We start from the raw sequence: 136,919 nt of genomic DNA, 5'->3' as shown, positions 1-136,919 counted from the left end.
GAATGACAGTGATGGAATTCATTAATCGTTATCCGCCTGCAGGCATATGAAACCACACCCAATGAAGCCTTTTAAACTGATCCAATCAGCAACTGTCTTCAAACTTGGATACAGAGGTTATTAGGTTATACAAATATAAATTCGCAAAAAAAGAACAACAATATTTTGGATTTCAGATTTGGTCATGTTTAACATTTCTTTTCTCTACGAAACTCACCTCTGCTGTTTCAATCTCCATTCTTCACATCCCCTTGTCACATGCTAATATGTAGCAAGTCTATTCATATAGGTTACATATCATTTGATATTCTTCTGTTTCCTATGTAAAGGAAGCACTAAGTAACTTCCAAGCAATATAGGTTAACATCCTGCATTAAGATACTCCCCTCCTTTTGCTGGTATGCTACATTGCCTTAGTCAACAAACAGTCTCACAAAATGTCCCCTGAGTTTTCAGAATTACACAACAGAATTTAAAATGTTTGTTAGGATTCCCAAGTTGAATTTTGACCACAGTAAATAGAAATATTGTATCATGGTTGACCCCCCTCCTCTTCACTATAATCGTATTGTTATTGGAGCCCTAGTGATTGGGGGAACTGAATTTAATGGCACATCGGTGGTGATATTAGATGTGGGGGTGGGACATTATGGCTTTCCCTCTATATGATTTCATACATATTTTGGGATTCATTATATGATTAATTGCAATATATTTGTGCTGCATTCCTCTTATTCCCCTTTATTAAAAATAACAAAAAAAGGGTTATGTACATAGCAAACTGCAAATATTATTTCTCAAAAATATATTAAGGCAAAACAAATAAGAGAAAAGGTCAAATTAAATCGGAAAATGAAAAAGTTAAAGAAATAGATTGTGTGCATTTAAAACAAAAACCTAAATAAAGAGTTGTACTCACCCTTGTGAGAAATTCTCTTTGATAAAGTGACATTTCTTAGCAAGCATAATCAGAAAGAAGCTTTCACATTAATTGTCACAATACTTCACATTCAGTCATCATATTTGCCTCTTGAATAACACAAAATATATCTACTACTGCATGTCACTGAAACATGGTAAGTGGAGTTTGATGTTGCTGTTGTCTTCCGGAGTTTCACATTAGTATGCACATGTTAGACTAAATTTTATCTGATCTTTTCCCATTAAAACACTCCTCTTTGTGTCAGACTGCGAGTCATGTTTTTCAAGGTTGATGATAAGTGCTCTGTTTTTCAACAATTTCCCCAACAAAACACACATTGTAAAGTAGTACAAGAGGTGATACAATACATTAAATCTACAGGACAAATCTTTCTGAGTCAGTTTATAGCCAGGTAACTGCTCTAGATCAAGGCTTATAATAAGAAACCATGCTTAAAGAATGCCCCACACTTTCTACAGATGTGTCTGAGTTCAGGAACAGCTGGTAGTGAATATGGAATCACTTTGACATAACAGTGTTTTGGGTGGAGAACATCTGTCAAAGTGCCCTAACACTCATCTTTCTTTAATTAAAACAACCATGGCAACAGCCCACCACACTGCGGTAAAAAGTACCAAATCCAAATTAGATACAGCAAGTCTGCATTGAAAAGTTTGCAGCCTCTGTCTGAAAGTCATTTAGTGTTTTGTTAAAGGTTAGACTTAAGGCAGTGGACTAATTAACCAAATGTAATACATTACTTGCATGTTTGTAACCTCCAGATTTTTAGATGCTGCTTTGCAGCTTAAGAAATCTGTAAGTGCCAGCAAGAGAATAAGCTTAGGGCAAAGAGTCAACATGGAAAATATAAACTAAATTCCAACTTGTAGGCAATTTGTGCAGAGGATCAGCCACTCACCTGTCTTTAATGTTATGATGGATTGGTCAGCATGGGAAAATTTTGAGGCTGGTCTTGATCGATAAATGTTTCACTTCTTATCCAAAAAGCGTCTTCGGTTCTGACCAACTGGCTAAAGAGGAAGACCCATAAAGTCTGTGGAGTCATTAAGTCATTGTCACTTTCATGGTCACCTGGGGGCAGTTTTCAACCCCCTTTCATGTGTGGTGTTGGAGTCACATGATTTAGATTTTGAATGAGTGTGGAGCCAGTTTGGGAGTGATAAAAGAACTGCATTGTAAGTGTTTGATAAGTAGTGTTGTAGTCCATGTCCTCTTCTGACAGAGGGCTGCTTCAGTCTGACATCAATCAATTCCTTAACACGTCGTTTGAAATACTTGTAGTTGCTTTGTGTCTTCAGAGTACAAAACTTTACAGTACATTTCTCACCACATTGGACTGCATATTGCTCTGCTTTTGTCTGGGTGTCTTGTCCTTGGGGTGGATCAGTTTCTGTGTCAGTGTAATGCTAGGCTTGGAATGTAGAGGGATGTGGTTCATTGAAGATTCTCCTAAGTTTCTCCGACACTCCAGCAAGTTGTGGAATGACAATGTCGTTTGGTTTGTTGTGCTTGTCTTTCCTGTCTTTTGTCGACGTGCTCCTACTGGATCTTTTTGAGGTTTTGACAGAGGCACACTTTTGGTAGCCACAGGTTTTGAGTGCTTCCTTGATTTGATTGTATTCCTTTCCCTCCAGCCATGTTGGCACACTCTCAGCCCAGGGGCATAGCGTTCACTGATCATTGCCAGTTTGTGTTCCAGAGGATGGTGTGAGTCAAAAAGTAAACAGTGATGTGTGGATCCAAAAATGCAAAAAAAAAAAAAAAAAGAATTCCCACTTCAACAGTGTGATGGAACCTCACAGCTAGATGGAACCCAGTTTGAATCCGCCAGAAAGATGCAGCCTTTCTGTGTGGATTTTGAATGTGTTTTTATATGCACTTGCATGAGTATCCTCCGATGGTCCAAGTTCCTCCCCCAGTCCAAAGACATGCATGTTAGGTTAATTGGTGACTCCAAATTGCCCGTAGGTGTGAAAATGAGTGTAAATGGTTGTCTGTCAGTGTAGGTCTCTTTGTGTTGGCCTTCAGATAGACTGGTGACCTGTCCATGGTTTACCCCGCATCCCTACCAATGGCAGCTGGGATGGACTGAAGTCCCCTGCAACCCTAAACAGGATAAGCAGTTATAGAGAGTGAAGGAATGAATGTATAAAAAATCTGAAAGTTTAACGAGGTCTGAATGGCAGCCTGAAAATTAGAATTTATATATTTATTTTGTATAAGTATTGTCTGATTTAGGGCCAGATGCAGCTCACTCATTTCAGCCCCTAGACTTTCAGTCTCTTAACATTGTTTCTTGTCAAGGTTTATAAAGTGGGAAAAAACAACTTCTTCTTCTTTTCCTTTCGGCGGTTCCCTTTCAGATGTCACCACAACAAATCATGTGTCTCCATCTAACCCTGTCCTCTGCATCCTCTTCTCTCAAAGCAACTAACTTCATGTCCTCTCTCACTACATCTATAAATCTCCTCTTTGGTCTTCCTCTAGACCTCCTGCCTGGCAGTTCCAACCTCAGCATCATTCTACTGATATAATAACTAAATAAAAAAAGAATAAACATAAATAAAAAACATACATCAGCTCTGTTATCACCAACAAGTGCTTGAGAAAAAAAAATAAAAAAAAACAAAAACGTGTAGAAATCTCCATTACCTATTAGTCACAAATTGCTCAGAAAGTGCGGCAAGAATTTCAAAGCCATTATTTTAATGAGCTTTTGGAGATCTAAAATATATTGAGTACATATAAAAAAGGCTGTACAACTGGCTGTACTCAGTTAAACTTGCTTTAAAATTGCTTCTGTGAGGGGCAATAGGTATACACCATATGAGACAAATTATTAGAATACTAAAACATAAATATGAACACAAAACAAGTCCACCGCACAATCTTCAGACTAGCATATTGCATTTCTCACTTTCAAATGTACATTATAATCTTGCTGAAGCCAAGATTCCTTGCAAGGTTTTTGTGCAGTAGTATACTGCATTAAGCCAGTGTGTTTAACACTTTAAGGCCAAAATTGTCCTTCTAACAAAAAACATGGTCAAAGAGTGCACATTAATTGTCAGTTTTCAAAATCAGATGTGTTGTGATTGAATTGTTGATTGGTGCTGTTCATTACATTATCACCATTTGTGAGAGTGACATGAAATTTATTTTTGCACATTTACACTTCAAAGAGGAAAACATAGAATTCGGAGATGCTGACACTCTTTTCGATTAATACCCGTCATTACGCTGAGACATCTGCAGAAGTGATTGCACTATAAGCATACATTTGTTAGACATAGTTGTGCAGAAAATGATCACACTATTAACTTTGACGACCCCCCAATCAGGTCACAATGCCTCTCCCTTCCAGCCTATGTATCATTTTTTGTTTCATACTCATTAGCTGCACTGTAGAGACAACACATGTAGAAACCACTGTATAGACAATAGCTCTAATGAATTTGGCCTGTTTCTGCTGAGATAAAAGAGGAATCACTCCAGGGAAAATGCTGAACAGACACTGTGTAAGCCCTTCAGCATAGCGTCAACTTGAAATCTAAGCATTGCTCTTTTCATCACAACACTGGCTCACAATCTGTCAGGGGGAGCAGAGCTGCAGTGCAAGATGTTACGCTTGACTACATAACATGCAGATAAGTTATTTGTGCATACAGGAGAACAGAGGGACGATAATATTAATTCACGGTCAACATTTTTTAATTAAATATTGTACATTTTACATTTAGTATATGCATAAATCCTAAAATATTCAGTTTACTCTCAGGCAGGAAACAAAGGCAGCAAGTACTCACACTTGAGGGGTTTGAATAAGTGAAAAACTTGCATGTTCACGGTAGAAAGTTATTATATTCCTCTTGAATGAATAATTAATTAACCAACTAATTCTAATTAATGAGCTCCACTTCACTGTTTCCTGGTTCAAACTCTGTCTTATCCAGCAATTACTAAAACATATAAAAACTCTGTAAAGGAAATTGATATTATTACACTGTCCAACTATGTTATCTTGCTTAATACTTTGTTTTTCCTCACTTCTCTTTGAATTTCTTAATCATTAACTAATTCCCCCTTTGGTGTACCTCTCTTGTTTCAAGTTGCTACTGCTAGTTTTACTTCAGTTATTCATACAAGTGAATCGACACTAAAGTAAGTAAAGTAAAATAATTGCATTTTTGATAGATCTAGAAAATAGAAATAATATCTTTAAGGCCCAATTATAGGTCTTTAATATACTTTTTTTAACAAATGGATTTTCCACAGATTTTTCCATAAAAATATTTGATTAAATTAATAATTTACGGTAGATGCTAACCCCATGGCTCAATTACAACTGAATTTACAATCTCTATATAACAACAAACGGCACTCTGGGGGCATCACAGTGTCCCTGAACTTCTGCGGTTTCATGATTTTCTGATGAAAATATGGGGACCTGGCTGCATGAGCTCAGCCTCCTGAAAATAAAGTAGGCTGTACTGTATTTCAAACCACACTATGCCACTGCCTGGCTGTCAGGCAGGAGGGAATGTCTTTGGTTACTTCAGTCCTGTCCCTGTCCCTGTCAGGGTTTTTATCTCATATGGTATATCATCTTCACATCTCATTTCATGGCACTCGGAAAACTGAAGTTAACTCAGAGAAGCAGGAGTGCAATCCTCAAGTGTGCGGTGACATTCTCAGATGGAGGTACAGTCATATGACATTGTCACATTGGATTTAGCAGCTGAAGAGCACAGCACAGCTGAAGGTAGTCAGATTAGTATGTGCAAAGAATGAATTGTTATGCTCTTTGTAAAGAGAGGCAAGAGATAGTGCTGTTTTCCCAAAAGCATCATTTCGGTTTAATTATGCACGTGTACTTATGCTCGTCAGTAAGAAAAAGGTACTTATTGAATGCTGTTAAACTATTGGTGTTTTTCTTTGTTGTCTAACCAAATAGTTGCATGTGTCAGCTGTAACTCATGTCATGATGTACATTTCTTTTCACACCAGTACTTAGTCTCTTGAACTGAGCGTGATGTTTATAAAAACACTTCACAGGATACCTTAACAGCACGATGCCAAACAGTCATCAAGCTCCCAGCTGACTAGTCTGCTTCAGAGAACAGCAATGTAGGAGACAGGTTGCTTGTCCATTGACCTACATGATGCACATGTTGCATCAGCAGACACATTTTTTAATCGTTAAACTTGCAAACACAGCAACGAGGTGCTTTTTAAATGCTGGAGAAGATTTTTGGCATCTTTGCCTCATCAATGTTATTGTTTACTTGCCGAGGTCATTGTCTGTACAGCCGGGATCACAAGAGCTAAAATTGTTTACCTCTTGAATTTTCTTCATCCACTTGCACTCACTTGACACAGAGAGGGAGGCATGTGGACTTTAAGGATTTGGGGACATTAAAAAACTGCATATTCAATTTGAAAACATTAAAATGTGAAACTAGACTACATGTCAGTAGTGGTGTAAGTTTAAGTGAGATGGGGGAGTCCCACCTTTTTCTTTATTTGTGGAAAAAGCTGAGGCAGTACTGTTTTTGGAAAGTATTTCCATTCTGGGACTTTATCCCCCAAATTGACCACTTCCATTAGCTTTGAATACCTGTTTTTTTTTTTTTTTTTCTCTGTTCTAACTGGCCTCATGTCTTAAGTTATCCATTCGTTATCTGAACTGCTTGTCCTGGCAGGGGGCAAAGGAGTGCTGGGACTCATCCAGTTTGGCGAGGGGCAAGATAAACCCTTAACAGATCAACGGTTTATCACAGGTCCCACATACAAACAACCGTGTACACTCACATTCACAGCCAATTTAGATTCACCAAATAACCTACTGTAACATTGTAATTTCCATTTCCTGACCTTTTCAAGTTTGAGGCAAGCAGCTTCCAAGAGGAACAGTGAATAGTTTCTTAAATAGTCAGAGGCAGCTGACAAAAGAACATGACTGCCTTTAATCCTCACAAAATCCTGCATAGTGGGTAAAATAAATGTTAACTTGTCACCCTTCATTATGTGGACATAATGGAATACTTTTAGAGGCATTACAAATTTGCAAATTGAGAATGTACTGTGTAGCCTGTGGTAGCTTCAGTATTTTCCACAGTAGATTTTGCTAAAGAAGAATTTGGGCTAATTTATTTAAGTCCAAACTCCCATTTGTTGTTTTCTTTATGGTATATGTTTTATAGAGTGAGAAATGTGACATGTAGGAAAAACAATGTGCTCAAGCTTTAACCAGGCTTAAATATTTGACATTATTTAAGGGACTTACCAATGAGGAGCACACATCAGATAAGTTTGCAAAAAATCAACCATCATACATCAACCATATACCCACATGTCATGAGAAAGTGGTAATAAAGAAATGGTATTATGTAAATGTACATAATTTAAATGTACATTTTGAATGCTATTCTACTGCACTGATATTGTGTCCTAAAAACAGAAATCACATGCTGCAAAATGTTTCCTAATGGTTTGAATTCCACCTAGAAAGTGTAACCTCCCTTGCAGGTTGTTCCAAATATGATTATTGTTATTTTACCATTTATTTACTACAACTAAGGAGCCAGTGATTGCATTACACTCAGCAGGTGTCCATATTATTTTGTCCACCCCCAGTGCATGTGTGCATAGATTCAGGTTTCCCAATTCTGGACCCTCAGATAACTGTGGAGGCTCAGAGCCTCAGTTGAACCATCTACGTCATGTTTCTCCTCAGCTTATCCCCACTTCCCATGTGCTTGACTTTAATAAGTAAAAGACACACAACACGACATTCACAACATACATTAAAACCAAAGAAAATAACTAAGCATTATTCCTTCCCACCTCCTCAACTGCTTTTTATTTCATAGCATCATCACATCCTCTGCTCCTACTAGTTCTAGCTACCACAAAATCTCCTTTGGGCATTGGTGCCCTTGGGCCCTGTGAGTTACACTGATTTCTGCTGGCAGATGTTGTTTGTTACCTTTATAAGCGGCATTGAAACCAAACACTAGTTATGAAGAATAAATGGTAAATACATCAAACAATAAGATTCTCCCGGGTCGAGGAGTTGCAGGAGCACCTCAGATTTTCAGAGATTTTGTCAAGTTTTGGACTGTGAACTGCTTAAAGAGATGATCCAATTAGGTTAGCAGTTTAGAATAAAGAGATTTCGGTGAAAACACAGTGAGTCACAGTCACTTCAGTCAGCTCCTTGTTCTGTTCCTGCAGTTTTGCCCCGTAGCTATCTCATACAAACAATCACTGCATTTTCCTTCTCTCTGTCTTCTGTTCTTAAAAAATCTCAGTTCATTTTTTCTTGTATGTTACACTATTCATTATACATCACTTTCCTATTTCTTTGTTGTCACACTGCTTTTCTTCTCACTTTCCCTCCTGCAGTTGCTCATCTTTTACCCCAGACAGGACAGTGTTGTGTGATGTCAGGATGGGAAGGAAGTACTTCTGCTACATAGCAAAAGACAAGAGAAAAACCCACACAATGCACATCTCAGAGTGCTGAGCATGTTGACTGGGCTTGCACTGGGCTGAGGCCCAGAGTCTTACAAATTGCTCTGCCAAGCTGTCGAGGCATTGTTTCCCTCATTTTGAGTCTTGCAAACAGCACAATGAAATGAAATCTGTGTCATGCTGAGACTGAACATGAGGCCATACAAACACACTTTAAGAGATATATCTTAATTGATGTGGCATCACTTACTGCATCTCTTACATTTAAAGAACCATGATTAGGTGCCCTTCTTGACATTTCAGAAAACAAATTCAATGTTATCACTGTCTGGAAATTACACATTATTGCAAGCCAAAAATATGCATTTTACTTCCCCCCTAACCACTGACAAGTGCTGGAAACCAGAGCAGTAATGTTGCCAGATGAAGCTTAGCCTAGTGTAACTGCCTCTCTCATTGAACAGAGAAGCCCAAACTGCACTCAATAGACTGAAGAATGTGTCTCTCTTACTGAAACTCATGTCTCAGTAACTATTGTTTTTCCTCAGTTGTTTGACCTGGCAAAGATCTTAAGACCAAATGAACGGTTATTTGTTATTATGTCATAAGTGGCAAGCTGATGAAACTGGTTTTCAACTCATATTAGTTAAAGAGCTACCTAAATCTGTCTTTCATAACCCTGGTGCTTTAACTTCCCAGCTTAGTGAACTGAAGTCTACTCCTGGATGCATCTGTTCACTGTGACATTAATGTTGGGTGGCCACAGGTGCAATAAATGTGAAAATGTCATCATGTTAGACAGGACAACACTGGTCTTTAGCTTGATTTTTACTGTCACTCTTGGTTTTAGCTGTGCTCTTCCACATCACTATGGTTGGTGTTGAGCAATCCATCCTAAGACAATCATCCAGTGTGATGTCCGCAGCCATTCCCATTAAATTTGTATGTTTAAAAGTATGTACATGAATGATTTTTCTGATCTCCTGACATTTCCTTTAGCTCCACCAATATGTTACACTGTCAACTCTTCAAACACTTAATCAGTCATTTAAAAAGACTGATCTTTGTTTGATTACTGATGCTATGTTTATGGCAACGTGATCAACGTCAGACCATTAATCTTCCTTATTTTTAGCTTAGGTTTGTTCTTCACCAACATTTAAAATATGATACGAATAATTAATTATGGTATGCTAATAGCAAATACGTTGGCATGCACCTGTCTCCATTGTAGTTTGTCAGCTACAGCTGTATTCACACCTTGAATAGGTGTGAATCATCTGTTATCTGTCATGTTCACACGCGATCGCTTCATCTGCTGTGCTGCTGCAATAAGAACGTTTTGAGACTCGCAGTCCAATACACAATCATACAGTCACAGAGGAAAAAGATTTGAAGCATAAAAGATGCCCTAGGTTGCAGTTATGTGGATAATGACGTGTGAGTTGTTAACAGTGTGAGTGATGCGTGACTTGTTAACACACCAGTCTGACAAGCTGAGTCACTGAGATGTCCTAAAAGGGCCAGTGTGCAGCCTCTAAAGCCTTTTATTTCAGGGACTGTACTATGAAGTCCTCTGTCTGTGCACAGCCGAAGCGCACCAAATGCAAACATGGTATTATTTGTACAGTGATTCACAGACCCATGCTCCAGTAGTGCACTTGTTCATGTTTCAGCCAGCATGCTTAACGGCTAATTTAGATACAAATCATTCCATCGTCCTGGAAAGCTGGCATTGATCATATTAGTTGTGTCTTTTAAATATACAGACTAATGCTTTATTGTCATTTTGATCGGATTAATCTGGACTGCTCCACAGTAAGTAGGTAATGTGAAACTTGCAGTATTACTGATAATAACTGCTGGTTAGGTTCAAATTAGATTTTAATATTTGACTGAGCACCTTTAATGCCTGAACCAGTGTGGCCTATGTCTGCTATGTCTTCTATACAGTTTTTTCTTTGTTGTGCTCTGATCACGAGCTTGTTCACTGTCTAAAGAAGCAAATAAATACAATAGACACATTATACATACAGTAGTAATAAGTAATTGTATGTAGTAATCCTTGGAAAATCCACCATAACTGGGTATATTTTATTTGTGCGTATAGCCAATTACTGTATATTAAATTTTCTTATTTAAGATTTCTATTCATATTGAATATAAATGTATTTCAGAACATGAGGCCCAGGCTAGGAATAGAACTTGAAAAAACACCCTGACAGTACTGCAGCTGTATGCTATCATCATTACAGCAGGGTGCCAGTTTGACAATGCTGTCGATCAATGATGACAGATGAGAAATTTCTGAGCCGTGAGTCATTATCTTATCTGAACTTAAAGGGATGTTCACATTTTGAATAAACCCATCGCAACTGTGTTTTCAACCACAGTCTAAAAAGAAAGCCAACGCTTCATCTAATTTTCTATAAAGCCTATTTTATGGAAAAGTGCAGTTGTAGCTGAAGAGAAATCTGAAAGTTCGTTTTCATAACGAGAACATTGTTCAACAGATATCTCATGTATCATTCGACCTGCTATTGTGATTTACAGTCCTCATTTCCTTTAAAAGCCTCCTTGTGGGATGTTTGTTGTACTGGTTTTGTTTTCATTTTTTTGCCTTTTGGTTGTTTCCATGGGGTTTATTCACAACAGTGACAACATACTGGATCCCCAGCCAGAAATGTCAATGTCTGGTGCCTACTGTATACTTTACTGCATCATGCATTAAAGTCAAGTCATTTTCAGTGTTTGTAGCTGTCTTTCCCATTTGCAGTACGTGCAGACTTACACAAAATCACATCAGCTTTACAAATATGCCTCCACAGCTTCCGTCTCTCTCCTGACAGTATCATAAATGCAGGTTGCACAGCACAGGCAACACGGGGAGCATTAGCACCCTAAGGACACAGCAGCAGCAATTACACTTAAGTCTTGGCATATGAGTGACACAGAAACTGATTCAGAAATAACCTGTAGCACAGAGTAGTGTTAAGTGCTAAAATCTTTGCCTGAAGGAACTAACAGGGAGCTGGGCCAACACAACAAGTACATTGAATTACAATTTTGAAAAAAGACAGCCGTTCTTTGGGTATTTCAGAAGTCCAAACAAATTCTATAATCTGCTTTCTAGAAGCATCGTGCTCACCTTGGGCCCCATATCACTGTAGAGGGTGGGTTAACAACTTCTGCATCTCTTAAAAAAGCTAAAGAAAACTAAATATTACAATGATGTAAGTAACTATGCACAATACATGCAGTCATCCCAGCAATGTATACTGTATGTGCCTACAATGCTTGTGATTACAATCATTTCTGTAGATTCTGCAAAACAGGATATACAAGGTGTCTGTCACAGTTGCTACTGCATCAGTCTCAATAGAAGCCTCCATTTGTATGTGTTTATGTCTCTTTTCAGATGCTGACATTTGCCACCTGTCCACTAGCCACCCTCACTGTGGTTTCCCTTGTGCCAGATTTCCTGCACAGCTGGTACTCCTCCCCTCTGCTGTGTCTCAATCTCATATAATAAATGAATTCCAAATGTGTCACACAAGATAGCATTTTTTAAATAAAGCTGCCAGCCAGTCGAGAGAAAGATCTTCTGTGGCTGTGTTTATTAAAGTGATGTAATGAAAGGTAGGGCACATGAAAAGATGTGAAATTGTTTGGTTGGTTGAAACGACTTACTAAAGCAGGATTGTAAATTCTTCAAGATGATTTCTTTGTGTTTAAAAAAACCTGAATTTGATCTTTGATTCACAAAAAGGTTTTGAAAATGTTGCTTTAACAAGAGAGGAGAAATATTGCAAAACTATGGTACGGAGCTTGTTTGTCCATATGGAACAATAATCTACCAATTAATCATGACTTGTCTGTTTTGTTTTATATCAGTAGTGCATATCTGTTATTCAGCAGATTAATTCAACATTGTTGTGACCAGTAGCATCTCCTGGAGGCCACAGTTTACCCATTTCGGAATTAGTATTTCTGTGAAGAATATGCAACACGACAGTGCCTTGCGTTCACTCTAACATCCTCCACAGCCCGTGGATTTTAATCTAGCAGAGAACCTTAGGGATGACTTACATCAGAGTGAAAAAATCTGCAGGAAATGTGCGATACTAAAAAGTCTGAATGGACTAAGGTTTTTGGAGTAAAATTATCTTTTCGTTGAGTTTGCTCCCTGAAGTATCTGCCGTTAAACAGGTTGTGATAGGTGATAATGTTAACATCTTAACATGATGGACAACTGGCAGCTGAATATAGTTAATATTCTTTTGGTTTATTTAAATGACACTGACTCTTAAAACAGCACTAGCAGTAGTGCAGAGATAATTAGTTCGGAAAGATTTAGAACAAGTTGTTTGAGTATTAAGCTACTGCTAACAGAAGTTGCACACTGAAGCTTTAATTATTTCGGCCTGATCTTGTGCTCCATGTCATCTTGACATGGAGAGGTGTTTTGTTTTTCCCTTGCCAGCAGTGGTAGAAGTTGCTAGAAGTCAATAAGTCACACGGCTGGAAGACATTTTCCATTTGGACTTGCCAACACCTCTGTTGCTATTTAATCTTAAAAGCAACAACGAAAAGTTGTGTTTTGTTTGAAAATGGGTTTTGATTCGTTACATGGGTTCAAGAAAACACAAAGTCAAAAGTAGGACGAAGTTATTTTTACCAAGCCAACATGAGTCAAAGTGTTTCATAAATTACAAAGGGTTGATGATGATGGTTGACTGTTTGTTTTGGGGTCTAGTGTGTTTTAGCCTCAAGTATCTGCTCATAGAATGGGTTGCAAAGGATGCACCAATTGTATCCTTCAAATTCAAGCAGAAGCAGGACACATTTCTCAGGCTGCATACAGAGGAGCCTTTGGAAGGGGACAGCCTTGTCATATTCGCTCTAGAAATACAAACTTCAAAGCAAGCAGGGCCCTGAATTGGGCCTCAGTGAATGCGTCTACAAGAACATCAACTCAGTGACGCACATGCTGGGAACTCTTCATCATTATTAATTGGGTTATATCACAAAAGGCAAAATCCTCACCCATCTCTACACATTATATGCTGTTGCTTGATTAAGCACGTCTTTACATGAACAGGCTTAGTCAGTGATAATTGTTTATAAGGCAAATGATAGATCAACCCCCCCCCTTATGTGTTTATATTACTCATGAATATGGAAGACAATATAGTTTGAGATCCCATGACTAATTTCTACTGACTGGCCCGAATGCTTGGACAGAGCCTGTTTGTAGTGGCTGTCTGCGTTGTACCCCGCAGAAACATTTCAACCTTATGTAACGGCCTATGAGTTCAAAGCATTTATGAAAAGCAAAAAGCATCTGTTGGAAAATTGTTAATTCACTTGTAATTTTTTGGATATCTGTATCGTCTCTGCTTCTGTTAGTATCTGGCCTCCAGTTTCTTTTATTTGTGATCATCAGTTAATTACAATAGCATATTATTGTTTGTTTCACATGCAAACTAAATTATTAGATGGGGCTTGGAAAAAGAATCCCTTAATCTTATCTGGATCAGCTAGGGCAAATAACAGTTAATAAGAAACTGTCTGCTTTATATTCCCTTGTGGAGGGAGATGAACTCCTACATTTCTTCAACCTTATTGCAATGAGCGACTTCAATAACGTTCTGACTGCCCTCTGGTGTCAACTAAGTTTGGAGGCTTTTTGTTATTTGCTTATGGGAGAATGAGTATGGGGTGGTGCAACATGAATGTTGATTGGACACATAATGAGTGTACTCAAAATTACTTCATTATTTTCATGTTTTGTTTAGTTTTTATGCTATTTCTCAGTTGTGCTACATTTTATTTACACTCCATTACACTCCAAACAGCAATATGGTACTTGTTTCTTCGAGGTTTGTATTTTAACTCTGAGATCTGAGATAAAAGTATACTATTAACTCAAGTACATCTGTCCATTATCTGTAACTGCTTATCCAGTTTAGGAGCGAGAGGCGGGGGAGAACATACAAACTCCACACAGAAAAGGCCACAGTCCACTGGGGACACAAACCTGCGACCTTCTAGCTGTGAGGCGGCAGCGCTGACTCCGCTGCCGTGCTGCCCATACACTTAAGTATCCTGAGTATTACAAGTACAGCACTGCTTTAGTTTGATCAACAACAAAATACTTTAATGACTTTATTTAGCCATTAAAACTGTGTAATAAGGGTTGCAGTATTAATAGGGCAATAATTTGTTATGTGTTAAGCTGCTAATTACTTGCTTGATGAGTAATTTAATTGTCTGGGATATAAACCGTCAAAAAGTGATAAATATCTAACACGATTCCCTAGGGCTACTGTAAGTTGACATTCAGTCCAAAGAAATTGAAGTATCTCCAAATCTGATGATTTTTAATTTTCTTTTTTTCAGCCACGAAAATTGGACTGAAAATATAAACCATTTACATGGCAAGTGGAATTGCTCTGAAAACAATTAAAACAAAAAAAGAAAAAACATGTGTGGTAGTATTTTCAGCTGTTCCAAACCCAAACACAAACAAAGTCTTGATTGACTTACAGTACACATTTTTTCACTATTAATTAGTAATGAATATAAAAAATTATTTTTAATTTTTCATTTCATCTTATATGTTTCTTTCATTAAATGCCCTAATATGGGAATGAGGATGACCTTCAAGATTTCCTTTCTGTATTCATAATAAAAACTCTTCAACAAAAAGAACCAGTTAAACTTTAATATCCACCTGGCAACAGATCCTGTCATCACATGGCTGTCACTCGACTCCTATTAAATCCTGCTGCAGTGAATTTGTTTCCTCATCCTTGGCCCAGTCTGGCCAAGGTCACAAAAAAAACAAAACAAAACAATCAACAACCTTTTCAAATTCTGTTGCACAGGTCCCCAGAGATTCCCTAGATTATACACTATGGTGGAAGATGTTGCTTTCAAACTGTAATAAAGCATTTAAGAATTTGTAGGTGTTTCTCTTTTTTTTTTGTTTGAGCTTTGATCAGCCCAGTGTTGAAATAAGAAGGGTATTTAAGTGAAAAACAGAGTAAAAACTTAAATGCACACAATGTTGAGCTGCTTTTTGCACATCCAAGTGAAAGCTGTGTAGAGAAGAACTTGGTGTAGATGCCAAACATGCCAGAGACTTACGCACAATGACACTTCTACTTCTTCTCCCAACTGTTTAATGAGGGAAGAGGACTAATATCTTCATGTGGTCTCAGACAGTGGGGAGTGGGGGGGGGGCATTCTATACAACTCTGCACACACAAATGCAGCCAAACAGTACCTTGACATGAACAACAATGTATATAAATTAAAAATGAATAGGTTGTTGCTATGTAAACAAAACTTTATCAGCAGCCTAAACAGAAACAGCTCTACACTGAAAAAAATGATACTTTGGATCAACCTAAAAAAATTGCTGTAATTTGTTACAGCTAATTTTATTGCTTTTTATTGAAACGATTAATTTGATTAAATGCTAATAATAATTTTACTTTTCCCCAAAGCAAAAACCTGCATCCACACAAGTCAAAAACCTATTTATTCACTTTGTAACAACCCAATATTTCACTTTAGAAATACCTCACATTCATAATTAAACACAAGTGTAACTTTTACATTGGAAGAACTCAATATATCTTCTTCTAATTTTGTCACGGCTAATTTTTCTAAATTTTCTCAAGTTAAAAGTATGAGTCATAATAAATTAAAAATTATTATTTTACCTAAATCAATATCTTGTCCGTACTCAAATCAAAAATATACTTCCACCTAAGCCATCAGATTAATTTGTGTAGATCAAAACCGTTAAATATTCTGCTTTGTGACTTTTTAACATTGGAACAGCCAAAGATTTTCTATTACAGTGAAGCTGTTTTTTTCTTGAGGTGAAACTATAACACTTATTACAGATAAATGTATTTTACTGCTGAACAAAAATCACACTGAAAAGACTTTGTCCTCCAAAAGACATTTATTAGCCTGTATGTATACACAACAGCTTTTCTGTGTTCAACAAAATTTCAGTAAGAAAAATAATACTTAAATATGGAAACAAACAAAACTGTGCTGATGTGAAATTTATACCCAGAAACACAAGTGTATTATATAACATTAACACAAACATTTGTTCATTAAAAATAAATAAGGAATTTACAAAAATTAAATAAAAAGGTATGATGTAAATTATGGTCTTTGGAGTGAAATATACGTTTCTAGAACTGTTTTCATTACTTAAAACTTGAGAAGTAAAACAAGTTTGTGCATCTCACCATTGTTAAAAAACGTGAGATGTGTACTTCAATCTGCATAGAACTGTATAAACAATTGCTAAAACTGTTCAACTGTGGTAATTCTTTGTGAAATTATTAGGGACTATTAGTGATATTTAAAATATTGCAAAAGCAAAGTTAAGAGAAATGTCAATAAAAGGCTTTTTTTTTTTTGTTGCTGGTAAAACACTGTATGAGCAATTAATTTTTTATCTTCTTTTTTAGATAAAAATAAATAAAGGCCTGTCTATTTTGTTAATGAAATTAAGATCAGCAAGAATGCTACAAAATTTATCATTCAATTATACACTGTAGCTCTAATGTAAAATCTAAAATTTGCTAGCCCCTCCAACTATCTGAAAATGTTGATTTTGAATACAGCCATTACAACAGAACAGAACAAAATTTATGTATCCAAATGTCATGATTTATTTCATGCTTAGAGCTTGACACTCAAACTGCACACTCTGCGTGACATTTTCTTTGGCTCAACCTCCATGATAACTTTCTGCAGTGATTCAAAGGTGTATTTAAGCTCAGTTGGATAACTCAAGTTTAGTGCATAGATGAGGCCAAATAATATAGCGCATGCATGTAACACTGACGGCAACTCATTAATGACTTCCACACCTTCAATCACAATCCCGATTTCCTGCGGTGGCTGGAGAAGATCATCTTTCTCCCTGAGAACAAACACTGCCATGGTGCACCTCTCAAGTTCTGATTCAGCTTCATCCTTTTGAACAACCTAATAAAATAGAAGACATTAGACAAATTATTCTATCTGATGAATTAGTGTGTGATGTAAAAATGTAAAAATCAACTACTTAATGTTCTCTTTGTAAGTGCAAAAATGTGATCCTTTGTTGAAGTTGTGTTGTGTATGCACAGCATCACAGTGCAGAATACACTGGTTTGCATTCAACCACATCGATATACATTAATTTTTGCTAAAGTGATTGATTACAAAAAACTTACCAGATATTCCTTAATGAGTTGATCCACATTTTCTCCCAAGTATACAATGAGGCACTTCAGTAGACACTCTCTTCTTAGATTCACATCCAGACTCTAGGTACATGCATGCACAAACACAATGTGTAATAATTAGTTCAAATATGCAGCCTGAAAAATAACAATATTAGACATCACAGTCCTGGGGGGTCCAGGACTCTGATGGGTCATCAGGGTCCAATTTTGCAAATCCATAATTGCACAGCTCGGTACTGGACCTGACCCATTACCTGCATTTATCTCTAAATAAAATCCTCACCCAACATACTACCCATAGCCTTATTAAACACACACACCAATCATCTACAGCATTAACATCACCTGGTGGTTTTATTGTTGTGGTGGATAGGGGTCAGAAGACATACTCTGAGCATTTTGTCAACTTTGACAAATGCACTTTTGAACCATAGACATGTAATGCTCCATAAAATAAAGTCCTATATAGCGATTTAACCTGAAAATGCACAAGTGAGTGTAAGGACAGAGTTTTAGGTGGTTCCTCAAGCAACTCTTATAAATGTAACCATATTATACAAGTGACAGGCACAGTACAGTCTGTGTGTGTGTGTGTGTGTGTGTGTGAGACAGACAGTGAGAGAAGATGGGTCAATTAACCGTCAATCAACTGCATTGACAATCGTAGAATGAGAATTGTACCTGAAAATTTAAGCTTGGAAAAAAACAAAAAACAAACAAACAAACAAACTTTATTTTGTGCATTGCCTGTCAGGCTGTGGGTTCCCAACACGGTACAAGACTGTTACACATAGTGTTCATTTTGTCATATTGCCACTGAAGACATAGTACAGTGGCAATCACCAAGGCTTTAAAAAAATTAGTCTTGTAATAAGATACATGTGTGAATAAAATAAACTGCACTGTAATCTGTACTGTGCTGGACATATGTAGACATTTTATGTCTCACTTCCAACATTCCCCATAGACCTTTTGTAAGGGTTATATGAGTATATAGATAATATGCTTGTGAAACTAATTTTTCAATATACTGAGCAAGTACAAACCTGATCAAGAACTTTAAGGATGTCCCTGGTCTTCTCTCTGACAGTCCCTCCTCTCTTTCTGATTATCTCTATGAGCTTGTTGTGGTGCTTGTCCAGTGAAGCCAGGAATCTTGCTTGAAGTGGTACTGTTGTAATTCTCAGAAATTCAGCATTGATCTTAAAAAAAAGGAAGAAAAAAAAGATGTTTGTCGACAATATCCTGTAGACATCCAAAGCAACATTCTTTGTACAGGTACCCACTAAACTATTCTTATAATTAAGTTATTAGTTATTTTAAAATTACTTGGTAAAACTTCAGTAACCTTAAGTACACTCTGAAAGTCTTTTGCAAAATGACAATAGTCCTTTTGTCTTTGACCATTTCATCTTACCTCATCCACACCAAACAATGCCGGCCATCTCTCCTTTAACTCCTCTACTCCCATTTCCTTCCCGACAATTTCTTGCCTTCGAATTTAAAACATCTTGGCCATTTTCTCTTTTATCACCATGCGATTGTTTTGCTTCTTCACTTCATTCAAAAGTGTAAGTCTCTCAACCTCCAATTTTCCTAGGGTCTCTCCAACTGGAATATCAGGAATGAGGTTGGCCTCTCCTCGCCTTGGTCTCTTTACATTCTTTGCTGACAATGCATCATCCAGAGGTTTAGATTTTAGTGAATTTGCAAGCACCTCAAAACACCCAATGCCCTTAAGTTGGGTTCGGTAGTTGCCCATCTTGGTTTTCAGTCTCTGTTTCCACCCATAGCAGCCGTTGTATGAGCCAGGTTCAGATAGGCATGGATGCTTCTTAATGAGTGCTTCTGAAACATCACTAAAGTCCGAATCTGTTGGATAAGCTTTGAACTTGTAAATCTCTTCAGCTACCTTTTCCAGAATATCTGATTTCATTTTTGAACTAAGTGCCAACCTTGTCATGTTTGATCTGTATGCTGCATTTCCCTTTTCTAGATGCAGTTCAGTGTCATAGGACAATGTTGGTATAGGAAAATCTCTTGGCCACATTTGTGTTCTGATAGAAATTGAGCTAGAAGGTGAGGAAAGAAGCTCTGTGTCATCTGTATTAACAGAAATTTACTCATCATGGATAGAGTGATCAAATGTTTGCCTGGAGTCTTCTGTTACCAGAATAACCTTGACAGTGGCTAAATCCTCAAGCTCAGAAGTTGTTGTCAGGTTTACTAGTGCATCTCCAAAGTCTTGGTACTGCAGCCTAAAAGTCCCACTTAAGCCAAAAACTTTTCTGACTTCACTCATAAGCTCTTCCATTGTCTCTGGAATTCCTTGTGGCAGAATTAACTTCTGGGTATCATCAGGATTCAGAATAACACGCAACTTCACTGGTCCTTTCTTTGCCATGTCAGCACATCCAAAGGATCTGGGAAAATAAATAAATAAACAAACAAACAATAATTTTAATGCAAGTATTAATTGTATTGCATATTTTTAACTATAACCCACGTTTAATTTATATTTACAAATTCAGAGCTGATAAGTAATTAAATACATTTACTTGAGTACTGTATTTAAGTACCATTATGAGATACTTGTTATAAGAATGAGACAATTGATAATCAATTAGTTTGATTCTTTGATATATGATATATAGTTTGATAAATAAGAGGGACAGAAGCAGTACTTATTAAATAGTCAAATTCTTGTAAAAGCTCACTGATGGCTACACTAGGAACAAGAAAAATATGTTCTAGCTTCAATAACAGCGAGGCAACTTTGAGCTCAATACTGCATGGCAAGTCATTTGAATTCAGAACATCAAAGCTAGAATCTGCCACTTCATCTGTTCTTAAATTATCATCTAATGCCTCACACTCAATCTCAATAGTGTCAGAAGAATGACTGTCAGTGGAATGACCAACGCTTGAACACTGTCTCTCAAGTATTCCAGACTTTAAGTTATTTACTGAGAAGTCTTTATGTTTTCTACTTCTATGAGTCCGAAATGAACCATAAATATTTGTTTTGTATGAATACCCTTCAAACACACAATCAACAGTCTCGTTTTTTTAGATGCTGTGCTATGTGTTCAAAATATTTTTTTAAAGTTGATTGTAACTACACAATAGACATTGATATGATACATCTTGAAAGATGAGTCAAAAGTGCATTCCAAGTCTTACAAGTGCATGGACAGTTGAAATAGGTGCATGGATAGGGATTGCGACGTCCATAGTGTCTGTGTTCAAGCCTGTAATGTTTAAGAAGCTCAGATCTTCTTGAAAGTGACGTACCACAGTCTTTGCACTTCCACATTCATCAGGAGACTAGGAAAGAACAAAGAATTTGATCTTTAAACTGAATCTGAACTGAATCAATTATAATTTTTTAGAAATAAACTGTTGGCAAATTTATTAAACATTCAAAATCCCGTGTCTGTCTCACTACAGCTGCAGGAAACAGTTGAGTAATTCATTAGTTGATCAAAAGAGTATTCATTCAAACTATTTTAACTTGTGATTAATCCTATTATTTTAAACAAACATTTCCAACATTCTTGACTTTAGGATTGATTAAAACACAAGTCAAAGAACATTTTAAAAGATGTCACATTGGGCTATAGGACAATTGCATGGCTATCACAATTTTCTGACATTTTACAGACTAAACCAAGGGCAACCTAGGCACACTGCACTGCTACAGTATTCCTAATCTTGTTAAGTTCTCACTTTTAAATAAAACTGATGTGAACCTATATTACCTCCCAATTTCATACTCTTGTACCCCATCCAATCAAGGCAAATAAATAACATTATTCCATATTTAACCTTAATTATTATCTGCTCATGATCAGGTTTAGTCCTATAACTTAATGTATTTTAATTTTGGTTATATAACTTCTTATTAAAATTTACATGTACATGTTCATGGTTGTGCATTTCTAGACTTACCAAATTGTGAAGTATGGCTTAAACAGTAGTCCCTGAGGGAAAAGCCTTCCAACGGTAAATGAATTTAAAAAAAAAAAAACGTGAGGTGTCATGTTTAGTTTTTGCATTTCTTAGTTGAGAGTAAATTGTATACCTTTTTTAGCCTATCTTAATTCTATTTTCTTCCTGTGTGCCTGCTTTTGAGTATTGTATTGTAATTTGAGGAGTCAGTCATATTTTATATTTATCGTTTTCAGCCGAGTAAGAGCTGTGTTAAGTTACTGCTAATACAAACCAAGCCTTAAGTGCTGTAGCTGCTTCACAATAAAAGCTTTACCCTAGCGAAACAACGTTGTGCTTTTATTGTGAACACGTCATAGGACATGCAATGTGCTTATCACATCGAGAAGTCTTATGTCGGTGACGATTCTCAATCAGCCAGGTCTTATCGGGGTTACCTTGGACTATTAGCTGTTCAGGCGGACAGCTTTTCCGAACAGTGCATTTGCACCAAGCCGGCTGCGTTCGACCGACCGCGGTTCACAGCACTGCTCGGCGCAAACACAGGCAGGCTGCAAAATACGTTTAACCTCTGCCATTTTACGACTGTAACGTCACCTCACCGATGGTAAAGAGGTGAAATGTAAGTTGTAATAAATGGATTCCTAGTCACCAGAGACAGAGCACTTGAAATAATATCGACATTTGTCTTCAGAAAAAGTATCCACATACATTGACTCTCTCCTCCACTCCTTCATGGCTCCACCTGAGTGTGTGTGCGCGCACCTGACGGAGGAACCCCCGCCCTCTGGCAAACACAGGTTGAGACGGAGTAGTATAAGCACTGGCTTTAAACAGTACCACGGGTAACCCCCCCCCCCCCCCCGAAAAAAGTTACCATATGAAATACTAATATAATACAGGTAGCGCAAGTAAATGGCCCAACAGTATAGTTCTTAAGGTTACACACGAAGATGAGCCCCGTAGCCCACAAGCATGCTGCTAGCATGTCACAAGTATTTATATTGTATTTTCACCACATAACTATTTTTTTTGATATCTTTGGCCTGCATTACCTAAATGTAGCTAAAAAAAAGTTTAGTTTAGCAGTTTTGCCAACTTTTCTTATGGGTTTGGGAAAAGTTAAACGTGAGCTTAGCTAGTTAATACTGGCTAACAAGCACACCGTTAGGTACAGCATATGAAGTTGGTGTGTAGTCCATGACACTTATCATAAATTTGACAATGCAAAAGCTATTTACCTTAAAGTCTGAAAATAAGATTAACATCTTACCTTGTTGAACATGAGTTTTCTTGTGCAGCACACTCTCTTTGCATGCGAGCGAAAAAATAATGGCGGTCAAAAGATTCTTTCGAAGCGAGCTGGCGCTACGTCATGAGGTCATGTGACTTGTAAATCCTTTGCTCTGAAGTAGAAATGTCCTTTGAGTAAACGGAATCACTGCAAGTTTTACCAGGACTGGTGCTGGTTACTTTGAAGCGAATTAGAAAAACAAGTTCAAATGGAAAAATAAAAAATTTGGATCAATTCAGTGTAGAAACATACTTTAAATGAATGACAAAGCTGTTTCACTTTTTTCAGTGTAAGGCAGTTTTCTAAAGACACCTGTTACTCAGTTTAGATTGGACAAGTTTCCAATTGGGGTCGTGCCTTTACGTACTTATTTTCTGCTTGCATCTGGAATTCAAACATTCACAAATACCTGAGACTGAAGGGAATTTACCATCAGTACATCACCGAAATATTTTAACTAGTAAGAATGTCAAGTACCTTTCATGTATGTTTACAGGCCACAGCGAAATAGTTTGTGCTTGCACAAATAAATATTAGGTAACAAAGTTAATGATGCAGTGGAATTTCACACGGATCCGAAGATGGAGTTCCTCAGCTGTAAACCTCTTTTAAGCTGTTTTTAAAAAACAGTGAACAGCTGGCGACTCACAGCGCACCGCCTGGCGCCCACAGCCCTCCAGGCTGATAAGAGCTCTGAAGGAGGTAGGGGATACTCACTCAGGGCTGAGACTCACCATATCATCAACAACCCAGGGAGCTATAAACTTAAATTAAAGAAACGCCATCCTGGTGATCTAGAGCATTAATAACTAAGTTTGTGTTACAGCTTTATGCGCTCTGACGCGACAGGCGCGCAACAGAAGGGGAGCGCACATGGGCAAACATTTGTTCCTTTGACCGAAATATAACTGTGAGAAAGGTGACCCAGCGCCGGAGGAGTAACGGGGAGCTATAATGTCCAATTCCCTCGCCTATCTGGGGAACTCACGGAGGTCCTCTGGTTTGGCACGTGGAAACAGACCACCGGATTTGGAGCTGTCGGTAACTTCGTTTAGTGCGCCCGAACAAGGAACACCTGTGGACAACAACACGCTTTCTAAAAAAGACAAAATGCCTGTGGATGGTAACGCTCCCACCGACGTCCCCGTTGTTCCCTACCACCCGTACTTATCCCGTCCCCGAATGTCAGGTCGGATGTCGGTGTACAGCACAAGTCCAGCACGTCCAGTCCTCATCCGCGCCTACATCCAGGGACGCGTGTATAACTTTCTGGAAAGGCCGTCTGGCTGGAAGTGCTTCGTGTATCACTTCACAGTGTGAGTGTTTTTATTTTCATAATCATCCAGATCCATGGGGTATTCAAGGGTATAATTGCAACTCTAAGATCTTAATTAAACAGGGAGTTAATTGCTCATGTAGCCTTGGAAGCCCGCACTACAAAGAACTGTTAAGCCAGTGAATTTTACAAAGATGCTGCACGGTTTCGCAGCTCAACTGAAGGTCCCTTTAGGAATATTAGAAGGATATTTTAGTCTAGCCATAGCATATAAAACACACCATATCACAGACTACAGAATCTCAGACAAAAGACTTCCTCATAGGAGCTCTAAAAGAACATTATACACTCTCTCATTTGCTAAACTATTTTCCTCAGCATCACTGAGCATTTAATTTTCCTCAACAGTGCGGGCAGCAGCACAGAAGTTTCTTTGGATTTGCATTTAGTAAGTCTGCTTACTTAATGTAATCCAACCTGACAGGGAGTGTTTTAGATGTATTTTTCTTCCTGACAGTGTGACAGACATGTGAGACTACCTGGTTTTATGAAAATAACATAAAAATATTACAGCAGGGGGGTGGAGGGCTCCACTTCCCTGAAGATGTCAGATATTAGTTCATTACCCATAACTGCTGTGACAGTTTGTCAGGTAGCTTGAAATTCTTCCTTTTGGACAAATTAAATGCTTTTACTGGGCGCTACACCTCTCTATACACCTCTGACACAAATGATAAAGATTTAGACTTGCTGTTTTGATTTCTTGGTATAACTTGCAGGCAGAAAACTAGCAGTCCAGTAGATCCAGACTCGAGTGGTCAGGCATAGGTTCAGGAATGTGGGCTATGATCTTCCAGTTCACCCTCATGTGTGCTGTGCTTGTGCACACTTGCTGGCACTGATAGCAGGCAGCTAAACTTGGCAGTGTGTGCATGTGTGTGTGTGTTTGTGTGTGTGTGTGTGTGTGTGTGTGTGTGTGTGTGTGTGTGTGTGTGTGTGTGTGTGTGTGTGTGTGTGTGTGTGTGTGTGTGTGTGTGTGCAGGCAGTGGAGGAGGTAGCAGCACTGTCTGTGATCCTGCTGTGTCGAAGGGGACGCAGAGGAACGCAGCCTGTCGGAGCAGGTTAAAATCTCAGTGAATCAAAGGGAGCCTGAGCCAGGAAAGTGCAACTCAATCACATTATAGCATTACAAAAATAGTGGCACAATACAAAATATTATAGAAGGTAGTAGCTGCTTTGATTGCAGGAAAATCTTGGTTAAGGCAAATTTCACTGTTTTGGCTGGGCACCCTGGTAAAAATATAAAAAATGGTTCTTTTAATAAGCTGCTACGTTGTATGTAGTCCACCATCAGTTTATGGAAAAACATTCACGTTAGCCTATAGCTAAAAGAAATTAGCAGTTCCTCTATTGGCAATAAACATTGAGAAAAATGTGACCAGTCTATGATACCTGATACTGTGCCTAATTTGGTCCATACAAGTGCAATGAAGCAATTTGTGGATCAGCTTCCACAGAAACCATCTGCACAAGTTCACTGATCCATTTGGGGTTATTTGGAAAAACATTTACCTCACTGTGACAAATCTGCCCAATCTGTGAGGGGCTTTGTTCTGCATTGCTTATATTTGATCACAACTGTTCATTTTTTAACCTATGGACATGTGAACACACTGTTAAGAGTCCCAGTATATGCAAGCGGTGTGGTGTAATTCCTTATTTATACATGTCAATACTACTATGATTTTCAAATGTTGTCAGTGTATTGTTTCTTTCAGATCTAGACAGTATTACTTCAAACTAACACATTGGTCATTTACTTTGGTGCATGCTTACGGCCACAGTTGAACAAAGGTGATCGTCGACGATTACAACGAGGTCAACAGAACTGTAGTCATACATGTACTTCTGTTTAATTTCATGGGCATTTTCAGTTCAGCTCAGTCCAGTTCAGTGAATCATAAACTGTCTCTTTGCTATAATAGCATCAGGTGTTTGTTGTAAGAGCATGCTGTTGGGATGTGTAATGATCCAGCAGGTTTTGGGGTCAGTTTAGTACCTCTTTGTTTTGCAAGTGTTTGAGTGGGAGAATGGCCGTTAAGAACAAGTATGACCTTATTACTGACCCAGAACTCGAACGTCACAGTGACCGGAGGCCTTATCAGACAGACCCTGAAGTGTGTGTGTGTATGTGTGTGTGTTTGCGCATACATATATTTGTCAGCTTGTGTGTATGTGGTGATACGGTATGCTCACAGTGACTTGGAAAGAACAAAAAAAAAAAAAAGGAAGCAACTGTGCAGTTCTCTGACAAGGAAAATGGTTTATATTTAGTTTCATGCAGTTAAAAATTATTTCCCATGTTCTCTTGTTTAACACTTTAGAAAGAAAGATGTTTTATTTAATACCCTTTGCTGCCTTTGCTGCAGTCACTTGTTTGACGTATGTCTGCAGTCTGATACAGTCCTAACAGTAAAAGCCGTATTGCAGACTGGAGCAGCATGGATCGAACCCACATGGTGGTTATGGATGAGTCGACCAGGAGACAAAACCCAATTCAGGTGTTCAATTCAAGTTCCAACCAAATATTGTATCAAACAGTATCAAGCTGGAGCAAGTAAACATAGACACAGTTGTAATGATTTAGAAAAGAGGGTATTCGTTGCTGTTCTTTTTAATTTGAGCAATGTTTCTGAAAAGAGCTCTTTGTATTCTACCCGATATTTTAGTAACCAGGGAAAAGAGATCTGGGCTTTTCATCGCTTCTTTTTTGAACTCCTTTAGTTCTCTACACTCCTACTATAGTCACATACCTTTCTTTTGAATGTATTTGACAAATTCTAGGTGCCAAGACTTTTAAAGGAGCACATTGATGACAGTGGTTACCAGCTTTTTATGGTTCAACATTTAAACCCAGACAAGCAATTGTTGTGGCTGAGTCTAAATTACAATGTTTGTTTCATTTGCTTTCTGCCCTTTATCACTTAAAACACTTCGTAACAGTGATAAAAATAAAGCATGATTGCCGTTCCAAACAGGATATTTGATGGTAACAGCCAGTGACATGGTCAGCCGCGTCACCACTAAGTCTTATCCTGTCCTCTGCTTTGTCTGTACACTCACTGCATGACAGACTGCAAGTGAATCTTTCTATCAATAATAGATAGGAGCAATGCTTTGAGCTTTTGTTTAGAGTTCAGTGGTGCCTGTGTTGCTGAGCCAGTGTATTATTTTGTCTGTTGCTACACCAAGCCAATGGGTGCCAGACAGTGACATGTATTATCTATAGTCCTGGAGGTAAAGGAAGTGAAATACAATGGTGTAGTTAGTAGATAGAGACTGACGAGTCAGATAGTCTCAGATGGATTAAAAGTGAAGCACAAGTGCACGCTCAGCTTACTGAGTGTGTATGTTTACTGGCATTTCAAATGACCTCAAATAACTTATGCAGAGCTCCACAGACAAATTACAAGCATTCCAAGCTGGAGTGTTAGCCGGTCTAAAAAGTTGGACATTTGGAAGTAAGATTTAAAAAATGGTGTTACCTCTACTTGATACTATTACTATTTACACGGGCAGCGGACATCATTTTGATGTCATTTTGCAGTGTTTAATTGTTCTTGTTCTTCAGAAAGGACCAACTGCTTTGTTAGTTGTGTTACAGCCCATCTCCTTCTCTTCTGTCTTTTATCTGTGTTGACGTGTGACATGCACGTTCAAGCCCCTGTACGTGTGTTTGTCATACTTTAAGGTTGTTGGGATTCCTGGCCAGTTTTCATAAACGTGGGTGATACAGATGTCATGGTGCAAATACATATTGGAAACTATAACTTCCTCTACACATAGTTTGCATCAAACCCACTCATACAGGGACAATGCAGTGATTCTTCCAGGCTATTTTCTGAATAAACAGTATATATTGGATGACATTACAGTCATTACTTTAAACAACATTGATGCCAAGATACTGTTTTCCACTTCCACACTGGAGTTTTTCTAACAACTGGATCTTTTTAATTTCCATCATGATAACCACCTCCCTGTGACGGATTTGTAGCCACACTACACACACACACACACACACACACACACACACACACACACACACACACACACACACACACACACATGCATTATACAAAATAATGACTACTCTCTCAAACAGCAACAAAGAGAAGAGGCAGTCTGTAGTTTGTTGCATTTGTCTGAATAACATGAAGTGAATGGAATAAAACTGCAAGTTTAACAACTGTATTTAACAGTAGAACAGTGTCAATAGTATTGAAATAAATGTTATATACCTTTGGTGTAGGAAACAAGCCACTAGTTTCTATGCACAGGGCTTCAGATGGTGTGCACACAGTATTTTGGCCTGCATGCATAACTCTTAGAGACTAAGGAGATACCAAAATATACGTCATGAATACAGACACAGACACACAGATGCAGGAAAAGATGATGGAGCCTTTAGGCTTCATTTATTGTCATCTGTTGAATCTATGCACATGCTATGGTGTTTGTGTGCTGGTCTGTCTGTGTCACGCTGCAATTGGCAGTGGAGTTTCTGTGCCACCGTGTTGAGGTTTCTTTCCCACTGTTGTGAGTTTTTTTTTGGGGGGGTGTCTTAAAATTGAATAATTAATTATTCAGTTGAAACCTGAGGGACAATGTGGGGTTGGAGCTAGCAGATGTTGATCAGCAGTTACTTTTACTAAGTGTGACTTATACTGTACATTCAGTTTTCCTTCCCCTTGTTGTTCATCTCTCTGTCTTTTTCGTGTCAGCTCAAGGTAATAACCTTGTTTGACCAAATAAAGGCTTTTAAACATTCTTTCTTTTTTCTCTGTAGTGTCTGATGATCACCAGCTATTGCTTTGCCCCTATTGTTTTAATATCTCATTTAATTTTCATCATATATATAACGTTTTGTGAATCTCTCAACGTTTACCATGTAAATATACTATTTGTACTGTACATATGCAAAGATATACATTACACAAGATGCATGTATCATACACATGCATGTACTTTTTTAGTACACACATTAAAGCTGTCAGTGGCTGATACCAGCGTTATACAGGATGAAAACAGGAAACAAGCTTTTCAGTGGCTCCACATGAGCTTGTTTTGTAAGCTGATTGGCAGAAACGCTCAGAGGCTGTAACATGTGCATCTTCTCCCTTCATCATCTCTTCATCACCAACTGAAATGAAAAGTTAATCAGTTTGTCTTTGACCCGGCACCAACATTTCTGCAATATACGCTGCTAACAGTTGGAATGAGGGGAAAGTGACCTCAACTTCAACTCGGATAAAAGAGGCAATAACTGCAATCATAAAACTAAAAACCAGAACTGAGTAGTTTTTTTTGTTTTTTTTTTTACTTATTCGGCTGAGATACATGTTAACAACTTTATGAGTTTGAGATTGGCACATCACCTTCATTACAGTCAGCCCTGGTTGGCCATCTTACTTCACTACCTTCATGTTACATCTTCCTTTGAGACTTTTAAGATTTGTTGTGGAAAATAATAACTAAAATATATAAGCATTTTCTGTCAAGATTATTAAACATATGGTCAGAAAAGATGCTCTTGGTGTTTAAAAGTTTAGCTTGTCTAACAACCAAAAACTTAAGCCCACATAATCGAGTGTCACTTGTGGTTTTTATTAAGTGTCACTCTAGCATGAAGCTTTCTCTCAAAGAATAACAAAAAATGTCTTTCTGTTAAATGGGTGCAGGAACTACAGATGCCTTGCTGTTTTTGCAGTGAAAACACTTTTGACCTTCAGGGGGAATACGGTGAATGTTAAAGAGCAATTTAGTGTTTGTTGATAGTGTGTGCATACGTGCACACCTGTGTGCTCATTTCATGACAAGTTTATCGTGTTGTTTGCATTCATATGGTAGAGTTCAAAGGTTTCACAGTATTTCCTCCAGAGGACTGTCCTTGAATGTTTACTCAAATTCAGTCAGACACATTTTATGATAAAAATATGAAGTAATGCAATGCTGTCTTGAAACTTTTTTTGAGAGTTGTTCAGAAACTCAGATTTGTACTCGACACTAAAGTTGAGTGAAGATTTTCTGTTTAAATCAAAGTGGGAAATGTTGACATAAATATGAGTTGGAATGTTGAAAATTGGAGTGTGGAGGTTCGTGACTTGACTTGACAAATCATGTAAAGCTTTGATTTGGAGAAGATGAAGTTTACTAATAATCAAAACCCAGCTAGACATTATCATGTAACTGGATGAAATAAAACTCAAAGTAAATAGAAATGTCCCCTAACATAAAACATTAAAACTTGATGACTAATGAATACTGATGTATGATCTGCTTTATTTCCCACAGGTTTCTCATAGTTCTGGCCTGTCTGATCCTTAGTGTCCTCTCTACAGTTGACCAGTACCAGGCCCTTGCTCACACAACACTCTTCTGGGTGGTGAGTTTAAATCTAATTAAACTCTAAAGTCAGTGACACCTGGGGTTAACTGAGACTGCCCTGCCATATAAAATAAGCCTTTTATAATGCATAGTTACACATTACTCTTAAGCGACACCTACAGGTTGTGTAAAAAAGGAAACAGCATTTGCAGAAAATCGACCTTTACAATAACAGGAATATGCTCTTTAGTGACTCTAGTATTTATGATGGCAGCAAAAGAGGACGTCATGCGGTGTTATAGACCAACAAATTCCCTGTTAGAAGGAGGTCAGGTTGGATGGATAGGTCAACAAAACACTGACCTTTAACAAAGGTGACTGCTGCTCCTTTCCCATTTGTACAGTGATATGGATTTTTTTCAGAGGATAAGAACAAGCAGCCACTTTAGAGTACAAGCTTTTAGGATGAGGACCTAACCATAAAAACATAGTTTTGGGTTACAGCGGCAGCTATGTAGGCAGTACAGGTGCACCTCCACATTGGCAAAATAGGCAACTGCAACTTGAGCATGTTTGATGTGTGTGTTTTATGAATAGGAAAAAGGGGTGAGAAATTGGCATTGTAGTCAATTAATTTGGCCTATTAAATTGTAGCTCTGTGTCACGACTTTAGTTATTATGCAGACCTGAATCACATATTGTTGAGGGCAATGAATATGTACGTGTGTTTATGTCACTTATAACCTGCTGTAGATAAAAGCTTTTGTCCAATGACTAACAGTAAATATTTGACCTGCTGTACCCCGTATTAATACAGGATATATTTTGTGTTTGAATGCAAGAAAGATCAGCAGTTTGCTTTTAATTATCTTGATCAGTGTTCCATATGTGTCTGAAAAATACAAGTGACCGGAAAAATGAAAGAACCTGCTTTGTCCTTGTAGCTCAATCTCTCCTGATCGGATCTTTCTTTTGACTTTCTCCCTCTGTTAAGCATATTTGTCTTGTCTGTTTTAGTTGGCTGACATCTGGAAATAGGCCTGACTCTGACATATTAAGTAGTTATGGTATAATGCTTGTGAGACAATGCAGATAATAGATACTGAGTTAATAGATACTGTTGCTACCACAACAACAGCTTTCTGCTGTTTCAAAACCAATTTCATGGGCTGATTGACCTAACCACTGTCTCACAAAAACAATTTAGGGGCATTTTCTTTGGAGCTCCAAAGGCTTTTTTTTCTACAAACAATTTCAGGGTGTCCCACTGGCCTATAAGGGCAAAGGCTCCTCCTCTAAAATCAATAATAAATGGGATAAACATAACCCTGAGACACCAGCTGCAGAGCAGGAACTGTTGTAGTGATGGGCGAGTCACTCAAACTCAGACAAGATTGGAGCGTGCCACATGCCACAAGTTCACCTTGTACTGAGGATAATGGGACAAAAAGGGTTGTTATAGTGTTTCATAAGCTGGCACGTCCTAATCTCAAATCCTGCTGGTTTATTGTTGGAGATTTAAGTTACTGCAGAGGCACCTGTGTAAAAGTTAGGCCTGTAATTACAAAATACAATGTGATTGTACAAATGTTTTGCTAAAACCTCTTTGGAGATATTTAATCTTTCTATTCTACTCATCTACACAAATAATGAATAATTAATATTTGGTATGCCACTACCAAATATATATATATATAAACCTACCAAAATATCAAACATTAATGTTTTCCATTCTAAAATCCCACAGGGGATGTTTTGCACTGTGCTTTCTAGTTTAGAAATATTTGTTCTGACCTGGCTAGTCTTTCATGTCTTTCTCCCCCAGCACAGAAGCCTCTCCTTTGTCCTGCTTCTTTCTTCCTGTACACTCAAGGTTAACAGAAACCACTCTATTCTTTACTTGGAGATGCAGCACTTGCAGGCTGTGTTTGTAGTAGTGTGTTTGACCAGATGCTTGGCAGTTTGCCCAAAAGATCCACATTTTCAGAAGAATTTGTTTGGCAACAAAACTTGTTACTTACACTTTATTGGAAGCTAAGGTTGAATGCGGGTTAATGCAACCACAAGGGGGCACAAGCCAGTATCTTCTTGTGTCCTAAGTCTGGATAAATGCAGAGGGTGTGTCAAGAAGGGCACCTGACGTAAAACTCATGCCAAATTAAATGATTACTTCCACATCTAATCTGACTTCCACAAGGTCGGGTCGACCAGGGCCTGGGTTAACGAAGACCGCCACCGGTGCTGTTCACCTACAAGGTGTGGTGAAACTGGGCTACTGTTGGTTGCAGAAGGAAAGGTGGAAGTCGTGTTTGTAGGCAAGATAGAAGAGGAAAGCCAAGAGTGTTGGACTGACAGTAGGGACTTTGAATGGTGGGACTAAGACAGGGAAGGTTAGAGAGTTGATTGACATGATGCAGAGAAGGAAGGTGGATATACTGTGTGTCCAGGAGACCTGGACACACAGTAGAAGCTGGAAGGACCACAGAAGGACAGATAGTGGTAGACTTTGCAAAGAGGATGGAAATGGCTGTAGTGGATACTTTCTTCCAGTAGAGGCAAGAGCATAGGGTGACATATGAAGGTGGAGAGAGAAGCACTTAGGTGCTGCATACTCTGCATCCTCTTGTTTCACACCAACTAGCGTCATGTCCTCTCTTATTACATCCATAAACCTCTTCTTTGGTCTTCCTCTAGACCAAAGAGGAAGACCTAGTGGCTAGGTCAGACAAGTAGGGCAGGGCTTCCAAAAGAGTCATTTCAGAGGCACCAGTGAAGAGAATAGTCTTGATGGCTCAAAGTGCAGGAGCATAATGTTTGGAAATGCATGATGAACAACTTAAAGATGGGCAGATAAAGGGTTCTAAACTGAAGAGATGGGATAAAGTCAGCTTAAGGGGTAAACTGAGAGGTAAATGGGGGTGGAAATGACAATAGTTTATAATTTAAAACACCAATAATTATTAACTACTAATAACTACAGTCTACTTTATCACTTGTTCTGTGGTAAAAGTATTTATGGGTCCAGGACTAATGGAAATCCCACCCAAACCCTACATGCATAACTGAATTTATAAAAAAAAAAATAGATAGCTTGGTCAGACCGTAATTTTATTTTATTTTTTCATGTTTATTTATATGTTTATTTGTATAGCAGGCGATGATATCACAGAGCTCAGTATTTATAGCCTAAGCTAATTTACAGTTCCAATCCAAAGGAGAAAGAGAACACAGGAGCAGCACTATGCACATCAATTAACAAGCAGCCACAGTGGAATTTAGCAGTGACCTAGTGAAATATAAAATCATTAATTAAACAAACCCCCCCAAAATTGTCCTATTTTCACCATAGACAGATAGAATATAGAAAATCATAAGCATACAACCTACAGAAATCTTTGGAAGTGTTTGAGTTCACGTGTCATTTCCTTAGAACATAGTTAACTCAGAAAGACATGAAACTCATAACATGACCTTCACCTGCAGATGGAATTTGGTCATTTCTCATGTTGTAGGTGTTCAAAATGTTCACTTCCTGAGCATTTTGAGGATGCTTCTTACATGTTTGCATAGCAGTAATGGGTGACGGATTATTAATTATTCCAAAGTACAGTACAATCTAACCCCAAGGTTCACTTGATGACAACTAAAGAAACTCCATATCTGCAGGTGAGGATTGTGTTATAGAGTCAAAAGCTCTGGTCAGCTGCTTTTTCCAAAGTCAATACTGACTGTGACGCCAAAGTAAAAACAGCTGTTTTAATTTACTTCTATGCCTGTATATGGTCCCTTCTGTTTGAGAGCATGTTTAACTTTTTGGATTGGCCATTTGTGTTTCAAGCATTAAGTGGAACGTCTTTTGGAGTAAACTCAGAAATACAACATTTTACATATTAGCTTTCAAATGCAGTTTAACATGTTAATGCGATTTCTGTGAGCACATCTTCTGCTGCTGCTCCCCTGTTTGTTCCTCCCATCTTTCAAAGCAAAGAGATCATCAATAAACATCTATGAAAAGCCGGTGATTCACTTTTAGACAGCTCCATTTCGAAATGCTCGCTAATGATTAAGAGAGGTATGGAGGCAATTCCACTCTCATTCACACCAGATCATTAATTTCCTTATCCTGGTGTAATTGTGTGCTGTAATTGATTTTTAAAAATCTATTTAGTCCTCAAGGAGCAATGGAGGGAAATAGAGCCGCTTTGATTGAGTTAGTTGAGGTTAGTTGTATGAGCTTTATGTTTAACACCAAATACACGCTGTGTATGTGTTGTGGCTTGCTTAAGTTAATCAAAAACAATTAGCAGACTAACAACAAGAAGAAAGTTAGGAAATAATCCACTTGCGGTGGTGGAAAAGCAAGCACTTAGCTAAGATTAGCATTAAGTCTGAAATAAAAGGAGACAGGCCTGGCTGTGAAACTAATTACCAAGAACATGTACGTGTTTTTTTTTTATTCCTAAAAAACAAATTTTTATACGACTTAACTGCAGCAGCAAATATATTTTTGTAAGGCATGTAATTACAACTGGATTATATTCTCTGTTGTATGAGCAAATCACAAAAAAACGATTCTATGTTCAGTCTCAGTGAAATGTTACCACACAACCTTGTTTTTGGTTTTTTTGTTATACAGTGTATCCAGAAATTGTTCACAGCGCCTAACTTTTTCCTCATTTTGTTCTGTCTTATTGTCTTGTTGCCTTATTTTAAAATGGATCAAATTAAATGTTTTCCTCAAAATTCTACAAACAATACCCCATAATGACAGCGTGAAAGAAGTTTGTTTGAAATCTTTGCAAATCTATTAAAACTCCTTCCTTTGCCTTGTCATTATTACTTATTTATGTATAAATAATATTTTCTAAGCATTTTCTTCTGATCTTTAAAGTATTCTAGATAGTTTTTCTTCTTACCTGTATTTTTGTATATCTTTAGCCTTGTTTTCATATATGTACCTCTGCCTGCAGACTCTTAATGGGCAGTTATACAGCGTATTCAGATTTAGTATTCAGACCCCCTTCACTCTAGTCTCCAACAACTCATTTTGAGATGAAATTCAGTCATATGGTCTATTTAATTAAACTATCTGTTACATTACTGCACTCAATCCACTTTCCATCCTTTACAAATGTCGGCAACACAGCCCCAACAGTTGATCATGGCAGGAATATCTTGCCCATCCTTCTACTGTGGAAGACCTAAGAAAATTACATAAAGTAATTTCTAAGACATTTAACTGAGCATAATTGTTTTACTTTTTTAGGTATGAGCATCCTCCTCGGCTCTCTCAGCACTATCACTTTGAACAAGTCCATGTGTTTAGGATTTGAATTAAAGAATTAACTGATGTGGAATAAATAAAACGGTGACAAATGGTGTATCTGCTTATCAAGAATCAACAATCTGTAATATGTTGTGAGTGCACGGTCAGGCTTGTGTGAAAAGCTGCACTTACTAAGAAAGGATTAAGTTTAGAGAACATCTGTGCAAAAATTGCTTCTATAGTTTATCAGTATCTGTTTTAAAGCACAATGTGCTCAAGTCTGAGCAGGTGTTCAGGTGTTGTTGCACTGAATAACATGCCTCACCATCTGATGTTTGTTTTTTCCCACCTGTCCTTCTCCCACACTTGTCTGTTCTGTTTCCCCTATTTCTCTGACAGGAGATTGTCCTTGTGCTGTTCTTCGGTGTGGAATATTTTGTCCGCCTATGGTCAGCAGGCTGCCGCAGTAAATATGTTGGCATCTGGGGCCGACTGCGCTTTGCCAGGAAGCCAATATCTATTATAGGTGTGAAGGCAACCTCCACACACACACACACACACACACACACACACACACACACACACACACACACACACACACACACACACACACACACATATACATATATATATATATATGTATATGTGTATGTATATATATATATACACAAGTACATGCAGTCAAGCAGACGTATCATTTCCCACCCACTCACAATATTTAAACAATATAAAATATCATAAGCTTCATCCTGAAAAAAGATATCTAAAACAAATTCAGCATGAAATTAAAACTGTCGATATTCTGTCTACCTTTAGCCTTTTATTCTGAAAATTGGAACCTCCTTACCCCTCTCACCTCAATTTCGTGATGAAAACCAATGGCAAAAATACTTTTCCTATATTCTTTTTTGAAATTTAATTTTACAATCCTCCTTTGGTGGCCAACAGTAGCTCAGTTATGCAACAAACTGTATATTGAACATCTGAATGTTGATTCCATAGTTTTCTCAAAACCCCCTTATTCTCTGTCATACAGATCTGATTGTAGTTGTTGCCTCAGTAATTGTGCTGTCAGTGGGCTCCAAAGGTCAGGTCTTTGCCACCTCTGCTGTTCGGTAAGTGATGGGTTAGGGAAACAATTTGGCTAAAAGTATGTGGACATGTGTGTATTTCTTCTCTGGGCCTCTTTTTCATGGCTTGGGCTAAGCCCTGTAAACTACATTTATGGAAAAAGTTTGGGGAAGGCCTCTATTTCAGCAAGACAGTACTCCCCTGAACTAAATTTGGGAGATTGCTTGCACCTGCACAGTCCGAACATCAATCCAATTCAACACCTTTGGGATGTACTGATCAAACACATTACCCAGCATCTGTGTCCAAAGGCAGTAATCCCCTTGTGGATTAATGGCAACAAAAGCCATTGTGGAAACTTTTACCTCAAAGGTGTAAACTGTTTTAGTGGCAGATGAAGGCCCATTGTTGTTGAATGAGTTTTGGGCTTACAGTGTGTGTGTGGGTGTGTGTGTGTTTGTGTGTGTGTGCGCATGTGTGTATATATATATATATATATATATATATATATATATATATGTGTGTGTGTGTGTGCAGTATGTACTAACATTCGGTCTGAATACATAGCATTTAAACTTTTATTGTTTTCCAGAGGGATTCGCTTCCTGCAGATCCTGCGTATGCTCCATGTTGACCGGCAGGGAGGAACCTGGCGTCTGCTGGGCTCTGTTGTCTTCATCCATCGGCAGGTACGCAATCACAGCTTTGAAAGCACATTACATTTCACATCCAAAACTGTCAGTGCTCCTGATTATTATTAGAAAGCTGAAGGCATTCTGTCAGGGGATTTTTAGCTTCTCCTCATCACGTAAGCTATTATTTTTCATTACTAGACAGAACAGAGTGAGACTCTTTACATGGGAGTACATTATAACAGCTACACAAATATTCAGCAGAGGGCAACATGAAAAAAAGCTACTGTACAGTAGGTTAGGTTTTTAGGGTTATAGACTCCTCTGCGCTATCATTCAACTGAGACACAGAGGTGGCTGTGATTATCCCCAGTTGCCAAAGTGGTTGTCTTTGATGTTTGTATAACAAGAGAGTGATGAGCAGTATCAGGAATGATGCTCAACCACTGCCACCTACTGTGTTTCCTTGGATTGGCCTTGGCTGATGACCAAATTGCTCTTTGCTCAGGCTGGTCAGCAACAGTTATTGGAATGGAAGGCAGATACAGGAGCCACACTTCTGTCATATTTCTCACTGGTGAATACGACTAAGGACTTACAAAGAAACATATTTGCAGCGAATGCAAGCTAGATCTGAACATAATACTGTCCTCGCTGCTTATACGGCCACATAGCCAGAGACTGGTCACAGCCCCATCCATCACAACATTAAAATCAACAGGTAGATTTAATGTGTAAAATCAAATATTAATACAATCAACACTAATTCAGTTTAGATTCAGATAATATTATAAGTCATGATTATTTTTATAGTAATAGTAATTTAACTGGACATTCTGGGATAATAAACCCATCATGAGAGGAAAGCATATGTTCTTGTTGCCACATTTCTGCCCACAGAGCATTAATTTTCTCTGTTAAGGCATTACATAGCCCCAGAAGGCTTATGGCAAATACAGTGTGTACTCACAAGTGTATAACAGCCAGTACTGTGGGGGTCAAATTGGTATCATTACACATTTTGCATTTGGTGATTTTCTGCTAAAGTTAAGTCAGAACCTGAATATTTAGTTCAGTCACTCTCTTGCAAAAACACATGAAACCACAGCCCTACTGTGGTAACAGCGGGAGTTTTTAAAGTCAGTGGAGTTTCATTCACTTTAATAAGCATCCAGTCTGTGTTACGACAGCTTTTAAATACACATCGAGGACAGTTGTAGTGCTTATGGCTTGTAAACACAATTTGCACAGTTGCTAGCTCATTGGCAGATGGGAAGCAAATGTTTTTTGAATGTGTTTGCCAGGTCACAGCAGCAGCAACACATATACAAAACCTTTCGTAGATACTTAAGGCTGAATGCAATAAAAGCTGTTATTTTCAAGAATCATGCCGTAAATTACATGCTGTCCTATCATTTTAAGGTGTAGCAGGATCTTGTACTCACTGCCCAAGGTCTGATGACCAGAAATGTCCCGAATGTGTTGCTAGATTAAGAAATAACAGACACGGACTCTGAGCTTTAACGCACTGTATTTATGGTGTATATGTAAGGCAGTGTAAGCTGTTTATGTGAATTTAAAACATGGAAAACAGAGGCATTTCCTAGATTTCTTCTGCAATAAAATGCTGTTGCACTTGTGTGATGCTCTAAAAAAAATCTAGAAGTGACAGTTTTAGGCCAAGGCACAACTAAGAATTTCATTCAGTGTAACTTAGTGCAGTGGGTGCTCTGGTACACTGAGTGGTTAAACAGTGTTTAAATCAGGTAGAAGGTGAGTGTAGAACATTCACTTAAAGTGCACTCACACAAAGTACCAGTCCAATTACAATCAGAGAGGATAAGCACTAAGCCCAATTAGACTTCCTGAGCAAATCACAGACAGCTCTTTATTGAATCTTGCAAAATGAAGCTTAATAGTTTTAAATACATTAGGAGAGATCGGGATTTCAAACTAACTTTTAATGATTTGCTGCAAACCTGAATCTAATTAGTGAATACAGGGATTAGTGATCTTTATTGAAGATACATTGTTAGTATGTTCTCACTAAATCCTCATACTGTTGTTTAAACTTTAAAACTCAGTTGCACTTATTGTCTCTTTATAGCTACATAAAGCATAATAGTATATTATTGATGAGCTCTAATATATATGAAACATGGAGTGATGGTAACATTGTCAAGTAATGTTATTCTTAGTTCTGTAGTTTAGAGTCCATTTTAATTTTACCTTTTTAATTATGGCAATAAATCCAGACCTAAAACAATTTATGTTGAGCAGGCTGTGGGACATGCAGTAAGTGTGTATTTTGCACACTGACACTGACAGAAAATATTTTTGTATGTTTTACAAAGGGATTTAAAGAGGTCCATGTCCTGGTGACAGGTTATAGAGCATTTGCATTTAGTGCACTGCCAATCATCTGAAATGAACTTCCTGCTGACCCAATTTCCTCAGGAAGTTCATTTCAGATGATTGGCAGTGCACTAGATACAAATGCTCTATAACCTGTAGTTTCAAGCTCCACCCCAGGGACAGATAAAAGGGCTCATTTGGGCCTAAGAGGTCAGATTAATAACATGGGGAGAGGCCATAAAGGGCTTTAAAAGTCCACACTAAGGTTTTAAAATCAATTCTGAAACATACTAAGAGCCAGTCCAAGGAGGCTAAAACAGGTGGGATGTGTTCATCTCTCCTAGTTGTAGCATTTAGCTGACATAGTGCTGTTTTACATGGATCTGACCTAGTAAAGGTGAGTGGTTACCAGATGTTGTGCATGCTGAAGCATAGATAGCAAGTTCTAACACTCCAAATTAAGCACATATATCTTAAACAATATCGAAGTAATTTTTTGTCTTCTGTTACCCCGTTTCCTGCTAAGCTTTGCCTTGATGTTTTCTTTTCAATATTTTTTTTAGCTGCAGTGTCTCTTCACACAATAATGCTATCACACATTTATCTTTTCTCCCTGTGGCATTATACACGGCTCCAAATAGTCACTCAGTTTGTCTGACCAAGCTTTGCTTGTCACCATTGTTGCACGCTCGTCTTGTGACAGCGTAACATATTTTGACCGTCCTCTTTTGTCATCAGAGAAACACGTGGACATTTCATCGTATTGTTTAAAGAGGTCATATTATGCTTTTCCTGATCTGGTGCAATATTCAGCAAGCCAAGGTTTCAGTCTGCATTACTGGCTTGGGTGTGATCAGTTTTTTGCTACACACTCAACAGTACAACATATTGCCATTGTGGAAGTACATTAAAGGACCTCCCTTTTGGGTTTCCCCCCCCTTCTAACTACACCAACAGGAAAACTTGTACAGGTTGGCCAAACAGAACACAGTGGGCTTGGTGGGAGGGGGAGCTTAAAGACACAGGAGCTAAAACAAGCCATTTAACTCACTAGACCAGATGAGCTGTAGTAAAAAGAGCCATAAATAAGCAATTTATTTGTAATAAAAATCATACAACCTTATTTTAATGTAGCCCCGGAATAAAATATGTGTTGGTTTCATCTTTGTTGACCTCTCACAACAGTTGTTCCAGGCCCATGTGTTTTATACTAATGTTGCCACAATTGTTGTTTGTAGCTTGGTAAAGATTATGTTAATAAATATTTTTATTAAAAATATTATAAATTCCCCTAATTTATTCCATTTCTTTCCAGTTTCTTCATACTGAATTATTCATGATAAACTCTGAATCAACTATACTCCCTCCTAAATACATATATGCATCATTACTTATTTGTAACCAGTGTTGTTTGTGTTGTCAAAGCTTGATATATCCCGCTCCTGCTTAAACTGGGGATCCATCTCATACTCAAAAAGATTTAATGAATCACAGCACATTTACATTTACAGCACAGTTTTTACATACATATGCTACATTATTGGCAGACAGAGCCATACAAGACTAGCCAATAACATTGTGGCAATAAAATAATGATCCATTTGTTGCTTATTGAATTTGAATATGTCATGCTTTTGTTTGTATTTCAGGAGCTGATCACTACCTTATACATTGGCTTTCTGAGCCTGATCTTCTCCTCGTACTTTGTCTACCTGGCAGAGAAAGATGCAGTTGACAGCAGCGGCTCCACCGAGTTTGGAAACTATGCTGATGCCCTGTGGTGGGGAGTGGTAAGAAAAAGTGTGGTTGTTTTGTTAATCACTGCTCCAATGCATTGAAATTAGACCTCTTAGAGCCACTATTTTACTGACACATGAAGGATATTATAAGGTCTGATTGGTTGAATTGAAATTAATTAGAATACATTCATTTATCTTAAAAAGTGTTTGACATTTGAGATCAGTAGATTTATTCTATTCCAACTGTGTGTGTGGTGAACATAAAGGAGGGTGGGAGGATGAGGAACCATGGGACAGTTTATTTTATCTTAGCTTAAAGCAGGGGTCAGAGCAGCTAGCCTGGCTCCATCCAAAGATTAAAAAACAAATTCTGCCCATCGGCACCTCTAATGCTCACTAATTGGGCCTTTATGTCTTGTTTGTTTGTCATTAAAAAAATGTAGTGTAAAACAACAAATTGCGGTTTCAGGGAGGGTTACTGTGGCTGACTATTTCCTCATTTACCTCACTGAGATTAAATATTTATTTTTCAAGAGTGTACCGGACAATAGAGGCCGCCAATGTGATGAGTACAGAAAACAAACAGTTACACATCACAGTATTATAATAAATATACCGCTGTGGTTCAGTGTAAATATGCCTGTTCGTATTGTCACTAAAAGACTTTAGATTTGTTAAAACAAGCCTGCTGTCAAGATGAAAATAAATAATATAAACACTAAAGAGCAGTCTAAACAACAACTCAGTGAGACAAACCCATTAGTTTCTAAAATACCCAAAGCATCAACAACCATTTTAAAAGACTGGCACATTGTGCCGCAGTGTTGTTTATATATGCAGTTTTATATTAAACCGCTGATGGTTCCAGACAGAAAGTGGAATATAGATGTGCTTGGTGAAGCACCCTTTAGTATTCTTATAACTTCATACCTAACAGACAGATTTATTATCTCTTACTTTTAAAATAAAGGGAATTAAATAATGTCCCTAAATGTCAAACTCCCCCCTTTCAAACTATTCAACTGGTAATTAAGCCACCTTTATCCATTAAATAGATTTTATTATTTTAAATAATTGTTATTAATAGCAGATTATTGTTATATGAAATTATGATTTTATTACTTGAAATAATCAGACTCTACAGACTTTATCAATACTGTTAGTATTGCCATTGGTTGTTGGCTGAATTGATTGCTATAGCAGATTTTCCATCTTGCCAAAAGGAGTTTTTTCCACAGTAACCAGTGATTTGTAAACAGTATTTTGGGAAATTAAAGGTCAAAATAAAGCCTGTGTTTCATCTGTACTACTCCTCTTCCAGTAGGAGTTGTGTCAGATCCCCTGGGCAGATCCAGTTGCTAATACAAGTAACAAAACAAGCAGTTGAGAGGATACAGGATGGAAATATTTGGTATTATGTATTACTGTGTAACGATAAGTGACTATTCGCTCACGTCTTGGAGTCTTCAGGGACTTTGTCATTAAAATGTATACACAGTATGTCCAGTATACATGATGGCATAGCAAACAAAATGTACACACTATATACTGTGAGTACACACTCACACCCTGTATTAGGAACCTTTACTCCTGGTGCATTAAGATGTTACTGAGATTGAGAGTGGTGAAAAGGTTAGAGTTACTGTAGGAGGGTCAGGGGAACATACAGCAGAGTGAACTGTAGGCCTCAAGTATCACAGGAAAGACTCGAAGTCAGGCAAGTTCAAAGTAAAGTCAAAAATCTATTGGAACAACTTACAGTGCAGTGCACAAATATGTGCTCTGAGAAATGAGTGAGAAGTGAGGAACAAATGAGGAGCGATCTGATAATTAATGTATCGTTAATGAATTGAGAGGTACAAAATAGATAATGAGTTAATAGAGATGAGTCTGAGAGCTGCTATATAATGAATGTATTACATTATTCATAAGTATCTGTGAAACACAGTAATCAGTACTTTCCTGATTAACATTAAGTGGCTCATGATGTTTTGTTTTTTTTATGTGATTGGATCAATTGTCACTCCATTTGATAGTTATAAACTTACATATACAATACATATGCATGTATGTGATTGGTAAAGTTTTTGTGAACTACTGTCTCTGGTTAATTGTGCATTCCCAGTATCTACTTCAGAAATAAGACCACGTGAGTGTGTCATTTTACTGAGCGGCACAAATGACTGGCTGAGGAACAATTGTGAAGAAATGTCTGTAATTATTACTTAGTGATTAATGAAGTGTCTTCCTGGTAACCCATCACTATTATCTACTATTGAGTCCTTGATTCAGCTTTGAATTCTTTTTATTTTAGAGCCACGCTAGAGACGACACTAACTTCCCCAGCCTCTCATCTTGTGACAAATTTTGAATTGGATTATGACTTAATACAGTCCCTAGAAAATAAAAATTTCTGTCATCCTCACGTGCAAACACAGTTTAAACATAGTTTATTTTACCTGCCCGCGTTTACATGTCCGTGTATAAGAAGTTATGGATATCATCTCATTTAATTTGTGACACGTGTTGGAGCAAATCTAGCAGCAGTGTTGCTGTTTACTGAATACACAGAGGAACATAGTGTGTTTACTTTAGCACAGAGCTGCTGCTTTAGTCCAAAGTTATCTCAGTTGCACTTGAGCCATTTATCAAAAGCTTTGTACTTAGCATGAGCCAAGCCTGCATGTGATTGCCCCACTGTACTGTAAAATGTCTAAATCTACAGGGTGGCGTACAAATGAAACTGTTTTAATCCCCATGTTTCTTCCAAAGGTGACAGTGACAACCATTGGTTATGGAGACAAAGTGCCACAAACCTGGATTGGAAAGACCATTGCATCCTGTTTCTCAGTGTTTGCCATTTCCTTCTTCGCCCTGCCTGCAGTAAGATGGCAGAGAAATTGCTGAACCACTGTATTTTTTAAGCACTTTTTAATTTCAGTGAGGAGAAAATTGGAAAAGCAACAATCTTCTCAGATTAACAAAACTGTAACTAACAAACAACTGACATTCACTTGAAAGAGTTTTTTAAATTCAAACATTTAAATCTATTAATTTTGTTAGTAAACAACGATTAATAGAATTACATGGCATTAAGCAGCACACACTTTCTCCAACTTTAGGTTCATTTCTGCCTTTTGAATCCTGCTGCAGCCTGTAAATGCGTTGTTAAAACTGAATTAATGAGCAGTGACTGTGGCATGCTGTTATTCACAGGGAATCTTAGGCTCAGGCTTTGCCCTGAAAGTGCAGCAGAAGCAAAGACAGAAACACTTCAACAGACAAATACCTGCAGCTGCCTGTCTCATTCAGGTATTTGACCAAATAAATATCGAAACATACCAACGGTAAAGCCGGGAGACTGAACTGTCTATGAGCCCCATCCTTATTATTGAGACCATCCTTTCATGTAACCCTTACTCTCTTTCCTGTACAGTATGGCAGACATAGTGGCGTGACATTTTTCCTGTGCAACCAATATATAGCTATTTTCATGCCCCTCCAGACAGCATGGAGATGTTTTGCGGTGGAGAACTTTGATTCTGCCACATTCAAGATGTTTTTGAAAAGGAAGTCCAACATTCCTGCCTCCTCTCTGTCCTCCCCCAAGACCAAGAAATCGGTTAGTAATAATTTTATAAATTTCACTATAACTTCTTTTTATACTCAGTTTCCAGTTTTTTAGGTACTCAAAGGCAAAGCTAACTTGCAGTCTGAAGCAACAGCCCTGCAATACTGTAAATCCTACCTTCCGTAAGTTTACATTGTTAACATTGTTCTGCTCACAGAGAGGTGTTGATTGTGGTGGCGTGGAAATGAATCACCCCACAGTGAGAGTTGTGTCTAACATTTAGTCTATAAATATGGTGGACAAAATATCAACAGCTCTTTGAATAACATAGGTTGCATTTTTTATTTATTTTTTGCCAGAAGTAAGTGATTAAGTGGTTAATGACTATAATTGTACCAAAGTCATTGTACAGTGGGCTCTGGGTAATGGTTAGTTTAGCTTAAATTCGTAAAAGCCATAAATCAAATATACCAATATACAATCAAAAGGACAAAACATCAAAAGGACAAAAACCCTGTCATTTCTTGTCTATTGTCAGAATGACTCAAGGTACAATAATCTGTATTAAATGCATTAAATTTGTTACCAAGGCAACAGCCACCAGCGGTATAATATTGATCCTGCCTATTCAGTGTAAATGCTACTTGAGTATAAGAGCATGCTAATAATCTTGTTTATGTGTTGAAAGGTTTCCCACCAAACTCCTAGTAAAGTTGTGAAATGTCACAGCAGTAAGATCAATAACGTAAAACATGATATAAAACATTGCTTCTGCATTTATACCATAAATCAAATCACTTGCCTACAGTACGTTTTTATCATCAACAAAAATACAAAACTACATTACTGGAATACTCATATATTGGAATATTTCCTGTATTGGCTAGTCAGCTAGTCAGCTTCTTAACATTGTTCCAATGCAGACATATTTAGCTGTGTTACTTGGTTTTGCTGTGATATCAACAATTTATGTTCCTGCACAGAAACACTTTGCTGACCTGACATGTGTGTATTTTTTGGGCAGGTAAAGATGAGAAGGAAGGTGAAGAACACTGACAAAGACAATGGTCCAACTTCTCCAGCAATTCCCAGCATCACCTTTGACTCTGCATTTGATAGTGGGAGGGAGCTGAGCTCTGATGTTTACAGCACCGTGGGCACAGGTACTAAAACCTAAAGAGTCTGTTCTAGTGTAGAAGTTAATGTGATTCTGAGGTCAATAAAATCATAAAAAACTGAATAAGCGCTCACACTGTCATTCAACAGGCACAAAAATATAGAAAAGAAACAATTTAGCACATATTCACTGGTCATACAGTAGAAAACATCTGTTAGTTTGTAGCCACAGGAGGCCAAAGGCCAAAATTCAAACATAAAAGATGGATGAGCACACGGCCAAAATAAAATGTGAGCCAGTCCTGAAGAGTGAACTTCAACAGTGCATTGCTGAACTTATAACATACAGTAAGTAGTACAGAATTACTAAAAAAGAACTGCATTTTGCACAGGGTGTCACTGTGACTACTAAACATTACGATTTTATGATAAGTTATGGAGAGAGCCAAAATAAATCATAACAATTCAGACTTTGTTTATTTTCATCCGACCTGTCTTTCAGTCTGTCCATCAAACTGTTTTATAGATGGATACAGTGCATGCAGAAAGTAGTCACAGCACTTACGTTTTTCCACATTTTGTTATGTTACAGCCTTATTGCATAATAGATTAAAATCATTATTTTCCTTAAAATTATACAAACACTACCCTATAATGACAACGTGAAAGAAGTTTAAGAATAATTTCTGCAGCATTGAAGGTCCCAATGAGCACAGTGACCCCCATCACCATCTGTAAATGGAAGACATTTGCAACCACCAGGACTCCTCCTAGAGTGGGCCGGCCGGCTAGACTGAGCAATCAAGAGAGAAGGGCCTTAGTCAGGGGGATGTCCAAGAACCCGATGGCCCCTCTGAAAGAGCTCCAGCATTTCTCTGTGGAGAGAGGAGAACCTTCCAGAAGAACAACCATCTCTGCAAATGGCTGTGCACCACATCCAACTAGATGGAGCTTGAGAGGTATTGCAAAGAAGAATGGGAGAAACTACAAAGTACCCAAAAATAGGTGTGCCAAGCTTGTAGCATCATGCTTCAGGCTGTATTTGGTGCTAAGTATTAAGCAAAAGCGGTGAATACTTATGTATATGTGATTTGTTTCTTTTTTATTTTTAATAAATTTGCAAAGATTACAAACTTCTTTCATGTTGTCATTATGGGGTATTGTTGGTAGAATTGTAGAATAAATTTGATCCATTTCGGAAAAAGTTAAGTGCTGTGAATACTTTTATGATGCCCTGTAGATAGATACAGTATGTATAGTGTCCTTGGAATAAAAGTGACAGTGTTTTAATAAAGCTCAAAAAAAAAAAAGACAAATAACTATTTCCACAGCATCTTTGAAATGGCCTCAGTTGTTGATCTAATCATTTTATTTTCCAAATGTATTAATTTTTCCCTCACTGTTTGCCTTAATGTTTCATTCTCATTAGTATTTCACATTAATTTGTAAACCCTGCCATTTGAAAAGATCTATATCAACAAAATAAATCATCATCACCACTATTATCAGTGCAGCTTGAAGGGCATTAATGGATCCTCTGTTCAAAGCAGATGAACTAAATGAGATACTGGAGTGGATAGTCTGCTTACTTTCAAAAGGAGACAAATGTGAATGCTTTTATCTTGGCCATAGTATGTAAACATGTAACTGGATCATTCTCTTTGTTGTGCTTTGTTATATAACCTTTCCCTTTCACACCAGCTGGTAACTGGAAAAAACTGCCCGGATGCGTGACTGCTCTGTTCAAACGGCTTTACTTGTCCCTGGTTCTCAGTACAGCAGAATTAATTTGTTGTACGCATGTGTGCTGTCCATTGAAGATCAGTGTCTTTGATTTGAAGATACAGAGATACTACAGGTTGTACTACACATTGAACATCTACATCATGCTGCTTTTAACTATGAATCATTTCACTAAATTACCACATTGCCATCTGGTGTGTGATTGGATTGACTGGCTCTGAACATCAACTGCGGCTCAAGTGATCAGCTGCTTACACAGTTACCAGATAACATTATTGAATGGATTTTCAGAGAACATACCCTCATTCAAAATTCAATCATTCAATTATTTTTCTGTTGGATATTTGAAATTAGGAATTTATTAGTAATAGATACAGTCATAAATAAAGAATCACATGATGCCAAAGTCTAACACAACTCTCCTGAAGTGCATCTTCCTTCATGAAGGTGATAATGTTTGTTTTTTTTTAAACAAATTTAAAGCAGAGTTGGTAAAATACGAAATCAATACTCAAGTAAAAGTGCAAGTATTTGCCTTAAGAAATACTACACAAAAGTACAAGTACCACTTTCTGCACAAATGTAGATGCTTTAACTAGGGCCGCTAGCATCTTTGATATAATCAAAATAATAGAAACGCCTGTGAATGTACCTTAACCCAGATTAACAGCACCACAAACTACATATTTCAAAATGATAATACAGGTAAATCAGGATATTGAAAATGATTCTTTTTAAATTGTTCAGTAAATACATCATCCATCACTTCTTTTCAGCTTCGTTGTCAGCAATGTGTCCTACTATTGCTGATTTTGACAAACTTCTTTCCTAATTTCCTGTCATGTCTGTTACTGCTTATGAGTTCCTGTTTGTGCTGCTTATCTCAGTAAACTTAACTGCTGATGACCTTGCTTGTGTCTTTTTTCCTCTCTCGTTGTTTTGTCCCTGTCCTTGGGTTAGAGGGATCCCTCACTTTGGGAGGATGTGGTGAGCTGCTGTTAGTGTCTATGTTCTGCACATGTCCTCGGTACAACCACTGTCTAATTTAACAGCCTGTTGTACAGTAACGTCTTATCATCTCAGTTACTATAACAGCATGATTTTTAGTCAGTACCTCCAGGATTTTACAAGTGGTTTTTGCTTTGGCATAAAATGCTTGATTTCACGACAGCGTTTGAAAAAAATTAGATATTCCAGTGTTTTTATGATGTTTGCGCAGAATCCTTTGGGGTTTGGTTAAATTTACTGTGGCAACCGCAGCATTGTAAATCCTGGAGGGACAGTTTAATAAAGGCCTAGTGAGGGTATAATATGTTACTTGGTATTTTTATTATATTACTTGTGCCTGATAATAACATTTGCATTTTAAGCACCACAGTTTTTAACTATTATGATTGTTGTTGTCATTGTTACCCTGTGGCAAATACAGATCGCGTTTGTGTTGTCTTTATGTGCAGACTGCCAGCAGTCCTGGACATCTTTGTCTTCACTTCAGTTCAGCTCACCATCTCCAGGTAATGAATGAGGGACAGGATGCTGATTTGCCTTTTCATAAGAACAGTTGATGTTGAAGCTCTTCTCTACATGAGCTCTCTTCTGTTATCTGTGATCTGTTCGTGTTAACAGCATGGGTCTTACGTGTTGGAGCATGTTCTTACGCATCAAAATAAAGCACAAGGACAGCTGTATCAGTAAATGGTGGAGTTCAAAAACACAACATTTACTGATTTAGTGAAAATAGTTAAAAGGTTTTCACCAAGTTTTCTGCAACATCTCTCCTGTCTTTGCTCTAGACGTCTCACCACTAGAGATGGTGACAAACATGCACAAAGTTGTGTATTTCAGATTATGATAAAAACTGGAAATAACTTTCTTCTCTGTCTCTCCATTTTTTTAATCAAATACAGCTCTTGTTTTTAAGACCTGGCCAAGCCCTTCATTTCAAACCAATTTCAAACCAAACTTTTATGTTTTTGTTTTTCTTTCCATATAGTGAATGCGATATGCTTTGCACACAATGTGCTTTCTCACAAGTACAAAGTAATATATTTGAGACTTGCTGTGTTACACATCAGACCTCAAATAAAATCCTAACAGGACATGGCAGCAGAAAACAAATACATCCAATAAGACTTTCCTCTTGATTGTGTGGTCTGTGGCAAAACAAAAAGCAACTGTAGGCATGTGACTTTTTATGAACCATCTGTCTTACTGTTTGTCCAAATTAAGCTCCGTTCACCTTTTCTCACTACTGGCCCGATACCCATGGCTTTAAACTCAAATCTTGTTTCCCATCTGAAAATGACAGCTCTTCTCACTGAGCTATGTACAGATTGCACAAGGTCACAATGTTCCCACACTGACAAGGCTTTCCGCAGATCATTAGGGATTTTGAGAAGCTGCTTTTTTTTTTCTTTTTCTTAGTCCATTTATTACAACTGTGACTTTAAGCTTAGCAACTAAATGCAGTGAGCAGACTTATTTCATTCTCTCTCTCAGTTTAGTATTGTAGGGCACTGGTCCAGCAAGAGATCAAACGTGAGCAATTAAATAAGTTCAAAGCTACATACAATAAGCTGACTGGGAAGAGAAGCAGCAAGACTGAATCAGCACATATATTTTATCCATACATATGTGTGTGTTTGTGTGTGAATGTGCAGTTAAAAGGAGCCCTGGCCTTTTAGATGTCAACTCTCCTGGCCCCCTTCAGAGGAACTGCAGCTTTGCAGATGAGCTGGAGCTGGAGTCAGAGCGAGACAGTGAACTGGCTCCGGCCACTTCAATGTCACAGTGAGTTCATCACCACTGTGTTGTTACATTGATACAGTGATTCTTAGCATGTATTTTTTGCTATTTGTTATTAACCTTTTTAATATGCCAGTCCCCAGAGTTTCTGTGTAATAATTCTGTCTCAGGGAAAGCAATTGTGGTTACTGGGACAATTGCACAGCAAGAGACTGAGACTGATAAGAGGAAATGAGTGTTAAGTAAGTGCAGTGTAACGTAAATGTACAGTAAGTGAAACAAATGGAGCGACAGTTTCGACCCATGGGACTTCCTTTCTGAGCGGTGAGGTAATGATGCAGAGTGGGAATTGCATGCAGCAGCGTTGTTGGCAAAGATCACTGTGTGCTCTGCTGACTCCAAAATACATAACCAGCTGTTTGTCACATCAAATCCCATGCTAAATTGAGCCATCATAAGACACTATTGCTTGAGAAACTGCTGAATTTGAAACACATGAAAAGTGAGAGTTTTAGCAAAATGCCTCACTTTTGTTGCAAAAAAACAAAATTGACACTTTTAGAAACAGAAGTCATTGTCTACCATGCAGAGCAAAAGGAGTTATGATTTCTGCAGTTAGGAAGGCAGGAGATAAAAATTCACAGCTTTGTTGACACATTTTTTTCTTTCTCAGATTATATTGGTTTAGTAATAAACTACTTCATAAAATGTCTGGGCCATAAGCATGAAAGCATTAGTTCTTGCATTTATGCACTGAGGGGGCGACAAACTAAGGAAAATAAGAATATTTACACTAAACTAAACTAAATCATCTCTATTTATGAACAGTTTGTGTACCTTCGGAGTGAAAGGTATCCCTCACTTTGTCGCTCTTTCCAGCTTGATTTCAAATCAACAGCTCTTTATTGCAATTCTTCTGAAGTGTCGTAATGCAGCTCTTAAATCTGGTTTCTCTGACTGGACTGCAGGTTTGCTAACTCCTGACTCCGATTAGCTTTAGCTGATAATTCACATACTTTGGCAACTAATAATTTGAAAGTTTCATCCACGTATAACAAAAGGATAATCACTGAAAATTGTTGTGTTTTTATTTATTTTTTTGTTATTGTAACTTAGATAAAGATCTGTACATATTTCATAACAAATGTGTTACATGCATATACATACATGCAGATAGTTTTGAAGGAATCACAGCTGTCTGGTGCATTTGTATTAAACATTTTTAATCTTTCCTTAACAAGGGATGCATTTAAGTTCTGATCCCTCTAAAGTTATTTTGTTTGATTATATTACTGCTATCATAAGGTTTTAAATTTAGTAAATAGCATTTAATTGATCATGTCATGGTATGACACACAATAAATGAGACAATAAGTTGTTGTTCATCATGATGAAATCATGATGTTTGCATCATCTGTTGTTATGTGCAACACATCCAGTATATGCATCGTTTTCCTTTATATTTTAATTAGTTACAGTATTTATTTGGTCATTTGTGTGTGAGACAATCATATAATAATTCACTAACAATGACTCTTAGAGAATCAAAAACTGAACTGCTATCTTTTTCTTTAATATGAGGTGTAAATTCATTAGCCAAGACTCAAGGAAGTTGTTTTTACACTTTTTTTTAGGGTTCACTTTCAGGGGAATTTAGTGTCAGTTGTAGAGAAATTACGTCACATTATCACCAATGTGCTTTTACTATAGAAAATAGATTTCTATAAAATGTCACACAGCACACAGATTACATATGATATAATGTTAATTTGTGTTATGAAAGCTGTATTTGAAAATCCTCCCATTGCATTGACTGTGAAAAGTCCACAATGAGACAAAAAAAAGGACCTTGTTTCTCTGCACCTTTTCCTCTAACTGGATCTGACAAAGAGCTTGCTGCTTTCTCCATCACATACTAATTCACCGCTTTCCTGAGTAACAGTGTGTAATAGATCCTTAATAATTCCCACAAGACAACAGAGGCTAAATGCACTACATTCCCTCTGGGATTGTTATTGATGTTTGTTATAGAGACACTCTATTTCACCAACCAAGTTAAGCAAAAGGCTTTTTATGCAGAGTGCACAGTAATAATGAAATCCAAAGTAAAGAGTACGAATGCCTTTTATTTATTTATTTTGTACTGTGACAGCTTTTTAATACAAGACAAATAAAGTAGGTTTAAAATCTAAATCAAACGCATGTTTTCAAAAGTTTAACCTAGATGTTACGGTTGTTCATGGTCACTTCATTCACATGTTTTAATTGTGTGTTTCTAAAAAGCATGGAATTTTTGCCATGCATTTCATTTACTCAGAAATTCTGAATTTCAAAGTCACATGAACATACATTTATATGACATTCTTGCACAGATTGACAGAGTCACATCGTAGAGCCATCCGGGTGGTGCAGAGAATGCGTTATTTTGTGGCTAAGAGAAATTTTCAAGTAAGTATGAGACAGTTTCCGCTTCTATTTATAAACATAAATAAAAAAAATGTATTTATGTTTATAATGTGTTTATTTCTAAATGGTTTATTTCCAAGTATAATTTGTCATTCCTTATTTTATTTTGTTGTTTCTTATAATATTACATTTATTACATTTAGCTTTTATTTGCTATCACAAACATCACAAATGGATTTTAATAGTTTTTATTGTTCCTATTTGCTTATTGTCCTGTTTATCAGCTTCTTGGTCATCCGCGAAGCTCTTTCAGTCAAAATAACCTATTTGAAAGGAAATAATAACATATAAGTTTGTGGTGAAAACATCATTCTGTTCTGATAATTTGTTTCTCTTGTAGCAAGCTCGTAAGCCCTATGATGTAAGAGATGTCATTGAACAATACTCGCAGGGTCACCTCAACCTCATGGTGCGAATTAAAGAGCTGCAGAGGAGGTAAACTGCTCAACTGATGTGCTTCACACAGCTCATGAGTAATCAATGGACAAATGATACAGGATGATGGCAAAAAAAGAAATGTTGAAAGGAAGAGACTGGTAGGATTAGGAGAGAAAGTACATAGAGTATGTAAACGTATATTCTTGCATTGTTTCTCTCAGACTGGATCAGTCTTTGGGGAAGATAACTTTGTTCCAGGCGGGCTCAGGTAATGAATCGCTCCACTGAGCTCTCAAAATATTACAGAAACAAATCACAGTCCTAATGCTCCTGCCTTGTTATTTACTTGACTTTTTGTTTCTCCTTCTGAAGAGCGAGCCAAAGACAAAGGCAATAATTCTATTGGATCCAGACTCAACAGAATGGAGGACAAGGTGGGATTTGTACAATTTCAGTGGGAAACTAGAGCAATATCCCCATACCATTTATGTTTTCGAATCATTACTTTCATTTGTGTAGAAGTCACAGCCAAACATGACTGTCTGAATGCCCTTTCCCTCAAGTTTGACTTATCAAAACAAAATGGGAAGTTGGGAAAAAGATTTGAATAATGAAACAAATGATTAATTGGCTTCATCTAGTGTAATGTAATAAAACATCTCTGCAAATGTGTCCCTGGTTTTGTTCAGTGCAACAAGAAATATCTTGTTATGATGTACCTAAAGACAAAAAACCGTCACAATCACTTTAAACTCTCTTTACAGTTCTGTCTTGCATTCATCTACTGATTATCTAAGTTAATTTAATGTTGTGAATGACAAAATTATTATTGTATGTGTGACAAAATTTGTTTACAGAATTGTTAAAGTTTTACTTTTGGTTGGTTGATTAAACCAACAATACACCAAAACTACAAAATAATTTGGCACAAGACAAACATCAATAATGAGATGCTTTGTGTCACACGTGGTAACTGAATCAAAAGCATCATCACTGATAAATCCAGTAATGTGTCTCAGTGCTGAAATTTATCTGATCTATTCACCGTTTGTAGATAACACGCATGGAGCAAACTCTGAATCGCATCGCAGAGTCTCTTATTGTTTTGACGGACCAGGGAGATGGTGGGGGCGAAAGTGGAGGTAGACTGCGACCGCAGCTTGGACGCACCAGTAATGTCCTCCCCAGCCAAGACAGCCTGCCAAGCTACGACCAGCTGTCGTCATCCCCTTCTTCCTTCTCCTCTAATGCTGCCGGCGCTGCGCTGCAACCCAACTTTCCCCTCTGCATCACTGCCAGTCAGGATGAGAACTGCTGAAACCTGAAACCAAATCCATCCATAAACCCAGCATTGAATGTTGGCATCATGATATTTATGTGAAACATCTCTGGGGCATATGTGAAATAGATACCACATCATAAACATCACTAATGATATTTCATTTGCCATTTTTGAGTATTATACTTGAAATACTGTACATCGCAAAGACACTGCCACTTCTGCAGCATCATGTACTGTGATTGAATTTTCTATATCTTTTTAATATACAAATTTAATTGCGTCTATTTTATGGGAGCAGCCTTAAATTTTAATATTTTAGTTAAAAAGTTTAATCAGATACTATTTTCACTGTTTTTGTCTATTTGCAAACATTAGACATTTTCTGCAGCAATAAAAGATTGTGGTAATTAAGTGTCTATGTAATGTGTCTTACAGAAACAAGCTAATTGTTTCATTTTCATAAAGCTTTTTACCAGGAATTGTGTTTTTACATTAAAAAAATAATGATTTTTCACTGCAGTCATCAATCAAATGGATGATTCACATTCAAATTTTAAGAGCTTGATTCAAGTTACTATTTTCTTTATTACTGTGTCCTCCTTGACTTATAGAAAAAGCAAATGGCATGTGCTTTTGACAAATGACCTTTGTTCAGCAGTTGGTGACCTTTTTCCTGCTGGCCATTATTGGGGTGTCCAGGAATTCCTGACCATCTGCCTCTGGTGTCCACAACAATGGACTCCACCCACGTTAAGTCTTCTAAGGGTTTGTGGTCTTTGTGCTGACCACAGAGTGGGTGAAGGGAAGGTGTTAAAACAGGGAAGTTTTAAAAGTTTCCCCCCTGGGTAATTACTGCTGTTGGGGTCATTTGTATAGGAAATCAGTGTAAAAGTCATAAACACTAATACAGTGAGTGCGAATACTGCTTTGGTTAAATAGTCATGTAAAAAAAGAATAATATTTTAATGTAATTCACTCTAATCCTCCCTTACATTTAACAATATTTTGGCTAATTTATCAAATTGATTAAACTAGTCTAAGTTTTGAGCTTTTCTAGGACTTTTCTCATTTAGCTTTTTCTAATTCAGACAATTTATGTGTGGCAAGAAGAAGTCCATCATGTGGACACATCCATAATAAGTGTACATCATCGGGTTCCATTTTAGTGAGGAGTACTTAAATATGAAGACACATTTGTTATATGATTTCTTCAGCATTACTGACATATTAAATGGCTCAATGACTGCTGTCTACTAATGTACTGAGCAGCATGTTTAAGGTGTTTGATTAACTTAGTGGATGAGGAAAGTGGAAACCCATGGGACTCTTTGGGCCCTGGAATATTGATTTTTTTTTTTTGTTCTGCTCGTTGTAATCTTGCCATAATAAACCATTTGGAACAGAATGTCAGATCATCTGTTTCTAATTAAAATATAACATTTAACATTGGATGTCCGTGCCATTGAGTCATTTAAAATTTTGAATGTGATGTTTCCTTGAAGCTTGTCTCCTTGTGATTGTGCAACACAAGCAAACATGAGCCAAAGTGGGAAGAAACATCAATGGGACTGCTTTGGGCACATGTCAGTGATAATAGCTGCTTTGACTATGAAAAGGGACAAAGTATAAAGAGAAAAGTTGAAGAAAGACCCAGGGGGCTGAGGATCTCCAAAGGCTGACTTGCAGGTGAAATAGATGGCACACTCTGCTTTGTGGCCTTTGTCATGCTCTCCGGCCAGATGGCCTCTTGAAATTCTTCAGAGCTGATACCCCAACAACACTGTGGGTGTGAAAGCCCTTCTGTGGATTTTGGCCTCACTAATGGGCCAATTTGGCAGTTACAGCTCATATTGACACATATAATAGGCATTTGGTCCACCTATATTGTCCTTGTTTCTGTAATTATAAAAAATGTCATAACGCATTCCAGAAAAAAATGCAATCGTTCTAAAACGTTAAAACAAACATTTCTGATTGCCAACCTTTTGCAACTTTAATTAATTTTCTGTTACTTCAGAGGAAAAGTAAACTGACTCATCTGTGGCTGCCACACAGCAGCATAAAACCACTGGGCTGTGCAGTATCTTTAGATACATGCAATGTGGTTCTGATGATTAACCTTTTCACTGCAACTGTAGTTAAAATTTTATTAAGAAAAAAATCAAAGACCTGTTAATAAATTAACAATGGGGCTGAGAACATATCTAATTTAGTGACACTGTAAATCTAATAAACTGTTCAATGCTAAACATTTCTTCAGGCAAATTGTCACAGTGCTAAGCAGTGTTTGTGTAATTCTTTACATTATTTTCAAATGTACTAAGTGTTTCTGCATCGTGAACTGTCTACTGTATCTGGTGGAGGCCCCGTTTTACATATTAACATGTAAGTTCTTTACTAGAAAAATTGCTGGGCACTGATTCAAGAGCTGCTGCAGTGTATTTCATCACGTTTTATTCAAAACAAGCAACTAAACTGAGATGCTATAAATACTTTTTGAAGAGGAAGGGAGGCAAATTTTGGATTATGCATTATTGTGTTTTATCTTAAGATGTTATTTCAAAAGTGAAGATTCTTCAAGCAGCCAGGAGAAATTATAATAATAAAGCAATCTGAAGTATGATTAGTCTCACAGATAACACAGTTTATTAATGTAGCAATAGTTGGCATTCACAAGCTTTTGGCCAGCACCTCAAAGACAGAATAGTGCTAAACAGGCAACCCAGTACAGTTTAGAAAGAGAGGAAATTTACAGAAACATGAAACGTGATCAAAATGATTAAATAATGCTAACATTTTGTGTGATTTCATCAGTAAATAAAATAAAAACAAATTAAAGTGTCCATAAATAGAATAAATAATACAAAACAGTAGAATTTCATCACAGACATGAAACTGAAAATAGGAAATAAAATCCATTTGGTGCAATTATCATCTATGCAGCAACACTGTATAAGTCAGTTTTTTGGACAGTGATTATCTTAATGATTTGCACAGGGCTGCTTCACAGGAACTTGTCTGAAATGGGTTTAGGATGCTCTTGCTCTCTGTCGTTGTCGTCGTCCTCCTCCTCTTTGCAAAGAAATCTGCCAACACAACGAAGAAGAAAGTGGACTCATTTCAAAATCTCTTCTACATGAACATAATAATCGTGCCCACACAAAGAACAGATTCACTGTGAATGTCTAGGACATGTCTCTCACCTGTGATTCGAGTGTTGTTTCCGGCCTTTGCTGTCGCCTTGGCGACCGTCCTCTTTCTGCGGACGGGCGTCACCTCAGCGGGACCCTTGTTTGAGATGTGGGAGCAATTCTCGTCATCGGTCCCTGAGCCTCCTTCACGGCCGCTCAGCCTGTCATCATCCTCCGTGTTTGAAGGACGGACTGCGTCCTTCAGCTGTGTGGACTCCCGATAGGAAGCAGCAGCGGAGGATGCGGGCACTTCCTCCCACTGAAACCTGCCGGGCAGCGGCATGTCAGTCTGGAAGTTGAAGTTCCAGCGGCTGCTGTCCTGCTCCGTGATCTCCTTTAACTTCAGCTTCAAATCCCGGCGCAGCTGGTCGTGATCCACCGGGCCAAACAGGCTCCTGCGAACCGACTCTCTGCGCCTGATGGGATCCATCCTTCTGGCAGTTTTGGTGTAGTTTAAAGGGAAGCTGTTGATGTGGTCTCCCTCTGGATAACTGTGGTCATCACAAAGCTGCAGGGCGACTTAAAGGCTGCAGGGATGCTTTGTTTGTACACAGTGAACTGAAGCTTCTGATTGGCTCTAGCTCTTTGAATAAGAGACATGGAGGGGGCGAATTTTATTCATTGTGAGACATAGACCCCTGAGAACATCCATAAACCTTCTGGTTATAATTTGGCATATTGTGACAATGTCCTATTATACATTCAAAAGCTCGATTTAAGAACATTTGTTTGAAAAACCTTCATTATCACTATGTATCTGTCTGTGAACTATAAGGTTTAGCTGCAGGTAACAGTGATTTGTTGCATTCTGCAGCCTTAAGGACAATTAAAGAATGGTTTACATTGAAAAGTAGCTCAAACCAGGATATAATAAATATTTTAACTCACATACACATGCATATCAAGACTACAGTAATTAAAAGTCATTGGTATATTCATTTCTTTGATTGTATTTTCCCCACAAAATATAAAGCCTCTGTGCTTGCGTATGCTTCAGAGACCCAAATGTATTTTCTTAATTATATTCTAATTTCAACTTAATTAAACAGATTCTATTGAACAGTAAGGCTCTGCTCTCACAGCATCTTGGCCTGACAGTAAAAGCACTCAGTCTTATTTACTGGCCCTTGAGCAGCTCCACTGTGAAGTTGGGGGTTATTGGACTTGGATGAGGCAACCTTAGGGGCTGCAATGAAGTATGGTCTGTTCACATTTCCCACATTTTTTCGTCAGTCCGGTGAGCCTTAAGCCCTCTTCTGTAAGCCATAGGCCACCATTGACTGGATATAAGTTCATGGATACCTTTCATACTGAGAAAAACAAGCCACAAGCCTAAAAAAACTCTGTTTTTCTGCCTGTTCTCTGTACTATAATGATGGCTGAGAAAATGCAGGAAGCATGTACACGAACACACTTACACCACCATTGTATATTGCACAGTGCTAATGTGAAATTAATTGGACAACCTCTTTGATATATGTTACATATTTGTCTTCGACTAAGTAGAGCAAAGCTACTACACTGACTGATGAATGCTGAAATGAACAGGAAAACTGCACTCTTCTTCTGAGTCTTTTTTCTCTTCTGCTTTGATACAATTTAGACTTGGTATAATTCTTTATATGTCCATGAATGTGCTAGAATTTACTGAAAATAAACACAATTATGTCCATTTTAACAGTTTAAAGTATTTGAAATACAAGTTTTTTGTTGGTCTACATGAGAGCAATGTGCACCTGCTGACCAATATGCAAACCCATGGAGTGCTGCAGTGTCCAGCATTGGCTGATGGGAGAGCCTCGCCTTTGCACCACACCCCGATGGCCTGTGTGGTTCACCTGATGGCTTTGAAATCAGCCCTTACAGTTGTGGTTCAGCAGGTGGAGGAGAGGAACATTCATTTCAGCCATGCAGCACACACAAGACACACCTCTGGTGAGTATATTTCTTTTTTTTCACAGATTTAAACAGGTCTTAATGGATGTTCTCAGATACGTTGGCATACACAGTGTAGATGATGACAAATGTTTTCGCAGAAGGGATAGTAGCACAATGTGAGCCCAATAGTTCTATAATTTATATATTGTGTAGTGAAATATATGTTTTCATATCTGGAGAATGTCATGTAATCATCTATTAAATATTTTGGTTTAAAGGGAAATAGGTTTGTACATGTGTAAGGGCTTATTGAGCCCTACAGATTCACCCATATACTGCAGCTGTACACAAATGACAACAAACAAATGAAATGAAAATAATTACCTTCTCTTCTTCTTGAGAAAAAAAACATTAATCATGCAAGACTTCAAGCCAGTGTTTATACATGTAAGGGCATTTGTGTCAGTGAAACACACAGCTGAGCATCCTTCCCTCTACCTTTGCATGCAAATCGTCTTGTTTGCATGCCCAGTAGTCTTTTCCCTCCTAGACACAGTGTAGTAGACACATAAAGGTTCCCACAACAAGCTGCTCATTTAGATTAAAACAGATGGCTAAACATCAATTGACTCTCAGTCTGTGCGTGAACCACTGTACCACAATTCTATTAAAACACTTAATTCACGGTGCACCTAGAGACAATTGTTGTTTTAGTGAGAGAAATATGCACTTGTGTGGTATTTTTGTTTTAATCATCTTTCACAAGCAGCTCAAGTGTCTATGCAAATAAGGCTGACCGATAAAAGTTTATGTATGCTCAGTAATGAATGAGTTTCCTTTCTGACCTCAGTGTCATTTATTTCTATGAAAATATTCGTGCTGAGATAAAACAGACACGGACTGTTTTCATTGTATTCACTGTATAAACAATAACCATACACAAGCAACTCATAAAATCAAAAGCATAGTCCAGACTGCTCATTAAAACTGATATACATCATTGCCATTTTATACCACATCAGGGTTTTTTATTCAGTGCTTTCTGGTTAAAGCCCAAAGTAATGTGGCCTATGTCTTCTTGGTTTAGTGTGCTGAACATGAGTAACAGTGTTTTGTGTATTTCTAGTTCAAACGTCAGCCACGAAGATCTTTGCATATGAAGCGAGGATGGAAATTTTTGCCAATTTTGCATTGACCACAAGTACTTCTTAGAACCTTTCTGTCTGTGAAGAGAGGAAAGTGAGTCATAATGGATTTTGAGTAAAATGGACGTAATATCTGTGTATTCATTTGTTTACAGGGGACGATACAACCGCAGACGAGATGCCCGCAATGCGGGGACATACTAGAGTGGTCAGAGGAGGACAGGTGTGTGTGTGTAGAGGTCAAATACAAAATAAACAAATAGCCTATCCACTCCATGTGATGGATAAACTGTCGACAATAAATTCATGACAACTGTCTGAAGCTTTTATCTGACACAAATGACAGTGCTATTGTACAGTGCCAATGAACAAATGACTCTCAGATCAACTACAGACAGACATTCCCAAGCAGTCAGATTAACCTAGTTATTAGCAAGTCGTAAGTGAAATAGGAGCTTCGGGAAGCAGACATTTGTACTAGACTAACAAGCCTCAACTACGTCCAAGTATAGTTTTCTATGTAAATTATTCATGAAAGCAGGCAATAATCTCCTCTTTGTAGAATTGATTGCTTTCTCTATTGTGAAATACAGAAACGCACAATGCTTTAATCTTAATACAAGAGATAAAGCAGCCAAACCATAAAGCTGTTAGAACACAACTCGAATGCCTTCTAAGTATAGATTTGCAATCCACCTCAGCACCTGAAGCTCTGCACTGCTGACATGCACCGCTAATATAAATTTTATAATAACAATATATTAATTGTTAACTGGAAACATGGTAGTTACTGTTTAACAACCACAAACCAGAGCTGAAACTTTTGTATTTTCATTCAGGGTTCAAGTGCATGTTAGCAGTATATTAATTGTTATATAAGTTATTACTTGATTGTAAGTTTGGCAATTACCCTGATATTATTTTGATTGTATGTTTGTGGATTTTTATTTTCATATTATAACTCCCCTATTAGCCTGTTATTACCAAGCTAAAAGATATACTGCCACAGAAAAAATTATTTTCATATCAGTCAACAACAGAGTGAGTATGTTTCGAGGTGATTCAAATACAATAATTACCTATTATGGTGACAACATTTAAACTCTTTATCCTTAGCCCATAGCTTCGGGGCGGGGCGGCTATAGCTCAGTTGGTAAAGGCAGTTGCTTCCGGACCACAGGGTGAGTGGTTCGATCCCCGGCCCTGGCTATATGTCGAAGTGTCCCTGGGCAAGAACCCCTGAACCCCTAACAACCTATTCCCCCTCCCCAGCGATGCAGTGCCGGTCCAAGCCCGGTAGAAATTGGGGAGGGTTGCGTCAGGAAGGGCATCCGGCGTAAAAACTGTGCCAAATCAACATGCGGACAATGATCCGCTGTGGCGACCTCGAACTCACGGGATAAAGCCAAAAGGAGAGTAGTAGATCCTTAGCCCATAGCTTCACTTTTCTGCAGATCTCGCTGAATATTTTAAATAATCTTTCAAAACCATCTGGAAAAATAAGACGAATAAGCAAACAGAATAACTTTTACTCAGTGCAATAAGATCAGCACTGAGCTGATGGTCATAGTTTATACTGACATCTGTGTTTGAAAAAGAAGTAAGTTTTAGGGGGTAGTTTTAAGTTTGTGTTTGAAGATTCCACAGTCGTAACCAGATCAGAGATAGAAGGCAGAATCTTCTGCTGTAGGCTGCATTTCTATGAGGAACTTAGTGTGAGGGAATGTTCCAGGTGAATAATAGATTAGGGATCATGCTACAGCAGGAATGTTTTGATAAAAAGCACTGCATGGTACAATACAGATATCCATTTAATGCATGTTTCTCTCAGTGTCCTGCTGGGCTGTTCCTGCAACTCTACAGTGGATGAGACACTGGAAAATGTGGCCAGGGGGCTGGCCAGCAGAATGAAGAAGGAGAAGAGCCACTGGGCAGCTGGAAGGGTGGGCGACATTGACTTTGTTGGCTCTACAAAGACAAAAGGAAAGGTACAACTAAATGACATAACAAATACTGATGGTTACATAACAACAAGGCAAGAGATTTTACAATAACTGTTTAAAGCACAATACTGACATATCAACACAACTCTTTGTATTCAGTTTGTGAGGGTGTGCAGCAACACAGACCCAGTGCTGATCTACAAGATGCTGACGGAAGAGTGGGGCCTTGCTCCTCCACACCTGGTGGTGGCGATAGTTGGAGGAGATGAGCTGGCTCAGATGAGGCCTTGGCTCAGGGACACCCTGAGAAAAGGACTTGTGAAAGCTGCACAGAGCACAGGTTTTAATCAAGGGACAAAACTGTTGTTTTATCATAAAAATCCAGACCCAGTTTTCTGTTGTCTCTGTTGACAGGTACAGAATTACTAGTGACAAATGCACAGGACAAAATCCTGTTCTTCAGTTAGATGTATGAGTTCTTCAATAATAGTCAAAAAGTATTAAATTTTTTACAGTTATTTGCAAAGTTAATAAACTATTTGCATTGATTTAATTGTATGAAAGAAGGAGTAAAGCACAATGCTTAAAAAACATACATGGTAATTATAAATAATATTTAGCATTGTGAATTGCACCAAGCTGACAGAAATACAGTACTCCATGGGCTAATACATTCACATAACAGAAACTGTATGTTTCTCTAGATCAGGCTGCTAAATATTTGCGCCCATTTGTGCACGAAATTATGTAAATCCCTCTACATGCACATATGAAAATGCCTCTCTATCCCCTAGGAGCATGGATTTTGACAAATGGCCTTCGCTTTGGCATCACCAAGCACTTGGGCCAGGCCGTAAGAGATCACTCGTTAGCCAGCACCTCCTCTAAAGTCCGTGTAGTGGCCATTGGCATTGCACCATGGAACAAGATTCACAACCGAGACGCTCTCGTTTCTGCCAAGGTTTCAGTACATACACAGACAATACAGAGCTAACAAAAGCATAAATACAACCCTAACACTTGTGTGTTCCTGCCCTCAAGGTGGATGATCCTGCAGTATACAAACCACAGGATTTGCCTCATGGCTCGGTGTATTCCTTGGACAGCCACCACTCTCACTTTGTCCTGGTGGAGGAGGATCCCAACAGGCTGGGAGCCACCAGTGAAATGAGGGTGAAGCTACTCAAACACATCTCTCTTCAACGCACTGGTTATGGAGGTAAGCTCCTCCTCCTGAGAAGCCTTAACGAACTAAGAATGTTTAATTTAAGCACCAAAAACAATGCAAACATTTCAAATGATGATGATCATTAAATGTGCTGGGACAATAAAAAAGTAGGAAAATAGATTCTGGCAAATAGTGTTAAATTAAACATATTAAATATTGTTTCAATGCAAAAATACATGGATTGCAGTAATTTATATGGGTAGAAGCTTCATAAACTAATAGTTGAGAAAAGCCCTGTTTCATATTTATTTATTAATTTGATGACATGCAGTTAAATTATATATCTAATATTTGCAGTACAGTACGCCAGTACAGTAGTAAAATAACTGCAAATGTGTTTGGAACTTTGATTTGCTGTATACAGAGCTCTGCAGCAAATGATTGTAAGTGATTTAGACAGTACATTTTAAACACTGAAACATAAACTGACTCACCCGTGTGAGGATGTTTCTTTTTGTAATGCTTCTAGTATTTGGTTTTTAACCACAAACTAGGTAAGAAATATAACTGGTGCTACTTCACTCAATTTCTCAGTCATAAAATGTAGCCTGAGGAGTTTTCATCTAACAAACAAAAGTGCGTTTACCAAAAAGCACTGTGTGTATCCTTGAGGTTTAAAAAATGTGTTTAGTGCAATTCCCTCTTCATAAAACATGTATGAGGAATAAAAAACTATTAATTATAAACATAATTTAATAACAATTTGTGCCTTGTTCATGTCTGCTCGAGTCTGTGCAGGGATGTTACTGTGCATCTTGGTGCGTTACCACCAACAGCTGTCAGCTAGTGAAGCAGCCTAAAGGATCAGGAACACATGTCACCTGCATCCTTATGAGTACAAAACAAACAAAACCTGGTCCACTGCACAACAAAATTAATCCACCATCTTTACATTGTTGTACAGTTGTGTACAGTTACCTCCTACTGCCTTTCAAAGCCACCACTGTGCAAAGCTTTTTCTGCCATATAGTATGCACAGATCAATATTTTAGTTCTCAGCTTACAGGCTGGGAGTCCCTGAAGGGGTCAAAACGTGTGATGAGATGTGAGATTGAATAACAAGAAATAAAATAAAATGTTAGGTTTATTATATTTAGTTTGTTTGACATTTCTATAGTCTGGGATAAGAATTCTTAGATTTAACAGTTTAAAAAGGGACTGTCGCTCCTGGACTTAACATTTCACATCCTAGACAGAGAAAATCTGTAAAAAGATACCTATCAGTATGTGTACAAACAACACTTTTGTCAGATGGTGTTTTGTAGTTGACAGGAGATGCTTATACACTATTCACAAAACACAGAGTGTTCCCTTAGTCTCAGAGGCTCTGAACTGCAGAGCATATTATTAATGTAATATTGCTTTTTATTTGCAGGTGCAGGCAGTTTTGAGATTCCTGTTCTGTGTCTCTTGGTCCATGGGGAACCAAAGATCCTAAAGGTAAGCTTTATTTAATTATGCTATGTTAACTATTCACCATCTTTAAAGACATAACCAAAAAGATACCTTATATATATCTTTACAAATATGCACACCTGGCAGTGGACTTGAGAATAAGCTATGAATTAAATTGTGGTTGTGCCACCCCCCAGGAGGAATGGGGACAAAGAAGAGAGAGAAAACAGATTCCTCTGACTAAAAACCCTTTCAATGGTGTATTTACATGAATAGATCCACAACTGATGAGATTCTAGACTTCAACTTACTTTGATCAGTACAATTGAGAAGTGTCTTATTAAGTTTGTCTACATGTCTGAACCTTGGGTCCCTTTCTGCAGAGGATGAATAAAGGCATTGGCAATTCGACACCATGGCTGATCCTGGCAGGCTCGGGTGGCGTGGCTGACATTCTCGTCACACTGATTAATAGGGGCTCCTGGGATACAGACAGTGTTCATGAGCTTCTGCTGGACACCTTTCCAAATGCCCTCCACAGCACAGACATCAGTAACTGGGTCAAGCTGGTGAGAGCGATTTGCAAAAACACAGATATGCACATCACAAGACTTAAACACTGGCAGGAAAATGGGGCACAGTGGGGAAGATTGTGAGGCGAACTAATATATGATTTCCATCCTTATCTTGAAAATTTGTATGGGATGACCTAATTGAGCATATAATGAAGAAGGAGGAAAATAATGTTAAATATTTTTCCAAGCTGACATGCATTAGCAGGAAAAAATTATTGCACATGGTTCACTTATATGCAGCATTAGTAATATCTGACTCTCAATCTGCCAATCAGATCCAGCGGATACTTAATCATGGGCATCTCCTTACTGTCCACGACCCTGAACAGGAGAGCTCTGAGCTGGATACAGTCATACTTAAAGCTCTGGTCAAAGGTAAGTTTTTTCTTGCAAGAGATGTGCTATGAAGAAACTGTAATATTGTGCAGTTATAGGATGTGAACCTGTTAACATCTTGTATGGTGTGCGTGTGTGTGTTTGTGTGTGTGTGTGTGTGCATGTGCATGTGTGTGTTTGTGTGTGTGTGCGCGTGCCCATCAGCTTGTAAAAGTCAAAGTCAGGAAGCTCAGGATTTTCTGGATGAACTGAAACTGGCTGTGGCCTGGAACAGGGTGGACATTGCCAAGAGTGACATCTTTAATGGAGATGTGGAGTGGAAGGTGACAAAAATAGCATTCCTTGGATCGTATTGAAATTTTGTCCCACTCTGGTAAAGAGTGTAAACATCAAAGTCTGTATGGTTCATCTTCTGTGGACCATAAAAAACAAAATATCATGAAAATCCATCCATAGATAATAACAAGCAAGCACTAGGTGGCAGCGAGGAAAAAGAACTCCCTTCAGTAGAGGACACGTCCCACTGAAGCTCAGGGTGGAGTGTAATTTCATATGTGTAATCTCATTTGCCAACATTTGTATTCAATCAATATGGAAGTGACTTATTAAGCAGTGACTCATTAGGTAGCACAGAAATAATTGTGGAAAGCAAATAATTCTGACAAGAAGAAGAGAAAACAGCTGCATTATGAGTAATTGTAACAAATACACATGGTTTTTGCAGGCATGTGACCTTGAAGAAGTGATGATGGATGCACTGATCAATGACAAACCCGACTTTGTTCGCCTCTTTGTCGACAACGGTGTGAACCTGGGTGAATTCCTTACCTATGGTCGTCTACAGGAGCTTTACTGGTCTGTGTCGGAGAAGAGCCTCCTTCACAACCTGCTCCTTAAGAAGTATGAGGAGAAGCAGCTTCTGCTTGGAGCTGCTAGGACAGCTGGTCCACCTGGACACCACCCGCCTGAGCAGGGGAAATCCCGCTTCACCCTCTATGAGGTTGCCAAAGTGTTGAAAGACTTTCTTCATGACTCCTGCAAAGGATTTTACCAAAAGATTCCCACAGTGAGTGTCTCATCTTGTTGCAGTAGAGTGTGATTTGACCTTCTACCTGAAAATACAATGAGAACAATGTATAGGCTTCATAATAAACATGAGTCCTATAAAACAGAGAACCTAATAAATTAATGAGAAAGAAATGAATTTAAACAACTGTACTATCAAGCTGCAGCATAACAACATTGAAAAAAGTGAAGTCTGAAAACTTTCTGAATGCACTGTATGTTTTAAAATGCTATAAACTTACTGATGAAGTAGAAATAATTTAAAATTCTCTCATTGGAAGGGCAAACAGCACCTCTCTAAACTAAGACATTTTGGAGCACATCTCTACCTAAACTAATGTTCAAACCAAACCAAGTTACACATTATATGCTTAGTCTTGCCCTTCTGTCACTCTCGTCGACTTTCTCTCCTAAAATGTTCCAGTTTAGGAGAGAGATGTAAGGATCCCCATCTGCAAATTCTGTCTCTCTTGCTCATACAACAACCAACATCAAAGTGTCTCTTTGTCTAGAAATTACTTCATATATTTGAAAAACAAACAAACCATCAGCACTATCAGCATAAATAACCTTTTTGGCAAAGGAAGTAATTGGCTTTGCAGTAACGACCGTCATAGATTGTATGATTTATGCAATGATTGTATGTTCAATAAACACTCTGCAGCTTCCCTGTTAGCTATGTAATTCACTGTGTGTGTGCTCCAGGAGAAGTCAGCAAAGGGTCGACTCTTCCACAGCCAGAAGAACCTGGCTGAGTTAGAGGAGCGCTGTGAACATCCTTGGAGGGACCTTTTCCTCTGGGCCGTTCTTCAGAACCGACAGCAGATGGCTAACTACTTTTGGGCCATGGTCAGTCTTGTCAGCTTCTTTAGTCAGTTCAGCCCCAGCTCTGTACCCTCTCAGAACTCTGCGGATGAATCAATAAAAGACTAGTGTGCCTGGCATTGACAAAGGCTTCTCAATTGAGCTATTATCCTGTACTAGTTTGTATTCTGGATTCAATGTAAACAAGAGTGATGTGGGTCAGCAGAGTGCAGGTGAGTCATGCCACATGAAAAAGTCACTCTAGATAAAACTGCGCAGGAAATGTTATATTTATCAAGAACTGGGGTGAACTAAAAAGCTATCTTATCTCCAAGAACATTATTCAAATGATGCTCATGCTGCTTGCTGGGGAAATGTATTCAACTAGTTGTGAGTTAGTGCAGGACTATCAAAACTCTTGATGAAGTTAATGAGAAATGTATCCCGACATGGGATTGATGCTCTAGGAAAATTTTCAAAGACACCAATCTACATAATTGTGCTTTCTTTCAACATATTTTCAAGGCACCTTTAGTTCTTTCAGTGCTCTTACAAAACTAAAGGAACTAATTATTGTAATTTCACAAGTGGTCACTTGCATGTGCTCCTTCCCTGCATCTTATTTCAAACATTATCTGAAATTATGGTAATTGCACATAGTGTGTGTACATCCCCTACTGCAAATCATTTTACTATTCAGACTGTGGTCAGGATATCTGCATTCATAATTTGATTGTTTGAAGTATCACTCATCTTGAAGGTGTCAAGATTATCCTTGCAGGCTTGTTTATATTAGCAAAATATATCATATTTAATGTGCGCATATGTATGAATCCAGGCACATCATGATTTTATAACACAATGTATAAAAATTTAAATGCAGACATATAAGGTTGGCAGCACTACATGTACATATATACATACAATAAAGGTCCATCTGTTTAGGTATGTGATTCATAATTTACATATTTTTCATTTTTGCCTTATACATGTTTCTTCTATACAGTATAGGTCAATTGAAGGCTGATATTAGATGTTAATTATAGAAAAGGACACTACATTACTGACCAACAAAGAATAAAACCAATCCTTTAATAGTTTTCTCTGACAATAGGAATACATGGTTTATTGATTGGCTTCTGTCTTCCTACAAACACCCTTGTTTCTATATCTCCATATATATATGTGTACTATGTGACTGACAAGAATCAAGTCTAATCAAATTTAAAGTTTATTCAAATAGCTCAATTCCCAAATCACAAATTTGCCTGGGCTTTACATGCTGTACAACAATGACCTTCTCCCGTATATCAGTTAAGACAAAACTTCTTTTAAATGGAGGAAACCAGAAAAATCATAAAACCAAGAAGAGCAAAGAAAATAAATTATATACATAAAGACTGGAAATAGGTGTAAACTGCTAACCTTCCTCTCCAAAATTACTAAAATGAACAAAGTAATAATTAAGATATTTAATCTGTACAAAAACTAATGTCCAATTATGAGCTGGACTATACGTTGACCTGCTTTTCCAGTCTTGTTGCTAACATGATCAACTTCATGTGGAATGCAGCTCTCTAAAAATGACAGTTGTGTCACTCTTCTCAGCTCTCTCTCACCAAGACAGCAATTCAATTCCAAAATGAAATGAAAGTTAGAATTATAGCTAAATCAATCAATCAATTAAAGAAAAGTCGGTAGAATGTTAATCATAGGCAAAACCGCAACTGGAATTGCAGACAAACTGATTGAAGGTCATCTTTAAGGTCAACAACTACAGCTAAGATACAGTTTATTTTCTGATGTTGATCAGTTCACATCAGTGAACACACAGTGTGAAGTAGTGTGACTTGTAATTTAGAGGGTGAAGCAGCCCTTTGGAAGCAGTAAAAGCATCAGCAACATCTTTTGGAGACAGATGCACATATTATAATCATTTTGGAGCAAAAGATGCAGCTCCCTAAAATTCTTAACAAGATTTCTCAGATCCATCTCTCAGGCCCATTTCTTGGATCCTGCTTTCTTTTAATCCTTCAGGGCCCCGAGGCAGTCGCAGCAGCGCTGGCAGGTTGCAAGATACTAAAAGAGATGGCACGACTGGAATCTGAGGCTGAGTCTGCACGTAGTATGAAGGAGGCCAAGTATGAGCAGTTTGCCCTTGGTGAGTACATAAACTGTTGGATGAAAATAGCTGACAGAATGATCAGAAAAAGTAAAAGTCAAATGCAGCAGGAGGTACATTCAATGACCCCAAAACAGCACCTTTACAAATACAGATACAACTGAAAGAGAATAAAGTATGAATCAGAACATGTGAATACTTCAAATGTAGCTGAGTGGTTAACACTTTGTGCTTATTGTGCGTGTTGTGGCAGATGTTTTTGGAGAGTGTTACTCCAACAGTGAAGACAGGGCTTATGCTTTGTTAGTGAGGAGAACACACTGCTGGAGCAAATCTACAGTCCTTAACTTGGCAACTGAGGCAGATGCCAAATCCTTCTTTGCCCACGATGGAGTTCAGGTAACATGGAGACACATCCGTATGTTTGCTTGGCTCTAGTTCAATAGATTGTTTAAGCTTTTTAAAAACGCTTCCAATGCATTGTGGATGAGAGTTAAGTGGTTTGTTTAGCTGCCTTGTGCACTGAAACACTGTGTTGCGATACAGTTGCATGGCAACTTTAATTGTATTGTATGCAATTAAATATTTATTTCAAAGTCATATGTTATACTCTTTACTGGCCTCCAAGTACATTTTATATATCCCCCAACAGATGTCCCTGTCATTAGAAAGTCAGAAAGCTAAGGGTAGATTGACATTCATTGTCAGTAAGGAACGTATGCAAAAAACTTTCACTCAGTAATGTTTTATTTAAAACACACTGTACAGATGGCAGAATATAGGCTTCATGATGGAAAGCTGTTAATTATAATTCAGAATATGTCTAATCAAGAGGACGTGGATTTTACTTGTTTGCTTTAAAAGATGGGCAAACCCAAGACCAAGAATCTTCATAAGGCGTGCATTCATTTAAGTGACCCTTCCCAAACTGGAGTTAGACACATGTGGAGAAGGGAACTGTCCACAAATTACATGGATGGTTTGATTAGGAAGGAAAATATGCATTTCTTATTGTTAAGCAGTTGGGGTAACTTTCTGTTTGATGCTTCTCTATGGATATGGTCACAGGACTGCAAGACCAAAACATTCCATGGTCAATGTTGCCCCCTTGTGGTTAATTTTTTATTCAGCTGTTGATTCAGTTTGTCTTTGTCTGATTCTAACATTAATCACACAAAAGTAACCTTTTACTTTAGGCTCTGCTCACAAAGATTTGGTGGGGGGCGATGAAAACAGACACAGCCATCTCCAAGCTTGTGGTGTCTTTCTTCTGTCCACCACTCATTTGGACCAACCTCATAAAGTTCAGGTGATGAATACTGTGTCTCCCAGCCAGTTGTCTTAGCCGTGTGGCCATACTGTGAGTATGAGTGTTTTTTGGCGTAAACACTGACAATCTCACACATGTTTCTCAGTGATGAGGAACTTGACAATCGTAACAGTGGCAAAGAGTTTGTGGAGCTGGACAGTCTGGACACAGAAAAGGCTTTACTGTTAACTGACGATGATGACCCTATGTGAGTTTCATTTTAAAACATTATGGAAATGATTAAATGATGATTGGAAATGTATTTTGTACAGCTAGCAATCAAACTCATATTTTAAGCACTATTTTAGTTGTTGCTAAATGTCTCATTCTTGTTTTCATTATTTCCTTTTGACACATGCCACCATCTGCACTGTAAATTGCCATTGATTCAGATATTTAATTTTACCTTTAAGTTTCATCCAATGGAAATTTGTTTTTCAGGCTACTGAAGCAAATGAATGCACACATACAAAACTAAATCATAATAGTTTACACAATTCTAATAAAAACAAGTGTAAAAAAAATACTAAAACCTCAAATGAAACATGAAACAATGTGCCCCCAGTCATAAAAGAACCCGGAGTACATCCAAACGCAATCATTCAAACATCTTCCCGTTTAGGAAGCAATGATACAACCTGTATTGACATCATTATCTGCTGGGTTTGTTGGGTTTTCTATTGAAAAAGGGTTGGAGAAGCACTTTATTGTTATTTCCACCTGTTGTTTTTCAGGGATTCTTCACCCAGAGTTCAAACAGCTCAGAGTTGTGCCTCTATCTGGTGGCGTTACTTACTACGTCGCTGGCGTCGCTTCTGGAGTGCTCCTGTCACTGTGTTCCTCGGTAATGTCATCATGTATTTCGCCTTCCTCTGCCTCTTCACCTACGTGCTCCTGCTAGACTTCCGCCCGCCACCACCCTTTGGCCCGGGAGCCCCAGAGATAATGCTCTACTTCTGGGTCTTCACCTTGGTGCTAGAGGAACTTCGACAGGTAATCATCAAAGCAACAGATCTCACTGGCTCCTTTATTAATTATATTTAATGTTTTTGTTTGTTTGTTTGTTAGTTTGTTTTTTACATAATTTAATTTCACTATTTAATGATTTTATTTGTTAAGAATCCTGGTCTATCTAACCAGGCACTTGTACAGCTATTGTGAAGTACATGTACTTTTATTAGATTTGTTTGCGTGACAGCATTCATGTTTGAAAAGTCAGACCTATCTGAGTTGGAGGTGATATGAATCGCTACATAGAGCTCATTTTCTCTGGGGTTTTAAAGATTCATGAGCCTTTCACCTCTCTGCTTGGCTCCCTCCCAGTAAGCCAGGTCAAACAAGCATGATCCCTTATTGCACTGATCTCGTTGAGCCTTCCTCCCTTGGGCATAAAGCCCCAAATGAGATAGGCTGTTCTCTGTTGTCTCAGCTTACTTTTCCAATGTGCATGTCAGAAAGCCCCTGAGCTGAGCAGAACTTATTGCCAAAAAAAGAAGCACACTGCTGCAGGCGGCCCTGGCATAATACCAAGGCCAGCAGGGCCCCGTGCGTTCAAAGGAATGGCACTGGGGTGTATGCCTCTTCTTAAAGGAAGACAATGCCACCGGGGCCCCTGTTCGTACAAACTTGTCATGTAGCAAGGTTAGATACTGTTGATTTATAAGCTTTTTATATGGTTGCAAGTGCAAAGAATGCAAAAAATGTGTTGCATGATTTGGCGTTGCAGTACATGTACAGTATCAAAAGGCCCGACTGATGATCATATGCAAGCTTTACAATTCTACATTGTAGTGCTAATATCACTATTTTATATTAAAACCACCTGGTGGTCTTAATGTTGTAGCTGATAGAAGTATATATTTAGCCAAAGCCATTTAATCAGTGGTGGCTTATGTCTCTAATTGTGCACTTATACCCAGTTTACAGAAATCTCCAGGTCCACTTACAAATCATTTGTACCCCATAAAGGACACTGTCAGCAGTGCTGCAAATAAACAGTCAGGGACAAACAATAGTGGGAATGTTTGTCTAACCACACTGAACCTGAACAGAGTAGAAGTAGATTTACAGGTTGTGATTCTTATGAAAGCTATATCATCCTAGATGGACACAGTATACATTGCCATGGCTAATACATGTGTAGCGTGACAGTTGTAGCTTCTACACCAGTCTGTCACTTTAAGAAAATAGCATAGCTCCCACAGCTTGTTCTTAAAACAAATTGTGCTTTCATCAGGCCAAGCACTGGTTCTTGGGGCACTTACCAGTGCCTTGTTCAAGAAACTCAACCTTACACCTTCAAGTGTAGGAGACATTTCACCGGAATGAGTATTTGGGGCACTCCATGTGCTTCTAAGGCAGCTTGTGTACCTGCAGGTGTGTCTGAATAGGGCTCCAGTGTATGACCTGACAGAGGGCATGGAAATATGACACAAGTATTACTCAGTTCTAGCAGAGAAAAAAGATAAACACTGTGCTCAGACATAGCTAAAGGTTACAAAGGGTTTAGAAGGTTTATTTAGACCTTTTTATTCTTATAATATTTATAAACATGGAGTGTTGATACATTTTCAACCTAAATTTAAAACTCACTGACTGTAATGAAATTATGTTTCAGCCCATAAAAAAAACAAAAACAAAACTCTAACAAGGACACATTAGGACTGTGTTGGCAATAATATGTTTATTGTATGCTATAACAGAGCAAAACAGTTCTTTCTATCAACTCACTGAATCGCATAAGGAATGTGAAATTAGAAGTTGAAACAAGATTTAATTCATACCAAAGAAAAGGGTGGTGGAAATGGCTGCCTATGAAGATTAGAGTTTCTTAAAATATGTCCTATAGTAATGCAAACACCATTTTTTATGATGCAGAGCTTCTTCACAGATGAAGAGATGAACATCCTGAAGAAGTTCAAGCTCTATGTGGAGGACAACTGGAACAAGTGTGATATGGTTGCAATCTCTCTCTTTGTTGTTGGGGTTTCATGCAGGTAAACAATGTTAAATGATATTAAAGGCACTGAAAAAAAACACTGTAAAGGCTTTAGATTTGTTGTTCTGACAGTTTGGAGCTAATTGATAAATTGCGTATTGGAGAAAGAGTTAGAAATGGATAAGTAACCTGTGCTTCTTTTGATTTTGCAGGATGGTGAATGACACTTATGAAGCAGGAAGAACAGTTCTGGCAATAGACTTCATGGTCTTCACTCTACGTCTGATCCACATCTTTGCTATTCATAAGCAACTGGGCCCCAAGATCATCATTGTGGAAAGAATGGTGAGCTAACAATGCTATTTAAATGTTTCTCTCTTCAATTAAAAAAAAAAAGAAGTTCATAAACACGTAAAAAACATGTCTGTTTTTCTCTACAGATGAAGGACGTTTTCTTCTTTCTCTTTTTCCTGAGTGTGTGGCTTATTGCATATGGTGTTGCGACCCAGGCTCTTCTCCACCCCAATGACCCCAGGATTGACTGGGTGTTTCGCAGAGCCTTATACCGCCCATACTTACACATTTTTGGGCAGATTCCCCTAGAGGAAATTGATGGTAAATTACAGTGATTTGTCATTTGAAAACAAATAGCTGAATTCATAGTGGATCCGGAAAGTATTCGCTTAACGTTTTCCACGTTTTGTTAAGTTACGGCCTTATTCCCAAATGCATCAAATTCATTTCTTTCCTCAATATTTTACAAACCATATCCCATAATGACAACGTGAAAGAAGTTTTTTTTTTAATCTTTTTTTAAATGATTTTGAAATCTTTCCAAATGTATTAAAAAAAAAACAAATAAAATCACATGTACATAAGTATTCACTGCCTTTACTTAATACTTTGTTGAAAGCACCTTTAGCACCAATTACAGCCTTAAGTCTTTTTTGAGTATGATGCTACAAGCTTGTCACACGCCTTTTACTGAGGAGTGGTATCCATCTGGCCAATCTACCACACAGGCCTGATTGGTGGAGTGCGGAGAGAGATGGTTGCTCTTCTGGAAGGTTCTCCTCTTTCCACAGAGAAACGCTGGAGCTCTTTCAGAGTGACCATCGAGTTCTTGGTCACCTTCCTGACTAAGGCCCTTCTCTCTTGATCGCTCAGTTTGGGCGGCTGGCCCACTCTAGGTAGTGTACTGGTGGTTCCAAACATCTTCCATTTACGGATGATGGGGGCCACTGGGCTATATTTCCCCAGATCAATACAATTCTGTCTCAGAGGTCTACAGACAATTCCTTAGATAAGAGCAGTGAATCCGGATGCACTGTGTTTAGTATAAAGAAAATCATATTTTAAATACCCTTGATTGTTTTTTTTTAATGTTATTTTCTGATCATTTTTGCAATCAGGCATAGCTTTCTGTTGACCTGAATGTTATATCTTTTTCTTTCATTAATTGGAGCACAGCTGCTCGCATGCCTGAAATTAACTGCACCGATGATTCAGAGGAGATTATCACTGGCCTCCGGCCTCCATGTCCTAACAACTATGCTAACTGGCTGGTCATCCTGTTGCTGGTGATCTTCCTTCTTGTCACCAATGTCCTGCTGCTCAATCTGCTGATTGCCATGTTCAGGTCAGGGGTTAGTCTGCTCAAACTAGTTGAGCCAGTGGCTACTTCATACATTTTCAAAAAAAATAAATTGCAAAAAGAAACAATTGGTTTTATTGACTTGTTTCTTTTCTTTTTTTTTTTTTTTTTTACCATTTACAGCTACACATTTCAGGTAGTGCAGGGCAACACAGACATCTTCTGGAAGTTTCAGAGATACAACCTGATTGTGGAATACTACAGCCGGCCAGCCTTGGCTCCACCCTTCATCATCATAAGCCACCTCTCACAGCTCCTCCTCTGCATGTTCAAACGGCCTGAGTCCAAGCAGGAGCATCTTGGTATGCATGTTCTATTTGTATTTTTCCTTAGGGAAAATGAAGCCATTCCATTTTATTTCAAGAAAATACCGGAATAGGTTCTTGTGGCTTATCTTTCTAAATTAAATGTAAAAAAAAAAAAAAAACACAGGCAAAGAAATACTCTGTCCTTCACATGCTCTATCTGGATATAGCCTGTTGGTTACTTGGTTATTAGACTGCCTCCTTGAAAGTGTGTATATTTTGCAGAAAGGGAGCTGCCTGTAGGCCTAGACCAGAGGCTGATAACATGGGAGACAGTACAAAAAGAGAACTACCTTGCCAAACTGGAGCGTCAGCACATGGAGAGCAGTGAGGAGAAACTCAAGAGTACCTCCTTAAAGTAACTGTCATTCTGCACTTTTGTTACAATTGTTTAACATCCACATTCTTAGAAAACAAACGCTGTATATTGCTGGCCCAACAACAGATTATATCTTTTGAAGTTCTTCTGGCCCCTTGTGGTAAACAATTGCCACTGCAGCATTTAAATTTCGATAGTTTTAACTGAATTTTGTTTATCTCATTTAGGGTTCAGAGCTTGCTGAGAATTGTGAGTGGGTTCAAAGATCAAGAAAAACGACTGGTGTCTATGGAAGCTCAGGTAAAATTGGCCTTAAGACTGCAATTAGACATATAAAAAGGTTGCATTATGCTAAGTTTATTTTATATTATATTCTGTGTCTAAGAAATATGATAGACAGCTTACAACTCTCATTTGTCAACTGTCATTTCTGGCTGAACTGTGTTTAGGTCAGATACTGTGGGGAGGTTTTGTCCTGGATGGCAGAGTGCTTTGCTCAGAGCACACTCAAGTGTGGCAAAGAAGCTCCAAGAGCTCCAAGTGAGTCAAAAACCTGACACAACAAAGAATGATTTTTAAATTATATTTCCAAAGAATTATATGAATATTACAATATGATTGTAAACTTGCTCTATATTCCACGTGTTTCATTTATAACTCATTTAACTGAATATTAATTTAACATGGCATTTCAGTGTCTCTCACAGGATCTAAAGAAAGCAGCAAGGATGCACCGCAAACTCAACCCGAGAATGAAGTAAAAAAAGATGAAGCAAAAGCCAGGCCAGTTGCAGGATATGGGGCAAACAAACCATTTCCTTATATTGACGAATAAAAGTGATAATCACAACCAGTAATAGCTTATTATTAATTACAACTGATCACATTGAGCTGTAAGGATAGTGTAATTGGGAGAGAACCACAATTTTGCTTTGACTTTAGGGCTGATGTCCCTAATGTTTGTTTTGGCAAAATAAGCTTTCAACAGATGTATTTAATTATAAGCATCTGAAACAAAAACGGATGCATGAATATCTATTGATGCAACATGCATTTAAAACTTTTATGGTTCTCTACAAGAATAAAACCAAAAAAAAAAAAAAATAAATCCCTACAAAGTCTATCCATCACATTGTACCAGTGGTACGGTTAGCAGGAGACATTCAATGATAAATACTACAGCAGCTCAGAGTTTATTTCATCTTGCTTTAATTTAAGGTTGTTTTTGGCTTACTGTATGCTAAAATCTGTCACATACAATAAACAATTCACACATCAACAGTAGTCATTGTTCACAGTTAAATCAATTTTAATGGCATATCAATGAAATGAAAAATGACACTGACCTATTATGTTGGAATTATGTATCTGCTTGAAATATCTTCAAAGGTCATCTTAGCAAGGTATGTGTGTGAAAGGCACCACAAATTCTGTCCAAAGGAACACTATGAAACTAATGACACATCTGCAAGGCTAATACTATGTATACAGCAAAAGAAACGTACAGTAAATAGTCATTAACTTGTGTAAACAGACAATCCTTCATGTTAAAAATGGTGCTGGCATTTTTAAGTAGAGGTGTGTAAATGAGATTTTTGAATAGTTTGTGTTTATCATATATTGAGCCTAAACTGTGTCTTTATCTAGGAATTCAAATGGGTACAACACATTTTTTTCCTAATAAATGTTTGACAAAGGGCCTTTTGAATATGTAGAAATTTGCAGGGATTTCAGATATCCATGCATTTTTCTTGCAGTTCATGCAGTTTTCTTTTGCTGACACATTTTGAAAATGCTTGACATACTGTATTACTCCAAATATTCAGTGCAACGGCACACGACCATAGGATGTCATAGAGTCATGCTTTTGTTTAAGTTTTGGGGGGGCCTCAAACAACCAAACATTGTTGTTAATGTAGAGTATGGTAATGTATGGTAATTCGGGCTGCGTTTGGCTAAGGAGCTACTGTAAGTCAAACACCAGCTGCAGTCAGCAGGTAAATTCCTAGCTTCTCTGGTCTATGTGTCAAAATTACATTGAGCGATACACTAAATCCCAAGTGGCTCATTGTGTGTGTGACCTATAAGCCCACTTCTGATAAAGGTACCTGGTAAATGTATTGTATTATTTAGTCTGCAGGCAGCACGCGCACAGATAAATTGGTGGTGCTGAGCTAATTAAACAAAGACTATTTACAAAACTGAATGCTGGTACCCTGTGGATAACTAAATACATTTCATAATTATTTAAAATAATTATGAAATACTACTTTCATCCAATCAATCAAACTATCAAGCAATCTAGCTATCAAAATATGTGTCTAAACAGAAGTTATACTGACATTTAAAAGTTAGTAAACAAATACATAGCATGGTTAGTATACATAGCAGTTTCCACATTGTAACTGGTTGTCAGCATCAATTTCTCTTCTCCTGATATCACTCAACATGATGATGATCCTGTTCTGTAGATGTGAGTTTCACTTAGTCCCTTGAAATTGGTGCCTCGAGTCCTCTAGGCTGCACTGCTGGCCCCTCACGTTGAAACATAGTATCAAAACGCGGAGTCACCTCACATCGGATAAGCAGAGTGTCATCTTTGACAAAGGCTCTCTGACTCAGCTGATTCAGGTGTAGAAAGGTAACATAGCCAAATCCTTTGGGGTTACGCTGGATGGTAGGCTTCTGGAAAGCTTGCAGGTCTGGCTTAGTCTCCATAACCTCCATGTGGTGTTGAGCCTCTGGGCCTTGATCAAGGATGGCAAGCCTTATAGTGCCTTGAAATGGCCAGGTCAACTGCCCATCAAATACTCCTTGCATGGTGTGGACAAATAGGGAGATGTAATTGGAGCAGCGTGGAGCATTGGGGGTCTGAAGGTGTAAACGCAGGCACAGCCGGTAGCCTGGGCGGCCTGTATAGAAGCCGGGGCTGTGCTCAACCACTGGCAGGCCTGCTTGTTGGTTTCGCAAGTGGGCAGAGAAACCTTTGAGGCGCCAAATGAAGATACCGGTGCACTGCTGGGCTTCCAGGTCTTTCACTGTCTCCTCTAACATTGACACCCTACGCCTAAGCTCTGCAAGTTGGCCTGCCTGTAAGACATATTATATTGGACAGCAGTTTCAGAAGCAAACATGACAACATCTAAGCGACTAAAGGCAAGATGTTGCTGACAAAAATAGATCATCAGGAAATGAAAAGAAGAAGGCAATGTAGAAACATTTTTGTCGATATATTGCAGACTAGAAAACTACTGCAATACATAGTATACAGCAGCAGTGGATGGTTTACACTTTTGTTTTTTTAACCATTGAGAACACCCCAAGGTCGAAAATTCAAATTCATTTCACCTTACCTAACAAAGGCTAAACGTAAGGATGCAAACAGATCAGTCATGTTTGGAAATGTAAACAAAACATACACCGAATGAATGAGGTGGCCAAAACATTAGAACCAACCTTTTCTTATAATGCACTCCAGTATGACTCCACTACTTACATTGACCTCAATATGAAACACACACTAGTATAATCACCTTATCAGAGTTTTAACCTAAAAACTGAGAAATTATAACCTTGTAAAAGTAGAATTCATGACAGAGCCACTGTATTGGATTGCATTAAATTGCACAGGTAGTCATAATGTTGTGCCAGATCGGTGTATGAATGCACACATATACTCTAAGGCAACTGTCAACCCTTACCTGAGTTTCATTTAAGATGATAAGCTCACGCAGCTGGTGATCCTGCTTCACCAATCGTCCATCCATCTCTCTCAGCCTGACCATCACTTCACTAGGCTGACATGGTGCACAGTTGCTGCTGCAGCTTGCAGGCCCCCTGGGCCCACTGGAGGCTAATACTGATGCTGCAGCTCCTTGATCCTCAGAGGAAAGAGAAGGTCCAGGCATCCACAGGGATTTAGGTGTGGTGCCATTGAGGCTAAGGCTCCGCAGAAACTCAGCCATGTAGCGCATATGCATCTGTGTGAACTCCTGCATATGCTGAGCAAGATTGTGACGCTGCATCTGCAGAAGTAAACCATATTTCTTTATGAACAACAGTTTTGCAAGGGTGATAGGACTAACAGTCATGTTATTAACCAAGTTCTCCAGGACTGGTATTTTAAAAGTGTGTATATTATTTGTATTAAAAGAAACTTTTATAAGGGAATTTGATCACCTACCTTTTCCTTACATCCAAAGACACTGAAGTTACAGGCAATGGGTGCTTTTGGACAATCTGTATCACAATGGGATCCCATCTAAAAACAAAAACATCATAAGCTTAGCTTCATTTATGTCTACTTATTGGAATCAGGTTTCCAAAAAGCATTGCAAAGCCATTATTATTATTGTAAGCAAATGCAGCAAACCACTTACAAAGAGCTCATTTACAATTTTATATAGAAAACCATTCAAATATCACTGTTTGTGTTCATTATTGCAGAAACCACATCAACTGTTATACAATGTAATTGGGTGTAGAATAGTTCCCACTTGTTAAAGGAATAGAGAAGTTGTTGTTGACAGACGTTGGCTGTCAAATGGATTAAAAGGTCAGGTTATAAAGTGCCTTACAATATTGCTTCCCATTCACCCTCTCTGTGGAGGGGTGAATGAGACACCTTTGGAATTTAGTGTGGCTATATGGGTCACTCACCTGGTCTCTGATGAGATCCATCTCACAGTACTGACACTTGACATTGGCAAAAGGACAGCGCTGCTCATGAAGCTGAATAAGAAATGAACACCAGATCTTCCTCAGTGATACACAATGCAAAATGTTGTACAAAGCAAGAGCAGCGATTAAAGAGGTGAGTCAACAGTACCTCTCTCTCCTCATAAACAAAGTTTTCCACACAATCTGGACATTCTATAAGCCTCTTCTGGCAGTCAGAAGTTTTGTGTTCCTCCAGGTGGCTCTTTCTGATAGACTGTTGGCACTGTGAGCACAGTACAGTAGAAAACTCACACTGTGCCAAATGATGCTGGAATCAAAATAATAATGAAATACTTCAGTTAATTTTATTCTGTTGCAGAGCAGCAGTACTTCATATTATAACAATTTTATTGTCCACACAGGCTTTGACACCTAACCCACTATATTTCTCCGTCGATACAGTTAAATGAAGATGCGGACCTACTGTGTTCTCAGATACGTTTGCACATGTGTTTCTTTTATACTTGCATGGTAGACGTAGGGCAGTATCCCTTTTAACAAACCTCAATTTGCTAAAAGTGAAGAAACAATCCGGAAACAGAACCTAAATGCACGTGTTCAACAATTCACAAGACTCGGCTTTTGTAAAGGTGAACGCGGATTTGGACTTGAGGAACAGACACATGCAGGAATGTTTCTTTGGCAGGATGTTTTGATGAGGTTCGGCCTACTGAATTGACTTTCATAGGAGGGCACAAAATTACAATGACAAGAGAAAAAATGTGAAGCCTTTGGAGTTTTCTGCCGTCATTGCTCAGATGAGAATGTGATGTATTTGATAGACACAGTGAACTACAATGTTCTGTCCTTTGTTGCTATATAATAAACCTATGAATATTTTGAGAGATAGCAAGAGTGGTCATTTCAAAGACCAAATGGTAAATTGAGAATCTATTTTAGTTTTCATTAACCAAACGGTTAGGGTCTAATGTGAAGTATGCTATCAAACCCAGCTTTTGCTTATTATCCTTTTCTTTTTCTGGAAACAAAACGTCATCATTGAAATACATATCTCAAATAATATATTATATCTTAAAACACTGAATATTATTTAAAACTGAATAATAATTTAAAAAGACTGAATAAAGCAGCAGAACAACTATAGAATATATTAAACAACATAAATAACTATTATACAAAATCAGTGTGAACATCTAGATGGGGCATGAACGTTTACATTTCTTGTTCTACTTTTCCAGTTTATTTCTTTCTGGTTCTATTCCCATTTCGATCCTGACATCCAATCAGCTTGGTCGAGGCACATCTTCGCACAACGCGTTGTTGAGATTTGGGGGGTGTGCGCGTCGGGGCCTCTGCAAACCTCTGTGACATCCTGTTATCCATAAGCCCCTGTCAGGCATACACTGGAATTCAGACATTTTCCAGACTTTCTCTAGGGTGGGTGTATGTGTGAATGCAAACACCCAAGTCTGTTTCCCCGGACATTGCTTGGGGACATACCCTTGTGTAAAGGTAGGATTATCTCCAGCTGAGCTCATTTGTGAATAATGGAGGTAATACTCTAGAGAATTTACCATGAGTTAGTGAACGTGTTGATGAAGTCCATTTACTGCGACTGCCGTGAAACCTGGCAAATACAAACACCCGAAGGTGAAGAACTCATTCATTTAACCCAACAACAATGTCGAACTGGAAGGACAACGAAATTTGTGAACTTCTGTCGGTAAGGGCAGACAAGGAAATCGTCAAAAAAATACAAGGGACAGCACAAGATTCTGTGTTATACGACCAGATTACAAAGTAAAACAATGTCACTTCCGCAGCTTTGTTTTCGCGTTATGAGGATTTCTTCACAAGTGAGAACGCATCTCACACTGACTGTCTCCCGATGTTGACTGAATGTATGAAAGGGAAACTCCAGACAATGTCAGGACGTGATCCTCTTGACATTCTCTAGAGTTCATGTCTGAAACAGGCTATAATTTTCTGTGTATGTCTTCGTTGCTGTTTACATGTATTGTGGCTGGACGGCTTTCGGCTTGTCCCTTTAGGAGGAGAAGCCACAGTGGAACCTGTTCCGCATGTTGATTCCACACAACCCTCCCATTTTTATATAGGCTCAGGAGCGGCACCAAGGTGGCCCTTGGTGGCTGGGTGGGGCCACACCTGGTGGGTGGGACTGGAACCCACAGCCTTCTGCATACCAACCCAATACTCATTAGTGAGACACCAGGCCCCCAGTTGTCTATAGTTAGTGTTTATCATATTGTTATCACTGTGTAATTATAACTATATAAAAATCATCTAAAGCTAGCTATGCAACCAAAGATTACTTTAAATTACTGGCCATTAATTTCCATTTCACCTTCCTCTTCTTGGTCAACCAACATTCAACATTAGTGATGTCAATCACAAAAAAGTCTCACCTCTAAATGTCGGAGCTCCATTTTCTCAGAACAGCCACCGTTTGGACAGCAAACAGTTAGTGAAAGGATCTCCCGTTTTGCGAAGTTATCAGGAAACAGTTGGTCTTCTGATAGCATTTCATTGTCCACAGGGCACCTTTGTCCCGTATCACTTTTTTGCAAGAGGAAGACAGGCAACCATTTAGTGTTTGTGAAAAACATTCACAGTAATTAGTATAATACATAACTTAAATGGATGGTTAGAAGTCATTGCGTTTTTGTCTTCTAAATCTAGCAAATTTGAAGTTGTGATTTACAGAGAACAATAAAGAATGAATAGCTCTTCAAGAATATGTCAAAAAGCTGGTGTTAACAAACACAGTAGAAATTAGTTTAATATTTTCTAGAGAGCTGCAAAAAGTCATACCGTATGGACTTTTCAATGCAGTTCTTGCAGAAACGGTGACCGCAAGGTGTTTGAATAGCATTTCTCAAAGCCATGAGACATATAGGACACTCATATTTACTCTCTAGGGGTGGGTCAAATTCTACATCGTAGCCCTGGAGGGGGGCAACAGTCTGAAGACTACTGGAGGTATTGCTCATGAAGGTGCCAGGGTTTTCGGAAGGACTAAGCAGGGAATCCCGATCCTTTTCCATCATTGCCAAGGCACACGCAGACATCTCTCCAACATCTCCTTCACTGCTGTCCTCCTCCAAACTCCCCTTACTGCTTTTAAAGCAAGCCATCTGTAGAGAGTGGGACAAAAATGTGAAATCAGTTTTAGTGAGCAGAAAGCATAACACTGTATGTAAATATACTTATATCTTTGTTTTTAAGTGAGAGTTCATTAGAAGCCTCAGAAAATCTTTCTTTATTTACATAATTATAATAAACATAATCATAATCATTTAGGGTGGCTAACCTGGTTTCCTGATGGGTTTATGATTATTTGGTATGATGTGACTTTAAGATAGAGGTATGAAGGGGATCCTCACTTTTCAGTAACTGTCTACAGCTATATGTAAGCTCAAGAAAACTTCTGGACAAAGTTGGGTAAACTGAATCACAGGCCAGGAGCAATCATCCCTTGCTGAAATTTACACAGTTAGGCAGCAGAAGATTCTACAGGATTCATCTTACTGCACTAACTAACTAAACTATGTTTCCTGTACTCTCTTTACCTAACCATTTTTAACTTTCTATCAATCTATCTATCTATCTATCTATATTATATATATATATATATAAAATGTATGTTTTTTCTAGAAAGAGTTCTATCGTAAATATCCAGAATATTCATTTTAAGTCAAGGTACTGTGTTTCTAATCACAGTACCTCACATACAGTATGTCCCTATATGAATAAATACACTGTGGATATGTACCTTAACACACAAAATGATAACAAATGTAAAAGCAATTAACTAAATAAATGCAGCTGTGGAAACCACATCTACTATTCAGAAATGAAAATGAATGTGACGTCAATGAATGTAAATTTAAATTTTTATTTTTGTCTTTATATAAATTATTTAAATAAATTAAATTATAAATATTTTCGCAGCAAATGAGAAATGTGGATTTTGTTCCTTAGCACTTAGGAAGCAAATTTTGGAAGAATCTTTGAAAGGCCAGTATTACCAGGTGAAGTGATCATCCAAGAATTAAATGGTTATTAGTTCCAGGCTGTGCAAGGTCAGCAAACCTCTATAGACCAAGTGAAACTTTGTGAAAATATGTACCCTGCTCTTAACCCGCTTTAAGAAAAAAAAAGCTTTACTGCAGCTGTCACTATCAATCAAGTGTGTGTTTGGTACTATGACAAAGATTAACATCAATCAAACCACACCATCTCTAATTAAATTTCAGATATCCATACTGGCATTTCTCATAGTCAAAATCATATTCTTTTTCTTAAAAATTGTATATAATTTTAATATTCAACCATACTGTTAATTGTACTATTCAAAACTAAATTTAAGATTTAACACAAGTTTAAATGGTCATTTAATAACTCCCAGCGGAAGTTTTTACGCTGGATGCTCTTCCTGCGGTAAACCTTCCATTTTATCCATGCTCTGAACCTCTGGGGTTGGATTCAATGTGGCCTTCTGCATACCACTGATCGCCAGGCCCCCTGCTTAACATTTAATAACTAGACTAACTAGATTTTTTTGTTTTGTTTTGTTCTTTTGCCTTATCCCGTACGTTCAGGGTCGCCCGTGCCAAATCAGCATGCGGACAATCTCTCTCCCCCCCCCCCCCCCCCCTTTTTTTTTTTTTTTTACAGCTCCCCATATACAGATATTTACAATACCTTTAAACAATCTGAATATCAAAAATAACGTAATGGATATCTAAACTGAAAGCCCAATACACATGAATGGTATAAGTGACAAAGTTTTTCCATGGAAGAATGACATTGTGAACATATGTTATGTACTTTTCGAAAAAGAATAACTGATTGACACTTAGTTGCAATGATTATCCAGTTAAACTATTAAATCGCCTGATATAGCTTAGAAAGTCTTCATCACGCTACACTGTTATTCTGTATACAATGAGGCAGATGAAACACTCAAACTGACTTTTTACTGACAACCCGGCTCAATCCGGGTTGTCAGTAAAAAGTCAGTTTGAGTGTTTCATAGTAGCACCGTCGCCATCTAGTCCTGTGGGTAACTGCATAGCTTTTAGCTAACGATAAGGTCCTTACGTAGAAATTAGAATCAGCACAACTCAACAAGGTTCTGATTAAAGAGGTACATTCGGTAACACTGAAATACTTGCTCATAGTTAACACGCTAAACAGGCTAAACATTGTTGTCTAATTTTTTACTTGATGGAGCAGTGATGCCCCTGGATGCGGAACTGCAACTCCAACACTATCAGTACTCAAAAGCGATTAATAGAAATATACGAACCAGAAGACTGGCCAAATACACCTCTTCATCAGCAACAGTGATGCTAAAGTCGATACTATACACTGATAGTATTCTTACAATACAGAAACCTTAAACTTGATATATCCCAAAAGTTTTCTTTTCGACAGAATTTCCTGTTTTTTTTTTTTAAAGCGTCAAAATCGAAAACACGTTCAGTGTTGTAGACCGGTGAGAACGTGAACATCGCTATCGCCACCGCCACCGCCAGGCCGGAGGCCGGTATGTGCTGCCACAGCCTAAAGCAGACAAAAATGGCGGACATCAGGAAAATCAGTCCTGATTCTTTACCCGGCCGTGTTAACAATTCACGGAAACCATCAATTCAGGGAAAGCTTTTCGTCTTTTTGTGCGTTCTCATAGTGGACTCCGGAGGAGCGACGACCCACTGGGTTGTCACAGAGGATGGAAAAATTCAACAGCAAGTATGTCAGTCAGCTAACGAGATCATTGCTCTGCTAACGATAGGTATCTAGCTGGTAAGGCTAGCTAATAATTTTAGTTTGCATTGTCAGTAACGCTTTGAGTTGAGGTTTGTTGACGTGATTTGAGAATCCCATTCGAACTCGTCAAGATTCGTGTGCTAGCTTCTGTGACGTTACATTGCGTTAAGTAACATGACAAGAGTGGTGTTTGCTTAAGTCGTTTAGCTTAACCTTAACCAGCTAGCGCTAGTTAACGTTTCTGAAAACTGACTTTATCGTCAGGTGGTTGAGACCAAGATGATCAAAACATTCAAGCACATGTCGGCGTTAGGAACATACCGGACTTAGTGTTAACGTTTGACATTAACGTTATAGTAAACTGCTAACGTTACCTTTTTAATGGTTAGTAACTAAGAGAGAAAGATTGTGTTTACAGTGTGTGACAGCCTTTGGGGCTCTAATGAGGTGACTTTGTATAATTAATATTGACGTTAGTTAGCGTGGACAGACCATTATTAACGAGTCAGGAGAACTTCAATAATATCATTATCATATCATACCTAATACCAAATTTTTACTCTGTTTGAATTTGATTCTTACACACCAAGACTTAGCAGACTGTATGTCAATTCTCACTAAACTGCTTTTGTTTCAGGTTGATTCGCCCTTGAATCTAAAGCATCCACATGACGTTGTGATATTCATGAGGCAAGAGACTCGAGTTAACTACCTCAAAAAGCTGGAGGTGTGTAGGTTTCACTTTGTGGGTGTCTTGTAAAAATGCCGTCACAGTGTTGTCACATGTATTTGAATTTTGGATTGGTTGCATTGTTCCAGTTCAGAATTAAAATGTTTAAATATTCCAAATTTAATATGAGGTACTGACAGAACGCATGTTAACAGTTTTTGCCATCACATAACTGTCCATTTTTGTCTGCATGCACATCCTCACTGATTTCATGTGGTTATTATTGAGCAGAAGCAGCTAGTTGCACAGAAGATTCATATTGAGGAGAATGAGGATAGAGACACGGGCCTGGAGCAGAGGCACTACAAAGAGGATGCAGACTGTGTCATGGCTAAGGTGCCCCTGGGGGACTTGGACCTTTACGATGGCACTTATATCTCCTTGGAAAGCAAAGACTTCAAGTAAGCACTCATCACTGGAAGTCATGCATAGTCAAATCATCAAGGCTTTGTTTTACACATACATGTCTTGTGTCTCTTTCTGATCATAATTGAAATTATCAGAAATTAAGATGATTAAATGGAAGTAAATTTTCCAATCTCCTCCTTGTAGCCCAGAAGATTTTTTGGATTCTCAATCAGGTCTGCCCCCAGACCTAGAAAAGCCCGACTGTGCCAAAGTGTTTGAACTCCCTTATAGTATCCATGCTTTCCAGCATCTTAGGGTGAGTAGAGGTCAAACATGTCAGTATTTTGCTTCGAGAGCTGCTGTTGCTGGCAGTGTCACAGCTTAGAGTTTAGTACTACAGCAAAACTGCACGATGGTTCTGCCAATGAAGTAAGTCAAGTAATTTGATTAAATTATCTATTTGGTGTCATCATTTAAAGTTATATTTAAAAATGATTTTTGAGGACAAGTGATTGTAAACCATAGCGGTGCAATGACGAGTTAACCTTAAGGTAATGCTCAAAGCACTGCACAAAACATTTTAATTACTTTAAATTAGTTTAAAATAATGAATATTGCAGTGTAAGGGAGAGCAAGCAGAAGTGTTTTTATGTTATTGCTGGTTTCCTATCAGGTGCAGAGATTTAACATAACATAACTTTTTACAACCTTAGCAGATCATTTTTACTGTGCTTGCTGTTTGTTGTTGTAGTTTGTTGCGCTCATTTGGAGCACTTTGTGTTAACTTAATTCTGAGCCTCGAGATCTAATGTTTATCCCAACGTTTGTCCGACACCTTGCTTCCACCTGACTAGATAAAACACAGCAAGAGAAGCACTGACACATTTCTGTCAAGATGGCCACGCTGCAATAATCTCACCAAAATAAAAATAATTGTGATGCACTTTGCAGTCCACAAATTAGCCTTCCTAGGTTTGAACCCAGACCTGAGTCTGCCATTGATCACTGACCTAAATAAGTGCCATCGTACACCTCGTCAGTTCACCCTTTAGGCTCTTTACCGTTTTTTTGGTCCCTAGGAGATCCCCTCTGAGAGACCCAGCTAACATTCCAGTGTATCAACAAGGTTGTTAGATACTATGTAAAAGATTTCTTCCCGGGGCCACATGTCAAGACACATAAAAGTGGACACGTGCATGTCCCTGTAATTTTTCAATTCCAACATGAGGTAGGTAGCAATTATAGGACAGTTGCTAGAAGAAGATGTTAGAAGTTTTGATAGGAATTAAAAATATTATTAACTCTGCTACCTACTATTATTTGTGCAGTCTTTTGGTTTGATTATGTGCTAAAATTGAGTCTTTTTCTTTGTTCCAGGGTGTGCAGGAGAGGGCAAACTTGACCTCCCCACTTCTTTCTAAGGAGGATCCCATTTTTAGCTCGCTGTCTCTTAAGCTGGGCCGCAGTGTCGATGAGGTGGGCCATCGCATCCATCAAGGTTTACTAAGGGTAAGGTGAATTGTATAATATCTGGATAGCAGATTGGATGTGTTGTGTGAGTCTAAGATCCTTTGTCCAATTCAGCAAAACAATGTTGTTCCAGAATTCGTCTTCCTGGATTATGTACAACATGGCATCATTTTATTGGCGTATAAAGAACGACCCTCAGAGGGCAGTGGACTGTGTGGTTCGAGCTCTGCATTTCTCCCCAAGGTACTGCCAGAAGGATACACAGCATTTGCACTAGTACAGTGATGGTAAACTTTTACCCCTTCAACGAAACACTGTTGTGTGAAAACACAGACCCAGCCCTTAAATATCTGTCCTCTGAAGGACAAAACTGTGCTGCAGTTAAATCTGCCTAAACCTTTTCTTTAATTAGGCAGTACAGCTGTGCTGTGGTTAACTTTAATGAGTAGGAAACATGCCATTCATAAAATGCACTCTACAGCAAAATCTGTTTTTGAGTATAACAAAAGCGAACTAGTTAATTAAAACAGACAATTATTTCTCACTGTAAGGAGAATTGTTGACCAAAGCAGCAGCTTTCCAAAACCTGTCTCAACTCCCCCAAAACTTAAAAACTCCTAAAGCTCACAAATGACATCAATAAAGTATGGGATATTGACTAAATTGCTGAAAATCTGAAAAGGCAACTGTTAAAACTTCACAAGTCTACAAGTCTACAAGTTGGGGACAATTTTAAAAAATCTGAAAATAAATCACTTGATTGTTTTAAGCAAGATGCATTTTCTTTTGTTAAAATTTTCTCTTTCAATTCACAATGTTGGCTCTATTTCATTTAGAAATAATAAAAGGGTAGAAAAACACTCCTGCCTGTACATTTTTTTCATTATGCATTATTGAAAGTCTCCTTACTCTAATTGATCATGTCAGTGTTTTAAGCTGCAGAACATAATAGTGTTTGGATCAATGAGCTTTATATGACCCTGATATTATTGGATAAACCTTTCTACTTGATGAGGCACTATTGCTCTAATTTCTAACATTTAATTGTAAAGAATAGTTTTGAAAAGTAGATCTAATTACTGTTGTTTGTTTGATAATGACATTGCTCCCATATGTCTACATTCCCATGCTGTGTATATGTTGTACTTGTAGGCAGCACAAGGATGTAGCCTTGGTCAACATGGCCAACATCCTGCACCGTGCCCATTTTTCAGCAGATGCTGCAATTCTCGCCCATGCTGCTCTGGACCTTAGCTCAGATCTCTTCACCAGCCACTACACCTTAGGCAACATTTATGCTGTAAGTCAATAAAAAAATACAAAATCTGAAGCAGAGATATAAAATAACAGAATTGCCATCTCGTTACCTTTTAGTAGTATTACTATAACAGTCAACACTGTACAATACTGAACTTGTTAGTAAACTTGCATCGAGTTACACAAGATTAAAACTTTTTTTGTTAATAGGGTGTAGTGTGTGAATGTTAAAGTAAAAGCATATAAAACAGAATAGTCTTATTGTCTTATAACCAAAAATGTATCCTGCAAAGTCTGGTGTTGATGTACAGTATGCTTCAACAAAGCTTTATAAATGTGGGTAGCACATGTTTTAGACATGTTTTGTTTTTATCCATGGGCTTTATAACGTGTCCTCTTTTGCTCTGGTACTAGATGCTTGGGGAATACAACCACTCTGTCTTGTGTTATGAGCAAGCGCTGCAGGCCCAGCCAGGCTTTGAGCAGGCCCTAAGGAGGAAGCATGCTGTGCTCTGTCAGCAGAAGCTGGAGCAGCGTCTGGAAGCCCAGCACAGGTAGCCAAGCATGCAATTAGACACTTCAGGTACTTTGGTCATTTTAAAGGAAGTACTGCATAATAATAATAATAACATTAAAATATTTCAGAGATGTAAGATATTCATTATGATATCAAGATGTATTCAAACTTAACTGATTGCAGACTACTGAGAGAAATAAACAGTAGCAACAGTAAACACTCAACAATTCTAATAATTGTTTCTACTTTCTTAAAAATTGTTTTTTTTTTAAATACTTACTGTTACAATACTGGTGTTTGCAAACATTCTCTATTCCAGTTCAAACAGTGACTGGCCAAAGATTTTATAAAAACATTTAATTAAGCCAATATACTTCTCTGTAGGGGAATTCTTGCACTGCTCTGCTCTGCTCCACAGGGCGCATGAGTCCCCAGTGATGGCAGAAAGACAGTGTTTTCCATTTGGAGTATTTTTGCAGATACTCTGTAATGGAATGCTGCCAACGGCTTTGTATTTCCAGGCCTGATATTGTTGTATTTGTAGATCCCTTCAGCGGACACTGAATGAGCTAAAGGAGTACCAGAAGCAGCATGACCACTACCTTCGCCAGCAGGAGGCACTGGATAAACACAAGCTGCTGCAGGAGGAACAGATCCTGCACAACATTATCCATGAGACCCAGATGGCTAAGGAAGCCCAGCTTGGTATGATGCTGTGCATCACGATATGATCAAACATAGAACCCATACAAAAATATTGAGATGGTCTAAAGTCATATTTCAGTTGATGCATTTTAAGATTAAGTATACAGCCAACTAGAATCTTAATTGAAGAAAAGCTTATCAGTTCAGCTGATAAAAAACAAAGTATTGACTATGCCAGTTGTGATTTGGCATAAATTGAGGTTTTGACGAATCTAAAAAAAAGTGACATCACATAGCAAGTGTTCTGCAGTGAAATTATATTAATTTGGAGAGGTTAAAGCTTTACCTTTAGCTAGCCAAAAAAGAAGTAGCAATGCTGTAAAGTCAAGATAAATGTGATTGCATGGAATGCAGAAGTTCACGTACTTATTGGATTTGATTGAAAATATGTGTTGTCTCATTAATCTAGTGTTGACCCTCATGCATATTTTTCATTTGTGCTCAAGGGAATCATCAAATGTGTCGGCTGGGTCAGCAGCAAAGCAGTCTTCATTGCCCCTATGACCTGCCTGTGCGCTATCACCGGGGAGATCTGTTTGAAAGTGTTCACTATGTCCAAGTGAGTCTTTTATATCACCCCGGTAATGACATTTACCAGAAGACTTGTGTTCGTATAATTTTACCCACAGAGAGAATTTTAACAACAATGCACTATCTTTAAATCAATAGAAACAAATATGATGAAAAAGTCCTTTTTACTGCCTTCCAAGTTCTGGTTTTAAGTTATTTGTTTTTTTTTATTGTTCATAGTTTGGAGAGGAAGTGTCAGTGGCATCCAGTGTTGCTCTTGTCTCAGAGCGCAACTCAAATCAGACAGCAGCCAGCCTGCAGTTGCATTCTTCTGTTTCTGGAGACCTAGACCCTGCTGCTGCTCTCTGGGGTGGTCATCAGGATTACACAAAGGCAAGTTGATAGAACTGCATGCAAATTAACAATTTGTATGTTAACTTTGGGACCGTGGACTATGCCTACAACCTCATGCCACTAGGACAAATGAAAAGGTCTTCAGTGGAAATACTTACATTTAGTGAATTTGAATCAAACTTTCTGTTCAAAAGACAGCTGTGTTGTACCTGTCCAACTATGTAATGCTACTGAAGAGACATTTATGCATCTGAAACTGTCTTTTGGCTTAGTCTGTAAACTCGTGATAGCACCAGTATTGGAACCTATTATTGTAAATACATTATTGTTTTGGAGAACATGACTTACTGAAAGCATGTTTTTGCATCAGGACATACAGAGAATGTTGTGGCCTCAGAGGACTGACTGTTCAGATAAGTATCCAAGTGTTCCACCTGCTTACCTGCTGCCAACCTACTATCTTCCACCTGAAACACAGGGTCTGAGGTCAGTACACAGTCCCAAACGGGGTTATTTTGTGTATATATGTAAAAGCAGCACAGCTACATTCTGCTTGAGTTTAAATGGTCTTCAAAACTGCTTGAACTATCAAAGTAATTCATAATAATTGTAAACTGTAGTTAGGAAAATAAGAGTGGCCAGAATATACATGTGTAAAATATGTCTAATTGGTAATATTCAGCCCAGTGGCAACTCTACTCTATGGAAAGGACGGTTCTGCTCAGACAGTAGCTATGCCAGACTGTGGTCCCATTCCCCAGCCATATCCACCCCTCCTGCCTGCCTCACTAGACTGGTTGCTGGAAGAAAAGGAACGGCCAGATCCCTTTTCCTCACAGGTATTGTGTTTTTTTTTTTTTTTCTTCTCCTTTCCTTTTATATATTTTTATTTGTATTTATTTATTTATTTAATTTTTTTGTTGGGTATGTGAAACTTTAAAGTACAATATCCAATCATGATTAACACTATGTGATTTCAGACACTCCAAGTACGCAGTGGAGGGTGGACACTGAAGAAGATTGGGTCCAGAATAGCTCAAGCTATGAAAGAAGTAAGTTCGTTGAAATGTATTATTGTGTCCATAGCTACTACTAGCTCTTAGCTAGCTAAAAATCTGGGTGAAACCCATCAATCAAATAGTTTTTCAGTGCACACTGACGCCGAACCCACCTGTCAGTAAGCGCCACATAGGACACACGTAAGATCATCAGATCTCCTGGTGATCTGGAGGAGTTTTTCAGTTAGAAGCAGAGAAATATTTGAATATAGTGAAGTTTAAAATCATCAATGTACATTTACACCGCAAGCTAAAGCCAGAGAAAGCAAGTTGAAAATTGGTTAACTTGCTCTTTAAGTAATTTTGAGCTCTAACAGAAATTTGGTTATGTGCATATAGGCCACTATACCACGCTGGCAGGTCCACAATGAGGCCGCCCTATTCTGGCAAGCTAGAAGCAATGGCAGCCATGCTCTGCAGTGCCTACGCCAAGCATTGAGTGCAGCTCCACCATCCCACCGGCATTTGCCCCTCACCAATGCTGCTAACCTGCTGCTACACCACGGCTTGACCACCCATGCACAAACGCTGCTGGAGCACGCATTGGCACTCAATGCGTCTGAGGTAAAGACATTTTGATAAATAAGCTGCAGAGTTTTAACAACGGGTTAAAGCCAAAGCTGAATGTCAGTCTTCACATATGCATCAGCTAATGTTCCCTTATTTTGTTTTTCACCCTCAGCCACACACCCTGCTCAGCCTGGTGAACGTGCAGTTGGCCCAGGGCAATGTGACAGGTGCTCTGGCCTTGTTCCGCCATATTCTGGTGATGGCCCTTTCCTCCCCCCCTTCATTTGCATCCTTTGCTGGCTGTGAACAGTGTCGCACCACCCTACCTCTGCTGCGTTGTCTGCAGTTCTACCCTTCCCTTTATAATCTTTCACATCGTCAGCCTTGCTCACGTGAGTAACTCAAAAGCATACAAATTTATTTTATTTTTTTTGGTATCTATGAAGTATAATGGACTTAGTGGAATGATGACTGGACAGAATGTACTAATGTTTGTTTGTTATTTAACCATTATTGAAGCTTCACGAATTGGCAATATTAAACTGAAATTCAGCCATGAATACCTGCTGTGACAACACAACTCCAACGTTTATTCTTCAATCTTATAGAGTTGATGTGAGAAACTAGGATTGTGTTGTACTTCTGTTGTGAACCTGGACTCCACTGTCTTCTTTATTCACATTAGTGGGAGTAAAACGGAAAATGCTTTGAAGTGGAGAAATTTTGCCACTCAATAATTTAAGCTGCAGAAAATAACTGATGCCAAATTTAGAAGGGTCTTTATTTTGGTCTCCAACACTAAATATTGCTCTCAAAAAAGCACACCAAGTACACGAGGGCACATCGACACTATAAAAAATATATAAAAATCCACCCACCTTAAGTTGGGGCAAAGGTTGAAATAAACACAGAAAAACTGTGTTACAAAGCTACTTTGTTTGCTTACGTGTTACAAGGCTAGCCCTGCATTTTGGCCCTTAAGTAATTAACAACTACAGATGACGGACGGGCCATATAACAGTCAAATTTTACAGCAAAACATTATCATAACAAGGCTTTTTTTCATCTTCTGACTTTTCAGTTGGAAAAGGCTGCAATAATTGCCTTTTAGTTAAGTCATACTATTGCAACTTGGCATTATTAAAAACTCCACAAAATGTTATTGTGATCTCAACATTATTCATTACACGGTACCCAGATGATAGGCAGCATTTTTCCAGTGTGTTATTTTCCAATTTTGGTGTGTCCTTGCAATTATAGCCTCAGTTTCCTGTTCATTGCAAACAGGAGTTACACTCAATGTAGTTGTCTAGTGCTGTACAACATCTGCTTCAAGGTTCTTCAAAATGTTCTTCTGCAAACCTCAGTTGTTACAAGTGATTATTTGAGTTACTATTACCTTTTTATCAGCTCAAACCACTGGACATTCTCCTCTGACTTCTGCCATCAACAAGACATCCTCACTGCTCACTGGATATTTTCCTTTTTTCAGACTGTTCTATAGAAACCCTAGAGATGCAGTTTCTGAAATACTCAGACCAGTCCATCTGGCACCAACAACAATCATGCCACATCCAACGAGTCACTTTAAATCAGTCTTTCTTCCGAGTATGCCAGTATGTTACTTTCTATCCAGGAGAGAACTGTTCTCAGAGAGCTGATTGAAAATCATTGCTCTGCCTTTCTTTTGGAACACAAGTAAAATGATATTACTTTAATTCTAAGTAAAACGTGATTTCATTATTCCCTATGTTTAAGTGATAAATCACTAATGCTCAAATTTCCATTACTAAAATGTATATGATTAACAAAAGTGTTTGAGAATAAACTTAACAATTATTAGATCTTTAATCAAGCTGTAAGGTGTGAAGTAATCATTCTCCCTTGACTTGGTGCAGAAGGTGCTGCCTGCTTGGCCGAGGAGGATTTTGGTATACACCTTGAGGAATGGGAGGGCAGTGAAGAGAAGCAAGATGCACTATCCATTTCTACTGTGGAGGACTCCTTGCTCTTCGAGAGTAAGAATGTGTTTTTTGTGACATACTCTTTGGCAATAAGAAGTTTTGCACAGGTATCACAGGAAGTTTTTCATCTATGATAAACATGCAAACTTCTACAGTACACTATGTCTGATTTTTCTTAATGATTGCAGTGTGATCGTCATTAGATATGTACCTGCCTCTGAATGGCTTCCCTCAAAAGCGTCCAAAATCATTTCTTTGAGTTAACTGATCTAATGTCTGTGTCATATTCCTTCACTTAATATTATCAAGACATAAAATTATTGATCAGACTCCCAGTGTTGTTTTTTCCTGAATAATTTACCTGTATTGTATTCAAAACTACTCTTATTAAATATACATTTCTTTCTTCCCATCCATCCCTACTTTCAGAGGTTATCTTGGACAGTAATGGGTCAGATGAGACAGATGAACAATACCAGGCCTCTTCTTCTGCCTCAGGAACAGCTAAAATGACTACCTCATTTGGAGGTGGAAGAATGGAAGGGGATGAGGAGTGGCAACTGAAGGAGGAGCTCATGGGAGCTTTTGAGGGCGCACTGGATGTTGGAGGCAAAAGGGGGGACCTACGAGGTATCCGGGTGCTAAAGAATGACCGTGCCAGTGGTGGGCCCTGTTTTGGAAACTGTGAGGATGATGAGGGAGCAGAGTGGGTGAGTGTGCAGCTTTTTTATTTTTTTCTTCAGAATTGAATTTGATATTATATTATTATTATTATTAATAATAAGCATTATCCATTCGGCATAGTTTATGTGATTGATGTGTGCATAAACAAGCTGAATGTGTTGGTGCTTCTTATTGTGCATCAGATCACCTTCCAGGTAAAGCGTGTTAGAAAGGCTAAGCTGGATGGGATGGAGAGTGTCGCCAGCTCTGATGACAGACAGAACAAGGAGTCATTGTCAGGAGGACACTCTGTCTTGGAGATAAGTGGGCCAACCATCCCATCGCCTGGTCCTTCAGGTATCATATGCAACTGCTTTTTACACAGGAAACACAGAGGGGATGCATTACCCAACTGAGAGAATTGGTGTCATGGTTTTGTGTGTATGGGCAGGTTGCTGGAGGGACTATACAAGTCTGGGTTGGCCAGGGCCAGAGGAATGTCAGCGGACACGAAGGGTGGACCTCACCACTGTAGCCAGCACATGGTTGGCTGTCTCTGCCAAGAACATTGAGTAAGATTCTCTGTCATAGTCATGTTTTCATGTTTTGTTATGTAATAATATAATTAGGCTTTTTTAAAAAAAGGTAAAGTAGATTTGCTATATCCCTGTAAACTTTGGAACTTTGACCATGTAAAAACAGTCAGTTTTGACATTGACATTTTGTAATGCATTTTCTTTTTGATCACAGTATAGTTGGAACTTGTGTGAAAAATAATGTCCACAAATTTCTGAGATGTGTAAAGGGGAAAAAAATAAAAATAAAAAAAAGGTCTATTGACATTCTGAATTTATGGTCTTTAGGTTTGATTTGTTTTCTCTTCACGGTCTCTTTGCAGCATCACCGAGCACATAGACTTTGCCACTCCACTCCAGGAGCCAGCTGCTGAACCTTTATGCAATGCCAACCTTGCTGCCAGTATGCACACCCTTGACCACCTGGCAGGAGTGGCCAATCGTGCTGCCATCCACTACACTGGAGAGAGCCAACTGCGTGAGGTAGGCTGAGGCAGAAGTCACATACTGAATATGCAAAAATGCACTTAATTGTTTCCCTCTTATTCTTGCTTATTAAATAAGTGTTCATTTGTAAAAAGTATTTCACAGCAATGATAAACCAACGGAATAACAGATAAAGGTTGATTGTTGATGGAAACTAGTGTTAAAGTATTGAACACCTTAAAGTGAGTTTTAGTTCCACACTTTCACTTCCAAAAACAATTTACTGTAATTTACTCTATTGTATTGCAAATCTGCAATTTGTTCCAGAGGATATAAGAACTTGTGCTGGATACCACAGAAAAATAAGAAAAGGTCCAGGTATCTATGGTAACTAATATCTAAACCTAAACATCCAGGGGTCATAGATCCCTTTTTAAAGACCGTGCGACAGCTCTTGATAATGTACATAATTGACAGCCAGATCATTATAAAGTCAGTGCAGGACAGCCTGGCTTCTTAGTCAATAGTTTCACATCTCTCTTCTTGTCCTAATCCACAGGTCCTGCAGAACCTCGGCAAAGATAAGTTCCCCCCTCAGTCCTTTGAGCAGGTTGGCACACGCATTGCTAAAGTTCTGGAGAAGGTAAGGTTGGTTGGAGAAGCGTTGGCATTGAAATAACATCCCTCTGAATATCACTCTAATTGTTTATCAAAAAATAATATTCACATACTCATAGAATGTAAAACAATTTTTTTCTACTTCGGGTCAACAAATTATTTAAAACTTTTTTTTGCCTTCCCACAGTTCTGCTACTGTTACATTTTGTGCAAATTTAAAGGGTCACAAATTATAAAAAAAACTTAATTCTGTTTTATAAAAAAAAATTTTCTCTTAAGAAACCCTTCCAAGCTCTGCTATCAACCCTATTCAAAACACATTGCTTTATTCCAAAACTGTATAAAAACCTCACTCTACTGAAATTTCTGTCGGTTCAGTTATATGGTGTATATGAACTTACTCTTTATGCCAACAACAAATGCCGAGTAGACAACAATTTTACCTATCCTCCCTTCCTAATCTCCTAAACTGTAGAATCAGACATCATGGGTATTATCCAGCATGGCTGCACTCTATTGGAGAGTAAAAGGTCAAGGCAAGAGAGCTATTGACTGCCTACGGCAGGCCCTCAACTACGCCCCCCATCACATGAAGGCAAGTTAGACATCAGCTGTTCTCATCACTTTCCCAACATCATAATTTTATTCAATAACAAATTGTGTTTAAACATGAAAACACGTATCGCATTTTCTCCACTTGTGAACCAGGATGTTCCCCTAATCAGCTTGGCCAACATCTTCCAAAATGCTCGTCTATGGGAGGATGCCCTTACAGTCGCCCGTATGGCAGTAGAAATTGCCCCACATTTCGTTGTGAACCACTTTACCCTGGCTAACGTCTATATAGCAATGGTAATGGCTATAGTCAAATTTTCTATTGCTATTTGCTCATTATTTGTTTCCTTGTAGTGAGATGACATACTTGTCAGTTTTTAATATTTGAAGAGTACATTTCTTTTGCAGTAGGGGAGGTTGAATTGTTGTGGTTCTGTTTCTGATGACAGGAAGAATTTGAGAAAGCCATGCACTGGTACGAGTCTACCTTGAAGCTGCAGCCGGAGTTTGCCCCTGCTAAAGATCGACTGAGAACCATTCAGTGTTACCTGCTCACCAAGAGGGAACGGCGTCAGCCCTAAACCCACTCTACCAGTTTGGTCCTTATAGTACCCAGCCATCATCCAAACACCAGATGAAGGCCACATTTAGCTTGGAAGTTTAAGAAACTTGAATTTTGCTAAAGGTGAGGTATTCTGATTCATATTGCGCTCTAACTACTTACATAATGAGGTCTCAAACGGTTGAAAACTCTTTTCTAGGTTTGCTTGACTTGCAAAGATGAAGGTTTAAAATAATGATATCAAGCTCCATTTAATTCTTCTGGAATATTTTGTTATTTGGTTAATTATCCTGCGGAGAAATGAATTTGAATTGAATATATGCCCTCATTGTTTCTGCTTCATAAAATGGATGGGAATTCTCAGTTTGCACTTTTATTTTTTTCTTTATCATTCCTATTTATATGGGACCTAAAGTTTGATTTTGCTCCAAGCTAATTTAAATGCAGAAGAGAAAATTAAGTATGCTATTACATTTGCTTCTTAACTTATGGAAGTCATCTGGCAGAAAATGGATTTGCCTTTGACTGTCTATTAAAAATACTTAAAAGTGGAATCTGTATTAAATGTACAGTATTAAAGGCAACGTGTGAAATTTATTGTTTCTGTGTCACTTCATTGTCTTTGGGAATCAAAAACAGTGTTTGGACTCATTTTAAGCCTAAATTAACAATGTTGACAATGTAAAATTTCACTGTTATGACTTTACAGCTGCCCCGTATGAATCCCAGATTAAAAATTACCATAAACATGACTGTACTTCCACTTAAGATTTTAAAACCAGCCTACTGGGGGCACTGTGTCCCCTTTTTAGATATTTTCTTTTTATTAATTATTACTTTACTCTTACTCTCTGATGTCCAAATGCATTTTGTATAGGACTCAATGTATTTTACTAAAGCTACAACAAAATAGCAATGCAAATAGTTGCAATATCTCTTTTTTTTTATTTTTTATTTTTTTTATTTTTAAACAACCAAAAAGTAATATACTGTGATTCAACGTCCACAACTGCAGCTTAGGTATCACATCAAAAGGTGTAAACAGATTTTTTTTTTTTTTTTCACCAAATATTTTTTAATTGAAATAACTTTACCTTGCTTTAATTTTAATGGCAGTAAAATTTTACATCCACGCATCTATTTTAATAACTAAAAAAAAAGAAAAGGCTATAGCTATATATTTTTTTTTTTTAACATATGCATATCTAACATAGAAGAAATATCTTTTAATTACATCTCTGACTATTCAGTCAGAAAAGGCTGAAATAATCTTGTAATTTTTTTGCGGTTCTTTTCTTAGACACAACAAGCACCTTTTTTTTTTTTTTTTTTTTTTTAAACTTCAGGTTTATGTTTTTTGTTTTTAATATTATAAACTTCAAAAGCTGCAGAGTTTGGTATTCATAACCTGATAATTTGTTAACTTTATGCTGCAATTTACTTGTAAATAAACATGTTAGACACAAATGAAAACCTGGCATTTAAAATCTGTCTACAGTGGTGCAGAGAATACACCAAGCATCATAGAAAAAAAGGTTTAACAGTGCATCTATTGACACAAAACTTGCATCCATAGTATCTGTGTGAAACTGCACATTTTGCAGCTTTTTTTTCCCTCACTTTTAAATGCAAGATCTAAAAACAGCACAACCAGAGTGCAGCATACTATATTTAGAATCCTGTAAAGCAACAAGATGGTTGCAGAGGAACTGAATTGTCTGAACAGACGTGTATATATACAAGTATAAGATGAAAGGGCAAATTTGCAGCTACCGCCCTTCTTCCAATTCATTGCTAATGGAGGTTATTTATTGTTAGGCCCTTGGTCTATTCCTGTGCAGCCGAATCCACTCCTAGCTCTGTTTTGGAATGTTTCTCAATGAATAATTGACTAGAGTGGTATTTTTGACCAACCCTGTCTTGGGTGCAGTATATAAATAGCTCATGTGCAGCAAAGCGTGTATGGATTTGTCAGGGGCATTAGGCATGGGAGTAGGAGCCTTGTTATGTAATAGGCATGTGAGTTGGCACACCACAGAGACTCTGCATTGAATGGGTGTGTGTGATGCTCTGTACTCATTCAGTGTTTTCAGAGTGATAGTATACTTGCCGAGAGTCCTTTGTAAAGTCTGCTGCAGCTGAGACAGCTAATTTTATTACTGCATTAGCTAAACAAACCTGCAAAGCCTATACATATGAATATTGCACTTATTTAATCTAAACGTTCATGCATGATTCGTATAATGTATAATTGTAGTAAAGTTGGCTTGTCTGTGTTAAATCAAGAGGACCACCCAGATAAACTAGCCTTATAAACCTTCATTTGAACTTACTGTAGTTGTATTTTACTATCATAGTTTAATTACATAATACTGGTACAGTAAGTCCATTCTGGTGTATAACAATTTGACTCTAATCTGACAATATATTTATCAGTTGCATGTTAGAAATTGACTTGTTTTTAAAAATACCAATTTTTGTGCTGCACTCTACTAACAGTGATTACAGTCTCGACAGTGCTATTTTATTCGTGCACTTTTGTAACAATACATTCAAATGTGCATCTTTCTATTTGTGTGCATACCAAACCTACTGCTAAACAGATGATGAAAAGTAATTTGGGGTTGCAGAACACTGGAACAATTGGCAATGCTTTGATGCTCTTATTCTAAACTTTATATTTCCATATTGAAATTTGGTATTGCACCTCACAGTATGTAGATATATTTGGCTCACTGCTGCTGAATATAGTAACACTGAATGGATGTTGCTGCATGATATTATATAATATCATGCAGCAGACTTTCCTACATGCACATGAAAGAAGACTATTTTAAAGACAGTGATGTAAGAGAGGATCAAGATTTAAACACACAAAGAAAGTTTATTTGAATGAGGCTGTTTTTCCTTTATGGTGTAGACTGTTAAACATTGTTGTATCTATATATATTTTTGTAATCACAAAAGAGCATTGTAAAGTAACCAATAATAAAACAGTGTAAAAGAGAAGGGTTACTAACATGTAATCTGGCAGCTTGTTTTTCCAGCATATGAAATATGCAAGGTAAAGTATTTTGATATTTTAGGTGTAAACATATTTATCATAGTATATGTAGTATATACATATTTAGTATTACTCATCCTCTAATCTTACTTTTCCTCTAGCCTGAATTTGTTTCGTTCTATAGTTGATTGTTAAGGTGGGCTGGCTAAAAAAGCTGGGCATGAATCACTGTTCATTATCAGGTCACCTGCTGATTTCTTTTTTCCTAGTAATTAAAAATAAATCCAAAAAACAAGGGAAAAACCCTTAATACAATTAGCATTTAAAATTGGTAGTTTAGTTTTGTCCAACAAACAGTCCACACCTCTAAGGTAATTTCAATACTACCATAAAGCAAAAAGAAAAGCAGCAAATCACAGTTTGAATAAGTTATTCCATTAGTTATATTTTTTTTTAAAAACATCAAAAAAGTTGACAAATTTCTTTCAGTCATATAATAACTGAAGTTCTAATAAGGCACCACACATCTGACTTTAGTCTGACAATTAAAACTCTGTCATAAAACAAGTCTGGCTGTTCAGGACCATGGACAGCTCCAAAATAATACCATTATATCCACTCTTCTGCATCCTGTTAAGAAAGATGGGTGAAATTATAACCTTGGGGGATGAGGAGCACAAGGAGAAGCTGGACAGGAAGTGTGTGGAGTGGCATGATAACCATCACTAGTTATAAAAAAAAAAAAAATCAAAGATCTAGTGTTGGGGGGGCGACCAAAATAGGGGCTGTTGGTTCCATACATTTGGTAAATAGTCTGCACTAGTAGAGTGTTTTTTTACCTTAATGGTACAAAAATCTTTTTGCTTCTCATTTACAATCACACACACACAAACTCACTGGGATCAACTAAGTTGGGTTTCAGTGTCTTTCTCAAAGACACTAAGACAGGAGGTGCTGGGGAATGAAACTGACAATCCTAGGATTGGTTACAGTACAGTGATTGGTCTTTAGTACCTGTCCCCCTAAAATTTTCAATCACTGCGCCCCTGACACCACTCCACAACCCCCATCCTCCCATGCGCTGACTATCACGACTGAGAAGGTGGAAGGGAGCTGAGTGGACTGCACACAGGCAAAGCAGCTAGTTTAGAAAGTATTGATCTGAGGGTGCTCAAAGGCTGCACCATTCAACTCTGTGTGGTCCTTCAGCACATCTTCCGTTTCAGCCTCATTTTCAAGAGGGTTTAGACAGGTTCATGTCTGCTCCCCTTTCCTAAAAAGACATACAACCCTGCACAAAATGGCTACAGACCACCATAGTGGTGGCGACCTCCCTCCATCATAACGACAATGAAGAGACGTGTCGTAATCCCTTTTTGTTTCCTAGGCCACACATAGGCATGCAGGCATATTACATTCTAGTTCAACCGGGTGTATTTCCACCTGAATGACTCAAGAAGCACTGTGAGGATGAACTTCTTTGATTTCTTCAGTCATATCAAGTTTATGGATATGCAGGTTAGTGCACATATATCTAAGAAAAATGACTATTTGACTGGTCAGCCACAGTATGGCAGACTGCAGAGCTGTAAGTCATTATCAGCACCATTGCACCTCGCCTCGCTTTTTAATGGATGATTCTGGTGCTGTTGTTAATTATCCTGTGCACCTCAGACTTTTGGTACACAGTTCTGCCACCCAAAGAAGTTCTCTGATCTGAATTTGATACTGTGGGCTACATCAGCAGAAAACTGAAGGCTGAGTAGAGATGTGATGGACAGAAAGACCTCCTGCTCAACATTTGATGGTCAATGTCTGGAGTGGAAAGACATCTTAATCCCCTTTCAACATTGAGGGACTGATGTGAAGGTGCTTGGGGACTACAAGTCCACCTTGACAAAAGGCTGGACCATGGGAGAAATACAGAGACTCTGTACAGGAAAGTTCCAGTTACTCGCATCTGCAGTATGCTGCAGCTGTTCCACCATTTCATGGTGGCCAGTGCTCTCTTCTTTGGGGCAGCAGTCTGAGAGTAACAGATGCCCTCCGGATCATCAAGTGCTCTAGCTGCATCATGGGTGTAGAACCAGATTCTCTGGTAGTGGTGTCCAAGAGGAGGAGACTAGACCTGTTAGTTTTTCTTTTTGATGTTATTAAATTTAAAAAATATTAAAAATAAATAAAAACTAGGACTATATGCAAAAGTGTAGTGAATAATTTTTAGCACTGAATCTGCACTGTTTCCTGTTGCAACCTGGTATAACACAGAACCGTGTTACTGGTTTGCCAAGTCTCACTTTGAACTAAAATAATAACAGGTCAAATACCAAACAAGGATAATGCTAAACACTAAACTCTATACAAACCGCAATCCATTTGCTAAAAATAAAAGCAAAGTGAGTCAGAAGAAAGTAAAATAAACACGTCCACCCTTTTGCAGCACTGCATGGATAACCCTGATTATGATATACTGTCAAACAAAAGAAAGGACTAAAATAAGACATTTAATGAAATTCTTGCTTGAGAAGAGAATAGTGTCTTTTATTTGAAAAGGTTCTAGTCTAAACAAAGTCTGGATTCAAAAAGCCTGGTTTAAAAGTTAAGTTGTTCAGGTAGACTAAACAAAAAAATATATTTTAAATTAAATTACACCTCCAGTCATGTAAAATTAGTCCACACCTCAAGTCTCCCTTGGCATGATTTTTTATGCCGGATGCCCTTCCTGCTGCAACCCTCCCAAAGTGGCCCCGGTGGCTGGGCAGGGCCACACCTCGTGGGGTGTGATTCAAACCCACAGCCCTCTGCATTCACTCTACCACTGAGCCAGCATCCCCCCTAATTGAAACCAAAGACACATTTGATTTTCAATTAAAAAGAGTCTCTTTTGAACACTTACACTGCGCTAACAAGCGGAGCAGCCCACTTGTGTGGTCATTAACATCGACATGTTTTCACTGTTATAGTTCGTCTGAAAGAACAACATTCATTCAGTCAGACCACATTGGAGCATAACCTATCATCGAAGGCCACCTAAAGTTTTGTTCAGCAGGTATAATCACTCATCTGAGGTGGGGCCTATTTATACATACTATGTGCTTTAAATCTGCTTGATTCTTTTTAAAAAGCCAAAGCAATTGTACATTCATAAAAACTAAATAGAAATGTTACATTCTAATAATGCTATTGTGCATTACTTTTACGTTCAGTAGAAAAGGACACAAAAGATGTAATGCTATGAAAATCCTACAGGTTGAAGCTTTAATGAATGAGGCAGAGTCTCATTCTTAAAGAGATACGCTGATAAAGAGGGGGAAAAAATCCCATAATCTGGTCAGGATTATTTTTCACTATATAGAGAGGCAGATTTTCCGCCTGGAAGCTGTCCTGTGTTTATGTTTTGCCTCTCGTACAGTAGTGGGCTACTTTGAGCAGAGAAACCCGCAGCGCCAGCCGTGTTTAGTACGGGAGTTAAAAATAGCATCAGCGCTCGGCCAAGCGCCGCTCCGTTACTACGCGTTTCAGCATTCTGCCCTGTGAGGGGGGGAGTCTGCAGGACCGAGACCGCAGCAGCCTGGAACCAGCCTTCCACCTCTTTGTGTAGCTCTGCATCATTACCCTCCAGGCCACTTGATGAAGAAAAACCCAACCTGGAGCCATTTTAGCCACATGTGAAGGTTTAGTGACAGGAAAAGATGAAAATAAACGTCTTTGAAACCGACGTTTGTTGTCGCTTTGCCTCATGACCATTGGAGCCCATGCTCACCATTTGATTTGTGTGTGGCAGGCAAAGCCTTTTTGCTCCCAAAGACGTGAAGGGGGGTGGGGGGTTCTTTCCAGTTGGGTAGTGGAGGAGGAGGCTGCGCCTTCTTGAGCCCATCCTCAGGGATTTTACATTTTCAGATGATGTTTCATGGACTTTCACTGGTTTTTAGCCACAGTCAACGGAGGCTCCTGCTTCTACCTTCAAAGTGGGAGATTCTCCACCTGACGTCAATGCCTAGTAACTGACGCAGCCCCCAGGAGGAGGAAGTCTGTTTTATTTTTCCATTTCTGTTGCCTTAAAATATAAAACAGGCAGAGTGAAGATAAACTGTGCTAAAGAGCTGCAGAATTATACGTCTCTGTGTGCATGTTGGCTACATTTGTTTTTATTTTTCTAATATAATAATCTATGGGGGGCGTCTGTGCGCAATCATCACGAATCATAAAATTCCAAATTAACACAAGCTAAATCCTGCACACTCTTCCTGACTCCGTTAAAAAACGGGCGTGCACTTTTAGGGAGATGCTTTCGTGCACGCGCATTTCCCATGCTGGTAAGGGGGGGGGGAGCTCGCGCCAGTTCTAAAACGCCGCACGCTCGAAATTCCTCCAAGGAACCTCTGCGAGCTTTTCTGTTTTTTCATCACGCGCCAGCTAAAAATAGAAACGGGGTTGGATCGTGATCCAGAAATAGATAAGGGGCATCACTCCTATAAAAGGAACCATTCAAGAGTACAGTGGGTGCACAGTTTGAAGAAGCGAAAAGCCACAGCATATTTTATGGAGAAACAAGCTGTTTTTTGGTTCATTTTTTGTGGTACTTTTTGGGGCTTTTAAAGGAGGATCCGCTGCTACACCGGTGAGTTAAGTCAAGGTTTTTCCAGCTGCACCTGTTTCTTCCTGGTTGTTTCTTCCTTTGGCTTTGCTCTATGTGTAGCTGCGCTTTGTATTCACTGCAAAACGCGCTAAATGTTATTGTTTGGTCGGAGGCGGGATGTCTGCGGAAAGAAACGCCGTGTCATGATCATTTTTATGGGGTTTTCTGCTGTTCTTTGAATCACGGTGGAAAGGATTTTTGTCTTTACAGCTCCCAGGGATTTACCCTTAGTTCTAATTCAACTGGGTGGATGTCGTCTCTCGGCTTTACTGTAGTTATTGTTGCCATAATTGCTCTTCTTACCAAGGCCTGAGCTTGTTGGATTATTTAGGAGTTGGAGAGGATTCTGGAGCGAGTTGGGAGCTGTCCTCTCGCTGTGGTGCTGAAGTGTTTAAGGACTGGGTTTGTCTTTCACCACCACTGTGGGCATTTCTGCTAAGTTTGATGCAGCACGCACCACGTCCAGAGCTCATTGTGCTCTGTGCTTGCTCTTGCTGGTAATTCGCGGTGGCAAAGCTTTTACCACCGACTGGGATTTCGGCTATTTTTGACGCCGAAACCCAGTGCCACAGAGCCCCAAACAGCTCCCCGCGTCGGACAGACCGCCACTTTCACAATTTCAGCCTTGTTTGCAGGTTTTCTCCCTTTTGCTCGCGACGAGTCTCGAGTCGTGACTGCTAAAAGTGAGTAAGGCGCGTGCTGCGTCAGTGGCGTCTGGCTCCGGTGCGCTCGAGACAGATGGGGGGAATCGTGACAGGCTGGGGGACGCGACCACGAACGAAATGCTGGATGGCCCAATGAAAACGGAGCGAGGGTGGGGCCCCTGCTTCGGCAGCTTGTGGTTTGGAGCCAAATTAACCCTTTGCAAATAAAACAAACTTTACTACTTATAAAAACCGGAGGCAGCGCGCGTTTGTAACAAATGTTTTTCAGTATAAAAAAGATCCAGAATTTGGAAACCGCACATCTGATCAGGATGTTTACTCGTCTACTCTCTTCTGTTAGTAACTGTTGGTCAGTAGCCTATAAAGTCGCACTAGTGTCCACAGTGAATGCCGGGGGGGGGGTATAATGAAACTGTCAGGTGCTTTGGCCTCCTGCTTAGGTGCTCTTTTGCTTCGCATTGCTATTGGTAGATCACGAGTGGTCCCGTCCAATCACACCGCGGCCATCCCTCTGCTGCGTGTTAAAGTCTGTAAAGGCGATGAGATGCCGCCTCTCCTCATCGCCGCTCTTTTTAATAACAAGGCTGCGTGTTGCTGCAAAGCAATGCCAGTCCATTGCTTCTCACTTCCAGTAGCCTATCTTCGAAGGATGATGAAGCATGCACAAGGTTTTTATCTAAAACACCTGGAGAATGAAGACCCCGAGGAGTCGTGGACTGGACTGAATGTGGATTTCGGGACTGTAGCACTTGTCCGTCACGAATCTTTTTGCGGTCTGGGCTTGCTGTGCATACATGAATGGGAAGCCCTTACCCCAAAAAGCATTTGTGGAGGATATGCACGTCGTTCATGTGGTTGGGATTGAGATGTCACACGGCTGTTGGCTAGATAGGCTCAGTGCTTTGTTCTAACACCGAGGTCTGGACTCACAAAGTGTACAAGTGTGACCCATGCCTTCAACACACACACACACACACAGACTGCTCAGTTGTACTGATATGAAGTCACACATTTGAAGGAACTTAAATATTAATCAACATCTCTCCACTTGTGCTGCATCATGAAGAGAGTGAGGCCATAGGTCAGAAAGGCAAATACAGAAATAAGGAGTGCTGTCTTTTCACCAGCAAAGACACCATCTCCAGCCTCAGACAGCAGTTTACACTTACTCTGCAGTCGTTGGATTGTCTGGTATTACGTTAGCGATGTGCCTAATTATGCACGTTTGGTTTCATTGTACGGTAAATGCATTTTTTAAAGGGGAACGTTTTCAAATCACTTTATACATACGCCTTAGTATCTAACGCAGTTTTTATATGTATTAATTATTTAGTATGTTCATCACTTCCCTATCATAATGACTTCCCTGTCTATGTGATGTCTTATCTGATGTAGGCCCTATATTTGATAGGAATCCTTAAAATACTGCAATTTATGTTTTTTTTATTTTATTTTATATAAATCCAGACATGTGCTGTTACAAAAACTTTAATTTTAGAAACACTTTGCTTTGATTCCTATACGTCTACTGACGGAACATTTAGGATGTAGCCTGAATATTGGACAAGACACATGTCACGGACAGGACGATGAATCAGCAGTGAGGATTTTCTGTTAGTATACACACTGACACACACACACACACACACACACACACACACACACACACACACACACACACACACACACACACACACACATATATATTAATTAAGACATTTATCCAAAGCAAGTTCCCTCAACAGTGTCACATATTTAATAGATTTCTGTTCAGCTTCTTCCTTATATTGGATTGGGACGTTTTGATTCTAATACATAGACTTTATAGAAAATGAAATTATGATAATTGTTTTACCAATGAAGAAACTCAAATAACATTTACTTTAAATTTTCATTGAGTTTTAATAGCTGGACTTTTCAAATAGACATTTTCTTCATTTCTTTTTACACTTTTATTAAGTAAATCACAACTCAGTTGAATTGTAGTTAGAAAAACTCATATTCTTTACAAAGCAGTGATTGTTTTTACAATGATTGTCTTGTGCTTTTCTTCTAATGTTTCTTTAGTACATCTTCCCTTTTTTCTTGTCCAGCAGCGTGAACCAGTGTCAAGTCCGTTTTCATTCTGAAGCAGAAGCTGCGCAACAAAACAAAGCGGTTCTTTGTACTGTGTGAATATGTGTGCTTTTGCTTTACCATGTTAATTTAACTTTTTTCATGTCTTTTGAACTCACAGGTTCTCTACATCTTACACACACACACACACACACACACAAAATACTGTGAGACGGAAGCCGTGACCCAACCACAGCAAGGTCAGAAGGTGGAATCCACAGAGTGAATGGGAAAAATTGTTAAAGGGAAGTAAAAAATAGTTTGTCACTTTTCAGTAAAATCTGTTGTTATCATCGTCACAAAGCATGAATGTGACCCCCCATCCCCACGTTTGCTTTGTGCTGCATGTACTTCACATCTTGTGGGATTTTCCTATATTTTAGAAACAGGTTCTTCCTGTTTTTTATTATAAGTAGTATTATTATTATTATTATTGATAGCGGAGGGGCCTGGTGGCTCAGTGCTAGAGCATTGGGTTGGAATGTAGAAGTCAGCGGGCTCGAATCCCATCCCACCTGGTGTGGCCCCAGCCCAACCACCAAGGGCCACCCTGGTGCCGGTCCCAACCCTGGGTGAAATGGGGGGTTTGTGGCAGGAAGGGCATCCGTTGTAAAAACACATGCCAAATCAACATGTGGCAACCCCTGACGGGACAAAGCAAAAGACATTGATCTATTATTTTTTAAGATTGCATAGTCCAAGAATGGAAATTTGTTTTGTACATTAAACCTTTTCTTCTTTTGTAAATGGTTATATGCATGTTATAGCATGGACATGCAACAGTTTTCCAAGCTGTAGTCAACAGCTAGGTCAGGAATTTGTTCCTTTTAGGCTCAGCACCAAAACAAGGAGGAAGTGTCACAACATGACAGGATGTTGACTATCAAATTTAATAGCACAGTGTGCAAACACTTCAAATGGCAATGCTCTCTGTAACTCTAAACCTCCTGCATTGCTAGGTGAAAATCAGCTGTCTGGTCAAATCTCCACACCGTAGTAATGTCTGCAGAATTTTGTGTCAATGGGCCAAAGGATGTCATCTGGAGGTATTTGTCAGCTAAAAGTAGAGAGATATTTTGATATAGGGAAGTCAATGGGAAGTTTAATAGCATTTATTTACATGCACTACCCAAACTATAACCAAAAGAAGCAAGTTCAAAATCAGTGAAAATCCTTTATTCCTTTAATACAAAATCCTTTAAAACAAAGTATATCTGAATATTCTTGTTTGGCTTCTCTGTTGTGATATTTGTCTAAACCAATGTTTAAGCTGCTTTAGTTTGACAGATGTCTCGGTCACTGACGTGAACAATATGAAACATGGGTTTTTTATATGTTTTATGTAAAGAGTTGCTTCATGCAGAAGGTGTGTCCCAAGGCCCAAAACCCTTGGGTCTATAGGGTTTCCCACCATGCCCATGAGGATGTATGCCCACTCAGCTCCAGCGGAGCATTGCAACTGCTGAGTGAGCAGAGAGGTCCTGGTTTGGGAGAAAGAATATGTGTTTGAGCTGCCCTCTCCCTGCACTTTCCCTCCAGGGCATGTTTTAAATCAGCTTACCTGCTTAAAAGAGAGGTAATAACAATTACACAGAAGTTAGAATACACACACTAGTCAAAAGACTGTTAGACTGTTGTCTATTTTCTGACCTGTTAGGATTTTATTTTAGAAGAATGTGAGAAATACGAAAGTACTAGAGAAAGCACAGTTTAGATTCACATGGTACTGTAAATAGTTTATTTATCTTGCAAGTATTTGTCCTTAAAAATTATAATAAAATTTGGGCTTCTGATTTATGTTTTACACAGGAGGAGTGGGTGTGTTTGTGTATCTGCATGTTAGAGAAGAAACAACAGAAAGTCATTACAATTATTTTTAAAACACAACCTGAAATTAATACTAGGTCACAAGTTGTCATGTAAACTCCATATATAAACTCAGCAGAAACATGTATGTTCACTTATTATGATGAGCTTGTTGATATCCTACTGAGACACACTGTTGCACGGACAGCACTAACATGTTTTGCTTTTGGATTTTTGTCAGGTTAAAATGCTACAGATAAACTAATTAGGTATTATATAGAAACCAGTTGATTTTGCTGTAGTTTTCAGATGTGCACTGTGCAGCTAAACATTTAACTGTGATTAAGTGGAAATCTGCAGTCATTTCATCTCATGCAACTGTCTTTAACTCGAAAAAAAAAAATCAAATAAACATTTACTGTTGAGGCTTCAAAAGCAAACTTATTAAAATGTGAAACTGCCTTCAACCTCTTTTTCAACTCCCTATTCAACCCTTAGTAACTGATTTGTGGTGTTTTTTCCAATTTAACAAGTGATGACAGCAACACAGAGAGCATGTTTTGTGCACGGAGCCAATGTGCATCTTTGTTATGGACATGTAACGTAGGAGCATGTGGCCGTGTTATTTCCTTTTTTAATGTGTTCCCTCATGTCTCACTGTTTGTAACATTTTAATTTGTATTTTATTTTTGTTTCTATCTTAAGCTATATTTTATGTCATTCTGTCTTTTTTGAATGAACTTTCTCTTTTTTGTTTAGATGGTCATAATGTCATACCATGTATGTGGTATACTGAAACGAAAACTGAGTCTCTTAATCATATCTCAAAATTAATGAATGACTTAATAGTAAATTTACCCCATTTGATTAAGAATTAATATGCAATTGAACTGTGTGTGTGTGTGTGTGTGTGTGTGTTGTGTTTATGAGGGATGCTACATCTATAGAATACCTCAAAGCAGTATGAAATTATATTTCCTATTTTACTGTGGCTATTTTTAATAATAATAATATCACGGTTTGTACCAGACCTTGTAATCAGTGTGCACCTTTATTGCTGATCACTATTAGGTGTGTTAAAGTGCGCACTCTTACACACTTAACACTGTTGTTTTATTTGCATCTGTTTTCCAAATATTCAGGGTATAGTTTTTAGTTTACAATTTATTATTATTGCTATTTTGCATTCATAACTTTGCATATATTCTATGTGGAAATGTGGTCCCTCATATTTGACATCAACTTCTGTTTATGACATGCATATGTGTGTAAATGGCAATTAAGCTGAACTAAATCTTGCACTTGATATATTGCTATAAAATAACACATGGAAATAAAGTTTCATTAACACAAATGGTGCATTGTATTTGTTGTGTTTCTGTGAGTTGAATCTGACAGTAAAACAAAATACATAATTTTGTACTGTCATGTTGTAATGTCTGCAAAGTATGGTGTTTAATAAGTATAATAAGTATATTATATGAAATAGTTTCTCTACCGTCCATACATTTTTAAGCGGACACTTCTGTGCCTCTACAACTTTCTGAATCTCTGTCAACAAGCTCTAAAACAGTGACACAAGGACATGTGGTGATGAATTACTGGCTCCTGTGAACCATGTTGTATGATAAAAAGAAATCTAGACATTTTTAATGCAGTTACATTAACATGTGTTCTACATGTTTTGTCAAAGTCAAAACTCTCACTCTGCATCTGTCTAATTGGCACTCACTCCCACATGGACACCAGGCCACCAGGTTTGACTGCAGGCTCTCGTGGTCATGAACAGCAGCTGGTCCATTTATGTCTGAGATGTCACTTTAATATAAATTTCATTCAGGTTCGTCTGAAAGCTTAGAGCCAACAGTTTAGGCTCCTGTTTACCATTGCTGCATTTCTATTTTTAGAGCCAATGCTCTTATGTAATGTTCACTCTCACATTATGGACCACTGCTGTCTGCTCCACTTGGCTGAACTGTGTTCTCCGCATGTAGTGCATGTGAAGTTGGATTCAATGTGTCTTGAAACTTTTATATTGTAAAAAGGAATTCAAATGAATAAAAATTAAAACAGATACATTGAAGGATAAACATTTTTATTGCTTCTGTGTAGTTGGAGAATACTTTAATCAATCAAATACCTTACAGCAAACTTCAAATTCCAGAAAAATGCAAAATGCAAAGTTCTGGTGACTGTTTTAGTGTTTACATCCCAATTTGGGACTGTCAATGAATTATCACCAATTACAGAAACTTCTCACAAATTCCCAGAATTAATATAATTCTATATGGCTACACTGTATTGTGGTAGTGGAGTTCTCAGAGTACTGTAAGTACAAGTATTTATCATTGATACTTGCAATGATTTCTAAACCAAACTTACATTTAAAAAAAATGTGAACCCTGATCACAGTTGGTATTTCCATAAAAGGGATGAAACGTGTAGGTTAAAATAAACTGATGTTACTTTCTAATCGCTCAGTTTTCACTAGAACAAATAAAGTGTATTTTACACACACAACAGACTACACACAGAAAACATATACAGTAATGGAACTCAAAGATTGATTTTGATTGATCTGTAAAGTATCTGAATTCTTCTCAGTTCTCTGTGCTTAGTATGTAAGTTTGGAATTTACATAGAGTATAGTTTTACAATTTATAGCCACCAATGCGATGTCAGTGAACAGTTTGCACATCAGGTGCAATAACATATACTGTTAGATAAATCTGTTTTAGCATGTACATCCTAATTTGGGATGCTAAAATAATTATCACAAATTACAAATAATTCTCATAAATTCACAGGGTGAAAATAATTCTATATGGCTAGAATGTAATGTGGTACTACTGTAACTACAAGTATACAAACAACAGTATACAACAGCTACAAAATATAAGACAATCTAAAATATTATCATGTCACGTTAGGCAGTGAAGTACTTCCCCAGAACTTGCAAACAAAGCTTTAGCTTTACAAAGCTTTACAAAGGTTTCGTGTAAGTATGCTTTAAATATAGATATTATACGGATGTACAGTGGAAGAAATACCTACTGTGAAAATACAAAAAAGGAGTTTTGTTACAGTCATAGTGAAATAATCAGGCTGTCACTAACAACTGGGAAATACTGGTGGAAATGTAAAAGAAACACCTTTCAAATTTTTCAAAAGAATACCGTGTTTAACAAACAATATTCAAATAAAATAAGTGTTTAAAAATCAAAGTAACACCCCTGGACACTTGTGGAAAAGGTATGTGTCTATTTAAAGAAATAAAGATGAAATAAAGACAAGAGTGTTAAGTTTTAGTCCTCAGAGATGATAGACAATGGACTGTCAAAAGTGCAGAAAATGTGTGTTAAAGTATTTTAAAATATACACATTCCAAATATTTTTACCTATAAACTGAAGCAGGAAAATTAGGTATATAGTTAGGACTCAATAAGCTTGACAATGTGGTGTGTAGAAATAATTCTACTTTTAAAAATTTAAGTAAAAAGAGGAAAGAATTTTCAATTTCAATTGATTATGAAATAACTATAGAAATAAAATAAGAATAAAATAAGATATAGTAAATAAAATAAAACTTAGATTCAATAGGTCTGCAGAAGACCATGACGAAGCAAATATGAAATATATAAAAATAGTTATAATGAAGAAAGAAAACAAATGATAGAAAATACTCAAAAACAAAACAAAATAGTCATCTTTAAACCTCACTTCAGTAACAGTATATTTAACATGGTGATTTTTCATGATATTCCTTCCCAGGACTAAACAAATATATCACATTTTAAGAGACAAGACACCATTACAGTTCAGAAATGCCATATTATGTACATTTGAATTCTTCCAAAATACGTAGTTGATAATAGAAACAGCTGTGGTACAACATTAGGTGGTGGTAGAGCTCCGATTTGTTGCACTTGGCTTTTTTTAAAGGCAGAAAAGAAGAAGAAAATAGCCCAATCACAGACAGCCTTGCGCTGATGCGGATATCCTGAATTTGTTTTACGCGTACATTTGCATTTTGAGCACTTGTTACCTATTCATACAGTGATTTTCCGTCCAGCAGTTGATATCATCAGATAATACAGACACAAGCGTGTGTGGTGCAGCTATGGCGTCCAGCGGAGAAGCCTTGTTCCGGGCCGTGGAGGCGCCACTGTTCTGGCTCGGTGCACTGACCGCGGCCTGGCTGGCTTTGTGCACCGTGTACCGACTGCTGTCCGGGATCAGAGTTTGGGTGCTGGGCAACGGGCGGCTCGTATCACCCACCAGACTGGGGAAGTGGGCAGGTGAGAAACTGTAGCTATGTGAGCAATATCACTCACCTCTGTTACATGAAGATGTCGTTTGATTGTTTTTTTCAACAATGAATCTTATTCAAACAAAACAGGATCATTCCCTTCTATAACATTAAAGCTAAATCATAGCCATAACGTGGTGGTAGTGACCATAATGTCTAAAGTAGTTAGAAACCATCAGAACAATTTTTGGGTTGTCAGGTTGTGAAAAATTTCCCTCCAACCAAATCATTGGCCATCAGCTAAACTTTATATTATAGAGATAATAATATATCTTTCGTAAAACGGTTTTGATCCAGATGTCGTACAAGACTTTAGGCCTTTAATTAAACAGTCCATTGGAGGAGACATTCTAATGAATTACAGAGAGGGTTTGATACTGGGAGAGGATTTTCCATAAAAAAGAAAAACTTTGATATAGAATTGCGCTGCAGATTTTGATTAAATGCAGAAAAGCATGAACTTGAAGGAAAGTCTGTCTTTAGTCCAAACATGTATCTAGCCTGCCACGTTTAAGAACAAATGACAATAATACTAAAAAAATAAATTTGCATTAATAATATTTTTCCAATTCCTGTTTAGATTCATTGTCTATTATCTGAACAAATTCAATATTTATTTATTTATCAATTGAATAAAATGTAAGTTAATAAACACATTTTCAAATTGTGTTAAAAATGAAAATAAATATAAAGGTTTTGTGTGCGTGTGTGATTTGGACTTCGTTTGGATAAAACTAGCCATTTAAGGCTGCTCTTTTGGTTAAGTTTTAGATGTCGTCAGGAAAATATTGCACAAATGTTGAACTTAAAAGTCAAATTAGTTACACTTTATAGTTGATTGTACCAAAGGTTTGTGAACAGTTTTCATCTTTTTATAAATCACCTTTTTAACTTTAGCCAGGTTTAAATACTAGACCTAAGTCTTTCATTATCTATAAAAGAAGTAAGAGGCAAACGGGTCTTATTGGAGTGTATCACATTATCAGCTATAGATAGCAGGTTCTTGAGCAATAAAGGCCTGAAACTGGATTAGGAAACACTGTGAAAATTATTTAATTCTTATATACATATACTTTTCAGCTTACTGGCCTCCTTCTTCTCTTGGGATCCTTGTTGGGATTGTGAAATCTAATTTTATACTAGCAAATTTACTTTCTTGAACTTTACTTTCTTGAATGTACTTTCTTATAAACATCTTTCTTACAAAAGATGTTTATATTGTCTGATAATATGATACACGCTAAATATGAGAACTTTTCATCATGTTTTATTTTTAAATAAATTACAATGAGGCATATTCTCACTTATGAAGTCATTTTTGTTCTTTGAACACATCACCATACAGTCCACAGTTCTGTGCTGTTGCACTGCGTCACATCTGTGTTGCATAATAAGTTTACTCTGCCCGTTTCATAGTTCAGACTTGTGACTGTAAAGCCTCCAGTTGTGCCATCTTGCTGCATCACAGCTTATTTGTTAAAGCATCAGCAGACCCTGGCTGATGTTAGACTGTGGTGTTTTGACGAGAAATTAAGAATGAGCATGGAATGATCAGCACGTTGTCATTGGGGGTAAATTGTAGTAAATCTTGTGATTGGATTATGGTCTGAGAGGATTATAAAATTAGATTGAATAGTGTCCCATCTGGTCAGCCTGCTTGCTGACTGAACATTGAAGTTTGGAAAGACAGCTTTCATTGCTCTAACATTGAGTCTGGTGTTCAGGGGTCAGGAATAATCATTTTTTGATAGTTACATTACATTAGACTGTGGAAATTACAAGCTACAATAAGTAAAAGGTAATACAAAATTCCTATATTTCTATTTGAACACTTGACCCTTCACTATTTTATCACTTTCATCAGTTTACATTTAAGAAAGTTTACATTATAAGAAAAATATCTTTTTCACTTTGTGTAGTCATAGCTACATTTGTCTGATAGAGAAACCTAAACGTTTCGAGGACGCCAACAGAACCTGCCTTTGATCTTTTTGTGCGGAGCTAAAAATACAAAATGCATCAGATGGGGTTTTATTTTTGGATTACGCATGCAAAATGATTCAGAATATGCAATGAGGCGAAGGAGCCTGTTAGCCTTGGCAGCTTCTTTCATTCACAAGTTTTGTGTCACTGAAGTTGACTTGACTGATTATATAACAGGACTAGAGCCATTCACAAATGAGTTTCGCATGAAATGCCATATCCTGAAATGTTCACTAGTGCCCACATCTGTGTGTGTGTCTGTGTCTGTGTGAATGGGTGGGTGATTGAGAGAGTCGTGATTATGACTGGGAACCATTGTAGTGGTATCCAAGTCAAATTGCATCTTGTGACCTAGGACAATAGTTTCACTATATACCTACTTCATTATCATATTTATGAAGTCATTTTTGTCCTTATACGTCATGCTGTGTCCACATGATGTCTAATAATGTCAATGGTAACATTTTATTAAGCAGTTTTAAATTGAGACTATCAATTAGTTACCTTGTTGCAAATTGTTTCTGGATTCTGATTGGTTGGAAGGAGTTTCAATTTTGCACCCATTCACAACTGAACTGGAGCTGTGAATTGCGGCTTTGACCTGTTTGCCATTCTAAATCAATTTGTCTGTAATAAACTATAACGAAATAACTACAGCAACAACACTAATGCATCTCCACCAAGTGGCTGATCTGGATATTTAACAGCCAAGTACACACTATAAATGGAGGAATTATACTTTTTAATGTAACTTCCTTGGTGAATATACAGCTTTTGAAGAGTGGGACACTGCTAATGAAAGAAGTTGAGGCCAAAGTCCAAAGAGTAATGGCACAAAGTGACAATAGAAGAAGGGCTCAGTAAAGTAAAGAAGGACATACATGAGGAAAACACTAGAAAAGTTACAAGTTGACCAATGAAGAAATTCAGGGTTTTTTTATGCTGTGCCAGCGTTAGCTGGAGGTAATGTTTTTTTTAGGGTTGTCTGTTCAGTCTATTCTTGTGAACATGATATCTTAAGAGAGGCTTGTGGGAATTTATTTAAATTTGCCACAAACATCCACTTAAACTCAAGAAACGAATAATTATATTTTATGGGTCAAAGGTCAAAGTTACTGTGAGCTCACATCTGTCCCATTCTTGTCAATCAATAAATCAAAGCGCCCAGTCATGTGTCATGTTTTTTTTTTGTGTCATGTGCACAGTGAGGAAAACATGTTTCCCTGTACAATGAACTTCTTCCTTTGCTGTCCACAATGAATGCCAAATATGAGCAGTTAAAAGAAAAAGTATAAACTAGATAATACTAGTAGTAATGGGAATAGAAATATGGACTATGTTCAAATGTGTTCAAAGTAAGGTCTGCACTTGTTTTTTAAATCCCGTAGTTTAATGCTAAAGAAAAAGTAGTAAAGGTGTAAGCATCCACAATCCACTGGTTTCTGACCTAAGACTTATAAAAGGTTCATCTGCTCTTCCCCTGATTTGGCTTAAAGCCTTGTTTAGAAGGTGTGGTTTGATATCCAGCTGTGTTTGACCTGGAGAACTAGAGAAGGAATCTGGAAGCTGTTTCTTCTTTTCTTTTGGTTGAGCAAAATGGAGACAAAACACTAACAAACACAAAGACCCACTCAAAAACATTCTAAATTTTTTATGTCTGCAAATCTGGACGATCCTTTACCCTGAGGCAAGTGAAGCCATTCTTTTTGTCTACATTTCTGCGAGAGGAATTCTTGAAGTTTTGCTTGTCCAGAGATTCAGCTGTATCTTTATTAAAAGCCAAAACTGATTAGGCAAATTATATTATAATCAGATATGTGTTCTTTCTGGTGCTTCAACCCTGTTCAAAGGTTAAACGATGTGGTCTACCTAATCCAACACCTAAATAGCATCACATAGTGGCACTATCATCCGAACACCTACTTAGTCTAACCTACATATGCACAAGCCAGCAGTTCCTAAAATAGACCCTTTATTTGAGTGAAGGGAACATGCACTCAGCTGTAAATGCTTTTGTCTGTTCTGACTGAAAAACCGTTCATTCTTAAAACAACTAAAAATATCCCTGCCTATGTTTCTCTCAGTGCTGTGCCTGCAGACTCTCCCTCACTTGCCCCTCCTCTTCTCTGTTCTATTTTTAGTTGCCCCCAGGATCCCCCATGTTCATGTTTGTCATTTTCTCTCCTCTTTCCACCCCCACTCTCCTCTGTTTGGCTCTGCTGCAGCTGTAGAGGATGCTTGGCACATCAGCATCATCTTTACTCAGGAAGATCACACAAAGGGGAGATGGGTATAGCAAAGGGCGGATAGACAGAAGAGTAAGAAATGGAATTACTAGTATTGTCCAAATAACTGAATATAAGCGCAAACAAACCTCATATCTTCTGCTGGGATATTTGTATCAGGCTCATTTCATTAAAGCAGCAAATATCAGGGGCCTCCACTTCCAGAGCACCTGTACAACAAGTTGCCAATGTGTATGTGGGTGAATATCTTTATGAAAAACATATTTTTATCAAATTTTTACATGCACAACTTCATGCAGTGAACAACAATAAATCTCAGCTCTTTTATATCATCTGCTTGTGCATATATTTAGGCTCATTTACACACAGAAACACCCTGAAATGCTGAATGTGCACAACCACAGCCTATAAACCTTAATTTGTAGTGTTCCTCCACTGTTACTGGCTGTATCTTACTTGTTGTTTTCACTTCCATTTTACTAACATATTTCACAGTCTTTCTGTGGCCTCCAAATATGTGTTTTATCTTCTTCAATTACGCATCCATGCATACACACAATGGACAGCTGGCAATATTTAGCAAAGTAAATGTTAATTGTCTTCTGATCTTTAATTGACCTAAGAAAGATCTCAGGTAACAAAGCTCTTAGGGGTCTGGTATTTGGGATTTATTGAGCCTAAGAATCTAAAAGCCCTACTAGCAAACCCTAAACACTGTGGTGCCTAGTGTACCCAGCCCCACAGGTGTGGTTTGAACCCAACAACCTAGCAGTACTCTCACAAGTAGGTCTAAACTAAATGAAAAGGGGAAGGTGTACCAGAATATGATGGATAATTCTTTATCAAGCTGCGCTGTGCATGTTACTCTGGTACATATTGTCATGCTCTCACTGCCTGTCCCCCTTCCCCATCCACTTTGTTATATTTAGCCAAAGGTGTGATGAATAGTTTCTACTGAAACATGGGAATTGCTAAAAATAGGCCCTTGCTGCTGCGCTGTTGCTGCTGCTGCTGTTTGTACCAGGCAGTTCCAGGGCATCCTTTCACTAGACTGCCACTGATGACAGAAAAGACCTCACTTTCCCTTTACCCCCTCTCTCTCTTAGTCTTCCTTATTTGCCTCAGCTGCTCTCCATGTACCTTGTCCCTGCAGTACATCTCTCTACTGTGACATTTAGCCCTTTACCCTTGAAAGTCACTTTATTTTATTTTGCCAAAGCTTTTTGTGCTTGGCCGTCACTGGTGTTTTTACACAGCACTTTCCAGGGATCACTTAGTCGTCAATCAACTCTGACATCTATCACTGGATTTCTGAAGACCTGTAATAACACTCTTTGATCAGTTATGATGGCTAACACTACTACTGCAGGAACCACTACTGTAGTTTGTCTTTATTGTTGTGTCAGTGTGACATTTTTTTCCCTTGTTGTTCTGTCTTCACCTTGATTTTTCTACAAGGCCAAATAAATGAAGCAAATGTCCACAGTGTGAAAGCCTAATAAACTGAGCACATTTCTAAGTTGGCAAAAGGTAACACACACACACACACACACACAGTTTTTAAACTGAGCTCACAGGCACAGCTTGAGGCTAAATACAGCACTGCATTATACATGTGGCCTTTTTATCCATTTATTTAAATATCCCGTATGTAGACACACAATGGAAGCAAATCCTGCTGGCTTGTTCTGCTTTTCAGTGGCAATCTTTGCTGGAGGAGTAGAGTAAACAGTACCAGTTTAATGTCTATAATTTGGTCCGGCACTCACATGGATTTAATGTTTGGGTGTTCATGTGCTTTTTGGCCTGCCACAAAAGATTTGTTTTCAATAACTAACAGAATTCAGTGTGTAAGGATGTTTGTTCATAATGTTGTTGATGTAACTGTGTTGTCATAAATCAGAGGTGTAGCTGGTAAACATTAACATGAGGATGTTTCTTATCTAATTTAAATCAATGACTTTTCATCCTGTTCTGAGATTCAGTTGTGATTATTATTTGTGACTGAATGTAGAAGTAAAGATGTGTGTAGCAAAAAGCATTTATTTGTACATTGTCTAACCTGCTCAGTCTCTGTCTGCACCTTTTTCTCTTGTAGTTGTTACTGGAGCGACAGATGGGATTGGGAAAGCTTATGCAGAGGAGGTAAGATTCCCTGGAATCTTAATATTTTTGGAGTGTTAATCGTGCACAGTAGGTCAAAGTAAAATGAGGGAGTTGGGCAGATTTTCACATCTATTTTCATGTCACACAGCTACAAAGTGACACTACTGAACAGAGTCATCTGCTTAATTGCCTTATTGAATTTACCGGTAATGACTTGCATTGCAGTGTATATGCATTATGTGTTGTGCAAATGTTTGTTTGCAAATGTTCATTTTGTGCATTTGCAGCTTGCCCGCAGAGGCTTTGCCATTGTCCTGATCAGCCGCTCTCAGGAGAAGCTGGATGACGTATCCAAGGCAATTGGTTGGTTGTATGGATGTTCATTATTTATTTATTTTAAACATGCAATGCAAAAGCCAAAAAGTGTTGCAACACATGAAAAATTAGTTGCAAGCGAAGATTTTTGCAGTAAAGTTTTATATAAGTCACTGTGATACATAGTACGTTGAACCCTATTATTCTTATTTAATACATCAGTACAATTAATCCCACATTTTACAGTCAAGGGAAATTGACAGTACCTGTGGTTCAATAGAACAAGACTAATATAGTTCATGTGTTAAGTATGGCAGCTGCCAGACGGCAGTTTAGTCTAAATGATCCATGCAGCTGCGCAGACTCATTCATCATAAACGTGATGTTACATCTTCAATATATTACCCTCAGTGACAATTCAATTGTGCTAAATAACTAAATGATATAGCATTGAATTGCATTCTATAGTAATCTTACACTTCCTGATCCTGAAACCTTTTGTAAGTGAATCTGTCCAATTAAATGAGAGCGCTCTCTAAGGGTGTGTGTGTGGGGGGGGGGGTGGGGGGGTGGGGTGGGGGTATTCAGTGATGCTGAAGGATTATTTCAGGGTTTAATGTTTTTCTTCTTTTTTATTTGTCAGCAAGCTTGGAAATGCTTTTTACAAGTGAAAACTTGTTTCTGCTATCTCTTATTATTGCAAGTATATACTGTGTAGTATTTATGCACACAATTAAAATCTTTATGTATATTTGTACCTTTAGCAACCAGATGTGGCGTGGAGACCAAAACAATCGCAGCCGATTTTAGTGCTGTAGATATCTACTCCAAGATTGAAGAAGGACTTACAGGGCTGGAGATCGGAGTATTGGGTAAGATGGCACCAGGTGCTGAGGACACCTTTTTAAAAGATGTATTAAAGTTGGTCATATGGAATGCTAAATTCAATTTGAATCAAGGCCTACAGAGACTAGGAATGCTAAATAATACACTGTAATAGTTTCTTATGGAATCATGAAGGTTAATTTATCCTGGAGTTTTTAGCCCTTTGCTGCCCTCCTTAGACCAGAAAGAGGAACAACACTGTAAATATAACATTTATAAAAATGTAATCTTCCTATTGTCTGTCAGTTTGTCAGCATTGTGGTGAGTTGTGAATTTCACATTATTGTTATGTTTTTTTCTGTTAACAGTGAACAATGTTGGAATATCCTACTCGTACCCTGAATTCTTCCTCAATGTCCCTAATCTGGACACTGTAAGTTTCTATTCTATGAACCACAAATCTATAAATGATCATATTTCAGTTGTATGAAGAGTAAACTGTTTAGAAAATATTTTACAAGATTTCAAGAGAACTATTAATAATACGTTATTAATAATAACATTATTGTGTCGTTTTGTCATTGCCAATCTTATAGTGGTCGAGTGTCATCAGTTTACTTTTTCTCCAGACTGGATCCGTTTTATTTTTGCTTCCTATTTAAATTAGTTTTTGCCTCATCAATGTGAGTTTGAACTTGACTCAAAATGAAACTGCACAGCTGACTGAAACCTGATTAAATGTTGGAACATTTAATCATAAAACAGATTTGCACTCAGTAAAATTATAATTATTTTATCTTACTTTCTTGAAGCCAGTGTATCTTTTGCTGACAGTCAGTAACTGTAGCCACAAATGGCGAAAAAACAGCTAATAGAGAAACATCATGTTACATGATAGTTATAGAGTCAGTTAAATCAGTCGGTGGTCATCTCTATTACTTGCAATAAGCTACTGGTCACACAAGGTGAAGTAAGACTAGCCACAACAGCAAAACCCCTTAGACTGTACATTTTAAGAAAGACTTGTCATCTGTCGGCGTATGTACTATTCCCCCTGTTAGAAGTTACTGCACATAGTAAACTGCCTGTCATTTCAGTAAATATGTTCTACATGTAGTGCTCTAACAAAATTTCAAATATCTGCAGTAGATGCTTAAATTGAAGATGCTCAGTTTCTAAACCGTGATACATCTTATATCAACAAACACACTACCAAAGTTGTAGAAATAATTGTCCTGCTCTTGTTTCAGTTCATCGACACAATGGTCAATATTAACATAACATCGGTGTGCCAGGTAAGTGTGTTTTGTTTTGTGAAACTTTGATGTAACGAGGCTTTTTAGTAATCATTTTAATTTCAAAGGAGAAAAAAAACTCTTTTGGTCGCAAACAATTTTCCTTTTAAGTTCATATTTAGCAGAGACACCTTTGGCAGTGATTATTGCCTCGTGTCTGTGTAGATAAATAGATTCATGCTTCTGGGCTGCTCTTTTGTATGTGGTTATATCTTAGTCTGGACAACACAGCCTGTTTACATGGACTAGTCTATGTATGTCTCACTTTGACATGGTTGCTTTTGAGTATGTGAGTTTTACCAAGTGGATACAAATGTCAGAGATTGTTTGAGATGCACTGTCAGGTAGACCCACACACCACAAAAAGACACCCCCACACGAAACCCAGTGACCTAAAGCATAGTAAGTCACTTCCGCCTCTCTCTGCCATGTTCAGCAGCTCCCAAAGCAACAGCTAAAGTCCACCCACTCTTTAAACACTTAATTTATGTCATTCAATATTTCTTTGAACTGCTCCCTCTGCTAGTGTTCTAATTTCTTGTCTCTCTTTGTCTTCCCTCACTGACCACCTCTCCACTCACTACCCACACACACATTTACTAAACTAGAAACACACCTCTTCTCCACAACCCACACACATTTAAAGAGTTTTTTTGTCTAATGCTTTTGCTCTATTTCTCACTCATGTCATCCTCTATGTTTCCAGATGACACGTCTGGTTTTACCCCGAATGGTGGAGAGGTAAGTCTGTCTGACAACAGTAAATAATCTGAGTAAACCATTTGTCATTCATCATCATGATAATCATATGATAGAATGTACATGTCCGTATCTTAAATTCTCCATTTTCGCCATTACATTGTAGCTAAATACACTTTTAAATACAACTTTTTTTCTCACAATATGATGTGCCTGGAAATTAGGTTACATATGGTAAATGGTAAATGGCCACTTATATAGCACTTTCATCCATTCACACACACACACACACACACACACACAGACACACCGATGGCATTGGCTACCATGCAAGGTGCTCAGCTGACCCACTGGGAGCAACTTGAGATTCAGTGTCTTCCCCAGGGACATTTCGACATGTAGCTGACCACTGACCCTTTGGTCAGTCGATGACTGCCTTACCAACCGAGCTACAGCCACCCCACGAGTTTTATGAGAACATCACAGACTGCAGCAAAAATAGACTAGAGGCAGTTACTGTTATTGTATCTTTGATCTTATACCAACACTAACAAGAACCATAGATTTCTTATAATCCTGTGTTTCCAGGAAGAAGGGGGCAATCCTCAACATCTCGTCGGCCAGTGGAATGTACCCTGTTCCTCTACTCACGGTCTACTCTGCCTCCAAGGTGATTTCAATATATGACTAAAGAAGTGTTATTTATAAAGACACCCCAGCATTATAAATGGTTTACTTTGGCCCTCACAGAGGAATCCATTTTTGTTCCTATGTTATGGATTGTCCTGTCTATCCCATCAACATATACTGAGGCAAAACATTCAGAAGCTCCCGACAGTGATAGATGACAGCTTGACATTCAGATGCAGAGATAAACTGACAAATTGTTTTTGTTCATATTTGCGGTTTTACTTGTTGAATATAAATACGCAAGTCAGTGACTAACTCACGTCCTCAGATAGTGTACCAATTAAAATTTTTATGTGGCATCATAAAGTCTTATAACCATATCGTGAGTTTGTTAGCTTAAAAATTGGCAGCTGTTCATGGATTCAGCTGTCTTGACACTGACTCATGTTTATCTACTAAATCCTGGTTTCTGCAGTTTAAGTTTAAATCTTAAAATCCATCTAGGGTAAATGCTTATTTTAAGGGTCTCTTTATTGATCATATCACTTGGTAAATGGCCACTTACATAGCGCTTTACAATGTTAACTCCCATTCACACGCACACACCGATGCCATGCAAGGTGCTCACCAGACCCACCGGGAGCAACCTGGAATCAGTGTCTTGCCCAAGGACACTTTAACATGTAGCCGGGAAGGGATTGAACCACTGACCCTGTGGTCTGTGGACCTACAGCCGCCCATCTTCATCACCACTGCCAACATTGCGAAAATACAATATGAATGAACACTTTTTGCTTTTATAATTTTTATATTTTCTTCTCTTTCTGCTCTTTTGTGAAATTAACTCTTTTGGCGCCATCTTTCTTTTAGTGAAATTGTAGTTCTGTTCTGACTGACCAGTCTTTGTTTTATGTATAGGCATTTGTGGACTCCTTTTCACGTGGACTGCAAATTGAATACAAGAGCAAATGCATCATCATCCAGGTAAACCACACAGCAACTTTCTTTGTCAAGCCCATTTTTTAAAGTGGTTGCATCATGACTATTTTAAAAAATGCAAACTCAAAGTCCAATGGTTATAGAAAAATAAATGTCATCACAATGTTTTGCTATCTTGACCTGGTCTTAAAGGATGACATATTGTCACTGTATGTAATGATTGTTGGTGTTCTTGTTGTTTTTCCCCTTCCCAGAGTGTTCTGCCATTTTTTGTAGCGACCAAGCTGAGTAAAATTCGACGTGCTACGCTTGACAAGCCTAGTCCAGAGCGCTATGTTGCAGCTGAGCTCAACACTGTGGGTCTACAGACACAGACCAATGGCTACCTTCCTCACGCAGTTATGGTAAGTCTGGGTATTTAATGCAGGGAGCAAAGCACAGAGTCTTAATGTAAATAGATGTTGTTTTTTTTTTCTTTTTAGTTATTTTTACTTTATGGTGGGCAGCAACTAGCCAAAGCCTACACTCTTCTTTTGTACCACTGCGAATGACTGACTGGGCTGAAAGAGCCTCAGGCAGTTTGACTTTTAAAATCACTTCACCAATTGTTTATCTGCATATTGTATGTCCGTTTTATATAATCACCGTGAAGAATTTCAAAGTACCTTGGGTATTTGGCAATGAATGGCATTAAAAAATAGGAGTGTTAAGTCAAACACAGCTGGCTTCTCCTTAGCAGTAATATATCTGGTGCAGTGTAACACACATTTCGAAAACCAAGAGCCATGTTAGTTGAGGTCTGTCATGGCAACAGAGCAGAAACCTCATCAGGCTGCAATTTCAGTGTATACACAAGAGCCTCCTACCAGCTCATCACCATTCACTGAATTAATGTTGTGTCAACAGTTGCCAAAGCATCTGCCAGAAGTTAAACATCCTTTGAAATAATGGAGTGGGATGCTCCTCTACCTTGCGGTATTGTCTGCACCCTAACACAGTAATTACTCTGTAGAGACGCAAACATCATGAAAGAGATGTAAACACAAATCTCGTTCAGACTACTTGGGAGCTTTTGTCACTTTAGCAGAGGTCACAGAGTATGGCGCTCATTTTTATCTTCTCCCTCTTGTCTGTGTTCTGTCAGATTCACAGCCTGAATATCAATGGCGAGGTTTATTGATGTACATATAAATAACAAAACTATCAATTACGTCATACAGGTTGTCAGTAAATCATACTCGGCACTAACAAGGTTTTGTTGATCATGTGCAGTCACCAGTTTTGTTCTTGTCACAAGCTACAGTATTTCACTTACACACACACTATTTTGTGTGTGTGTGTGTGTGTAATTATTTGATAATGTGTCAACTCTGCATTAGTTTTGCTGGTTTGTCAGTTCACAATTTAGTTGCAGGCTTCATACTATTTATATATGTTCTGTCGTCATAGCTGTATTTTATTCCTTTTATACTGTATATTTTTTGTTTTCACAGTTAAGATGTTATAGCGAAAAACCTGACCTAACAAAACTAAATAGATATGAATGTGAAGCACTATATAACTATGAGCTCAAATTCAATCATCATGAAGTATCATCATGAATATTTCATGTCAGAGTTAGTCTGAAATTTCATCAATATGTCATTGACCAACAAGCAGCATAATCACTGTGCGAGCTGATGAAGTTGAACAGCTTTGTCATAATTTTCAAGTGGACACATGAGACCCAACAGCATTTCTCGGCAGTAGAGTTCATAGAGTATCTCTAACCCTTTTTAAGTGTTTGGCAGCACTCAACTATATCCATAATTCAAAATAATTCTCCATCCCTATATCAGCCTTGGATTTAGTAATATATCAGTTTATAAAAATAACAATTTTCAACTGCCAGTGAATTGAATGTGAAATAGTAATACAATTAAGAGGGATTCTATTGGCAATGAATTGTATATGGTAATAATAATGCAAGGTCCATTTATGATGCTTCATAAAACTGCTCCTTTACCTAAAAAGAGCAATAAAACCAATGGAGGTTCCTTCAGAATTAAATCAACTGTTCAGCTGCCATACCGTTGTCAGGGGAGCTGTTGGGTTCAGTAAAACTGATCTTATTGATATTCTGGAAGAAGCAGCAGATAAGGTATTGGTGGGTTTTAAAGTGGGGAATTTAAACGTGGAAATAAGTTGGATGTTTCTTACAAGAGACTAAAGTGTAAGTTACATATATGCTGTTGATGACATGGGTGAGTTTCATGATCTGTACATGTGTGCATCATGTGCCACTGCTGTCGAGACAAATTGGCTGTAACTTTGGAAAGACCACAGACATAAAACAACACAATTGCTTGATTTTCTTTTGCACGAACTTGCTTGCCACAGTTGTTGCTCCTGTGGGTTTGAAATTAATAATGAATGCTAATCTGTTCTTTTGTAAATGCCACCAGCTGACCATGTAATTTCACTCTGTAGGGCTGGGTGACTACAGCTTTGCTCCCTGCCAAGATCCTCAACAGTTACGTGATGGGGATGGGTTTGTCCCAGCGCGCCCGTTACCTCAAGAAGCAGAAGCAGGGTTAGATAGATTTAGATAAGCAGTGGCAACAGACAGAGGGGACCAGCTGTGTTAACGATTCATCTGGCGACCATCGTTATCCTGGATCAAAAAAGAGTTTCTGGGTAACATGTCACTTTCTTTTCCTTTGATTCTCTTGGTCATAGATGATGTGAGGCAGCATCTGACCACAGTTGCAGGTACATGTATTCAGTTCATGCAGTTGTGTGAAAAATATTGAACAAATTGGTGCTCTTAATTGAGTGTTCAGCTTTAATGAATGGAGCACTAACAGGGAAACTAAAACTAATTCCCAAATCTAACCATCTGTTGGCGTAATCAAACCTCCTGTGAGCATGTGGACTAGCATAAAGCTGTTCAGCAGAACACTGGAGGTAGTTCTTAGATAATTCTAACACTTTCTAAAACGCACAAACAAATGAATAACATCTAGAAAGCAGTAGTGAGTTTTCTTCTCAATCATTTCCATCGTGAACTTCATAGCTTCCCTAATTCATTGTGGATTTTTTTTTCTCCACTTAACAGCAGTTTTAATGCACATAAATTTGCACCTTGTTTTTGAGATCCCAGCACAAAATCAAAAAACATCTGTTCTTTGCTTTTTTTCATTAGATTTCACACATTTGCAGGAGCTGCATATATAATTTAATCAAACTACATTGATTTTTAATAAATTAAGAAAATTCTCTGTCAATAATTAGAGTGAGAAGTTGTTCTAGAATGTTACTTTTTTTTTTTTTTTTTTTTTTTTTACATTTTAAGAATAAATTCTTTCAACTAAACTACATATCCTGCAATTCTAGAAAATTCTCTTCAGATATATTTGATCTGGGTATAATATGTGGGTGGTTTGTTTGTATGGTATGATGAGTGTCTCACTCCTACAATGATCTCAATAGTTCCACATGCGTAGTAGATTTATTAAAATGTTAAATCAATCCAAATGTACAGATTAGGCAAAGCAATGAAAAAATGTGAAATCCCCTACATTTCGGACTTTGTGTGTTCATACAGTATGCCAGTAGTGGTCTCAGATTTTACTTTTCTTTGCTCAGATATCAGATGAAGTTATGCTGAATTATTCCTATATTTAAAAAAAAAAAAAAAAAAAAAAAAAGTGTACTCACACATTTCACCCCGCAGCCAGGGACCAATGCCAGTGCTAACATTAGTGATTCTCTCAACGGCAACAGCATCAGGTCTGATGTTCGGGATGAAAACAGGACAGAATCATGTCATTATGTACTGTTGTAGAAATCTGTCTTGTTTCCATGTCCATCAATAAATAAGCTTTTCACATACCTTAGCTGTGTGTTCTGAATCTGAATGCTTGCTTTTATCTATCCTGTCATTTTTGTTGTTAAGCAGGTCTAATTTACACAAATTAGACAAATTTCTCTAGAAATTTACACTATTTTACACTATTTTATAGTGAATAAATAAAAAGACCTGATGCAGAAACAGGTCTAGATTTTTGAGCTTTCTAATTAAACAGATATGTATGAGCTTGAAGTCACATGTGAAAAATGTATAATCTCTATGTAAACAAATTGCTTTGTTTCAAATATGTCACAAACCATCATACACTGAAGTCCACAGACTTTAGCGTAATACAAATGACTTACACATCCACATTTCACATTATTTCCTTTAGTAATTGATTTGATGAGTGACAGTCCAAAGAAATGTGTTGCTTTTTCATATTCTGCCTCTTTTCTCACAAACCTCACCATCCGGTACCCATGCCAACAGTTTAGAGATTATTCCGGTGCACTGGTATGGAACTGCGGAAATGTGTCATCACTGAGGATGTAGGAGGGCAGAGGAGCTCTGTGTGTGGAGGGATGCCCAAAGGAAGAAACGAGTGGGTTGCAGAGATGTATATAAAGAAAAGCTCAGTGGTGCTCAGAGACCACAGCTCGCTCAGACACAAACACACAGACACTCTCTTTTCAAAGCAGAGTTTCAGAGTGAAGAACAAATTGGAAAAGAAGCAAAACAGGATCTCTTAAATCCTCTCATCAAGCTGAACCCTCGGGAGTGAATATTAAACCACTTTTACTGATTGAATATTGTTCGTCTTATTTTTACTCATTTATTTATTTCTTCATCTGTCCCAAAGCAGTGGAGACAGCTGATCAGATACACCAGAATTTTTAACGGAAGGCTTTAATATATACAACGCCACGTCTACTCTAGAGCTTTACTGTCTACAGCTCATCATCCTCCTATTTGGGCCACTTCACCATGGCGACCAGTATGGACACGCTCCCTGCCCATCTGCTACCTTTGGTGATGGAGGAGTTCCCCCAGTCTCTGGCCACAGCTTGTGTTTGCAGGGCTGGACAGCGTGAGCCACGCCTCCGCTGCGTGCAGTGTGGCATCATCGAGGAGGAGGAGGAGGACTGCTCCACCCTGGAGGAAGACCAGGCTCAGCGATCCTTCCTGCAGACTGTGGAGAGCCTGAGGAGGAGTACCAGATGAGCTGCTCCAGAGAAAGTACTAGCACGACTGCGACACGTCTGACCTATTTGGCTTCACTGCAGCCTGTTTGGAGACCAACAGACATCTACAGTGTTATGGATGCAGACTGTGCTGACTTAAAAACTTGTGGGTGGTGATATTTTGTTAAAACTGTCATCCCTGGTGGACACCGTATAAGACCATGGATGAAACCACGCTGAGTCAAGACACTTAAGAACTGTGAGAGGCTTTCAAAGAGCTAGTCCTGCCAGTGTTCTGTATATTTGATCTCTGTTTTCTAAATTAGGTGGTTGTGGAGTGATTTTCTTTTCAATCGCTTTCTTTTTTAATGTTCATATTGCTTGCTGCTATGACTTTGAATTTAATATATAAAGCTGATGATATACCATTAATTTGGTCGTCTATATTCCTTATCATTAAAGTAATAGACACAAAGGAATGTGAAAAATTTACTAAACAAGTTCCTTTCTAATGTTACTTAAAATCTAACAATGAAAGCTTTGTTTTGAGTGAAAATGTTGGGTTTCAACAACCCATTAGAATCTCAGGCCTTTCCATGTGGTGGCACTATTGATACACATTTTTTTTTTCATTCATATAGCACTAACAATAGTGTAAGCTCTCTTTCTCTTTCCAGCCTAAATGCATATTACCAGTTGCAATCTGTAAACTGCTCTTTCTGATACTATTTCAACTGATAATTTATTTTACCTTTGACTGTTGTGAGAAACAAAAGACCCAGTCATGAACCATTAGGCAGCAGCTCATTAATCCCCCAGCTCACGTAATGCCTCCTGGAGGTTTGCAATAAAGACAGAATTTTACCTTTTCCGATTTTACCTGTCTGGATTCTTTCCCAACTCCTATTTGTTTTTCACTAGATCAGCTGTCCTGTGACTGTCTCATCGTCAAAGGTTTTCCATCATCATGACAGTTTCCACACAGTTAAGCTCAACAGTATATCTGCATCATTATCTCTGCATACTCAAGAGTGCTCTTAGGTTATGACAATTATGAAGCATCTTTACATGGATGAGCAGTTGTTTCTATCATAAATGTATAGCACTGCACTTTTTTCAGTTTCTTGATCATTTCCAGAAAAAAAAAGGTTTTGAAAACTACACTCTGCAGATGTCTGCTCCATAAATAAATTCGATTACAGACAGTGTATGCCAGCTGCAGTCTGTTTAATTTTTAAGTTTGTATCTGCTTCTTTGTAAGGGAGCCTTTCTTTTTAACTTGTGGATTCAGTGGAACAACTCTTTCACTTCTATTCTTTGTGAATTATTTCAGTGTTCACTGAGGCTGTTATCATTGTTCGGTGCACCCGACTTGAGACATCACTGTTTGGTTTAATCATTGATAGCAAACATATTACAAACTGGTAAATAAACAGATTCGTTTTTTTGTCAAATAACGTTTCTGTTCGATTTAACCACTCAGGAAAAGGAGTTTTGATACATACTGAAAGTCTTGTTTATGTTTCCACTGCATTTAGACATTAACTACTGATGCAAAAGGGTTTTTGAACTTTAAGATTCTTATGCTAAATCCAATAACAGGAAAAGTTCATTTTAAACAAGACTTGGCTCTGTTTTTCTGCCATTTTCCATTGAATTCCGTCTCTCGACCCACCCAGCATTTCTGTTCAGAATCTTGCTGGAGTGAAGCCTCCATTATGTTAAAAAACTAACAAAGACCGACAACCACACTGACACTGACATTAGCCTGCAATTTAGAATTGCTGACCTGTTTGTATTTGGCCTGTGGGAGGAGGAAACCCACGCAAACATGGGAAGAACATGCAGATCTGCTCAGAGAGGTTGTCTCTTCAAGCTTAGCACAGGCAAATGGCGCTTGTGAGACAAGAAGCAGACTACCCATGACACTTGACATCAAGCACAGGTTACACTGTTTGAGCTAAAAGAATCGTAATATAAAATGCACCCTAGTATTTAAATCAAGAAGAATAAAAAAACGAAAATTTAGCAAACAAATTTTTATGTTTGTAGCTCTCTTGCTGTTGCTATTTATATCTAACAGACTTTGACTCATTTTAATTAATTACTTTTTGTTTAAAATTATGAACACAACAGTATTTTGATTTGAATGACAACAGGAAGTTTTTCATATACAATGTATATGTGACCTAAAGTAATTTTTTACTATATTATTATTCTGAATCATGGCTAGGTCATGTGGAATGAAACTTACAAAATGAAGTACAATTAAAATTTTGAGCCACAAATGTGAAACATTCCAGCTTCTCCAGATAGTTTTTTCTCCTGTGTTGTTTTGTCATTTCTCTCTCTCACAAAAATAATGATCCCACTGCACAAAAAAAAAAAAAAAAAAACTCAGAGCAACTTCAAAAAATATATGTATTAATTATGTAAAAGATCATTTTAGGGAAGCTCAGTTTTCTGGTATTTTACAGACCAGTTGAATAAATAACAGTCACTGAAGCTCAGGTACAGATGGAAGTGTGAGATGGACAGAGGTCAATGCACTGCCCCCTGACCATTGACCATATTCAGCATTGCATTTTTGACCCCTGACCCCTGTCCACCACAAAAATAAAACCATCTTGTGGTATCAGTTGGTTGACCTGTATTCCTCAGGTAGACTTCTAAAAAGAATGTCTAGAAATGTGCCTAATATGGCTTTTTTAATGGACAGGAGACTATACCACCCCCTGGTGGAAAGGCATGAGGCTACTTTTCCAGAGGAAACTACAATAAACAGAATACAGTGGGGTTTTGTTTGGGAGGAAATAGTGTGAATCCATCCATCAATCCTCCACTATCCATTGGTCTTGTTAAGATGGGGTACAACCCCATGATAAAAACTACTTACTTATTGGCTCATGATTTTTGACTAAATTGCATTGGCTTATTTAACAGATTTTACTCAAAGTTCTATCATTTAAAATCTACTCAATTATATATCACCACAATATTTTAAGTAAATAATGATAATAATAGATTTTTTTGTGAGTGTGGCCTAATTGCCAAGTCTATGGCAAGGCCACAAATCACATCACCCAGCCATCACTCACACTGAAACCTGCTGGCGGTTAAGGATCACCAGTTAGCCAGAAGGTGGGGAGAAACCAGAGCTCCTGGAGAAAATCGACGTCAGCACATGGAGAACATGCCTGTGTCTGATGCTCGAAAAAACATAACTGACTACATGACTCTCAGAAAGTACATTCAGTGTGTTAAATGAGTACATCTACAGTTAAAAATGAGTAAATCTACTGTTACGAATTAGTAAATCTACAGTTACAAATTAGTAAATTTGGCACAATCTCAGCTAGTGAGAGCTGCAGGCACACATGACACGGAGGCTGTGGTAAATCAAACTCACCTTTTTCATTATGCCAGATTTTTCAAACTGTCAGGATAGTGTATTTATGGGATGCAACAGCTGTGACTGCTGTTGAACTACTGATTTGCTAATTTGCCAAAAAGCTATGACTTTTCCAGTCATAGCTTTTCTCCATGTAACATATAACAAATAAGCTAACCTGCCTCAGGACAGCTTTGTGGAGGAATAATTTTGTACTCCCACTGTTGCTAATGTTGCTTCAAAGTCATAACTGCAACGATTCTGCACAAACAAGCCATTTTTGAATGCTCTTCAGTCTTTGTGTCAACACACAAGGTATATTTCGTCTAACATTGCCAGGTGGTGATAGAATATTAACACCTGGCATTATTATGTCCTTGCATCAAGCCCCCCCAGCAGCGTGTGTGTGTGTTTGGTGGGGGTGAGGTGACTTTTATGGGAGATCTAAGGGAGTATCGTTGTCAGTGCAATATG

General features: G+C 38.1%; 6 protein-coding genes, 1 long non-coding RNA gene and 1 pseudogene across 11 annotated transcripts; 5 read left to right on the top strand and 3 right to left on the bottom strand.

The window, feature by feature from the left end:
- Positions 1 to 16,367: 16,367 nt before the first annotated feature.
- LOC137117343 (uncharacterized) lies at positions 16,368 to 21,169 on the bottom strand (annotated as a pseudogene).
- Positions 21,170 to 23,631: 2,462 nt separating this feature from the next.
- Positions 23,632 to 56,336, top strand: kcnq1.1 (potassium voltage-gated channel, KQT-like subfamily, member 1.1). Of its 5 annotated transcripts, none has more exons than XM_067495647.1 (18): positions 23,632 to 24,249; positions 30,564 to 30,654; positions 36,262 to 36,388; positions 36,899 to 36,977; positions 37,526 to 37,622; positions 41,570 to 41,710; positions 44,432 to 44,542; positions 44,876 to 44,971; positions 45,165 to 45,281; positions 46,255 to 46,393; positions 49,050 to 49,076; positions 49,547 to 49,603; positions 50,750 to 50,879; positions 53,207 to 53,282; positions 53,641 to 53,735; positions 53,900 to 53,946; positions 54,051 to 54,112; positions 54,733 to 56,336. In XM_067495647.1, exons 1-18 carry the CDS (start codon positions 23,888 to 23,890, stop codon positions 54,994 to 54,996), a joined length of 2,118 nt encoding a protein of 705 aa, XP_067351748.1. In that variant the 5' UTR covers positions 23,632 to 23,887; the 3' UTR covers positions 54,997 to 56,336. The 5 variants fall into 5 exon arrangements, with proteins under 5 accessions (XP_067351748.1, XP_067351746.1, XP_067351750.1 ...); XM_067495645.1 differs by having other exon boundaries at positions 45,096 to 45,281; XM_067495649.1 differs by lacking the exon at positions 44,876 to 44,971.
- Positions 56,337 to 57,583: 1,247 nt separating this feature from the next.
- cdkn1ca (cyclin dependent kinase inhibitor 1Ca) lies at positions 57,584 to 60,485 on the bottom strand. The gene is made up of 3 exons (XM_067495644.1): positions 60,414 to 60,485; positions 58,164 to 58,734; positions 57,584 to 58,046 (listed from the first exon to the last, which is right to left on the bottom strand). The coding sequence occupies exons 2-3, from the start codon at positions 58,579 to 58,581 to the stop codon at positions 57,937 to 57,939; spliced, it is 528 nt and encodes a 175-aa protein (XP_067351745.1). The 5' UTR covers positions 58,582 to 58,734; positions 60,414 to 60,485; the 3' UTR covers positions 57,584 to 57,936.
- On the top strand, positions 59,933 to 78,448 carry trpm5 (transient receptor potential cation channel, subfamily M, member 5). Its single transcript, XM_067495640.1, has 26 exons — positions 59,933 to 60,086; positions 61,330 to 61,397; positions 63,006 to 63,162; positions 63,277 to 63,457; positions 63,912 to 64,078; positions 64,159 to 64,336; positions 65,721 to 65,785; positions 66,124 to 66,309; positions 66,591 to 66,690; positions 66,856 to 66,974; positions 67,376 to 67,717; positions 68,422 to 68,565; positions 70,558 to 70,681; positions 70,896 to 71,041; positions 71,839 to 71,951; positions 72,058 to 72,159; positions 72,686 to 72,944; positions 74,829 to 74,947; positions 75,102 to 75,234; positions 75,330 to 75,504; positions 76,360 to 76,528; positions 76,667 to 76,845; positions 77,074 to 77,206; positions 77,395 to 77,467; positions 77,617 to 77,707; positions 77,863 to 78,448. Exons 1-26 carry the CDS (start codon positions 60,060 to 60,062, stop codon positions 78,000 to 78,002), a joined length of 3,690 nt encoding a protein of 1,229 aa, XP_067351741.1. The 5' UTR covers positions 59,933 to 60,059; the 3' UTR covers positions 78,003 to 78,448.
- traf6 (TNF receptor-associated factor 6) lies at positions 78,354 to 87,321 on the bottom strand. The gene is made up of 8 exons (XM_067495642.1): positions 87,180 to 87,321; positions 84,680 to 85,002; positions 84,274 to 84,424; positions 81,996 to 82,154; positions 81,827 to 81,898; positions 81,351 to 81,428; positions 80,869 to 81,192; positions 78,354 to 80,257 (listed from the first exon to the last, which is right to left on the bottom strand). Exons 2-8 carry the CDS (start codon positions 85,000 to 85,002, stop codon positions 79,652 to 79,654), a joined length of 1,713 nt encoding a protein of 570 aa, XP_067351743.1. The 5' UTR covers positions 87,180 to 87,321; the 3' UTR covers positions 78,354 to 79,651.
- Positions 87,322 to 87,361: 40 nt separating this feature from the next.
- Positions 87,362 to 101,059, top strand: ttc17 (tetratricopeptide repeat domain 17). Its single transcript, XM_067495641.1, has 25 exons — positions 87,362 to 87,622; positions 88,278 to 88,367; positions 88,602 to 88,771; positions 88,923 to 89,034; positions 90,096 to 90,227; positions 90,322 to 90,431; positions 91,341 to 91,488; positions 91,860 to 91,999; positions 92,507 to 92,667; positions 93,114 to 93,226; positions 93,418 to 93,570; positions 93,902 to 94,017; positions 94,214 to 94,370; positions 94,512 to 94,583; positions 94,929 to 95,153; positions 95,272 to 95,491; positions 96,998 to 97,117; positions 97,493 to 97,773; positions 97,930 to 98,083; positions 98,178 to 98,298; positions 98,625 to 98,784; positions 99,287 to 99,370; positions 99,821 to 99,940; positions 100,054 to 100,197; positions 100,350 to 101,059. The coding sequence occupies exons 1-25, from the start codon at positions 87,422 to 87,424 to the stop codon at positions 100,479 to 100,481; spliced, it is 3,636 nt and encodes a 1,211-aa protein (XP_067351742.1). The 5' UTR covers positions 87,362 to 87,421; the 3' UTR covers positions 100,482 to 101,059.
- Positions 101,060 to 107,758: 6,699 nt separating this feature from the next.
- Positions 107,759 to 114,057, top strand: LOC137117164 (uncharacterized). The gene is made up of 2 exons (XR_010913592.1): positions 107,759 to 108,087; positions 110,315 to 114,057. It is a non-coding gene; the product is annotated as an uncharacterized lncRNA (long non-coding RNA).
- Positions 114,058 to 116,660: 2,603 nt separating this feature from the next.
- On the top strand, positions 116,661 to 131,911 carry hsd17b12b (hydroxysteroid (17-beta) dehydrogenase 12b). Its single transcript, XM_067495639.1, has 11 exons — positions 116,661 to 116,989; positions 123,328 to 123,374; positions 123,623 to 123,698; positions 124,415 to 124,522; positions 124,844 to 124,908; positions 125,726 to 125,770; positions 126,477 to 126,511; positions 127,058 to 127,139; positions 128,018 to 128,083; positions 128,293 to 128,442; positions 130,508 to 131,911. The coding sequence occupies exons 1-11, from the start codon at positions 116,812 to 116,814 to the stop codon at positions 130,613 to 130,615; spliced, it is 960 nt and encodes a 319-aa protein (XP_067351740.1). The 5' UTR covers positions 116,661 to 116,811; the 3' UTR covers positions 130,616 to 131,911.
- The last annotated feature ends 5,008 nt before the right edge of the window (positions 131,912 to 136,919 follow it).

The sequence above is a fragment of the Channa argus genome, chromosome 2 (genome assembly GCF_033026475.1).
Source record: "Channa argus isolate prfri chromosome 2, Channa argus male v1.0, whole genome shotgun sequence".
In the NCBI taxonomy this organism is placed as follows: domain Eukaryota; kingdom Metazoa; phylum Chordata; class Actinopteri; order Anabantiformes; family Channidae; genus Channa; species Channa argus.
This window is presented reverse-complemented; position numbering and strand designations above follow the sequence as displayed.

Excerpts from the sequence above, each read along its gene's own strand:
- kcnq1.1 (XM_067495645.1), top strand. The coding sequence starts at position 23,888 with ATGTCCAATTCCCTCGCCTATCTGGGGAACTCACGGAGGTCCTCTGGT. Across the intron at positions 44,972-45,095 it reads CAGCTGCCTGTCTCATTCAG|TATGGCAGACATAGTGGCGT; the intron begins GTATTTGACCAA and ends TTTCCTGTACAG. Across the intron at positions 50,880-53,206 it reads CCGGCCACTTCAATGTCACA|ATTGACAGAGTCACATCGTA; the intron begins GTGAGTTCATCA and ends ATTCTTGCACAG.
- cdkn1ca (XM_067495644.1), bottom strand. The coding sequence starts at position 58,581 with ATGGATCCCATCAGGCGCAGAGAGTCGGTTCGCAGGAGCCTGTTTGGC. Across the intron at positions 58,047-58,163 it reads AAACAACACTCGAATCACAG|ATTTCTTTGCAAAGAGGAGG; the intron begins GTGAGAGACATG and ends TTGTGTTGGCAG.
- trpm5 (XM_067495640.1), top strand. The coding sequence starts at position 60,060 with ATGCAGCACACACAAGACACACCTCTG. Across the intron at positions 68,566-70,557 it reads CTAACTACTTTTGGGCCATG|GGCCCCGAGGCAGTCGCAGC; the intron begins GTCAGTCTTGTC and ends TTAATCCTTCAG. Across the intron at positions 70,682-70,895 it reads GTATGAGCAGTTTGCCCTTG|ATGTTTTTGGAGAGTGTTAC; the intron begins GTGAGTACATAA and ends GTGTTGTGGCAG.
- traf6 (XM_067495642.1), bottom strand. The coding sequence starts at position 85,002 with ATGGCTTGCTTTAAAAGCAGTAAGGGGAGTTTGGAGGAGGACAGCAGT. Across the intron at positions 81,429-81,826 it reads TGGATCTCATCAGAGACCAG|ATGGGATCCCATTGTGATAC; the intron begins GTGAGTGACCCA and ends TTTTGTTTTTAG. Across the intron at positions 80,258-80,868 it reads TCATCTTAAATGAAACTCAG|GCAGGCCAACTTGCAGAGCT; the intron begins GTAAGGGTTGAC and ends TATGTCTTACAG.
- ttc17 (XM_067495641.1), top strand. The coding sequence starts at position 87,422 with ATGTGCTGCCACAGCCTAAAGCAGACAAAAATGGCGGACATCAGGAAA. Across the intron at positions 88,368-88,601 it reads ACTACCTCAAAAAGCTGGAG|AAGCAGCTAGTTGCACAGAA; the intron begins GTGTGTAGGTTT and ends ATTATTGAGCAG. Across the intron at positions 94,371-94,511 it reads CAGATCCCTTTTCCTCACAG|ACACTCCAAGTACGCAGTGG; the intron begins GTATTGTGTTTT and ends ATGTGATTTCAG.
- hsd17b12b (XM_067495639.1), top strand. The coding sequence starts at position 116,812 with ATGGCGTCCAGCGGAGAAGCCTTGTTCCGGGCCGTGGAGGCGCCACTG. Across the intron at positions 124,909-125,725 it reads ATGTCCCTAATCTGGACACT|TTCATCGACACAATGGTCAA; the intron begins GTAAGTTTCTAT and ends CTCTTGTTTCAG. Across the intron at positions 126,512-127,057 it reads TTACCCCGAATGGTGGAGAG|GAAGAAGGGGGCAATCCTCA; the intron begins GTAAGTCTGTCT and ends CTGTGTTTCCAG.